Here is a 114,650-nt window from a genome sequence, read left to right as displayed (position 1 = left end):
ACATGTAAAGATATAAAATTATCATTTTATATTTGTCTATATCATAATCTTCTATGATGATCCCGTAAGATTGAGCTCCCATTAATGATGTCAATTTTGGATTGATCGAATTGAAGAGCGAAAGACTTTTTGAGTGAGCCTACTAGTTGGTCAGAAGTATGAACGTAAGAAACACGTAATTGATGTCTAACAATTTGATATCTAATAAAATGAAAGTCGATATCAATCTATTTCATGTGTGAGTAGAATACTAGGTCAATGCATAAGTAGGTGACATCGACATTATCACAGTATATTGTATGAGTGGGTTGGGAGGTGATATCAAGTTCGTGTAATAGATTAGTGATCCAATTGAGTTTTGCATTAGTGGTAGTGATTGCTCAGTATTCAATTTCAATGATAGATCTTGCGATTGTGTTTTGTTTTTTTTAATTTTGAACCGATCAGATTTGTTCAAAGGAAGACAGTGTATGTTGATGTTAACATATAATAGAGTTGACAACGTCAACAAATATCAAAACCGAGCTAATTTCGGTATACCAAGCTCTTGGAGCTCGACAAAGTCTATAAATAACTTTTTATAATTTACAAATATGATTTGGGTGGAAGAAGCCAAGGGGTTATTAAATAAATACATCTTCAGTTAAAGTATCATATAAGAAAGCATTGCTAATATATAATTATTATATATGCTAGCCTTGAGTGATACCCAAACTTAGAATACGTCAAAGTATCTTTGGTTTAATGACTAGATCAAAAGTCTATGTGAAATCAACATCTAGTCATTGGTAAAATCCTTTAGTTACTAAACATATTTTATCCACTGCTTAATTTGAAAATTTTACTTACACCAGATGATTTTTATATAAAGTAGATAAAATTATCTATGTGGCATTGGACTTGGGTGATCGTTGTGGGTTCAAGTAAGCTCAGGTGGAGAGCTTTGGTAGCATAGAGATTAATGATTTGATATAGTTTGAAGATGTCATTCTTGGAGTGTATTGTTATGTGATGTCCAAACTTAGTAGTATTATTGGATTGTATCGAAGATATAAGAGTTAGTGAAAAGTTAGTGACACGTAATTGATTAGGCTAATGCATTTCGGTGTCATTTGGCCAAGGAGAGGATAAAGACATTATTTATGATGTCAAGGGCATCACTTCATCAGACATTACAGAATAAGTTAATGGAGAAGTAGATGGAGAAATTACAGAGGCGATGAGGTATTGCCTAGCAAAAATGGAGTACAAGTCTAGAGGAGAATTATTTGATGATGTGATAAGAGGTGTGCCTAAGGGAGTTTGAGGTATACTCATATGAGCACAGTGATGGATGGTTATTATAGTGGCTCATAGTGTTGAAAAAGCAACAAAAATAATATAACGTGATACAAAGACATTTTAATTTTGATGATCATAGCACTGAAGAGTATTTGGATTAGGAAAAACCGAATGACGATGTAAGGTCTAAATCTTAGAATTAATTTATGTAAAATGTAGGAGTATAGTTAAGGATAACATAAATAACTAAATATTTTAAGTTTTTAAAGGTTTAAGATTTTATAAAATAATTTTTTAAATGATGATCGGTGTTACAAGATTAGGGTAAATAAGTGGTTAATGAGGTAGAATATAGTTTGAAAGGTTATTGACCGAAAGATTAATGACATGGAGACTTGGTGTAGGAGGGTGACACTAGTCTCAATTATACGTTAATAATTTTATTTGATAGAACCAACTAGTTGAGGTGTGTATGGTGGTGACTAGGGGGGGGTGTGAATTAGTGCTTATGTAAGATTACGTCGACTCATAAAACTTCGTACGATAAAACCATATCAAAAAGTGTTTAACTTCAAAAATGTTCATAAGTATTTACAGCTAAAGTAACAAGGAAGTAAAGCAGTTGCAAAGGAAGTAACTGGCAGCAAAGAAAGAAAGTACACCAATTTATAGTGGTTTGGTCATCGTGACCTACATCCACTTCCGATTCCTCTTCCGTTGAGGCTATCGACATCCACTAATGATCTTTCCTTCAATGAGAGAAGACCAACTACCCTCTTACAACTATTTTTCTTTTTTATAGGTTCTGGAGATAACCTTTACACCTCTTAAGGTAACCCTTTCACACCTCTCTTAGAGTAACCTTTAAGCTCAAGGAGGAGGGAACTCAATCTTTTTAACACTTTTACAACTTAGAATTCTTTCCCCTTTCAGCTTAATTCTTGCTTCTCTAGGCAGGAATAGCTGGTGTATTTATAGATCTCAAATGATTTTAAAAATAGAGCCAAAAAAGGTCTCATCCTAGGTTTCCCGAGTCCCGACGATACCATCGCCTGTGTTGGGCGGTACCACTGCTTGTAGCACTAACACTAAGTGGTACCACTGTTCAGATTGATAGTATTACCGCTTGATACAGTCTCGGAGATTGTGTCTTGGAGATTGAGCCTCTAGCGGTGCCATCGCCTGACCAACTTTTGGGTCACTAAATGAGTTTTTCTCTTAGCTTAAAACAACCCTAATTCGGGCCTAGTTGGCCCTTAATTGAGTTGACATGGTTTCACTTGAAACCAACTCAATTAGCTGTCTAAACTGCTTCGATCTAGATAAATTATTACAAGCAAGAATATTAAGTTGTCCGGTATGTCATAGGTTCATCTGATGCTTCGTTCGAACCTTCGGTGCATCGTCCTCTCTTGCGATATATTGCTCAATCGACATGTTGACCTCCGCAATACCCGATCTCCTTAGTGCAATGTCCGATCCTTCTAGCCCAATGCCCGAATTTATGTAATGAAGCCTTCTACCGACATGTCGACCTTCTTCCGGTCCGACATCTAATCTTCTAACATATTCTATTTCGGCCTAACTTCTGATTCTACTACTTTAATCGATTTATCTTCCATGATTGAAGCTAGTCCTGCATCACTTAAGCACACATTATCATAACTTTATTAATTGATTTTATCATCAAAATTCGAGATTCAATATATTATATATCATATGATGAAAGGTAAGTTGTTAGGGATTGGTATTTACCTCCTTCATCAGAATAAATTATTTTAATAGTAGATTAGAAGACGTTCTCGACCACCTTTCTAAAATGTGTAAAGACTATGATAATTTCAAAATTATATTTGAGAGAGTATAGCCATATATATTTAGTGAAAAAAATTATAAAAATGATATAAAATATAAAATTATCAAAGTAAGTGATTGGAGCATGACCTTAGATATTAGTGTAAATGATTTCAAATGGTTTGAAGTAAGATATGAAAGATATTCCAAAAAGTAGTATGTAACTTTTATTACTAAAGCAAACATCATAATGAGTTATAATTGAAGCAAAAGTAATTAGTTGAGTGTTTTATAAAGCTGATAGCCAATTGTAAATGTTGCCTCTATTGCAGTCTTTGACTAAAGATGCTTTTATGCTTAAATCCTTTATAAGAAGTGAGTCAAAAAAGAACTTAATATACGTATTATTTTCTTTACAAAATTATGAGACAAAAATAAGATTTCTTTTGATGTGATGTACATATAAAATATCATTAAGTGTAAATATATTTGTATATGAATTAAGTGTTATGGAATCAATATGAGTGATAGAGATTCTATTACTATCACCAATGATAATGTCTTCATTACCTTCGTAGTCGGTGTTGATAGATACAATTTTATAAATCAAAAGTAATATAATTTATAAAGGATAAGTAATATGAATAAGTAATTAGAGTAGTCACGAAGTTTGCTTGAGGCCAATTGGGTACAGTAGTAGATTTGGGTCGAGATCAACAGAATTTTGCTATATGTTTAATTTTATCACAAAGTTGGTAGATGACTTTTTACTAATTATTATTGTTAGGATATTAGAACTACTGATAATGAGACTTAGGATACTAGAACTATTTAATTTTGCTATATGTTTAATTTTATCACAAAGTTGGATCCGTATAATGAGAATTAGATCATAATGCGATCACGATAATGAGACCAATTCACTTATAGAAACAGATCTTAAATATTCTTAGACTCAAGAGGGACATCGAGATAACCGAATAAACCGGTATGCTATATACCCATCCATATGATAGAGGCAGCTAGTTTTATAGTTGCTTATATGGGGATACTAGGGATATGGTGCAGGTGCTAATTCGAGAATGAATTTACTGAATGATCCACTTACAAAATACTAGTTGGTTAATGATGTCTCATCGTTAGATAGCGATTCCGTAATTTTAGTTGTGTGTCTGATCCTTAGACTTAAGATACTAAGAATGTCTTATTTGAGTACTCTATTCTTTGATACCTAACTTATAGGTCTGGACGTTTTAGATCTAGTACAGATGGTCATTAGGAATGATAGTCAACCTTATAAAGGTAATTAGGTATCAATAGAGAATAATCTACTCTTAGTATCATAAAAGAAATATCCTATGTGTTTTCACTCAAGTAATCCCTAGTCAGGATCAATGGATCATGATGAATTCGATAAGCATGGGATTTGGATTGAGAGAAGAGTTCTCGGGAGAATCTAATTAGAGTAAGACTCTAATAGATTTTGTATGAGCATGATAGCACCAGTATATGATATATAGGATATTAAATGGATGAAAGACTATAGATACATAATAATTGAAGGCAGACAAGTTTAATGAATTAGATCTCCCTTACCGTTTAAGGGCTATGGCGTAGTAGTCTAGTACGTCCATAATCGATGAGTTGAGTGAATTATTATAAGGATAATAATTCACTGAGTCAGAAAGAGTTTTGATAAGTGCAACTCATGGTCAACACGATATTGAGCTTAGAGGGTTACACACATATAATAGACAATGCGACGAGTAGAGGATTGGATAAGATATCCAATAAATCACTGTTTTATTGGATCTATTGGGTGAGACTCAATAGGATTTACAATAATTATTGGATGAGGATCCAATATCTATTAAGCCAAGATAATTGGATGGAGATCCAGTATCCATTAAGGTAAGATCCATTAAGGTAAGTAACAAAGGATTTTCTATAAATAGGAGTTAGGGTTTCATGAGTCATAGGTTATACCTTTATTATCATCACCTCCTTCACCTCGTTCTTGCTCCTTCCTCTGGTTGACTGCACTCTCTCTGGTGCAAGAGGATAGCAAGAGGGACCAATCCCTCTTTGGTTGTTGCGGTGTGGTGGTGCATGAATACGAAAAAAGAACGTGCTATGTAAGGAGGAACGTCATTGTCACATATATTATGTGACTCACTACTAGAGAGGAGTTTGCAAGAGCTCCTTCATCCATGGACCAGATCTATAGATTATGGGATATACGATCTCTCCTATGTGAAAACATCTCAACTATTTTATGTAGTTATACGATTTTACCGCTTTCGAGTTTTTCACTCCTGATATTTGCACGACGATTCGATAATATTATTTTAGAAAATTAGTTTTTATTTTTTATTCCGCTGCGTATGTACTGCTCTCTACAATTTTCCAACAGTTACCACAATGGTCGAAGAGTTAATAATATAATAGAGGATGATGACTATGTGTATTATCTATGCATTAAAAAGACATATTGTTCAGTCTTTTATTGAAGTTTTTATTACTTTGATTACTTTGTTTTCTTTTATTTTTAATTAAATTGAGTCATGATAGTTGGTCTCATCTTCATCTTTTCTCATTTCAGATATATTTCATGATTAATAAACTTGTCATATAGTTTTTTAAATGACATTAGTGAGCCAAATTATAACTTTTAGATTTTTATATATAATCTATAATAGTATATTCTTTTTATGTTATTTTTATCAAAATAGATAAAAGACTTAGAATGTGAGTGCAAGAGTGATTGACGAGGGTGGTTTATAACTTGGATCATACTTACATTGCAGTGTTGCATAAAGAGATTAATGGTGCTATAGAGCTAGTGACTGAGACTTGAATGACTTATAAAATAAGATGATCATGTCATAGCTATAACTTGTGATCAGGATTTGTCATTTAGATAGGTTCTCTTGATATTTGGATATTTTTTGATCGATAATAGCCTATTAGATCATATTTAAAGAGCATATTAATGAATTATTCTCACTAAGATATATAGTTATTATCTTTGGAGAGCTTGAAAAAGGATTAGAGTTGTTGCTGCATCAATAGATATATCTTTTAGATTGAGATAAACTATTATTTTTTGAGGAAATAATAATTAAAACATCAGAAGTTGAGGAGAAAGACATGTTGAGAATCTATTATGACTTAATAAGAAAATTTTAGAATTAATTGATGATTTAATTTGGATGCACAAATGGTGAAGATTTGATTTGTTAGAGGAGATCAAATCCGAGAAATGTATAAGGGAGGATCTAATTTGACTAAAGAGATTAGATTTGAGACATGCACGAGAAGAATTTAATATGAGATATGCAGAAGAGGCAATCTTTTCACTCTTGAGTCCTTCTCTTAATCACGAGTATTAATGGTATAGTCGAGAGGATGGTGGTAGCCAATAGGCTATCACCGAGAGGTCGATTGTAGATACAAAGCATCAAGAAGTTTGACGATTGATAAGGAGACAAAGACACTAGTGAAGGAGCTGTGTAGTAAATAGGAGCAAAAGGAACGCCCACTAAGTAGAACTGCACGATAATGAAGGATTATTCGATAAGCTGATCGATCACTATAAGATGTTGATTATATCAACAAAGTTGAGTAGATCTATTATAAAGTAGATCGTACTAGGAGATTAGTAGGAATGAGTCATGTGTCTTCATCTTCGGTGCAACGTCAAACTTCAAAAGCATGAAGAATTATAAAGTAATCACAAGGTAGGTGAGGAAGAGAAATAGTAATCATCAACAAACAGTGGGATAGAAGAAGAGAGAGCCTTACTCGAAACAAGAAGACTTTGATATTATGAGAAATTTATTATGAAAGAAATGATTTCATTCAAGAAGACTTTGATGTTATGAGAAATTTATTATGAAAGAAATGATTTCATTCATTGTGGCAATGTATATTTATACAAGTGGTGAGGAAGAGATTTTTCTCAATCATATATTGAAATTATACAATCAAATAATGATTATTCCTCAAATCATAAATTGATGAGAATTAGAACATATAATGAATACAAAATTATGATTCCATATTTGGCTATATCATGATCTTCCATCAATTATCTTTTTACCATAAACATTTATAAGAATAATAATATTTTATACTATTATTGAATTATGAATATATCAAACTTTATATTTTTAAAATAAAGTACAAATTTATTCAAAAAATATTTTTTTTATAAATAACTTAGTATTTCTTCTATAAGATGAAAGAGAATGGTTTAATATGATATTATCATATACTAAGAAAACAACTACATATTCAATTATCTTATACTAGATCAACTTTTCTTTTTTTCAATAGGTAGATGACAAAAGTGAAATTCGAATTCATAATATTATGATAATCTGTCGGATCATCTTGTGTACCTCTAATTGAACTTAAGTTGGATCATGATCTTTGTTATTTAGAATAAATATAACATTCAAATTGGATTCGACGCTATCTTGTCCTCCCATCTCCCTTCAAAAGTTTAACATTCACTACCTAATAAAGACACCAAAATTAATCCTCTGGCAAAGCATTTTTGCGGTCCACTCTTAAAACCGAGTGGAATTTCTCAATGCATATATAATAATTTATTAATAATTAAAAAAAGAAAAAAATATCTTAAATATTGATTGGCGATAATATATCAAATCAATTTGTAAAATATTTAAAATTTAAAATCTCATGGAATATATTTTAATATGTTAAATATTAATCTGATTGATAGTATATCAGATCTCCTTAAGGGTTCAAAATCACAGATATAGTTTTGAATGTGTCAACTGGTGTTGTCTTAAATGGGCCAATTAATTAAGACGGTGAAGGCCCAAATGTTTCGACAACGATGGTCGCGACTGGGAAGCCCGGTCCAACTTCATCTAACCCTCGAACCCTTCTCGCCCCTTGTCCGACGGCGCCCGCCCTCCCATCTCTTTCGCTCCGCTGTCCGCGCCGCCCCTTCCGCCGCAGCTGGTGCCGTCGAACCCTGTGCAAACCCCTCCCCCCCCCCTCCCCTTTTACGGATTCGATGCGATGACGAGGGGAGCGCCGAGGAAGGTCGGCATCAGCGAGGAGGATGTTTCCTTGCTCCTCCAAAGGTTTCTTCCTAGATCCTCTCCGTCCGTTCTAGTTGTTGTTTCGATGCTTTCTTTTGCTTGCTTCCGCGTGTCTTGCTGGTGAGTTAGGTGAAGAACCTTTGTCGCTCGTTTGATCGGACTCTGCCTTCTGGTTGGAGTTCGACGTATTTACTTCCTAGTTCGGAGCCGGGAGTACGGTTCACTGTGGGTTTGGCGAAAGAAGAGGAAAACCCCAATTTTCTTGTGGAGGGAAACGGGAACTCTTTGTTCCCAACAGCGAACATGAGCCTTTCTTGGTTGCCTTATTTTCTTGTGAATATTTGGTTATTTATTTTTGGGTTTTCTTGAGATATAACTGACATACCAACAAAGGCTCGGTTTTCTTGCTGTATGCCATTTGGGGTTTTTTGTCTAATCGTTTGGAAGAGTATGCCATTTTTAGCTGATGAGTGACCCGCGAATCCGAATCTATTAAGTAGTTGTACCTTAATGCATTAATACTTCACAATATTTGTGATGCCATTGGCCCTTCTGGAGTGACTGCACAGAATGGTCAACTTCTCTACGTGCTGCATACTAATATTTTCCCCTTTTGATGTTCTTTGAAGAATTATAAGTTGTTGCACTCAGTTCAAGGAAATTATCTGTTCACAGTTCTTCCGTGGATGCATCACCTTGGCTGGCGAATGTCCCTGAAATGATCTAATAAGTTGGCATGCCGAAACTCATGATCTCTGGCCTTTTTAATCATAGAAAGTAATTGCTTATATCGAGTCCACACAGTATTTTTGAAGCGCTCAGTGTACTAATGCTTGCTACTGGCATTGTTTGTATCATAGTCATGTTATTTTTGTTTAAATTTATTATTGCTTCAAATTTTCATAAAAGAACACTATATTTGTTAGAATTTCATACTAAATATGTGAATTGTGTGCTGTAACAATTGATATTTGGAACATTCCTTCCTTTACTTAGAGAATAAGTCACAACATTTCCAGTCAGGATCTCATTGCTGGTCATCTGAACATTGGTTCTTGTAGGTACAACCCAACAACAATTCTTACTCTTCTCCAAGAGGTTTCTGAGGCTGCTGGTGTGAGAATAGATTGGAATGCTCTTGTCAAGAGAACTGCAACTGGAATTACCAGCGCTCGAGAGTACCAGATGTTGTGGCGGCATTTGGCCTACCATCATACATTGTTGGAGACAATAGAAGATGGAGCTGAGCCATTGGTTTGTTCACTTCACCAGTGCATATTTCAGGACCAATAGTATTCCCAGTGTGCTGGATTATGCCATGCTAGACTGATGTTTAAGTTACACTACTTTACATGTGGATGAACCCATATACTTAGGTTTTAACCATTCTGCTAGTGACATGATGAATTGTTAGTCCATAATTGCTACATAGGAACCTTTTATTTTTTTATTTTCTATGCCAAAATTGAAAAATATGCTCAATCAATTTTTTTTTGTCATGTCCATTTTAAAGTGCCTTTTACCATTATTAAACTGACATTCAACTTGTCAAAAATCTTCAAGGTCCACTCCATACTTAATGGCTCATTGATAGTATTCTTTAGGAAACCTTGCTATGAAGGAACTTCTACTGGCCTGCATTGTATTAAGTTGCTTGTCTTCCATGAGAAGCACTTGCCTTCAGAAATGAGTGCTGTCGATTTGCCTTCAACCAGTTATTTATTATATAGCTTTGCTGATAATTCAACCATATCATGCTTGGGAGTTTGACTAAAAACTACACCCAGTGTGTCGTGAAGTGCTGGATACTAACTAAATGTGCCATAGAATCACCCTTGTATTTCTATCTATAGGTGCTTTATGTTTATAGTTATATCACTTGCACCAAAATCAAGAGAATTCGAGCAACTCCTTCTGACCAAGTTTGGACTGATAAAAGTCAAATCTATAAACAAGAGGACTTTGATTGGACCTGGTGAACTATTTGTAGGAAGAATATGAGACTGAACCATCAGACCCTCCTTGATGCTGTCAACAGCCCGATTCATAAAGTCCAAGGTGAGGAAGGTATCACCATAGCCCATGTTTTATAATTGAGGGTTTTTGGCAACAACATGTCCTTCACCACTTTTCTTACTCTCATAGGTCATCATGCCCGTGGAGTAACTCGAGTGATATTGACCAGATCTAGTGTACATATAATGGCATTTGGGGTGGGGGGTTGGGCGATTCACCTATATGCCATCTATCCACTAATCGAGCTTGAGCATAGTCGACGATTAATCATGCATTGAAGGCTTCTCAAGTGAGGCATGTGCTTGACTTAGTAATCATTGTACCAGCTTTCCAAATGTTGATTGTTGCTTGCCTTGGTACTAAATCATTAAGGATTGCACTTGCTAATTAGTTCTTCTCTAGTTCAATGAAGGCAGGTCTCTTAAAATAGAATTGTAAGAGAAAATAAAATACTTCATCATTGAATTTTCGAAAATCAATAAAGATGTCCAATAGGTAGCTAAAAAGATTTTTCCAATGGCTTATTAATATGGCTGCTGATTACTTGAGTCCTAAACATTAAGGCTAGTATTAAACTTAACATCTCCCCTATTCCGGTTGCTATCCATCTACCTTCCAATCGGTTTGTCACGAACGGTCATCGCGCACTCGCAACAACTCCGTTCAACGAACCGTTCGTCGCTCTTATCTACATGTACAGCTGCTTGGCAGCATGTTTTGTCTTGGTTTTGAGTCATTTTGCTTGTAGAAATGTAAGTTCGAACAAGTTGCAGCGCTACAGTGCAACCGCTTACCAAACCTAGCAAAACAGTCCCAAAACAGCCCAAAACAGCTTCGTTTTTGTGTGCCACGGGCTATTTTCTATAGCCCGCTGTTGCATGCGAAACGTCAGCCATCTCAGCACCCTGGAATCACCCGGGTGGCACCGTGGGGGATGGGGCTTCGGTATAGTGTCAGGTGTTGAACACTCTTTTGCAAGTTCGCACGTTACCTTGACGGGAACTTGTTGTCGCGCCGGGCACTCGATGAGCAGCTGTTTGTGGACTTGCAGTTGTTCGTTCAACCTTCTAAAGTCCTTGTTTTCCCCTTCTCCCTCTTTTCTCTTGTGCACGCAAGGTGCTCGCTGAATTACTTGTAAAGCTTCCCCTTTTCGCGAGACGTCGGGACTTGTTCGTCGCTTGTTCTTTGAACTAATCAACTTTCTCTTTTACAGGTCCTTCGGGACCTGCGAGAGGTTGCAAGTGAGCTGATCTTTGCAGACGCAAATTGCAAGGGTGAAGCGTGACTTAGGCAACGCAAGCTAAGTTCGCACCTTTGCCGCAAGGGTGCCTCGCGACTTAGGCAACGCAAGCTAAGTTCGCGTCTTTGCCGCAAGGGTGCCTCACGCCTTAGGCAATTCCAGCTAAGGCCGTGACATTGTGGTATCAGAGCGGGCAAGCACTTCGAGCGAGCAGCGAAGGAACTTCGCAACTTCGCCATGGCAAAGCATCGTGGCGAATCAAGCAAGACAGAGCAAGTTGGACCCTTGCCCCAAGCAACCGCAGGTGGGCTGCAAGTGCACATTCGCTCGCATGTTGTTGGAGCCGCTCAGGAGGAGCGCGGCAGCGAACATGATGAGCGAGAAGTTGGCTACTCTCCGAGAGCGGAGGAGGCATAATTTGGAGCACCAATCGGGAAAAAGAGTCATAAGGAGAGACTCACAACGGTGGAAACCCGCTTGGATGTTCTCGAAGCGAGCTTGGAGGAACTCTACCATGGCCAACAAAGGCTTGTTGGGGTAGAGAGCTCACAAGAAGAAGCGGAGTTCAGAATCGACAAGGTTGAGGCCCTAGTCGACCGATTGTCAGATGACACCAAAGACTCCGTGCAAACCTGCAGGAAGTTGCGGAACTCACTTCGAGGGTGACCATGCTCACAAGGGCACTAAATACGGGAGGAAGCAACACCCGTGTTACGCCGCCACAAAACTTGAGGGCACCCGAGCCTCATGGTTATGGAGGGGCCAAAGATGCAAAAGAGCTTGAGAATTTCCTGTTCGATATGGAACAATACTTTCGAGCTACGAGGCCTGATTCTGAAGAAACCAAAGTTTTTATAGCGACCATGTATCTGAACGAAGATGCAAAACTTTGGTGGTGAACCCGTTGGGAGGAGATCCAATAAGGATGGTGTCGAGTTGACACTTGGGAGGACTTGAAGCGGGAGTTGAGAACTCAATTCCTATCGGAGAACACCGAGTTCGTCGTAAGAAGGAAATTGAGACAACTCCGCCAAAATGCTTCCATCCGAGACTACGTGAAGCAATTTTCTGCGCTAATGCTGGACATCCAGGACATATCCGAGAAGGATAAGCTGTTCAGCTTCCTTGATGGTTTGAAGTCATGGGCGCAACAAGAACTACATCGAAGGAATGTCGCCAATTTGATCTAGGCAATTGCTGTTGCTGAAAGGCTCACCGACTTCGTTTCCTCTGAAGACCCGGGAAGAAAGAAACAATCTTCAAGCAATCGCCCTCCAAAATATTCTCGAGGGAAAGAGCTCGGGCACTCAATGCTTTAACAGCTTCCATCCATCCCCCCAAATCGGATAAGGGTAAGGCGGTCGCTCTTAGTTCGAGTAGTTCTGAATCCAGCAGCGACGGCGAGGAGTCGCAAGGACCCCAGATGGGAGCAATGCGTTTGTTGAACGCCATGTGGGGTCAAGTGAGGTAGAACACGAAGACAAAGCTACAAAAAGCAGGAAGTTGTGAGCTGATGTACGTAGACATTAAGCTAAATGGCCAAACGACCCGTGCAATGGTGGACATGGGTGCTACCCACAACTTTATTGCCGATCGAAAGGCAAAGCGACTTGGGCTGATCTTGGAGAAGAGCCCAAGTCGAATGAAGGCGGTGAACTCGGAGGCCAAGCGAATCTCCGGGTTGGCAAAGGGAGTCCTCATCAAGATTGGAACATGCAGCGGGAGCACGAACATGATGGCGGTGCCATTGGACGACTTCCAAGTGATCCTTGGAATGGAGTTTATGAACGCGACGAAGTTGGTGCCAATGCCGTTCCTAAACACCTTATGCATGATGGGGGGTGACGACCCCTGTGTGGTTCCTGTCTCTCGGAGAGAAACCAAAGACCCCCAACAGATATCGACATTACAACTGAAGAAGGGGATAGGAAAAGGCGAACTAACATTCGTGGCTGCTATGAAGCTAGAGCCACTTGACGAGAAGGTCATTCATGAACCTGCTGTGGTGGCGAACGTCCTGAAAGAGTTCACTGACGTTATGCCACCCGAGTTGCTAAAGACTCTTCCGCCATGCAGAGGCGTGGACCATAATATCAAGCTGGAGCCAGGAGTGAAGCCTTCAGTGAAACCACCCTACCGTATGCCCTCGCCAGAGTTGGCAGAACTCAGAAAGCAGTTAAGTGAACTGCTAAGCGGTGGTCTCATCCGTAGTTCGAAAGCACCATTCGGAGCTCCAGTTCTCTTTCAAAAGAAACAAGATGGGAGCCTCCGACTATGCATCGATTACCGAGCCCTCAACAAAGTGACGGTGAAGAACAAGTATCCCATCCCGCTCATCGCGGACTTGTTCGACCAATTGGGCAAAGCCAAGTATTTCTCAAAACTCGACCTTCGATCGGGGTATTGGCAGGTGCGTATTGCTGAAGGCGACGAAGCGAAGACGACCTGTGTGACCAGGTATGGAGCGTTTGAGTTCTTGGTGATGCCTTTTGGCTTAACCAACGCTCCGATCACGTTTTGCACTCTCATGAACCAGCTATTCAAAGAGTATTTGGATAAGTTCGTGGTCGTCTACTTGGATGACATCGTGGTCTACAGTCAAACGCTCGAGGAGCATGTCAAGCACCTTCGGACAATATTCAAGGTCCTCAGGGAGAACACTTTGTTCGTGAAAAGGGAGAAATGTTACTATACTCAAACATAGATCTTATTCTTGGGGTATCGAATCGGTAATGGCTCCATTCGGATGGATAAATCAAAGGTGCAAGCGGTCGCGGAATGACAAACTCCAAAGAAGGTGCAAGAGTTGAGATCCTTGGTTTCGTCAACTACCATCGACGCTTCATAGCGGGGTATTCGAAGCATGCAACTCCACTGACGGAGTTGTTAAAGAATGAGCAGTCTTGGAGGTGGTCTGATAAATGTGAAATTGTATTCCAAGATCTAAAGGTTGCCGTTTTAGAAGAACCGGTACTCAAATTGCCGGACTATGGGGAGCCCTTTGAAGTCTATACAGATGCTTCAGACTTTGCTATTGGGGGAGTACTCATGCAGGAGGGTCACTCGGTGGCCTACGAGAGCCGCAAGCTCAACGAGACCGAGCGTCGACATCCAGTGCATGAGAAGGAGATGACAGCGGTGATCCACTGTCTACGAGTTTGGCGACACTACCTCCTCGGATCGCGATTTGTGTTGAGGACAAACAACATCGCTTTGAGCTATTTCCAAACTCAGAAGAAACTTTCCCCAAAGCAAGCACGATGGCAGGGGAGCCCTTTGAAGTCCATACAGATGCTTCAAACTTCGCTATTGGGGGAGTACTCATGCAGGAGGGTCATCCGGTGGCCTACGAGAGCCGCAAGCTCAACGAGACCGAGTGGCGGTATCCAGTGCATGAGAAGGAGATGACAGCGGTGATCCACTGTCTACGAGTTTGGCGACACTACCTCCTAGATTGCGATTTGTGCTGAGGACAAACAACATCGCTCTGAGCTATTTCCAAACTCAGAAGAAACTTTCCCCAAAGCAAGCACGATGGCAGGACTTCCTGGCTGAATTTGATATGGTAATGGAGTACAAGCCTGGAAAGGCAAATGTCGTGGCCATTGTGTCGGAAAGTGGAGCGTGTGAATGCCGTACAATTGGAGGGCAGAGGCCAAGCAAGTCAGTTGCACTCCAACTTCCTTTCCAGGATCAAGGATGGACTGTATAGTGATCCCTAGGCAGTTATCCTGATGCAGCTCTTCAAAGAAGGCAAGGCACGATGATTTTGGGTTCAGGAGGGACTCGTTTACACAAAAGGGTATAGGGTTTATATTCCTCGAGTGGACAAGTTGAGGCCTGAACTCTTAAGAGAGTGTCACGATTCCCTTTGGGCTGGACACCCAGACATTCACAGAACATTGGCTCTCGTGGAGAGGGCCTTATACTGGCTGAAGATGGGGACTGATGTGGAGGAATACGTTCGAACGTGCCTTATTTGCCAACAAGACAAGGCGGAGCAGCAGAAGCTGGTGGAACTGTTGGAGCCGTTGCCCGTACTAGAAAGGCCGTGGGAGAGCATTTCATTGGACTTCATATCAAGCTTGTCAATAGTAGAGAGACTCGGATCGATACTCGTGGTGGTCAATCGATTTTCAAAGTATGCAACTTTCATTACTGCTCCCATACACTGTTCAGCATAGGAAGCAGCCAAGATGATGATGAAGAATGTGGTGAAGTATTAGGGAGTCCTGCACAATATCATCAGTGATCGAGATGCTCGGTTCTTGGGACGATTCCGGACCGAGCTATTCAAATTGTTAGGGTCCAAGTTATACTTCTCCACAAGTCTCCACCCCCAAACGGATGACCAAACCGAGAGGATAAACTCGCTCCTAGAGTAATATCTTCGGCACTACGTGAGTGCCAACCAACGAGATTGGGTGAAGTTATTGGACATTGCTCAATTCTCTTACAACTTGCAGCGGAGCTCTGCGTCCAACAAGAGCCCATTCGGGATCATTACAGGACAACAACCGTCAACTCCTCACATCATGGCAATCAGGTATACTGGGAATAGTCCGTCAGCCTACCACTTCGCAAAGGAGTGGCACTGAAATGCAGATATTACGCGAGCTTACTTGGAGAAGGCGGCAAAAAGGATGAAGAAGTGGGCACACTTGGGAAGGCGACCGCAAGAGTTCAAGGTCAGCGATTTGGTGTTGGTAAAGCTCCAACCAGCATCACTCCAATTCTTTAGGAACAAAGTACATAAATGTTGGTGTGAAAGTATGAAGTGTCCTTCCCAATTATCAGTAGGGTGGGCAACGTCTCCTACAAGTTGCAACTACCGGCATGGTTCAAAATTCACAATGTTCTTCACGCCAGCAACCTAAAAGCCTACCACTCGGATCCGTAAGACGCTTCCCGAAGTGTTCCAACTCGGCTACCCCCCACCAGAGTCTCCTACGAGAAGTGAGTTGAAACCATTTTAGCGGATCGCAAGATAAAGCTACCCAATGGAGCTGAGCAGACCGAGTACTTGGTGAAGTGGCGAAAGCTTCCTCGAACTGAAGCCAATTGGGAGCCTGAAGACGCCCTGCGACATGAAGAAACAATTATCAACAACTACCAACAAGCGTCGACGAGGGCATCGACGGTTTAAGTGGGGGAGAATGTCACGAACGGTCGTCGCGCACCCGCAACAACTCCGTTCAACAAACCGTTCGTCGCTCTCATCTGCATGTATAGCTGCTTGGCAGCATGTTTTGTCTTGGTTTTGAGTCATTTTGCTTGTAAAAATGTAAGTTCGAACAAGTTGCATCGCTATAGTGCGATCGCTCACCGAACAGAGCAAAACAGCCCAAAACAGCTTCGTTTTCACGTGCCACGGGCTGTTTTCTGCAGCCTGCTGCTGCACGCGAAACGTCAGCCATCTCAGCACCCTGGAACCACCCGGGTGGCACCATGGGGGATGGGGCTTCGGTATAGTGTCGGGCGTTGAACACTCTTTCGCAAGTTCGCACGTTACCTTGACGGGAACTTGTTGTTGCGTCTGGCACTTGGTGAGCAGTTGTTTGTGGACTTACAGCTGTTCGTTCAACCTTCTAAAGTCCTTGTTTTCTCCCTCTCCCTCTTTTCTCTTGTGCACGCAAGGTACTCGCTAAATTGTTTGTAAAGTTTCCCCTTTTCGCGCGACGTCGGGACTTGTTCGTCGCTCGTTCTTCGAACTAATCAACTTTCTCTTTTACAGGTCCTTCGGGACCTGCGAGAGGTTGCAAGTGGGCTGATCTTTGCGGACGCAAATCGCAAGGGCGAAGCGTGACTTAAGCAACGCAAGCTAAGTTCGCGCCTTTACCGCAAGGGTGCCTCGCGACTTAGGCAACACAAGCTAAGTTCGCGTCTTTGCCGCAAGGGTGCCTCACGCCTTAGGCAATTCCAGCTAAGGCCGTGACAGGTTGCTGATTTATGATCTTTTAGCTTGGCTTACTGACCTGCTGTCATGGAGTGGCTTCGAGATCATGGCCAGCTCCTGTTTCAATCCAACTGGGAGCTGGAAGTTCCGGTGTGCCCGGGAATAAACTTCCTGATTTTTTCCAACAGATTGGACTGGGATTTTCAAATTATAGCCCCTGTACAAATGAGATGAGATCCGAACAGCTTTTTTATGGCAAGAGGTTAAATCCCAGTTGGACGGGGAGTTAAGTTTCCAACTTGGATTGGTCCAAAAGTGTTTGCTGGTCCATTAGCTAAGCAAAGGGCTTAGGCTGGTGAGAAAACAGCTCCTCATTGTTGCAAAAAAAATTATTTTCAAGTGCTCTTCTCTGCTTGACTGATGATACATATTATGTTCATTCTCCAGATTGATGCGTTAATTGACATTTATTTTATCATGATGTTATCTCGTCTGATTGACTGATTTTAGAGTTCTTTTTTCATTTTGGTTCTGATGCCTGAAAATGTGTAATAGTACTTGCTACGTTGAGAATTGCAGGATGATGAGAGTGATCTAGAATTAGAAATCGAAGCTGTTCCTGCTGTAAGTGGTGAAGCCTTATCTGAAGCTGCAGCATGTGTCAAGGTACTGCCATCTGATTTTCTTGTGTAGTTAACATCATTCCCTCCTTTGTGAGAAATAGCCTTTATATTCTCTTGCAGAAATAATATTAATGCTGCATAGTTGGAGTCCTGAAGTTGTCATGATCAGTACCCGCTGACTTTATTTCCTACTATTTGGAGTGTTTGAATCTATGTTTTAATATTTGTTCAGAGAATTTTTTTGATAATACTGTTTTATATTACTTTCAAAAGGTGATCTTTCTTGGATTAGACAGAAAACAGGCTATAGCTCACATGTTGCTGTACTGCATCCAGAGCTGTCAAGGCCATAATGTGTCACATCTAAGGCTTAGATTTACCAAACTCGAGTCAGAGTAATATTAGTCTAAAAGTAGTATACCTGTTAGCCCTGACCCTTAGATTACATATGTGGTAAATCTGTTCACACAGTGGGTTATTGTCTTGGAACCGTAAAACAGTCTGGAGGGCCTTCATACTTTTGATATGGTGGGTTTTGGGTTGTTTTGTGATCAGTAGATACAAGGCTTAAGTCTCAACAGGTATTATGGTTGGAAGGCAGCCTATGTGTACCAGCCGTTCTATACTTCTCAAGCCTTTTGAACAGTAAAGTTTGTTTTGCTGTACCTTTTGTCCCTTTTCCTGGTGTAGATGCTGCACAAGACTCAGTAACGATAAGCAACAGTGATTCTTAAGAGATGAATAGGCATTTCTTTCTCTTCAGTGTTTTTTGTGTGATTTAAATGAACTTCTTAGCTGTTAAGAGCGTCAACTAGGATAAAATATTAAACATGTTTGATCCTCTGCACTTCAAAACTTGAAAAGATAGCACGTAAATTTAACAGGAAGTTGGAACTTTAGTAATCTTAAGTCACTGTTGATAAGAGATTAAGAGATTTCTGGAGTTATGAGCTTATTGAGGCTCCAATAGAACCTGAATATTTTTGGATGTTGAGAAACTATGAACTCAAAAATCAAACTTAAGTCCATAGAGTTAGTTATGGCAGTTGAAATTGTAAGAATGTGGCTTCTAAGGATTTCATTGTGGATCAGTTTAGCATCAAAGACCATATTGAGTAGCTGCACTGGTGCTACTATTGTTGCAGTCACTCAATACATTCTTGTGGAAATGACTTTGCAGAAGTGTTTGGCTTTCCTTTTCTGCTTTCTGCCATATTCTTCTTCAAAAGGTTGAGAGGTCTTCTGCAAAATGTCATTTGTTGAATGAATCTCCCCAGTTACTTTACAGATATTACAGTTGTTTTATTAATACCATTTTGAGTTATGTTTTCTGTGTCTCGTATATGCCTGCTTGACCTTGCAAGTGTTTGATGTTCCCTGAGTTTCTATGTTCATGCTTTCCAAAAGCACTTTGTGTGTTCTAAATAATAATAATGCTCCATACTCATTTGTTTGACTACGAGCTGTCTGCTAGGCTTGCACAAGTAGGTGCCCAGGTCTCTTTTGTAAATTGTGGTTGATCAATGCCAAGTTTTCTTTTGTGATGGAACAAATTGTTTTGTACTTTGATTTGAAGAATCTAGCCTAACCAAATCCATGTGATATCACGCAATTCGGTTTCTGATATCAATGTTATCTTATAATTTGTCATAGTTTCTGTTTTTATAGTATATTAGTGGCTTCTGTGGAAGCAACAATTCTTGCTATGCATGAACGAAATTGATCTGTGGTATCATCACTGACCTTTTTCAGAATCTTATTTCTTTGGTTTGTGCTATGCATGCATGAGCATAACTCATGCATCCAACTCTCTAAATTTTTTTTGGACTTGAGAGGTGTCATGAAGAAAACACAACATGTGATTTACTAAGATTGACCAGTAATTGTCGTTGATAACATGGAAACCTTTTATAAATACTTGTATTGTTCTCCTTTTATGCTGTGATATATTTTTATCATCCTACAACTTATCAGAATGAATGAAGCTTAGTGTTCATATTAGCAGTTTGAATTTTCTTTTATGCTGGTTATATTTGCTGTTAGAGAAATTTCACTGATTTTTGGCATCTTCTTATTGCATATCTCTTTGTTCAAGAATTTTTACAAGTTTGGTTTCTGTTGCCTGATGCACACAGTAAGAAGTATGCAAAAGCTGTTTCAACACTTGGAACATTTAAGCTCATTATTTTCTGCTTTTTCTCTTAAATGGCAAATGTTATAAATAATGACTGGTGGAACATACACAATCCTCGAGTGAACACACATGCAAATTGATCGGAAAAGAATCCATTTATGGACAAAGCTCTACCCTTGTGCTTCTATTTGCTGAAGCAAAACTTCAAGTTTATGACCGTTATGACTTCTGAGTTGATCCTGTTAATAGTTGCAACCTTTTTGGAGAGCATAGGAATTGCAGCACTTCTTCTCTCTGCTATTCAATAAATTCTGACTTTAATATATGAATGATCATACTCAAATATGCCTTGTGTGTGATCAGGTTTTGATCTCATGTGGTGTGCCACGTGAACAAGGCCTAACAAGTCGCACAGCTATAGAGACTCCTTTGGCTGTAAATGGATTCAACAACCAGGCATTACGTGTCTCATCAGACAAACAACAGCTCTCTCAATCGAACTATGGGACTGACATTACAGTTCCTACTCTGCAGAAGCAGCCCCAGTCAACAGGAACATCTGCCGAAGGATTGGATGGAAATGGAATGGCAGGTCCAAGCATTGCTCCTAAAAAGAGAAGGAAACCATGGACCAAAGAGGAGGATATGGAATTAATAGCTGGGGTGCAGAAGTTTGGGGAAGGGAATTGGGCAAACATTCTTAAAGGAGATTTCAAGCACAACAGAACTGCTTCGCAGCTATCTCAGGTACTATTTAGAATGACAAGATGTTCCTCTCTCCTTTCTTTGAGGTTCTTCTCAACAACATGATTGTTTGTGTATCGCTAGTTACTGATTTGACAAGCCATAAACTCCCAACTATTTGAGGTCAACTATTTATCTATAGATTAATTTAGTTGTTTCTCTTTCAAGGGCTGATTTGTTATTTACTATGATAAAATTTACTGTTTCCAAATTTTGTTGATCTCTCGATGTCATAAATCCTCTTCTGTTTACTCCTACAAGAAAATTGGTGGCATCTCGGTTAGTATTGACTGCAGTTCAAGTGATCAGACTGCAGTAGCTTATAGCTAGATACTCAAGAGGTTAGTTATCTGGGAAATAAAGCTAACGTAACCGCCATTGGTTATCAGCTAGTGGAATTATCTGGTGGAAAAGGAAAATAGACCACATGAGAACAGAGCAACCCCTGACAGTTCATTGATATCTGGAAGATACCTCAGAGAGGAATCTGCAAGTGTATTATATAACAAGCCAGATCTTAAACAGCAATTCGTGCAATTCAATGCCAATATAATATAAGATTGTGAAGTCTACTAGAGACATTTCATCCCTTTGTTCTTTTCTTTTTGTTTTTGTTGGCCGAAGCATATGTTATTTGTTACTTTTCCTGCATCTGCTTCAATGCTCACTTTTCCAGCATGATAATAAGTTGTATATCCTTTAAATTTCTTCAGAGATGGGCCATCATTCGGAAGCGCGACACCAACTTACTTGCCAGTTCTGGAAACAAGTCAATGAGCTCGACCCGATCTGAGGAGAGGCTGGCAACACAAAAGGCAATTTCGTTGGCTCTTGATATGCCCAATTCTGGAAGATTATCAGCTATACTATCAGGTTTTTTCTCTAGTACTTGATCAGGATTTTTTATAATTCTTTTTGTACTTCAGCAACACATGCACGTGTAAACTGTTAAAACACCCAGCATAGGAAGCAGGTTTCATATCTTTCACCCTTTTAAGGGACCCACTTTGAACTTTTCTTCATCAATATGTTGTTTTCTTCACAAACTTAGGCTTATGAAGAAAATCAAACTTCACTGCGATTTTAAATTAGGTGGAACACAATCAATTACCCCAGCAAGTTCTTCTGCACTCTCCGCTGCGCTATCTGAAGCATTGCCAGTTTCGAGTCAACCACTTAATCAACTTCAACAAGCTTCCATTCTGGCAACATCTCAAAAGATAACCTTGAACACTTCGAACAAACCTCGGACAACCCCGAAAAAGTCAATGGTCCCTGTGAAGCCTTCTAGCGGTCCAAATTCTTTGATACAAGCTGCTGCATTTGCTGCAGGGGGGCGCATTGCTACACCTTCCACTGCTGCCTCTTTGTTCAAAGCTGCACAATCTAAAAATGCTGTTCATATCAGGCCTGGTGGAGGTGCTCGACCTTCTCCAATTAACAATGTCAAAACATTGGCTGTTACCAACTCTACAGGCCCGCAATCCACAGGTGTCCGCATCAGCAGACCTTCTGTTATGGCTGGACCACCTGCAGCAAATCCAGTTTCAGTGTCATCTGGCACAAGGTATGGATGTCAGCAAGTGCAAGGCTGCTCTGGAAGGGTTGGAAGCAATCCTCTAAACACCACATCAACAAATCAGCAGGAAATCATAGAGTCCAATTCAGGAGAAGTTTCACATGAAATGACTGAGCAAAAGGGTGATGTTGATATCTCTTCCATTGATGTGGATGAATTATTAGCTGAAGAGGTAAAATGTGTTGATGAGATGGAATTGGATGGTACAATGTCTCATGATGAGCAGATGGATCTTCTGAGTTTGGATACAAACACAAATGAGGACAATGATTTTAACAATACCTATGATGCACAAGCATCTGTGGACGAGCAGATGGATCCCCCAGATTCAATGGTTGCTGAGAATATTATCATGGAGAACAATGTAGTTTCCTCTGATGTTGAAGCAGCTGAGAGCAAAGCCCTCGAAGTTGATGATAATGATGACCAATTTTTACTTGAGAAGGGGACTGCATCATTCAATGGTGAGCAGAACAAGATTTCACCTGTGGGAAACTTGAATGCCCAGGACCATATTGTAAATCAAGAACAGTTAATCAGTGAGGAAGTTATGGCTGACAACGTCAGGGAGAGCTGCACTAATGATCAGCAGCATGCTCTTCCAGAGGACACTGCCTCAGGCAGTAAAATCCCCATCGATGATGATAGCATCTCAACAAACGACAAGGAAGTTGAGTAGGTAAATCAGAGGTAACGAAGATAAGGCTAATACAATGAGCACCATATGTCAGTGGTAATGAGAGTCTAACAACTTTGGATACAAGTACCAGTTACTAGAGCAAGTTCTTGCAAACGGTGATTTTGCAGAATCTTCGGCCAACAGCATTGAAGGGTTGTTGTCTTAAAGGTCTACTATTGATCACTCAACACTGAAGGTTCAGTTTTCAGCTGCATTTTCAAACTGGAATGGGGGGGGCAGTTCATTGAGCAACCTTTTCAGTCATCAAAAATATGCTGTTGTATCTGAGAATCAGTTTGAAGAACTGCTTTATTTCCCAGAATTTGATTGTTAGCTGGCATTTACCAAGAAAGCATGTAAATCCCCAGTTCTACAGCTTAAGAACAATGTTATTTTCTGCTCTGATCTCCTAGTTCACCCTGTTTGTGGCCCATTGTGATGCTACCGGTATGTTATTGCTGCAAGGTATCAGGATTCTGGCAGGACATGGATCAGAGCCTCCATGAGCAGAGCTTCTGAGATCCATCACATGAGATCGATACACTGGTCATACCGTTTATTATTGACATTGTTTACTTGCTCATAAACCTCAGATCGATGGCATCTACGATGGGAAACATGACCAAGTTGGTCATGCTCGCACTTGCACAACTCAAAAAAATTGTAAGTTTATCTATCTAGAATTGTGTCATTTTGATTCAAGCTTGAACTTAGAATCATATCCGGTGTGGGCTAAGTTTGATGACTATGGTTAGCCATAAATCTAGCGTTTTCTCGTGTCATATCAGATCGAATCCTCCGGTAATCAATAAGAAACCAACAAGCTTTCAGCCTACCAGACTAAACCTTGCATGCCTTACAAAGCTTTTAGATCCTTCCTCTGTACAGCAGCCTGGGATTTATTCCATGATTTATTGACTTGGACTGCAATCCTCATCACTATTACGTTTTCTTCACATCATCTCAGTGTTAGTATTGTAGGATTTTTTTTTTTGGTACTAAAAGAAAATCTTTTTCTCAGTTGACCATATAGTTTAATAAGAAGTCAAGCATTGGAATTGACTCTCTCTCTCTCTCTCTCTATATATATATATATATATATATATATATATATATAATTTCCTCTTGTCACATAGGTGTAGAACACGGTTTAACGTGCCATTGGGGACAATGCAGGACGCTGGGCCGCTCGAGGCCCAACATGTGGTGTGGGTTGGGCCGGCCATAACACTGAACGTGTAAGGGAAGTGGGATCAGACGGATTTAAATTTATAGAAGAGGTGATATGAAACCTTAATCTATGAAATAAACCAGTGTTCAATTAAAAGCTCTATCCCAAGTCATTTAGGGTTCTTCAATATAATGAAAAATGATATCTTAGTCAAATTAGGAAGACCGTCCCCAACCCCGACGTCTAAATTCCAATACTACCCTTTAACAGCCTTCTTGTTGTTCTTGTCTGTTATTGCCTCGTAATGCAATGGCCATTATGATCTCTAACACTAAGAGAGTCCTCGAAACCGTACATTGCATGGGCAAATATGTAATTTGGGCCATAAAACGTAAACCTATTCTTTTTCTTCCTATTTCTCTCCCGGAGACTCATATTTATCGCATCGGTTTGTTCTCGTCCCCCGGAAAGCGGTGATCGAAGGAAGGCGAGCGCGACGCAGAGATATACCCGAGATTCTTCCTCACACGATTCGCATCGTAGAAGACGACGACCGAGAGGTAGAAGGCCGGATTCCTCTTCCTCCTCCTCGGTTGGTCTTTGGCCGAGCCTCGACGAGCATCGGGCTTTCGTCGTCGCGCAAAGATCGGCTGATCGACCTCTACCCCCGGGGAAGATTGCCGGAAGGCAAGGGGATGGAGAAGTACGAGGTGGTGAGAGATATCGGGTCGGGGAACTCTGGAGTCGCCCGGTTGATGCGGAACAAGGAGACCAAGGAGCTCGTCGCCATGAAGTACATCCCTAGAGGTGAAAAGGTTCGTTCTTTGGCCCTCTTCCGATGTCATCTTCTCGTGGGATTTGGTCGTTCTGAACGGAGCACTATCGTGTTTCTTGTTTCTTGAATTCTTTGCGAGGGGTTAGATCGATGAGAAGGTGGCGAGGGAGATCATCAATCACCGGTCGCTTCGGCATCCCAATATTATCAGATTCAAGGAGGTGGGCTTTGGCTCCTCGTCGCGTCTGCTTAGGGTTTCATGATTCGTCGACGTACCTCTTGAGGAACTAAAAAGATCGGTTCCTTGATCTCTTGTTCCGTCGTTGTAGGTTGTGCTCACGCCCACGCATCTGGGGATCGTCATGGAGTACGCCGCCGGTGGAGAGCTCTTCGAGCGGATCTGCGTGACGGGAAGATTCAGCGAGGACGAGGTATTACCCCTCCCTTCATCTTCTTCCTTGTTGATTCTGCTCTAAAGCTCTGTTGCTGCATCTCTAGGCGAGGTACTTCTTTCAGCAGCTCATCTGCGGCGTCAGCTACTGCCACTTCATGGTAAAATCATAAATCAGTTTTAATCGGTAAAAGAAATGCAAATTTCATTTGGAATTGTCTGATTGAGTCCGATGTTTACAGCAAATTTGCCATCGAGACCTGAAGATGGAGAACACTCTGCTTGATGGCAGCCCGGCACCTCGACTCAAGATCTGCGACTTTGGTTACTCTAAGGTTAATCATAATATTCTTTTATGTGGTCTCCGATTGCAAGTGCTATTTCCATTCCTATGAACAAAATTGTTTATACTTACCTTTTTGTGCGGAGAATTTAGTCATCTGTGCTTCACTCGCGGCCGAAATCGACGGTGGGAAGCCCTGCATACATTGCTCCTGAGGTCCTCTCCCAGCGAGAGTACGATGGAAAGGTGAGCACCATAAATTGATTCTCTTCAGACTGGTTTTGTGGATATTTTGAAGACATTGTGGGGCCTACAACGATATGTTTGATGTAATCTATGTGAGATGACAAAGTCTTATTTGAGAGTAAGAAAGTCACTAAGATTTGCAAAGGACACGATCAGTTGGTCATGGTGAAAACAAAAACAAAAAAAAACAAAATATCGTAGAATTGTGAATGAATGACTTTATTATACAATTTAATGCCTCCACCATCCTAAGATTTATTTTGTGACAAAAAAAATTATGAGAGAAGAGTCTTTGATACCTGAATACAATTCAGAAACATTTTTGATGTAGCTATTGACTTATCATGGATATGGACACTGTCAAGTTGGATGAACATTTTGCATATAATTTTACCACATCTAATTTGTTTACCTACTCCAGCATATAAAATCTGATGCATGTACATGGTAGGAGTTTTGTCATGTTATTGTCTTCAAAAAAGTTCCCCTTATGCTGCTATCTTGTTAGCTTGTCCTAAGAGGTGTATATGTCCATGTAGATGGCAGATGTATGGTCCTGTGGTGTTACATTATATGTGATGTTGGTGGGAGCCTACCCCTTTGAAGACCCAGATGACAAGAAAAATTTCAGGAAGACCATTGAGGTGAAATCTTTTTGAACTTAAATGCCTGTGATTTTGTTTCCAGTCTCCTCTGCTTCCTATGTTACTAAACAGGACATGAGTTTTGTACCATTCGGCACTTGATGTTCTAGCTTTGATTGCAGAGAATAAGGAGTGTTCAGTACAAGATACCCGAATATGTTCATCTCTCCCAGGACTGCAGGCATCTTCTCTCTCGGATCTTTGTGGCCAACCCTGCAAAGGTAATTCATAAAACTTTATGGTGTGTAACCTGAGAAATGAGTGAGTTGCTGGTAAAATTTGTGAAGATAAGCAACGTGTTAAATTTGTCAAGTGTGGTGTGGGAGATCGACATCGTCACGGAGTTGTTGGAGAAAAGGAATTTAGGGTTTGATATATAACATGTTAAATCTCTTTCTGCAGAGGATAACGATCAAGGAGATAAGGGAACACCTTTGGTTCTTGAAAAATTTGCCTAGAGAGCTAACAGAAGCAGCACAAGCAACGTACCGCAAGAAGGATGACAACATGCCCACCTATTCCCTTCAGAGTGTGGCAGATATAACTCAGATCGTCAGGATGGCAAGGGTTCCACCATCATCAGCTTTCGATGCAGGCTTCAGCTGGCCTGACGATGAAGAGGAGCCGCAGGAGGGCAAGCAAGAGTAACTGCACAATGAAGCAGAGGAAGAAGACGAGCATGACAAGCCAAAAAAATAGTGGGCTGGCTACACCCAACTGGTTGATTTCCCCCAGAGGCAAAAAAAAGCAACAAAAAAAGGAAAAAAAAAAAAAAAAAAGAGGAAGGAAAGAAAGAAACAGTGTTCAATATTCTTCGTGGTTACTTTTGTCCTTGTTTCTTTCGCTACATGTTTATAATGAATGATCTTTTATCTTGTACTTCTTATCATATGAATACGTTCTGTGCATAACATTGCTCCCATTCTTTCATCCAAAGAAAAAGAACATCTAGATCAGCTTAAATTTAGATCAAATCAATCATGGTTGAACCGACTAGTTTCTGCTATGCAAGTTTAACTGGCTGTGCAATTTTTTCATGCTTGACTTGCATATAATATTTTCCATTGATCTTATCTAAATTACATATGCCCTCCTCAATTCTTTGAATCTGATACCTGACACTACAGTCATGTAATTTGCCTTAGCAAAAACTTAGAAGTGATTTCTAAAGTTTATTTAGGTCAGAAGTGCATGTGAAGACTTTCCTAATATTATATGTGCAATATAAATAATAATTTGGATTTGTATGGTCTTTTTAATGTTTTTGTACAGTAATTGGTTTTTCAATCTACACCATATACTACACAACAAAAAAATATATCTTGGCATATATTTGAATAAATAGGAATTCTATCCAATAATATTAGTAAATTTCTGTTTTACTTGTATCCATGAGCATATCCTAACACCATCTCCTTCCTACAACCGTAACCGTCTCTTTATGCACTTGGTTCTGCTTTCAGAGAAAGTCCTATTTGTATATACTACTCTATGATCCCTTAAGAGGAGTTTTCCATATACCTACTGGTCGATCTCTTAGTCCAAGGTGAAGTGTTGTTTCTCTATCGATCTATTAGTTAGCAAATTTCTCAAGCAAATTTATTTGTTATACTGTAAGATGCAAACAGGGGCAACACTCTGTACCTGATCATAATCAAAAGCCTCCTTCGAGGCATGATCTCATGTGCTATCATGCCCCCACCGGCAGCCCTCGGAAGAAAACTACCGATCGAACCATCGCGTGTGGCTTCAACGAATCCCGATTCGATGAGGCTGGCGTGTCCAGCAACGATCGCCCCGCGCCCGAGGAGTACATGCTTCCACAGCTACCGACCGGCCTGAGATTTGCCGTCGTCGAGATCTCGCCTAGTGACCGATCATCGAACGGCTTCCAGGTCGAAGTTGTCGGCCTCCGAGATCGAGCAGTGCGATCCTTTTGCCTCTGCACCGAATCTTCAACCCAAACTCGGTAATCCTGCCAGAAAAAGAAGAAAACACACTTTGATGTGAAGAATCCAGAAACATGTCCAAGACTTAACAATCATACATCAGAAGACAAAGAGATCAGAAGAGAATCCATCAAACGAAACAAGAAAATTCGGCAAAGATGAGGAGGGGATGGAACCCAGGAGTCTCGAGATGCCGAAGGAGAACAACCAGAGGAAGCGAAGGAGGCAGCGATCAAATGATGAGGTGGGGGGAGGGGTGGGAGGGAGATGAGAAACGGCAACGGAGGTCGGTATTTATAAGGGAGCGGTGCACCGATCTCGCTCCCTCTTTCTCGTGTTCCCTGGCTGAGCGAGACAGGTGATCTTCGTTCGAGCATTAACGATGCCGAGTAACCTGATGAAGTTCAATTCTCCACGTGATCAGATATATACATGATGTCGTGGGTCGGAGTTAGGTATTAACTCATGAAGCTATATGATATGAAATGAGCATATATTTATTTATTTATTTACTAATCTGAGTGTCAGAAAGATCAAATTAAAAAATCCATCCATTCACATCAGTTTGTGGGATCAAATCTAAATACTTTTTACGTATACGGCTTAGAACCAAATCCGTCAAGAAGGAAGAATTAACACTTTTGGCTGGAATATGTGTTAGATTTCAGCCATGCAACCCACACACAAATCTGAGAAACCCTCTCAAACGGAATAATTCCAAGGTGTTAATAAGAGTCAAAGTAAGCCAATCGGTAATAATTTGATATCCTGAATAGTTAATGATCTTTAATGTCCAAAAATCTCATGTTTCAAATGTCTCATCCATGTGGAAGCAATGTGTAGACTATAACATAAGAAGTCAACTACAAAGAATCAATTAGATGAGACATGCAACAACACAGAAACAACTGGATTTAGGAAATCTAAAGCATCAACAGGATTTCCGACTGTAATCTCATCATCATGACGATTTCTTTGCTTCGACGACGTGCTGATGGACTGTAAACAAGGCATGCATAAATCCTTTAGGCCGAAATTGTTGGTGTTGGATCCGCAAACTTATGCTGGACTTCTAGGATTAATATCCTACGTGCAGTCTGATACAAAACACGAAACAAAGAATATACCAAGTTGTTATCACAAGAATTGTAGTATCCTAGGCGGTCTTGATGAGAAACAGGCTCTTAGAACACATGAAGCAGAAGATAGAGTCATCACATTTTTCTTTACCAGTCTTGTTTGATTCATAATGTCCTGTTAAGTACTCAATCAGCATTAGTAGATGCATAATATGCATAGGTACCTTCTAGAGCTTCTAGTGTGCGGACCTGGAGAGGAGTTCTTCTAGTTCATCCACGATTGCATCATAGCAGAAGAAATATTGTTCCTGACAATTAAAGTCCAAGAATAGATCAGCAGTATAATTCCTGCAGTTCATGGTCTCAACAACTATCCATTGCCTATTATCATCTTTTTATTGATTGATTTCCTATAGACAGCACTGGCAGTTCAAGTTGTTACAAAGTTGATTAGTACAATATGATATTAGTCACATGTGCATGTATTGTCATATGCACAATTCCCATGTTCAATGTATTATGATAATATTGGATCCTAATCAATTTTCATTATATCAATATATCTGGACAATTAAGTTCCTACTGATATTTGTTCCATTGGATCTTTGGTTTATTCATGATATCAATATGAATGTCAATCCCAAGAGCATAACATTTCATCCTTCTGCGGTTGAGATATTACTAAAATTCCACTTGCCTTATATATATATATATATGTATGTATATATATATATATATGTATGTATATATATATATATGTATGTATATATATATATATGTATATGTATATATATATATATATGTATATATATATAGACTTATGAGGTTCAGCAACAAATATATGGAGAAGTGTCTCATTGACAGACAATTCTGTAATTTTTTTTGCCGATCTCACATTCAGCCTACCGTACACTTGAGTATTATATATCATCCAGCATAAACAGAAAAAAGGCTCAGATGATCAGATTCATCCCACAAAAGGTTAGTGTGGATACTCTTCAACATTTAACTGGTAATGTTGCTGTTAAGTGTTAACAAATGTTTTTTTATTTTCTTTTGAAGCCATTTCTTGTCAAGACTCCTAATTCCATTAGTTAAAAGCAAACTATATGTAGCAGATTATTGTGTATCTATATGTTAGTATAGAATAAAAGAAACATGAGGAATTGGAGATACCATTGTCTCAACCATCCGTAGCCGTTGAGATCTGAACTCAGAAATAGTTTTCTTAAGATCTAAAGAAGACATATCACCAATGAGAACCCTTTGCAGTGTGTTGTGAATGGTACAATACGTACCAGTTCTCCCAATACCTGCACTGAGCAAAAAGAACATAGTGTGTCAGGCTTCGGATTCGGTGAGGAGAAGGATATTAAGGTAAATGAGCAAATTGTTGAGTTCTGAACCTGCAATGCACAACAATGGGGCCAATTTCTGGTGGTAAATGATGTGTCATTTCAAAAATTTCCCGAACTGATGCAGTATCCTTAGGCACCCCATGATCAGGCCATTCAGGGTACTGGATATGGAGAACCGAAAGGGCTGGTTTCACCAACTACAAGAAAAGCAACCGGAAATAAAAATTCACCATTAAGGAAACAAGTAAAGATCAAAATAGAAGTTTCCTCTAACAATAAGCAGTAAGTATATTGATAGAAAAAAAAATCACTACATAGAGGATTTGCAAGAACACAAAATTCAAATGAACCAAGAAAGAAATCACTTGAAACTGATACAACACTGTTAAAAGGTCATGTATCTTGCTAATCCATTTCAGATGCGCTATAACATATAACAAGATCAGGAAAGTTTGACAGAATGTTTTCTTAGCCCATAATACAGCTCAGACAAGCTTACTGTCCCCAAACCAACAACATAAAGGTAACCTTTAATTAAGAAAATTGCTTCAATAAGTAAAAAGCAGAAGTTTATAATATATGTGCACACTTTACCAAAACTTTTGGCATGTTGTCAATATAGTTTATAGTGACTATTAACATTAGCAGACAAATTGTTGAAAAGTCTTATAAAAAAAGGTAAAAGATAGATAAATTGTTAAACATGTAAAATAACGCCATAATTGCATTTTTATATCCCTGTAAGGACAAACAGAAATGTCAGAAGAAAATCAACGTTTGTTTCACCTCTTTGTGTTTCACTTCCAAACAGCGCAGCACTAATGAAGAATCAGATGTTCTCGTATATTTCGTCTCAATACTGATTTTTCCAAATTCTCTGAACCCATTTTGTGCTTGAAAATAATTAGCACATTTCCTCATCATCTGCCAGTTTTCCGAGATAAAGATAATTGTTCAAGATAATGGAGCACGATGTAACAGCAGTGAGAACAAGGTGAATTAAAGTATATTTGCAGAAAATTGTGCAAATCATGGAATTGTTGCATCATCTATTGAATGGTAATTCTACAAAAAAAAGCAGTAGTAGCCTAGACAAAATTACAGAGCTTCAAATCAACAAGAAGAAATATGAAAAATAATTATAGATGATAGAATATCATGTCCAGATGAAATCCAGTAGCCTACCAATGCATGTGTCTATGAATAGAAAGAGATTCATCTAAGTTATCAGAGAATAACAATGATAGATGAAACTTGAATTGGCATGTTTCATCTTCTTATATACTATCCTCTAGATGTTAAAGTTGCAGAATCATCTCTTGTTTTCATTTTCCTTCTAGTAGCAGTCAGCTAACAACGTCATAAGATATCCTCATCATTTCTAATTTTAAATCGGTGTTTCCTTCCTATAAGTGATTATTGAATTAGTGTTCAATTAAGGCAAACACAAAGAATGTCTGCCAAAGCAATAAGAAGACAGTATTCATTTTGGTAGCTATCACAATACCCCTAATGAATATTAGAGTCTCATTTAGGCAAATTATTGTGTTTGATAGTCAATGTAATGTCGAACTAATTCTTATAAACCTAAAAGAAGGTCAAATGAAATATGTCGTAGTGTACCATTAGCAATTCTTTGTTTGGTCAATTAAGTCAAGATTATTAGCATGCAATAGTATGCAATTTTTACATAATTATACAATGCTACCTCTAACAAGAAGTTTATTTCATTTGAATAGCAATATATCTATGTTGGTTGATGGAAGTCAGCAGCAAAACTTGAAAAGAAATAGGGACAGCATAATGATTTGACTCACAGAACATATAATACTCATGGATAAATCTTGAATGGTGAAACCAGTAACATCAAAGATGATATAAATAAAAAAAAGATTTTACAACATAAATTGCAATAAAATAAGTACCCTGTGATTATCAACACGTGTTAGCATCACGATTGCAGGACAACGATATTCAAACACCATCTCCCAAAAATCTTCAAAGGTCTCAGGGAGTGGACCTTGCGTAGCAATAAACTGCGATACTTTTTCACCAGATGCTATCTGCATTTAAGATTTGTCAAGGTCAAAGAAAAATACTCATCAAGCATGTTCACCGACTTGGTCCACTGGGCATAACTATGCTCTTTCAAGGTCAACATGACAAAATAATAGTGCTAGTAGGGTGACTGTACCCCAATAAGACTCGCATTGATATAATTGTTCCTCAAGGAGGTGCTGTCCCTTGTTGAATTGAGAACGATCCTGTTATTGTCAACTGAAAGAGAAAAAAGGAAACTAAGAAACCTTCTACGCCAGAATTCCAAGATAACCAAAATGCTTCAATTATTTGGAAAAGAAGATCCCTCTGTGCAATTACATGGGAGAATATCTGTGTAGCGATTTTTATCCAAGTTTGCATCTCGCAGAGCCACGGAACACTTTCTCACAATCTCATCCGTCGTTGGCTTCATATCCTGGCAAAAAAGCACGCCCAAACCAAGATCTCAGATTTCTTGGAGGAAGCACCGAGATCAACAATTAAAAAAACTCAAGCGTTCAAAAATTAAACTTATTACCCCAAAGAAAGGTCCACAAGGTTAAAGAAAGAAAGACAAACAAAAGGCAAGAAATTGATCGTTATCCTAGATCGAGATTCAAATGCGCTATCCGATGAAGACGGCGGCAAGAGAGAGATCGAGTGAGACCTGGAGACGGTGGAACTCCGGGTCGATCCTAGGTTGGGTTATGGGCTTCTCCTTGAAGAAATCTAGTGCTTCGGAGCAGTACTTTAGCTGTTCACCCGAGGGGCGGAGCGGCGGTGGCGGATCGGAGCAGAGACCGCATAGGTTGAAGGTGGAGGAGGGGGCGGAGACGGCAGCCATCGCCGGCGCGCGAGCCCCGCAGCAGCGGCCTGTGCAGTTTCCCGTCGCTTCGGAGCCTCTCGCTCTGTGGAAGCCCCAAAAGATGTGATCGGAGAACTGAAGTCGGCAAGGTAGAATGGGCTAATAATACACAGATAGGTATTCTTACATATTAGTCCTCATACTATTTAGTATTTTCATATTAGTTTCGTTGTCTGTTGTATTTACATTCTACACCTCAATATTAATTTTTTCTAACCTTGAACCTTCTAGTCATCATACATTCTCCCGAGTTATTAATCACCGGCTCTAATTATTAGTCTTCCTTAAATTGAAGTCCCTTATTTAAAGAATACACATGTTTAACTGAACTAGAAGGTTCTTAAAATTATTAGAGAAAAGAACGGTATTGTGAACTCATCCCATCACGGACCAAGGAAGCCACCGAAGCAATGACATGAAAACTCTCAACAACCCTCTACGTCCATTGATAAGAGATCGGCCCACGATTCCTAACAATCTCAACCTCCCGAAAGGGGTTTGCAAGACCCATACATCGTTGACATCTCCAGTCCCAACTGAAGCATGGCCCATGCACCCGCATTAATGATCGACGGCATGGCTCAACTCTTTCGCCTTTTATTTTGGATAAAAGGATATGGATCACTCCCTATTTCACCTAAATAGGTCAAGAGCCCAAACAAGGAAGATATCATGATCGTCCAATACTAGTGTCGCTCTCGGAAAGATGCCCGCATCAATCGTCTTCATTAACGACCCCCACATAGCAAGGTAAGGGGGAGCCTCATTGATCTCCCTCCCTCCTACTAGACACTCAGGGTATAAAAGCCAAGCCCTCATACTAAATAATAGGGTGGGCAGGTAGTCCTTTGCCATCTCTGTTTGTTTTCTCTCTCGTTCTTCTGCTCACAAAAACATAGATGTATGAAGCAAGTTTGATTTCTGGCACCCATAAAAGATGGTCGGCTGTGATGTCCTAAAAGGCTGCAAGTGGAGATGGATAAAGATGATGCAGATAGAGAGAGAAAGTAGATAACAAAATGAACAAGGAAATGAAATCATGTGCTAATGGAACAGGAAATGCTCACTGAAAAGTAGAGCTACCGACCAAATCCAGCCAAACACAACTCAATCAAGTGAGTTGCTCAAGGATTAGTGTCGATGAGCTCAGTACTCGATTCACCTCCTCTCTCATATAAATCGAGCATTCAACTCTCTTCCCTCGTCCCACCACTCGACCTCTCCCTTTTGATCTCTTCTCTTCTTTCTTCTTCAGCTTGAAACCACCATAGCTAGCCAGCATGGGCAGGTCTCCGTGCTGTGAGAAGGCTCATACGAACAAGGGAGCTTGGACGAAAGAGGAAGACGAGAAGCTGATCTCTTACATCAAGGCCCATGGCGAAGGCTGCTGGAGATCACTCCCCAAAGCTGCAGGTAGGTACCTTATTCTGAGAAGCTTAGGGTTAATCGTATGTCGCTTGCAGTTGTTATCTACTGGGGATTTGCCTGCTCTTGAAGGTCTGCTTCGATGTGGCAAGAGCTGCCGGCTCAGGTGGATAAACTACCTCCGTCCCGATCTCAAGCGTGGCAACTTTACGGCGGCAGAAGACGAGCTCATCATCAAGCTCCATGGCTTGCTTGGGAACAAGTACATACTAGATCACCTCCTTCTTCTTTTCCTGTGAATATGACGCCAGTGAGATAAGATGATCCCAATACTTGAGCATGAATTGATCTGTTTGATGGTTTCAGATGGTCTCTCATAGCAGGGCGATTGCCGGGTAGGACCGACAACGAGATCAAGAACTACTGGAATACAACCATCAAGAGGAAGCTCCTCGGCCGTGGCCTCGACCCTCAGTCTCACCGACCCATCGAGCTGATCACTAACCCGTTCGCTACCTTAAAACAACAAGACGTGTCCATGGCTCAGGACTGCACGACTGTAGCAAAGGTCTTAAACTTTCTCCAGCGACGACGGCAGCAGCAGCAGCACCGACCTCAATCTCGATCTCTCCATAAGCAACGTACCGCAAGAAGAATGACAACAGAAGCAGCACAAGCAACGTACCGCAAGAAGGATGACAACATGCCCACCTATTCCCTTCAGAGTGTGGCAGATATAACTCAGATCGTCAGGGTGGCAAGGGTTCCACCATCATCAGCTTTCGATGCAGGCTTCAGCTGGCCTGACGATGAAGAGGAGCCGCAGGAGGGCAAGCAAGAGTAACTGCACAATGAAGCAGAGGAAGAAGACGAGCATGACAAGCCAAAAAAATAGTGGGCTGGCTACACCCAACTGGTTGATTTCCCCCAGAGGCAAAAAAAGCAACAAAAAAAAGGAATAAAAAAAGAGGAAGGAAGGAAAGAAAGAAACAGTGTTCAATATTCTTTGTGGTTACTTTTGCCCTTGTTTCTTTCGTTACATGTTTATAATGAATGATCTTTTATCTTGTACTTCTTATCATATGAATACGTTCTGTGCATAACATTGCTCCCATTCTTTCATCCAAAGAAAAAGAACATCTAGATCAGCTTAAATTTAGATCAAATCAATCATGGTTGAACCGACTAGTTTCTGCTATGCAAGTTTAACTGGCTGTGCAATTTTTGCATGCTTGACTTGCATATAATATTTTCCATTGATCTTATCTAAATTACATATGCCCTCCTCAATTCTTTGAATCTGATACCTGACACTACAGTCATGTAATTTGCCTTAGCAAAAACTTAGAAGTGATTTCTAAAGTTTATTTAGGTCAGAAGTGCATGTGAAGACTTTCCTAATATTATATGTGCAATATAAATAATAATTTGGATTTGTATGGTCTTTTTAATGTTTTTGTACAGTAATTGGTTTTTCAATCTACACCATATACTACACAACAAAAAAATATATCTTGGCATATATTTGAATAAATAGGAATTCTATCCAATAATATTAGTAAATTTCTGTTTTACTTGTATCCATGAGCATATCCTAACACCATCTCCTTCCTACAACCGTAACCGTCTCTTTATGCACTTGGTTCTGCTTTCAGAGAAAGTCCTATTTGTATATACTACTCTATGATCCCTTAAGAGGAGTTTTCCATATACCTACTGGTCGATCTCTTAGTCCAAGGTGAAGTGTTGTTTCTCTATCGATCTATTAGTTAGCAAATTTCTCAAGCAAATTTATTTGTTATACTGTAAGATGCAAACAGGGGCAACACTCTGTACCTGATCATAATCAAAAGCCTCCTTCGAGGCATGATCTCATGTGCTATCATGCCCCCACCGGCAGCCCTCGGAAGAAAACTACCGATCGAACCATCGCGTGTGGCTTCAACGAATCCCGATTCGATGAGGCTGGCGTGTCCAGCAACGATCGCCCCGCGCCCGAGGAGTACATGCTTCCACAGCTACCGACCGGCCTGAGATTTGCCGTCGTCGAGATCTCGCCTAGTGACCGATCATCGAACGGCTTCCAGGTCGAAGTTGTCGGCCTCCGAGATCGAGCAGTGCGATCCTTTTGCCTCTGCACCGAATCTTCAACCCAAACTCGGTAATCCTGCCAGAAAAAGAAGAAAACACACTTTGATGTGAAGAATCCAGAAACATGTCCAAGACTTAACAATCATACATCAGAAGACAAAGAGATCAGAAGAGAATCCATCAAACGAAACAAGAAAATTCGGCAAAGATGAGGAGGGGATGGAACCCAGGAGTCTCGAGATGCCGAAGGAGAACAACCAGAGGCAGCGATCAAATGATGAGGTGGGGGGAGGGTGGGGAGGGAGATGAGAAACGGCAACGGAGGTCGGTATTTATAAGGGAACGGTGCACCGATCTCGCTCCCTCTTTCTCGTGTTCCCTGGCTGAGCGAGACAGGTGATCTTCGTTCGAGCATTAACGATGCCGAGTAACCTGATGAAGTTAAATTCTCCACGTGATCAGATATATACATGATGTCGTGGGTCAAAGTTAGGTATTAACTCATGAAGTTATATGATATGAAATGAGCATATATATATATATTTATTTATTTACTAATCTGAGTGTCAGAAAGATCAAATTAAAAAATCCATCCATTCACATCAGTTTGTGGGATCAAATCTAAATACTTTTTACGTATACGGCTTAGAACCAAATCCGTCAAGAAGGAAGAATTAACACTTTTGGCTGGAATATGTGTTAGATTTCAGCCATGCAACCCACACACAAATCTGAGAAACCCTCTCAAACGGAATAATTCCAAGGTGTTAAGAGTCAAAGTAAGCCAATCGGTAATAATTTGATATCCTGAATAGTTAATGATCTTTAATGTCCAAAAATTTCATGTTTCAAATGTCTCATACATGTGGAAGCAATGTGTAGACTATTACATAAGAAGTCAACTACAAAGAATCAATTAGATGAGACATGCAACAACACAGAAACAACTGGATTTAGGAAATCTAAAGCATCAACAGGATTTCTGACTGTAATCTCATCATCATGACGATTTCTTTGCTTCGAAGACGTGCTGATGGACTGTAAACAAGGCATGCATAAATCCTTTAGGCCGAAATTGTTGGTGTTGGATCCGCAAACTTATGCTGGACTTCTAGGATTAATATCCTACGTGTAGTCTGATACAAAACACGAAACAAAGAATATACCAAGTTGTTATCACAAGAATTGTAGTATCCTAGGCGGTCTTGATGAGAAACAGGCTCTTAGAACACATGAAGCAGAAGATAAGAGTCATCACATTTTTCTTTACCAGTCTTGTTTGATTCATAATGTCCCGCTAAGTACTCAATCAGCATTAGTAGATGCATAATATGCAGAGGTACCTTCTAGAGCTTCTAGTGTGCGGACCTGGAGAGGAGTTCTTCTAGTTCATCCACGATTGCATCATAGCAGAAGAAATATTGTTCCTGACAATTAAAGTCCAAGAATAGATCAGCAGTATAATTCCTGCAGTTCATGGTCTCAACAACTATCCATTGCCTATTATCATCTTTTTATTGATTGATTTCCTATAGACAGCACTGGCAGTTCAAGTTGTTACAAAGTTGATTAGTACAATATGATATTAGTCACATGTGCATGTATTGTCATATGCACAATTCCCATGTTCAATGTATTATGATAATATTGGATCCTAATCAATTTTCATTATATCGATATATCTGGACAATTAAGTTCCTACTGATATTTGTTCCATTGGATCTTTGGTTTATTCATGATATCAATATGAATGTCAATCCCAAGAGCTTAACATTTCATCCTTCTGCTGTTGAGATATTACTAAAATTCCACTTGCCTTATACATATATATATATAGACTTATGCGGTTCAGCAACAAATATATGGAGAAGTGTCTCATCGACAGACAATTCTGTAATTTTTTTTGCCGATCTCACATTCAGCCTTCCGTACTCTTGAGTATTATATATCATCCAGCATAAACAGGAAAAAGGCTCAGATGATCAGATTCATCCCACAAAAGGTTAGTGTGGATACTCTTCAACATTTAACTGGTAATGTTGCTGTTAAGAGTTAACAAATGTTTTTTATTTTCTTTTGAAGCCATTTCTTGTCAAGACTCCTAATTCCATTAGATAAAAGCAAACTATATGTAGCAGATTATTGTGTATCTATATGTTAGTAAAGAATAAAAGAAACATGAGGAATTGGAGATACCATTGTCTGAACCATCCCTAGCCGTTGTGATCTGAACTCAGAAATAGTTTTCTTAAGATCTAAAGAAGACATATCACCAATGAGAACCCTTTGCAGTGTGTTGTGAATGGTACAATACGTACCAGTTCTCCCAATACCTGCACTGAGCAAAAAGAACATAGTGTGTCAGGCTTCGGATTCGGTGAGGAGAAGGATATTAAGGCAAATGAGCAAATTGTTGAGTTCTGAACCTGCAATGCACAACAATGGGGCCAATTTCTGGTGGTAAATGATGTGTCATTTCAAAAATTTCCCGAACTGATGCAGTATCCTCAGGCACCCCATGATCAGGCCATTCAGGGTACTGGATATGGAGAACCGAAAGGGCTGGTTTCACCAACTACAAGAAAAGCAACCGGAAATAAAAGTTCACCATTAAGGAAACAAGTAAAGATCAAAATAGAAGTTTCCACTAACAATAAGCAGTCTAAGTATATTGATAGAAAAAAAAAATCACTACATAGAGGATTTGCAAGAACACAAAATTCAAATGAACCAAGAAAGAAATCACTTGAAACTGACACAACACTGTTAAAAGGTCATGTATCTTGCTAATCCATTTCAGATGCGCTATAACATATAACAAGATCAGGAAAGTTTGACAGAATGTTTTCTTAGCCCATAATACAGCTCAGACAAGCTTCCTGTCCCCAAAACAACATAAAGGTAACCTTTAATTAAGAAAATTGCTTCAATAAGTAAAAAGCATAAGTTTATAATATATGTGCACACTTTACCAAAACTTTTGGCATGTTGTCAATATAGTTTATAGTGACTATTAACATTAGCAGACAAATTGTTGAAAAGTCTTATAAAAAAAGGTAAAAGAGAGATAAATTGTTAAACATGTAAAATAACGCCATAATTGCATTTTTATATCCCTGTAAGGACAAACAGAAATGTCAGAAGAAAATCAACGTTTGTTTCACCTCTTTGTGTTTCACTTCCAAGCAGCGCAGCACTAATGAAGAATCAGATGTTCTCGTATATTTCGTCTCAATACTGATTTTTCCAAATTCTCTGAGCCCATTTTGTGCTTGAAAATAATTAGCACATTTCCTCATCATCTGCCAGTTTTCCGAGATAAAGATAATTGTTCAAGATAATGGAGCACGATGTAACAGCAGTGAGAACAAGGTGAATTAAAGTATATTTGCAGAAAATTGTGCAAATCATGGAATTGTTGCATCATCTATTGAATGGTAATTCTACAAAAAAAAGCAGTAGTAGCCTAGACAAAATTACAGAGCTTCAAATCAACAAGAAGAAATATGAAAAAGAATTATAGATGAAAGAATATCATGTCCAGATGAAATCCAGTAGCCTACCAATAAATGTGTCTATGTATAGAAAGAGATTCATCTAAGTTATCAGAGAATAACAATGATAGATGAAACTTGAATTGGCATGTTTCATCTTCTTATATACCATCCTCTAGATGTTAAAGTTGCGAATCATCTCTTGTTTTCATTTTCCTTCTAGTAGCAGTCAGCTAACTACATCATAAGATATCCATGTCATTTCTAATTTTAAATCGGTGTTTCCGTCCTATAAGTGATTATTGAATTAGTGTTCAATTAAGGCAAACACGAAGAATGTCTGCCAAAGCAATAAGAAGACAGTATTCATTTTGGTAGCTATCACAATACCCCTAATGAATATTAGAGTCTCATTTAGGCATATTATTGTGTTTGATAGTCAATGTAATGTCGAACTAATTCTTATAAACCTAAAAGAAGGTCAAATGAAATATGTCGTAGTGTACCATTAGCGATTCTTTGTTTGGTCAATTAAGTCAAGATTATTAGCATGCAATAGTATGCAATTTTTACATAATAATACAATGCTACCTCTAACAAGAAGTTTATTTCCATTTGAATAGCAATATATCTATGTTGGTTGATGGAAGTCAGCAGCAAAACTTGAAAAGAAACAGGGACAGCATAATGATTTGACTCACAGAACATATAATACTCATGGATAAATCTTGAATGGTGAAACCAGTAACATCAAAGATGATATAAAAAAAAAAGATTTTACAACATAAATTGCAATAAAATAAGTACCCTGTGATTATCAACACGTGTTAGCATCACGATTGCAGGACAACGATATTCAAATACCATCTCCCAAAAATCTTCAAAGGTCTCAGGGAGTGGACCTTGTGTAGCAATAAACTGCGAGACTTTTTCACCAGATGCTAGCTGCATTTAAGATTTGTCAAGGACAAAGAAAAATACTCACCAAGCATGTTCACTGACTTGGTCCACTGGGCATAACTATGCTCTTTCAAGGTCAACATGACAAAATAATAGAGATAGTAGGGTGACTGTACCCCAATAAGACTCGCATTGATATAATTGTTCCTCAAGGAGGTGCTGTCCCTTGTTGAATTGAGAACGATCCTGTTATTGTCAACTGAAAGAGAAAAAAGGAAACTAAGAAACCTTCTACGCCAGAATTCCAAGATAACCAAAATGCTTCAATTATTTGGAAAAGAAGATCCCCCTGTGCAATTACATGGGAGAATATCTGTGTAGCGATTTTTATCCAAGTTTGCATCTCGCAGAGCCACGGAACACTTTCTCACAATCTCATCCATCGTTGGCCTCATCTCCTGACAAAATAGCACACCCAAACCAAGATCTCAGATTTCTTGGAGGAAGCACCGAGATCAACAATTAAAAAAAATCAAGCGTTCAAAAATTAAACTTATTACCCAAAAAAAGGTCCACAAGGTTAAAGAAAGAAAGACAAACATCCTAGATCGAGATTCAAATGCGCTATCCGATGAAGACGGCGGCAAGAGAGGGATCGAGTGAGACCTGGAGACGGTGGAACTCCTGGGCGATCCTAGTAGGGGTTCTGAGCTTCTCCTTGAAGAAATATAGTGCTTCGGAGCAGTACTTTAGCTGTTCACCCGAGAGGCGGAGCGGCGGTGGCGGATCGGAGCAGAGACCGCCTAGGTTGAAGGTGGAGGAGGGGGCGGGGACGGGGGCGGAGACGGCAGCCATCGCCGGTGCGCGAGCCCCGCAGCAGCGGCCTGTGCAGTTTCCCGTCGCTTCGGAGCCTCTCGCTCTGTGGAAGCCCCAAAAGATGTGATCGGAGAAGTGAGTCGGCAAGGTAGAATGGGCTAATACACAGATAGGTATTCTTACATATTAGTCCTCATACTATTTAGTATTTTCATATTAGTTTCGTTGCTGTTGTATTTACATTCTACACCTCAATATTAATTTTTTCTAACCTTGAACCTTCTGGTCATCATACATTCTCCCGAGTTCTTAATCACCAGCTCTAATTATTAGTCTTCCTAAAATTGAAGTCCCTTATTTAAAGAATACACATATTATATACATCATCAATTTAACTGAACTAGAAGGTTCTTAAAATAATTAGGGGAAAGAACGGTATTGTCAACTCATCCCATCACGGACCAAGGAAACCACCGAAGCAATGACATGAAAACTCTCGACAACCCTCTACGTTCATTAATAAAAGATCGGCTCACGATTCCTAACAATCTCAACCTCCCGAAAGGGGTTTGCAAGATCCGTTGACATCTCCGGTCCCAATTGAAGCAAGGCCCATGCACTCGCATTAATGATCGACGGTATGGCTCAACTCTTTCAACCTTTCCTTTCGGACAAAAAGATAGGGACCACTCCTTGTTTCACCTAAACAGGTCAAGAGCCCAAACAAGGAAAGACATCATGATCGTTCAGCACTAGTGTCGCCCTTGGCAAGATGCCCCCATCAACGTCTTCATTAATGACCCCCATATAGCAAGGTAAGGGGGAGCCTCATTGATCTCCCTCCCTCCTACCAGATACTCAAGTATAAAAGCCAAGCCCCCATACTAAACAGGGTAGGCGGGCTTTCACTATCTCTTTTCACAACTCTTCCTTAATAACTCTCATTCTCCATTGGATTGGTTGGGTTAGGACATCTTCCTGACCTGTCTGTTGTGCAGGGCTCTTCGCATAAGACTATAGGGGATGTGGCATCTATTGGCTAAGTGAAGCGCTCCTTAGACCAGACTCTGTCTTCTCCAACGAACAAACCACACCTCAAGACATCCGTAAGCCACTAACCACGGGCCAATTGCTCCTCACAAATCAGTCTATCGCACTCACTTTCTACTTAATCCAATGTGATAGCTTACGTGGAACGAATCGAACCGAGCTGACTCACCGGTCAACGACCTTCGTGTAACAATAAATACCAAAAATTCCTAGAAATATGTTGAAAATGTGACCAAAAACAAAAAGCAGTTCAGGTGGCCTGCCAACTCAGAAATCTGTCTCTCAAACCAACGTTAGGTGCAACGAACACCATCAGTCCCGAGAGCATTACCTGTAATGGCACAGTGAATCGAGGACATCAGGGACTGTGCCATGTTGGGCAGGTAGTCCTTTGCCATCTCTATTTGTTTTCTCTCTCGTTCTTCTGCTCACAAAAACATAGATGTATGAAGCAAGTTTGATTTCTGGCACCCATAAAATATGGTCGGCTGGGATGTCCTAAAAGGCTGCAAGTGGAGATGGATAAAGATGATGCAGATAGAGAGAGAAAGTAGATAACAAAATGAACAAGGAAATGAAATCATGTGCTAATGGAACAGGAAATGTTTACTGAAAAGTAGAGCTACCGACCAAATCCAGCCAAACACAACTCAATCAAGTGAGTTGCTCAAGGATTAGTGTCGATGAGCTCAGTACTCGATTCACCTCCTCTCTCATATAAATCGAGCATTCGACTCTCTTCCCTCGTCCCACCACTCGACCTCTCCCTTTTGATCTCTTCTCTTCTTTCTTCTTCAGCTTGAAACCACCATAGCTAGCCAGCATGGGCAGGTCTCCGTGCTGTGAGAAGGCTCATACGAACAAGGGAGCTTGGACGAAAGAGGAAGACGAGAAGCTGATCTCTTACATCAAGGCCCATGGCGAAGGCTGCTGGAGATCACTCCCCAAAGCTGCAGGTAGGTGCCTTATTCTGAGAAGCTTAGGGTTAATCGTATGTCGTTTGCAGTTGTTATCTACTGGGGATTTGCCTGCTCTTGAAGGTCTGCTTCGATGTGGCAAGAGCTGCCGGCTCAGGTGGATAAACTACCTCCGCCCCGATCTCAAGCGCGGCAACTTTACGGCGGCAGAAGACGAGCTCATCATCAAGCTCCATGGCTTGCTTGGGAACAAGTACATACTAGATCACCTCCTTCTTCTTTTCCTGTGAATATGACGCCAGTGAGATAAGATGATCCCAATACTTGAGCATGAATTGATCTGTTTGATGGTTTCAGATGGTCTCTCATAGCAGGGCGATTGCCGGGTAGGACCGACAACGAGATCAAGAACTACTGGAATACAACCATCAAGAGGAAGCTCCTCGGCCGTGGCCTCGACCCTCAGACTCACCGACCCATCGAGCTGATCACTAACCCCTTCGCTACCTTAAAACAACAAGACGTGTCCATGGCTCAGGACTGCACGACTGTAGCAAAGGTCATAAACTTCTCCAGCGACGACGGCAGCAGCAGCAGCACCGACCTCAATCTCGATCTCTCCATAAGCCTTCCTTACCACCCTTCTGCAGAAGTGTCAGTGGCAACCACATCACAATACTTTGTGCTGCAATCTCGGTTTAACCCAAGCTAGTACTGAAGCCTGTAGCTGCGCCCAGAACATCCCAAAAACACTTGTATTTAGTTACAGTAGAGGGAGGACAACACATACAGCTTAGATGAGTAAAGGTGCTTCAGTAGCCAATTCTGATGTGTGTACTTTTTTTGCATGCGAAAAAGGTTCTTCTGCAACAAAACGAACTGAAGTGATAAGGGAAGCCCGGCACCGGCGGGTACGTTCTCGTTGTTGGCATCCGATTTGAGGCCTTTTTGTCACGTAGGGTGGCGTGGGGAAACATGTGAAGTTCTTGGTCGCACAAGAATCAGTAGTTTAATGATTGATGACATGAATGAAACAAGGTTGGGTGCTGTGCCCGCAGGATAACATCAGACAGTAGGCGAATAAATTATTCTCCAGTTTATTGACATGACCTGTGAGGAATCTCCAGCTTGCTCATCCAACTTAGACTGCCTCAAAGCAACCTAAATGTCACTGCTTATTCCTAGTTTGTTAATTGTAAGGCATGCTTAGGCTGTTTAATTAAATCTTGATCCACTTAATTGGCATTGCTTTGGACCAGGATAACAATTTGAGGCTGTTGACGACACGGGACAGGCTTTGCGATTATTTCAATAATGCATCAAGGCCCATAGCCGTATAATAATGCATCAGAGAGAGAGAGAGAGTGAGAGAAAGCTACTACTTCCTTTTCTTGTCATTCTGCGTCTCCCGCTCTCGATCCATTCAATACTTCTCCCTATCAGATCTTTCTTCCCCCTTCGCCTCTTCATGATTCCTTCTATTTCTCTCTTGCAGTTTTTTTTTTTATAGTCTTGATTTACGTGTTCTTGGCAGAAAACTTTCAGAGGTCGATGGGGAGCTTCTAAGACCAGACCACCCTCTGCCATCCCATTCTGGTATACAATGCAATTTCATTATCTTCTTCGAAATTTTTTTTTTTGCCTTCCATAAAATGAGTGAGTAGCCCAACGATTTAATTGTGGTGGTTTACTTTGTAGGTCACTATGTCTTTGATCGTTTTATTTCTAGTTGCAACATTGGTGAAGGTGGCATCGCTCTAGCAGAAGCCGTACATGGGTCAGCCCCTGATATAGCTGGAAAGGTAAATGATTTTCTCTATATTCAGTGGTATGCATTCTGTCCTTTAGTGAATCAATCAGAATTCTGAACAACAGATCATATAGTGTGCATTTATTTTCATTAGTTTATATGATTTGGTTTGTTTATTGTCGGTGTGTATATTTTTGCATGGTAACTCGTAGGTTATTTTTATGCCCTGTTTTGCAGTATGATGCCTTCCTGCTTTTGTTTGATCTGTTTTGGAATTTGTGTATCCAGAATCTTGCAAACCCAACTGCTCTCCTGCTGAGTTCCGTTATGATGTTGCGCCACTTGAGGCTTACCGACAAAGCTGACCAAATCCACAATGCTATACTTAATACCATTTCAGAAGGAAAGTATCGAACGGTTGATCTTGGTGGGAATTCGTCAACTACAGATTTTACAAAGGCAGTATGCGATCATCTTTAGAAAGTTTGTGGCAGCACACCCGGATAACTGGTATACATAGTAATTGCTAGTTTGAGTCGGTTGTAGATTGCCCACACTAGTATATTAAGTTGCAATCACATGAATAATGAATGCTCTTGGAGTTTTTCCTCGTCTATTTATTCCCATTTTCTTCGATTGAAGCAATACATGTAATAATTAACTAAAGGCATACAGCACGTTGCACTTGCGACTTCTTCTACATTTTTTTGTCAACACATTTTGCATTTTATGCATGAAGCGCAAGTGACTACATTTTAAAAGCTTGAGCTGTGTTTTCTCTTGTGGATAGATGGAGTATGCTCGACAACAGGAACTGCTATTAGTTACGTTGTCGTGAGAAACAATTCCTTTATGATGATACATATATGAGACTGAGGAATGTTGGGTTCACATGACTTTAATTCATTATGGTGCAATGCCAAATTATGTGGGCATATGAATAGCTCCTACTAGCATACATGATGCATTCTCTGTGTTGGAAGAGCAGCAATGCCTCTTTGACAATGTCTTTCTTGTTGATGCCAGGATGGTACCAATCAAAATAGCGTTTGTTGAAGCGTGGAAAAGCCAAACTACCGCGTAGCTGAGCTGAAGGGTTGAAAGAAAGCAATAGAGGGGCTTCTCGCGACGACTCCCTCCATGCCATGGTTCGATTTCTGTCCCGACGACCAATGGTGAATCACAGGAGCATATGGGTCGATTTCTGTCCCGGGAGTCAAGCTAATAAACAACGGCAGTCATTTTGGTTTAGAATGGTGAGGGATATGCTCAACCAGAGACGTGCTTTTGACAAGTTTATTTCAGAGAATTTTTCTTCCATCTCCATGTTAATTGACATCTTCGTCATCCTAACGCGCCATCATGACTTGGAAATGCTCCGCTAATTGATATGTTTTCTCTGTCACCAGATTGACATTACAGGTGTGTAACGGTTATTATTAAATATGTTATTTAATAATAACGTAACCGTTCTTATTAAGATTCATAATTCATTATCATGAATTTCTTCATTTATTATGGTTTAAATGATTTCAGTTTCTTATTCTTTATGCATGAAACCGTTATTAATAAATTAAATATTTAATATCATTAAGTTCTTCATTATGGTCCAAACGTTACAAATTTGAATTAATTCTTGAACGTTATGAGTTGGTGATGATAAATGTTCTTGATGGGAGAACATCTATATATACATGAGGATTTTGGTCCCTTAGCTCAATCATCTCTTTGAAGCGAAAGGCTTTCCTACACCATCTAAAGCGAGAGTTCTGAGCCGAGAAGAACCAAAGTTCAAGAAGAAATCTCTGCAGAAATTCTTGGCGACAATGGCTGGAGGTACGCTATTTCGTTTCCGCATTAGTTTATTGTGTTTCTATTACAATGATTTAGAAACACAAGTTAGCTTCATAGAATTTCTTACATTTGGTATCAGAGCCGAATGACCTCTGCCTTGATATGAAAAAGTTTTCATTTTTATGCCATGAAAATGATTTGATTTTGGTTTCTTCTTGAAAACTTGTTGATACATTTTGTTGAAAATCATGAGGAAATATCATTTTCAACATTTTTAGTCGGTAAAATGCTCATATTAAGTATGCATATTTAGTTATATTAAATTATGTTTATGAGCAAATTTTTTATGTTTAAAATGTCTAGTGATCCATATAATCTTAATTAATTAAGAATTAGTCACAGCATCCTTAATTAATTAAAATTATATATAAAGTTAAAATAAGGATCACATAAGTAATTAGACATCATATTGTGATTGATTATATTTCGTATAATAATTGTTATCCCATAGGATCTTTTATTATATTTAATATAATTAATCAGGATAAAATATCAGATTATTTTCATAATTTACCCACAGGGATTATGAATTGGAATATAATTTGATAGTTTTATCATAAAGACCATATGAATCTATTTGAATTAAAAATTTAGCCCACAGTCAATTTTTATGTCATGAGATTCATATTTTTGGCATGTTTCACATTGGTAAAACATGTAATTTAGTCTATTAAGCTTCAAATTTTGACATAAGCATGTTTGATTTTATGCAGTTTCTCGAACTGTTAATTTCTCTGATATTCGATGTGATATTCCCGAACTTAGTGGTGATAATTATAAGATATGGAAGGAGAGGGTTCTCCTCCATTTAGGGTGGATGGATATTGATTATGCTATTAGAAAAGACGAACCACCTATAGTCACTGATACCAGCACTCTAACTGAGATCGCGTTATATGAGCGATGGGAGCGATCCAATCGGCTCAGCGTGATGTTTATCAAAACTAAGATAACTGCTGGCATACGTGGTTCTGTTGACCAGCATGAAAATGTCCGAGACTTGCTAAAGGCTATCGATGAACAATTCATCACTTCGGATAAGGCACTAGCAAGCACCCTTATAATGAAATTTTCATCCCTTAGACTCACCAACATAAAGGGTGTGCGTGAGCACATAATGCAAATGCGAGATATTACGGCTCAACTTAAGAAACTTGAGGTTAATATGTCAGAATCCTTCCTGGTGCACTATATTCTGAATACCCTTCCACCACAATATAGCCATTTTAAAATTTCATACAATACACATAAGGACAAATGGTCAATTAATGAATTAATGACCATGTGTGTTCAAGAAGAAGAGAGGCTAGTAATGGAATTGGGTGAGAGTGCATTGATGGTAACCACTCGAGGGAAGAACAAAACTGACAAACATTAAGCCAATCAAAAAGCTTATCAGTAGGGAAAAGGTAAAATATCACCCCAAGCTGATATCAAGAAAGAAGCAAGGTGTTTCTTTTGTAAAAGAAAGGGACACATGAAGAAGGAATGTACGAAATTCCAACAATGGCTTGAAAAGAAAGGTAAACCAACCTCATATGTATGTTATGAATCTAATATGGTCAATGTTAATATTAACACCTGGTGGATTGACTCTGGATCAACAATCCATATTGCAAACTCTTTGCAGGGTATGCAAAACCTAAGGAAGCCAGTGGGAAGTGAGCAAAGCATCTTATCAGGAAATAAGATGGGCTCACATGTGGAAGCAATTGGAACATGCATTTTAACTTTAAGTAGTGGTTTTGTTTTAAAATTGGAAAGAACCTTTTATGTACCAAGTTTCTCACGAAACTTAATTTCTGTTTCCAGACTCGTACCATTTGGATATTCCTTTAATTTTAAAGACACATCATTTCGTTTATTATATAAATCTGATTATGTTGGGAATGGTATTTTGTCTGACGGTCTTTACCGTATTTTATTACAAAATGATAATACTCAAGGTTCAATGCATGTTCATGCTGGCATTAAGAGGTGTAATATTAATGAGGACTCCTCTATATTATGGCATCGGAGATTAGGACATATCTCCATAGAGAGAATTAAAAGATTAGTTAAAGATGGGGTACTTAGTACTCTTGATTTTACTAATTTTAAGACTTGTGTGGACTGTATTAAAGGAAAACAGACCAATAAGTCCAAAAGGGGTGCTAATAGGAGTTCAGACTCATTAGAAATAATTCATACTGATATATATTGTCCAGACATGGACATACATGGTCAGAAATACTTCATCTCCTTTATAGATGATTACTCACGATATATGTATATATATTTGCTTCATAATAAAAATGAAGCATTGGATGCCTTCAAAGTCTTTAAGGCTGAAGTTGAGAACCAATGTGGTAAGCAAATTAAAATTGTGAGATCAGATAGGGGTGGAGAATATTATGGTAGATATACTGAAAATGGACAAGCACCTGGTCCTTTTGCTAAGTTTCTTCAAGAACATGGGATTATTGCCCAATACACTATGCCTGGTTCTCCAGACCAGAATGGTGTTGCAGAAAGAAGAAACCGAACATTATTGGACATGGTGCGGAGTATGCTTAGCAACTCCAATCTTCCTAAGTTCTTGTGGACTGAAGCATTAAAAACGACTGTGTATATATTAAACCGAGTTCCAACCAAGGCTGTCCAAAAGACACCATTTGAACTATGGAAAGGTTGGAAACCGAGTTTGCGACATATGCGCGTTTGGGGATATCCGTCTGAAGTTAGGATATATAATCCACAAGAGAAGAAACTGGACCCGAGGACTGTTAGTGGGTATTTCATTGGATATGCCGAAAAGTCCAAAGGTTACAGGTTCTATTGTCCATCTCACACAACTAGGATTGTGGAATCAAGAAACGCTAAATTTCTTGAGGATGATGTGATTAGTGGGAGCGAACATTTCAGGAACATAGTTTCCGCACATGATCATATAGAATCTCAACCTTCCACATCAAATGATAGATTGGTTATAGTTCATAGCACTCCTCAAGTACAAACTAGTGCTGAACAACCAATCATTGAAATTCCACAAGTTGTTGATAGTATTCTAATAGATCAAGCAGTTCATGAATTACAACAAGCTCCTGAACAACTAGTTGAACCACAAGTTCCTCAAGGAACCATTGGTACAACATTAAGAAGATCTACTAGAAATAAAAGATCAGCAATTCCTAGTGATTATGTTGTATATCTACAAGAATCTGACTATAATATTGGAGCCAAAAATGATCCTGAAACATTTTCACAAGCCATGAGTTGCAAAAAGTCAAATTTGTGGCATGATGCTATGAAAGAAGAGATGAATTCCATGATGAGCAATGGAGTCTGGGATCTTGTAGAGTTGCCTAATGAAGCAAAGGCCATTGGTTGCAAATGAGTCTTTAAAACTAAGAAAGATTCGTTAGGTAACATTGAGAGATACAAGGCAAGACTTGTTGCAAAGGGATTTACTCAAAAAGAGGGAATCGATTATACGGAGACATTTTCTCCTGTATCTAAGAAAGATTCTCTGCGTATTATTTTAGCATTAGTTGCTCATTTTGACCTTGAGTTGCAACAAATGGATGTGAAAACAGCATTTCTTAATGGAGATCTAGAGGAAGAGGTTTATATGAAACAACCTGAAGGTTTCTCCTCTAGTGTTGGTGAGCACTTGGTTTGCAAGCTTAGGAAGTCTATATACGGCTTGAAACAAGCCTCCCGCCAATGGTATTTTAAATTTCATGAAGTGATTTCTTCATTCGGATTTGTTGAAAATCTCATGGATCAATGCATATACCAGAAGGTTAGTGGGAGTAAAATATGTTTCCTTGTTTTATACGTAGATGATATTTTGCTTGCAACCAATGATAAAGATTTGCTGCATGAGGTGAAACAATTTCTTTCTAAAAATTTTGACATGAAGGATATGGGTGAAGCATCTTATGTCATTGGCATTAAGATCTATAGAGATAGACCTCGAGGCATTTTAGGTCTATCACAAGAAACCTATATTGATAAACTTTTAGAAAGATTTCGGATGAATGATTGTTCACCAAGTGTTGCTCCCATTGTGAAAGGTGATAGGTTCAATTTGAACCAATGCCCAAAGAACAATTTTAAAAGGGAATCAATGAAAAACATCCCATATGCTTCTATCGTAGGAAGCCTTATGTATGCTCAGGTCTGTACTAGACCTGATATTGCATTTATTGTGGGGATGCTAGGTCGATATCAGAGTAATCCAGGTATGGACCACTGGAGAGCTGTAAAGAAAGTGATGAGATATCTACAAGGAACCAAAGATTACATGCTTATGTATAGACATACAGACAATCTGGATGTGATTGGTTACTCAGATTCAGACTTCGCCGGTTGTGTTGATTCTCGTAAATCAACATCAGGATATATTTTTATGATGGCTGGTGGAGCTATTTCTTGGAGAAGCGCTAAGCAGACCTTGACTGCTACTTCTACCATGGAAGCTGAGTTTGTCTCCTACTTTGAGGCTACTTCACATGGTGTATGGCTTAAGAGTTTCATTTCTGGGCTTAGAATCATGGATTCTATTTCTAGGCCATTAAGAATTTTCTGTGACAATTCAGCTGCTGTCTTTATGGCTAAAAACAATAAAAGTGGAAGTCGAAGTAAACACATCGACATTAAGTATTTAGCCATAAGAGAACGTGTAAAAGAAAAGAAAGTGGTCATTGAGCACATTAGCACTGAATTGATGATTGCTGATCCTTTGACTAAAGGCATGCCACATCTAAAATTCAAGGATCATGTAAAGAAAATGGGACTTAGTTTCACTTTGTAATGATATTGAAACTCTTATATATTGTGAAATTTTCTCATTTATGTGCACATTATTTTGAGAAAATATATTGTTGTTGGACCAAGAATAAACATAAGGTTTATTCATAAAGTAATATTACCACATTAAGATTAAGAAACTAAATACATCGTGATACATGGATGATAATACTCGCTCTTAGAGGACTTATCGCTATGATTCATGTATTTATTTCTTAAGAAAGTTGTTCGAGAAAGATTAATTCAAATTATTAAGATAAACGTATGGACCAAGTGGGAGAATGTAACGGTTATTATTAAATATATTATTTAATAATAACATAACCGTTCTTATTAAGATTCATAATTCATTATCATGAATTTCTTCATTTATTATGGTTTAAATGATTTCAGTTTCTTATTCTTTATGCATGAAACCGTTATTAATAAATTAAATATTTAATATCATTAAGTTCTTCATTATGGTCCAAACGTTACAAATTTGAATTAATTCTTGAACGTTATGAGTTGGTGATGATAAATGTTCTTGATGGGAGAACATCTATATATACATGAGGATTTTGGTCCCTTGGCTCAATCATCTCTTTGAAGCGAAAGGCTTTCCTACACCATCTAAAGCGAGAGTTCTGAGCCAAGAAGAACCAAAGTTCAAGAAGAAATCTCTGCAGAAATTCTTGGCGACAATGGCTGGAGGTACGCTATTTCGTTTCCGCATTAGTTTATTGTGTTTCTATTACAATGATTTAGAAACACAAGTTAGCTTCATAGAATTTCTAACAAGGTGAACTCGACTTCTTCTTCGTGTGCTTCCATTATTATTGGAGGCAAGATGGAGCCCAACACTCGAAGCAAAAAAGCACATCCATTACGATCGGAACAAAAGTATTACCAAATTGTGTTAGATTATGTGGCCCTATTTAATTAGGTAAGATATATTATAGATATTATTGGATTCTGATTATGGTTATTGGCCAATAGAAAAGAAGTCCATATTAAAGTAAGATTCTTTAGGAGATAACCTTGATGGAAGGAACTCTCCTAATAACTTATCCTAGACCCTCTGCTCTCGCCTATAAATAGACAGGACCTCTAGGGGCTAAACATATCATCATCATATATCATCTGATATATTATTTGTGTGCATCTGATAGATAAGACCTCTAGGGGTCAAGTGCAAGTGCGCATAGCATCTCAGTCAATTGAGAGATTAAGGTTTTTCTCTCAATTTGAGTAAGTGAGAGATTAAGTTTTTCTTTCAATCTCCCTCTCCCTTAATCCCCTAATCCATCAATCTAGGTGGTCCTGTGAAAAGATAGGAAGAGAGGAGAAGGATCTAGTTCTTTTTGCAGATCCTTGCAGATTGATATTTCAGATCCGACGACGAAGTGCTTGTAGATCAGATAAGGTTTATTTCTTCTGAACAACAAGAAAGGTATGCATCGTAAAATTGTCAGATCTAATTTATTTGATTTCAATCTTGGTATAAAAGTTTTTCCGCATTATAGATAGCATGATTACAGATTTTATGCTAACAAATTGTACCAGAGAAAACATCGTAATATAGCTAGAAACACGAAAACAGAGTGGTGACCTATGGAAGTTGTGTTGCGGCCAGAGCAAACAGAGCTAGAGAGCGGAGCTCACGGAAGCCTCTCCATGGCAGAAGGCATAGAGGACCGTACGTTTAGCGATGCAGATGATGCTATGAAGGAGCCAAGCAATAATCCGACGCTTTATTTGCCCTCTTCGAGGCGGTAATCTCTGCCTTTCCTTCGTCTCGGATGAAGAAGAGCTTCTCTCTGCGGCCATCTCTGTTTTAGCAGAGGAGACGAGAGTGAAGAAGAGTCATGATATGATAACATACATACATAATGTATATATATATATATATATATATATATATAGGGAGAGAGAGAGATAGAGAGATAGGGTCCCTCCACGATATACAAATCTAGTGAGCTGACCCACACCAGTACTGGAAACGAGAGAAGCAAAGCAACCGAGGGCCCACACGCTTGATCTCAGTAGATTCAACGAGCAGGTGGTTGACTTTTAAGTGGATTTGACGAACACCAATGTCATCGAAACATATAGGAAATTGATCGAAGCTAGTAACCTTAGCGCTTGAGAGTTCTAAGCGCAGAGAAAGATGAGTGGAGCGAGACGCACGTTACCTGTCAATAGGAATAAGGTGGAGATTTAAGTTGGTATCTGACTTTGACACCTTTTTTAATTAGTCATGTCAACCAGCTCAAATGTCTCATGTTGACTTGCAACATTTTCCTTTGGATCAGCTGATCGAAGTCAAAACATATACTTGTTGCGAACGCGTTGAAGAATTGTTCCAAGTCATCCAGAAGGTATGCATATGGACATCTCCATGCTTCTCCGATGATGAGGCCGTCAGAGAGTAGGAGCTCTCTAGAATTAATTCTTGCTCTCCGAAAGCTTACACGTAATTGGCATTGTCGACGACACGTACTTTGAGACCCGGGAATGGTTATTGGGCCGGGCAGAGCTAAGCGAGGCTTTGAGATCATTTCGATAACGCAGCAAGGCCCATAGCCATCCTTTTGTGCCCCGTAATTGTCATTCTGTCTCTTTCCCTTTCAATCCATTTCTTACTTCTCTCCACCGGATCCTCCTTCCTCCGCCTTCTCCCTCTCACTATCTCTTCCGCTTGGATTTATAATCTTGATTTACTTATTTTTGGCGGGAAACTTTAGAGGCCAACGGGGAGCTTCTCAAGACAACCCTCTGTCATCCCATTCCGGTACGCAATGCAATTTTATTATCTTCGAATTAATTTTGCCTTTCATGAAATGAACGATCTAACCACGGTGATTTACTTTGTGAATCGCTTTATCTTTGATGGATTCTTGATTTACTTTATTGATCGCTCTATCTTGTATCGAATTTTTGATTTACTTTGTGGTCGTTGTGTCTTTCATTTAGTTGCGCCGAGAACATCCCAAAAAGCACATGTAATTAATTAGAAGAGAAAGTTGTCATTTCAAAAGATAATGTCGTCATTCATTTCTGGTGCTTTCATCTCCCATGCATTTAGTTCTGAAACCTTCACGTCTTCTGCACCATTGTTGAACACGAACATATGAGCTTCTTGTCCGATCGCTATGCTGGGATAAACTCTTGACGTGATGCAAGTCTTGCCTCCTTCCCCAAAGCTCTCCACCACCGAGTGATCAATCTTTAACAGAACAAAGCGAGATGAATAAACCTATAAAAACAAAAAGAAAAATGCGATGCCTAAATTCCAACATACCAAGCTTCTAAGAGATATCTTGTTTGTCTTTTCGATATCGACATCGACAAAGCCGGCAAAAGTAGGTTTGTATATCATTTCCCTCTTAGATGACCTGCTCATACAAAACGAATGAATGAATGAATGAATGAATTCAGTGTTCGACAACCAAAGATCAGATACTACTATCATATGATTCAACTTCATAAGTTTATGCCACGGTATATGCAAACACATTGATGAGTTTAGTATAAATCTTTTTTGTGGGCACATAATAGATGGAAAAATTATCGGCATAAATGAAACAAACCTAGTAGGATCATGGCACATGAGGACCACGTGGTTGTCTTGAGCTTTGAAGATCCTGAAGAAGACAGCAGTAGCCTCTTCTTGGTCGGCTGAAGCCAAAACCAGGAGTCCAAATGGGCCAACCCCACCCTTTGTTTTTGCCGTCATTTTGGCACACAGTGCTTGAGCATCAGTGGCATAAAGTGGATCGAATGCCTCGGCATTTTCTAGGCTTCCAACCTCGAATGTTACCTCCACATCAGCCTGTGGTAGCGAGTCAAGAAATTAAGATTTAAAAATCTTCAAATCTGACAAGGAAGTATACTGAGATTATAATAATCTCAAGTCACCAACTTGCCTGCGCTGTCAGTATGTTCTTGACTTCAAAAGAAGTACCACTCGGGATGTTTCTGTTCTTGACGGACCCGTGCTTGTGTCTGAGCGTTTCCAACTCCTCGATCGGCCATTGAACGAGTTGCCTACCGTTGCTATCGAGCCACACAGCTCTTGGAATCGCCTACGTGCAAAAGTCGGTCATCGTAGGACGAGTAAGCACGAACCACCTGAACTCGAATGTTAGAAGAAGACTCACCTGAACTCCCGCCCAACCCTTGTCCTTGTCGGCATTAGCACTGTCCGATTCATTGGCCCACCCCCACAAAATCCTCCGTTTCTTCGCAGGATCGTAGAACGACTTGGACGCATAAAAGTTGCCATAGTCATACCTCAGCCCATTACGATTATCCGTAGAGTTAGCATCCGGTATGTACTTATCCGCCTTAGGGTAGTACGTGCCCAACGTGTAGTAGTCGAATCGCGTCTCGTCCAGGCTAACCTTAAAGACGTGCTTGACCCCAGCACCCACTTCGCCGGTGTCCAACCCTTGGTTCCCCTCCAAGGCCACCGGGTACACGTCCGGGCACTCCCACATCCCGGTGCCCTTGGCCGAGTGCAGCGGGTGGCGCGCCTTGGTCCACTTGACGAAATCCTTGCTCTTGTACAAGACGGCCACGCCCCTGCTCCCTCTCCTGGTGCCTATCACCAGAGACCAGTGCTGGTCGTGGGGCGTATACCACGCCGTGGTCGGATCACGGAACGCGCTCGCGTTGACGGCGGAATCCGACGGGTCGATCACGGGGTTGTGGTCCGGCTTAGTCCATTCGCGCAGGTAGGGATCGGATAAGTTGCTGGGGAAGGCGATGTTTTGGATCTGTCGTTTCTGAGGGTCGATGCCTGTGTACACTATCACGGGCTTGTCGCCGGGGAGGATGGTTGCGGAGCCGGACCAGCACCCGTAGATGTCGAATGGCTGGGACGGGTAGATCGCAGGGTCGAGCGCCTTCCAGTTGATCATGTCGGCCGAGACCGAGTGGGCCCACACGATGTTGCCCCACACCGAGCCGTAGGGGTTGTACTGGTAGAACAGGTGGTAGATGCCCTTGTAGTACAGAGGCCCTGAAACAATCGTGGAGTAGGGTTGGTTTGAGTCTTCATCACGGGGAGGGGGAGGGGGAGGGGGAGGGGGAGGAGAAGTTATATTTTGCACGTCGAACGCGGAAGGGGTTATAGGAGGAACTTACCATTTGGATCTGCTTGCCACGGCCGGTGAAGGTGTCGATGGTGACGACGTTCGGAAAGGAAAAGAAACGTGGTGAGTAAACGGTGCAAAACAATAATGCTGAAATATTTTCATTTTTTTTTTATACGAAGGACGGTTTGTTTCATCGGAGAGCGACAAAACGACGTGAAGAATTGAGAAACTACCGTTGATCCAATGTCTAGGGGGACGGAAATGGTATACGGGCTTCAGTTCATCGTTGACCAAGGTAGGTGATATGGATTGCAGGTCTTCATACACCACATGAGATGCCTCCATGGAACAGAAGCACCAACAAATCACACAAGCCACAGCCAGCGATATACCTGAAGATCCCATTATTAAAACCTAGTGAAAGAAGAAAACGCCGATAAAAGAATATGACCGATAGGAGGATGCAAAGGAGTTTATATAGGCAGATGAAAAAGGATAACTATTTTTTCTTGTGTGGATCAAAATGTTCGAGGAAGAAAATTATCTTCCTAATCTTATCAGTTATGGAAACGGATAATATAATTATGATTAAAAGTGATGTGGCCCTTTTTTTTTGGTAGCAGGAGTTGTCTGTCTATAAAAATAGAGTTCCTTCCATAAAATAAGGTATGGACGTTCCATCTTTTTCCATGTTTAGGACTTATGATTCCGAAATATGTGCAGCTCCACCAAAAATCTTGCAGTTTCAAGTATACTACTGGCACTCCCTAACTCCCCTCACCACCACGGAAATAACACCTAAGTAAAAGTTCGGAAACCACCTATTCCCTGCGGTCGCCAATAAGATATCACGTCGCCTGTCTTGACTTCCCGAAATGGGCCCATGAGACCCACTCCTCATTGATCCCGCATATGAGAAAGAGAACATGAGTCCATATTAATGGTCGGCGACATGGCTCGACTTCACCAACCTTCCCTTCTAGATGAACGACGAAGGGACTATGCTCTACCTGACCCAAAGATGCAAGGAAGTCAAATCAGAGGTATCACCTCGACAATCCCCAAGCGCCACCCTTAGTGACACATGCCGGTAAGTCGCCCGCATTAAATGCCTTTGCCACGTAGGGTAAGGGTGGATTTAACGAAGTCCCGTCTACTCCATCCAGCGCCCAAGTATAAAAATCAAGCCTCGGGCCAAGCTAGGGCAAGCGAACAAGAACTCTTCGGTCTCTCACTTACATTGTTAACCTCCCTCTTCGTCTCTCTGACTTAAGCATCATAAGGTTGTGCCAGGATGCCCCTGACGCAAATCAATTTTGTAGGACCCCCGACGCTATCCGGAGATATGACCAGGAGGCGATCCAATAGCAAGGACATCCTAGCTTTCCAACTCGACTCCCCATACAAGAGTTAGATTGTACCCGATTAACCACCTCCCCCAACAATCTCCCTACAAAAGATCGTCGTGCCAATCCTCCGCGTTTGCAAGGATGAGTCATCAAGAAGGACCTACACCTTTGATAGCGTACCAACTGTGCCGACTCACCGGTCGTCGATTTTTGTGTGTCAACATTCTGACACTAGAAGGAGGGCCGAATGTTGAAGGAATATCCTTCTGAGACTCCTCCCAATGGGCACTTCACCGAAGAGGACTCGCCGTCTCGGCAAACTGATGCAGATCCCACATAGCAAGCTTTTGAACGCTATAGGCGCCTGCTCAATGACCCAGGACTTCCCCCTTAGGGCCGAGCATAGACTCCCTGCTCATCCCATTGGAGGCGTTCATAGACCTTACTTAGCATAGTCGGGTTCTCATCGACATGATGCAAGCCTTTGCCCTACTCCTCCCCCAATTGGCAAAGTTGATGATCCCAATGTAGTGGCACGCCCTTCAGCTATCAATCATGCATACTCCCTCGCGAAGCTTGTCCGGTGAGTCCTCGCCTAACCCCCCAAGGATCTCCTCGGTCGGGGGCAATGAATCGCGCTGCTCAGCACTTCGCCGACCGCACCCAAACCCTGTCAAAATTTGAGGCTCAATCGACCGACTCCTAGGAAGACTTGATGAAGACATAACTCCAAGCCATGAACCAATGACTGGGGGAGGTTCAGTGGGAGTTTTAGTATTCCCATAGTGAACCCGATGCACCCTATATTTGCCCCTTTACCAAAAGGATCCAAGAAGAGCCCATCCCAGTTGGCATTTGCCTCCCTAACCTGGAAACCTTTGATGGCAGCTTCGACCCCACGGAGCACACTACCCCATTCGGGGGCTAGATGTTTTTGTTCGGCAATTTGGACGCTCTGATGTACTAGATGTTCCTTACAATGCTAATGGGGTTAGCCTGAAAATGGTATAGTCATCTAAAACCCCTCTCAATTTATTCCTTTTACCAGCTCGCCAAAGAGTTCGAGCTCCACTTCCTCGTTAAGAACATAGATGAGCCTTATGTATACAGGAAGGTAAGTGGGAGCGCTATCACCTTCTTGGTATTATATGTGGATGACATCCTGATCGTTGGGAATGATATAGGAATGCTATCTATAGTAAAGGCTTAGTTATCTAGACTCTTCTCTATTAAGGACTTGGGGATTCAGATCTATAGAGATAGATCCAAGATGATGCTTGGCTTGTCCCGATCCAGGTACATAGACACCATTGTCAAAAAGTTTGGCATTAAAAATTCCAAGAGAGGTCTGATACCGATGAAACATGAGATATCGCTTTCTAGGAGTATGTTCCCAAAAGCTCATGAAGAAAGGGCGAACATGGATAGGATACCCTATGCCTCAACAATAGGGTTTATCATATAAGTCATGCTATGTACCAAGCCTGTTATAGCGCATGCTTTAAGTGTCACGAGCAGGTATCAGGCAGATCCATGCTTGGAGCACTAGAAAGTAGTAAAGTATATCCATAAGTACTTGAGAAAGACTAATGATATTTTACTAGTATATGGAGGTAGTAGCCTCATGGTTGAAGGCTACATAGACTCGAGTTTTCAGTCCGATATCAATGATAGCCAATCGAATTTGGGATATGTGTACATCTTGAATGGAGGAGCAGTATGCTAAAAGAGTTTCAAGCAAGATACTACTGCTGGCTTGACCATAGAGGCGGAGTATATTGCTACAATAGAGGCAGCAAAAGAGGGAGTATGGATTAAGAAGTTCATCATAGATTTAGGAGTCGTGCCAAGCAGCGAGGAGCAGATTCTCTTATATTGCGACAACAATGGGGTGATTGCTCAGGTGAAGGAACCCAGGTCTCATCAGAAGTGTTCTGAGGAGGTTCCTCTTAATTCGAGAGATCATAACCCGAAGAGATATAGGAGTGGAAAGAGTTCTATCCGAAGATAACATTGCAGATCCATTGACAAAGTCGTTGTCTTAAATTATCTTTGAGCGTTACAAGGGTTTGATGTGGATCAAATACATAGGTGATTGACTTTAGATCAAGTAGGAGATTGGTAGTGATAGGTGTCCTGCAAGTCAATCACGTGAGTGATGACACGTGTGACTTGACACGGTCTTTTTGCTTATTATATTTTGGTATTTATCACTTTATATTACTTGTTGCATATATGCATATATATTGTGATATCGTTGGATCTGTGCAACGTAAATCGAATCATTATGAGATTATGATAATGAGACCAATCTGCCTTTAAACATAGATCCTAAATAATTCCGGTAATAGATTACTCGAGAGGGACATTAAGATAACCAAATAGACTGGTGTGTTATATACCCATCCATATGATGGATGCAGCTAATCTCATAGCTGCTCATGTGGGGAAACTAGGGATACAGTACATGTACTCATTGGAGAACGAGTTTACTGACTGATCTGCTTATAGAATGTTGGATGGTTGATGATACCTTATTATCATACAACAATTCTATAGTCCCAGTGCTATATCCGGTTCTTAGACTTGAGACACCAAGGATGTCATGTATGAGTGCTCCACTCTTCAATACGAGACTTATTGGTTTGGATGTCCCAGATCTAGCACAACTGGTCATCGGGAGTGGCAGTCAACCTTACGAGAGCTATTGAGTGTCGATAGAGGATTATCCACTCTCAGTGTCATGAGAGCAATATCTCATGTGTTCTTACTAAGACAAATCCCTAGCTAGGGTCATTCGGATTGAGAGAGAAAGAGTTATCCGGGAGAATTCGATTAGAGCGAGACGTGAGTAGAAACCATATGAGTCTGACAACACCATGCTCGGTAAACGATCTGTAGGATATTAGATGGATGAGGAACTATAGATACACGGTTACTGAGGACAGACAGGTCCAATGGATTGGATTCCTTGTATCGTTTGGGGACTGCGACATAGTGGCATAATACGTCCGTAGTCGATGAGTCAAGTTAATTATTATGGAGATAATAATTCACTGAGCCAAAAGGAGTTCTGATAGGTATGACTCACAGCCAGCTCAATATTGGGCCTAAAGGGTCACACACATATGGTAGGCATTGCGATGAGTAGAAGTTCGGATATGAGATATCCGCTAGAGCTCCTATCTTATTGGATATCCAATAAGCCCCTGAATTATTGGATCCTATGAATGAGATCCAATAATAGCTCATGAGAGATTATTGGATAGAGATCCACTAATTTAAGAGACTTGGATAGTTGGATGGAGATTCAATACCCAATAGGGATGAATCCATTAGGGTTAAGTTGACAGGGGACCTCTATAAATATGAGAGAACTAGTGGTTCATAGGCTAGAGCTTTTTGGTTGCCTCTCCTATTCTCCTCCCCCTCTCTACCTCAAAGTAGGCCTAGAGTTTTGAAGAGCATCGTCACAACCCTGCTATGTGGATCACCGCTAGAGAGGAGGGTGCTTGATCTCCTTCACCCTCTCCTAGAGATCTATATAGATTTAAAGATATACGATCTCCCTAGGTAACATAATCTGTTTTAAATTCATAATTTTTGCGCATCAATCTTCGCACGAAACTGAACACAACTTTGGGAATTTGGGGATTTTATTCTTCTGTTATTCCGCTGCACATGTGATGTCACCCCCCAAGATTTTCCAATAGTTAATTTCAAAATGACATATAGATAGGGGGAGTTTAGTTAAAACTAAATCATCAATTAGTTATCATCATAAAAAAGGGAGAGATTGTTGAATCCTGAATTTTGATGATGAAATCAATTGACAAATTTATAAACTAATAAACATTTAAGATAAGTGATGTAGGAAAAACTTCAATCATGGACTTGAACCATCGAATGACAAATCGTTGAAGTAGGAGAATCTGATGTTGGACCGGAGAGCATCATGTCAGAGATTGGATATTAGGCCGGAGGATTGGTCGATATGCCAAAAGATGGACTTCGTACCATGAGTTTGGACATCGGGCTGGAAGGATCGGGTATTACGCCAAGAAGATTGGATGTTGTGAGAGGTCAATATATCGATGGATTGGGCAATACGTTAAAGGAAAGAACGATGTGCCGAAGGTTTGGACGAAGTGCTAGATGAACAGATAACATATCGGACAACGTGTTGAAGGCTTCATGATTGTAATTAGAGTTGTTTATAGTTTAATTGAGTTGGTTTTGGGTGTAACCATGCCAAGTTGATTAGGAGTCTATTAGGCTTGAACTAGGGTTAAATTGGGCCAGTTAAAAGGCTAATTTAGTGACAAGGGGTTGGGTTGGGCGGTGGTACCGCCAAGCCCAAGTGATGGTACTGCTAGAGCTCGAGTTCCCAATCTATCAAGCGATGGTACCGCTAGACTGTCAAGTGGTAGTACCATCTAGGCAGGCGATGGTACCGCCATAACCCTAGTTCTCAGGCTTTGTTAGGCGATAGTACCGCTAGTACTCGAAAACTCGAGGATTTAAAATTTTGCCTTTATTTTTTAAACCATTTGGAGTCTATAAATACTCCACTCGTGATTACTTGGCAAAGTGTAAAAACTTATGATTTTAAGTGTATAAACTCTATTAAAAAGTGTTGAGCCTCTTCCTCCTTAAGTTTAGAAGTCATTCTAAGGGAGGTGTGAGGTCTTCTTGTAAAAAAGATTCTTTCCTAAACCTGTGAAAATGCCTCGAGGAAAGAGGAATCGAGAGTAGACATAGGTTAGGACGATCAAACTAATATAAATCGATTTATTTTTTTTATACTTTTTCTTACTATTACTAACTGATTTGGTTACTCATTATTCTTACTCACGTTCTAAATTAAATGTATTTTCGATACGAATTTATCGATTGAATTTTTAAATTAAAATTTTATTTCGAAAGCACTAATGACCATCCTGATAGGGGCAACATGCGGGCAACGTGTTATACCTTATCACAATCGAGAACCTCCATCAAAGCAGTGCCCGAAAGAAAACTATCGATCAAACCATCACTTGTGGCATCAACGAATCCTGATCCGATGAGGTTGGCATGTCCAGCAATGATTGCCCTGCGCCAGAGGAGTACATGCTCCCAAAGCTACTGACCGACCTGAGATTTACCGTCATCGAGATCTCACTGAATGATCGATCATCGAATGGCCTCCTATTCGAAGTCTTCGGCCTCCAAGACCGAGCAATGTGATCCTTTGCCTCCACACCCAACCTTCAACTTGAACTCGGTAAACTAGCCAGAAAAAGAAGAAAACTCACTTTGATATATAGAATCCACAAACATGACCAAGACTCGACAATCATAAATCAGAAGAGAATTCATCAAACGAAGCAAGAAAAAATTCGACAAAGATGAGGATGGGATCGAACCTAGGAGTCTCGAGATGCCGACAGAGAACGACTAGAGGAAGTGGAGGAGGTTGCGATCAAATGATGAGGGAGAGAGAGAGAGAGATGAGAAATCGTAATGGAGGTGGGTATTTATATGGGAGAGGTGTACCAATCTTGCTCCCTCTTTCTCGTGTTCCTTACTTGAGCGAGACAGGTGATCTTCGTTTGAGAAATTAACAATGATGAGTACACTGGCGAAGCCAGATTCTCCAAGCGGTCAGATATATACATGATGTGGTAGGTCCAAGTTAGGCATTAACTCATGAAGCTATATGTTATGAAATGAGCATATGATAGTTATTAGCTTGAATATATTCTTCACTTGTTCGTATGAAATGAGCATATGATATTTATGTATACGGATTAGAACCAAATCCGTGGAGAAGGAAGAATTAACAGTTTGGTTGGAATATGTGCTAGATTTCAGCCATGCAACCTGTTAGCGAACAAATATGCCATGGCCGATGAATCTACCTGACTAGGTCTACGGATCGATGTCGAGAGTCTACTGTGAGGTGATCTGGATGAAGAGGTGGTCGGGCCCTCGAAAGGGAGTGTTGTTTGGCATTGGTCGGGATCAGGACTGATTAACAACTCCACACTATCGGGCCACTGGCGCTCTCGTGCCGAGTTCCTCGCCGTCAACGAGGGGTCGCCCTCCTGTAAAAATGGCCTTCGTCGGGTGGTCCCCGGCTGTGGCCCCTCCGATAAGTAAGTTAGTAATGAGATGGATTGCTTTTCTTTTTCCCTTTTGTTTTTGTGCCTCCCCTTTAGCCGAACGTCAGTTACGGTTTTATACTATGGCATGAGGGTTGATGACATCCGATTTGAGGTCTTTATGTCACATAGGGTGGCACGGGGAAACGGTCGCACAAGAATCAGTAGTTTAATGATTGATGTCACGAATGAAAGATGGTTGGGTGCTGTGCGCGCAGGATAACATCATACAGTTGGCGAATAAATTATTGATGAGGAGTCTCCAGCTTGCTTATCCAATTTATACTGCCTCATAGCAACCTAAATGTCACTGCTTATTCCTCATTTCTTAATTTGATGTTTAATCAAATCTTGATCCGCGTTGCTTTGGACCACGATGACAATTTGGGACTGTCGACGACATGGGACCCAGGAATGGTTATTGGACCAGGCCGAGCTAAACCAGGCTTTGAGATTATTTCAATAACGCATCAAGGCCCATATATATATATATATATATATATATATATATATATATATATATATATATATATATATATATATATATATATATATATATATATATATGCGTGTGTGTATATATATATATATATATAGAGCAAGAGAGAGTAAGAGAAAGCGACTACTTCCTTATAAGAGAGAGTAAGAGAGGAAGAGAGCCAAATTAATTAGAAGAGAAAGTTGTCATTTCAAAAGATAATGTCGTCATTCATTTCTGGTGCTTTCATCTCCCATGCATTTAGTTCTGAAACCTTCACGTCTTCTGCACCATTGTTGAACACGAACATATGAGCTTCTTGTCCGATCGCTATGCTGGGATAAACTCTTGACGTGATGCAAGTCTTGCCTCCTTCCCCAAAGCTCTCCACCACGGAGTGATCAATCTTTAACAGAACAAAGCAAGATGAATAAACCTATAAAAACAAAAAGAAAAATGCGATGCCTAAATTCCAACATACCAAGCTTCTAAGAGATATCTTGTTTGTCTTTTCGATATCGACATCGACAAAGCCGGCAAAAGTAGGTTTGTATATCATTTCCCTCTTAGATGACCTGCTCATACAAAACGAATGAATGAATGAATGAATGAATTCAGTGTTCGACAACCAAAGATCAGATACTACTATCATATGATTCAACTTCATAAGTTTATGCCACGGTATATGCAAACACATTGATGAGTTTAGTATAAATCTTTTTTGTGGGCACATAATAGATGGAAAAATTATCGGCATAAATGAAACAAACCTAGTAGGATCATGGCACATGAGGACCACGTGGTTGTCTTGAGCTTTGAAGATCCTGAAGAAGACAGCAGTAGCCTCTTCTTGGTCGGCTGAAGCCAAAACCAGGAGTCCAAATGGGCCAACCCCACCCTTTGTTTTTGCCGTCATTTTGGCACACAGTGCTTGAGCATCAGTGGCATAAAGTGGATCGAATGCCTCGGCATTTTCTAGGCTTCCAACCTCGAATGTTACCTCCACATCAGCCTGTGGTAGCGAGTCAAGAAATTAAGATTTAAAAATCTTCAAATCTGACAAGGAAGTATACTGAGATTATAATAATCTCAAGTCACCAACTTGCCTGCGCTGTCAGTATGTTCTTGACTTCAAAAGAAGTACCACTCGGGATGTTTCTGTTCTTGACGGACCCGTGCTTGTGTCTGAGCGTTTCCAACTCCTCGATCGGCCATTGAACGAGTTGCCTACCGTTGCTATCGAGCCACACAGCTCTTGGAATCGCCTACGTGCAAAAGTCGGTCATCGTAGGACGAGTAAGCACGAACCACCTGAACTCGAATGTTAGAAGAAGACTCACCTGAACTCCCGCCCAACCCTTGTCCTTGTCGGCATTAGCACTGTCCGATTCATTGGCCCACCCCCACAAAATCCTCCGTTTCTTCGCAGGATCGTAGAACGACTTGGACGCATAAAAGTTGCCATAGTCATACCTCAGCCCATTACGATTATCCGTAGAGTTAGCATCCGGTATGTACTTATCCGCCTTAGGGTAGTACGTGCCCAACGTGTAGTAGTCGAATCGCGTCTCGTCCAGGCTAACCTTAAAGACGTGCTTGACCCCAGCACCCACTTCGCCGGTGTCCAACCCTTGGTTCCCCTCCAAGGCCACCGGGTACACGTCCGGGCACTCCCACATCCCGGTGCCCTTGGCCGAGTGCAGCGGGTGGCGCGCCTTGGTCCACTTGACGAAATCCTTGCTCTTGTACAAGACGGCCACGCCCCTGCTCCCTCTCCTGGTGCCTATCACCAGAGACCAGTGCTGGTCGTGGGGCGTATACCACGCCGTGGTCGGATCACGGAACGCGCTCGCGTTGACGGCGGAATCCGACGGGTCGATCACGGGGTTGTGGTCCGGCTTAGTCCATTCGCGCAGGTAGGGATCGGATAAGTTGCTGGGGAAGGCGATGTTTTGGATCTGTCGTTTCTGAGGGTCGATGCCTGTGTACACTATCACGGGCTTGTCGCCGGGGAGGATGGTTGCGGAGCCGGACCAGCACCCGTAGATGTCGAATGGCTGGGACGGGTAGATCGCAGGGTCGAGCGCCTTCCAGTTGATCATGTCGGCCGAGACCGAGTGGGCCCACACGATGTTGCCCCACACCGAGCCGTAGGGGTTGTACTGGTAGAACAGGTGGTAGATGCCCTTGTAGTACAGAGGCCCTGAAACAATCGTGGAGTAGGGTTGGTTTGAGTCTTCATCACGGGGAGGGGGAGGGGGAGGGGGAGGGGGAGGAGAAGTTATATTTTGCACGTCGAACGCGGAAGGGGTTATAGGAGGAACTTACCATTTGGATCTGCTTGCCACGGCCGGTGAAGGTGTCGATGGTGACGACGTTCGGAAAGGAAAAGAAACGTGGTGAGTAAACGGTGCAAAACAATAATGCTGAAATATTTTCTTTTTTTTTTTTATACGAAGGACGGTTTGTTTCATCGGAGAGCGACAAAACGACGTGAAGAGTTGAGAAACTACCGTTGATCCAATGTCTAGGGGGACGGAAATGGTATACGGGCTTCAGTTCATCGTTGACCAAGGTAGGTGATATGGATTGCAGGTCTTCATACACCACATGAGATGCCTCCATGGAACAGAAGCACCAACAAACCACACAAGCCACAGCCAGCGATAAACCTGAAGATCCCATTATTAAAACCTAGTGAAAAAAGAAAACGCCGATAAAAGAATATGACCGATAGGAGGATGCAAAGGAGTTTATATAGGCAGATGAAAAAGGATAACTATTTTTTCTTGTGTGGATCAAAATGTTCGAGGAAGAAAATTATCTTCCTAATCTTATCAGTTATGGAAACGGATAATATAATTATGATTAAAAGTGATGTGGCCCTTTTTTTTTGGTAGCAGGAGTTGTCTGTCTATAAAAATAGAGTTCCTTCCATAAAATAAGGTATGGACGTTCCATCTTTTTCCATGTTTAGGACTTATGATTCCGAAATATGTGCAGCTCCACCAAAAATCTTGCAGTTTCAAGTATACTACTGGCACTCCCTAACTCCCCTCACCACCACGGAAATAACACCTAAGTAAAAGTTCGGAAACCACCTATTCCCTGCGGTCGCCAATAAGATATCACGTCGCCTGTCTTGACTTCCCGAAATGGGCCCATGAGACCCACTCCTCATTGATCCCGCATATGAGAAAGAGAACATGAGTCCATATTAATGGTCGGCGACATGGCTCGACTTCACCAACCTTCCCTTCTAGATGAACGACGAAGGGACTATGCTCTACCTGACCCAAAGATGCAAGGAAGTCAAATCAGAGGTATCACCTCGACAATCCCCAAGCGCCACCCTTAGTGACACATGCCGGTAAGTCGCCCGCATTAAATGCCTTTGCCACGTAGGGTAAGGGTGGATTTAACGAAGTCCCGTCTACTCCATCCAGCGCCCAAGTATAAAAATCAAGCCTCGGGCCAAGCTAGGGCAAGCGAACAAGAACTCTTCGGTCTCTCACTTACATTGTTAACCTCCCTCTTCGTCTCTCTGACTTAAGCATCATAAGGTTGTGCCAGGATGCCCCTGACGCAAATCAATTTTGTAGGACCCCCGACGCTATCCGGAGATATGACCAGGAGGCGATCCAATAGCAAGGACATCCTAGCTTTCCAACTCGACTCCCCATACAAGAGTTAGATTGTACCCGATTAACCACCTCCCCCAACAATCTCCCTACAAAAGATCGTCGTGCCAATCCTCCGCGTTTGCAAGGATGAGTCATCAAGAAGGACCTACACCTTTGATAGCGTACCAACTGTGCCGACTCACCGGTCGTCGATTTTTGTGTGTCAACATTCTGACACTAGAAGGAGAGCCAAATGTTGCAGGAACATCCTTCTGAGACCTCCCAATGGGCATTTCACTGAAGAGGTCTCGGCCTCCCGGCAAACTGATGCAGATCCCATAGAGCAAGCTTTTGCACGCTATAGGCACCTGCTCAATGACCTAGGACTTCCCCCTTAGGGCCGAGCACAGACTCCCTGCTCATCCCATTGGAGGCGTTCTTAGACCTTACTTAGCAGGGTCGGGTTTTTATCGGCATGATGCAAGCCATTGCCCTACTCCTCCCCCAATTGGCAAAGTTGATGATCCCAGTGCAGTGGCACGCCCTTCAGCTAGGAATCATGCATACTCCCTCGCGAAGCTTGTCCGGCGAGTCCTCTCCTAACTCCCCAAGGATCTCCTCGGTCAGGGGCGATGAACCACGCTGCTCAGCACTTCGCCGACCGCACCCAAACCCTGTCAAAATTCGAGGCTCAATCGACTGACTCCTAGGAAGACTTGATGAAGACATAACTCCAAACCGTGAACCAATGACTGGGCGAGGTTCAGTGGGAGTTTTAGTATTCCCATAGTGAACCTGATGCACCCTATATTTCCCCCTTTATCCAAAGGATCCAAGAAGAGCCCATCCCGGCTGGCATTTGCCTCCCTAACCTGGAAACCTTTGATGGCAGCTTCGACCCCGCGGAGCACACTACCCCATTCTGGGGCCAGATGTTTTTGTTCGGCACTTTGGACACTCTGATGTACTAGATGTTCCTTACAATGCTAATGGGATTAGCCTGAAAATGGTATAGTCATCTAAAACCCCTCTCAATTTATTTCTTTTACCAGCTCGCCAAAGAGTTCGAGCTCCACTTCCTCGTTAAAATGAAGATGAGCCTTATGTATATAGGAAGGTAAGTGGGAGCGCTATCACCTTCTTGGTGTTATATGTGGATGACATCCTGATCGTTGGGAATGATATAGGAATGCTATCTATAGTAAAGGCTTAGTTATCTAGACTCTTCTCCGTTAAGGACTTGGGGATTCAGATCTATAGAGATAGATCCAAGATGATGCTTGGCTTGTCCCGATCCAGGTACATAGACACCATTGTCAAAAGGTATGGCATTAAAAATACCAAGAGAGGTCTGGTACCGATGAAATATGAGATATCGGTACGACTTGAAATGGGGCAATGTGCTCCTTTAAGGGCCCCCTTACCCTGCGTGGCGGAGGAATTTAATGACTCATCCTTGCAAACGCGGAGGATTGGCACGATGATCTTGTGTAGGGAGATTGTCGGGGGAGGTGGTTCATCGGGTACGGTCTAACTCTCTTATGGTGGAGTCGGGTTGGAAAGCTGGGATGTCCTTGCTATTGGATCGCCTCCTGGTCGTATCTCCGGATGGCGTCGGGGGTCCTGCAAAATTGATTTGCGTCGGGGGCGTCCTGGCTCAACCTTATGATGCTTAAGTCAGAGAGACGAAGAGGGAGGCTAACAATATAAGTGAGAGAGTGAAGAGCTCTTGCTTGCTCGCCCTAGCTTGGCTCGGGGCTTGACTTTTATACTTGGGCGCTGGATGGAGTAGACGGGACTTCGTTAAATTCCTCCTTACCCTACGTGGCAGAGGCATTTAATGCGGGCAGAGGCATTTAATGTGTCACTAAGGGTGGCGCTTGGGGATTGTCGAGGTAGAGCATAGTCCCTTCGTCGTTCGTCTAAAAGGGAAGGTTGGTGAAGTCGAGCCATATCGCCGACAATTAATACGGAGTCATGTTCTCTTTCTCATCTACGGGATTAATGCGGGAAGTCAAGGCAGGCAACGTGATATCTTACTAGCGACCGTAGAGAATAGGTAGTTTCCGAACATTTACTTAGGTGTTACTTATGTGGTGGTGAGGGGAGTTAGGGAATGCCTGGAGTATCATTGAAAAAGCTATATTTTGGTGGAGCTGCACATATTTCGGAATCATAAGTCCTAAACATGGAAAAAGATGGAACGTCCATACCTTATTTTATGGAAGGAACTCTATTTTTATAGACAGACAACTCCTGCTACCAAAAAAAAAGGGCCACATCACTTTTAATCATAATTATATTATCCGTTTCCATAACTGATAAGATTAGGAAGATAATTTTCTTCCTCGAACATTTTGATCCACACAAGAAAAAATAGTTATCCTTTTTCATCTGCCTATATAAACTCCTTTGCATCCTCCTATCGGTCATATTCTTTTATCGGCGTTTTCTTTTTTCACTAGGTTTTAATAATGGGATCTTCAGGTTTATCGCTGGCTGTGGCTTGTGTGGTTTGTTGGTGCTTCTGTTCCATGGAGGCATCTCATGTGGTGTATGAAGACCTGCAATCCATATCACCTACCTTGGTCAACGATGAACTGAAGCCCGTATACCATTTCCGTCCCCCTAGACATTGGATCAACGGTAGTTTCTCAACTCTTCACGTCGTTTTGTCGCTCTCCGATGAAACAAACCGTCCTTCGTATAAAAAAAAAAAAGAAAATATTTCAGCATTATTGTTTTGCACCGTTTACTCACCACGTTTCTTTTCCTTTCCGAACGTCGTCACCATCGACACCTTCACCGGCCGTGGCAAGCAGATCCAAATGGTAAGTTCCTCCTATAGCCCGTTCCGCGTTCGACGTGCAAAATATAACTTCACCTCCACCTCCCCCTCCCCCTCCCCGTGATGAAGACTCAAACCAACCCTACTCCACGATTGTTTCAGGGCCTCTGTACTACAAGGGCATCTACCACCTGTTCTACCAGTACAACCCCTACGGCTCGGTGTGGGGCAACATCGTGTGGGCCCACTCGGTCTCGGCCGACATGATCAACTGGAAGGCGCTCGACCCTGCGATCTACCCGTCCCAGCCATTCGACATCTACGGGTGCTGGTCCGGCTCCGCAACCATCCTCCCCGGCGACAAGCCCGTGATAGTGTACACAGGCATCGACCCTCAGAAACGACAGATCCAAAACATCGCCTTCCCCAGCAACTTATCCGATCCCTACCTGCGCGAATGGACTAAGCCGGACCACAACCCCGTGATCGACCCGTCGGATTCCGCCGTCAACGCGAGCGCGTTCCGTGATCCGACCACGGCGTGGTATACGCCCCACGACCAGCACTGGTCTCTGGTGATAGGCACCAGGAGAGGGAGCAGGGGCGTGGCCGTCTTGTACAAGAGCAAGGATTTCGTCAAGTGGACCAAGGCGCGCCACCCGCTGCACTCGGCCAAGGGCACCGGGATGTGGGAGTGCCCGGACGTGTACCCGGTGGCCTTGGAGGGGAACCAAGGGTTGGACACCGGCGAAGTGGGTGCTGGGGTCAAGCACGTCTTTAAGGTTAGCCTGGACGAGACGCGATTCGACTACTACACGTTGGGCACGTACTACCCTAAGGCGGATAAGTACATACCGGATGCTAACTCTACGGATAATCGTAATGGGCTGAGGTATGACTATGGCAACTTTTATGCGTCCAAGTCGTTCTACGATCCTGCGAAGAAACGGAGGATTTTGTGGGGGTGGGCCAATGAATCGGACAGTGCTAATGCCGACAAGGACAAGGGTTGGGCGGGAGTTCAGGTGAGTCTTCTTCTAACATTCGAGTTCAGGTGGTTCGTGCTTACTCGTCCTACGATGACCGACTTTTGCACGTAGGCGATTCCAAGAGCTGTGTGGCTCGATAGCAACGGTAGGCAACTCGTTCAATGGCCGATCGAGGAGTTGGAAACGCTCAGACACAAGCACGGGTCCGTCAAGAACAGAAACATCCCGAGTGGTACTTCTTTTGAAGTCAAGAACATACTGACAGCGCAGGCAAGTTGGTGACTTGAGATTATTATAATCTCAGTATACTTCCTTGTCAGATTTGAAGATTTTTAAATCTTAATTTCTTGACTCGCTACCACAGGCTGATGTGGAGGTAACATTCGAGGTTGGAAGCCTAGAAAATGCCGAGGCATTCGATCCACTTTATGCCACTGATGCTCAAGCACTGTGTGCCAAAATGACGGCAAAAACAAAGGGTGGGGTTGGCCCATTTGGACTCCTGGTTTTGGCTTCAGCCGACCAAGAAGAGGCTACTGCTGTCTTCTTCAGGATCTTCAAAGCTCAAGACAAGCACGTGGTCCTCATGTGCCATGATCCTACTAGGTTTGTTTCATTTATGCCGATAATTTTTCCATCTATTATGTGCCCACAAAAAAGATTTATACTAAACTCATCAATGTGTTTGCATATACCGTGGCATAAACTTATGAAGTTGAATCATATGATAGTAGTATCTGATCTTTGGTTGTCGAACACTGAATTCATTCATTCATTCATTCATTCGTTTTGTATGAGCAGGTCATCTAAGAGGGAAATGATATACAAACCTACTTTTGCCGGCTTTGTCGATGTCGATATTGAAAAGACAAACAAGATATCTCTTAGAAGCTTGGTATGTTGGAATTTAGGCATCGCATTTTTCTTTTTGTTTTTATAGGTTTATTCATCTCGCTTTGTTCTGTTAAAGATTGATCACTCGGTGGTGGAGAGCTTTGGGGAAGGAGGCAAGACTTGCATCACGTCAAGAGTTTATCCCAGCATTGCGATCGGACAAGAAGCTCATATGTTCGTGTTCAACAATGGTGCAGAAGACGTGAAGGTTTCAGAACTAAATGCATGGGAGATGAAAGCACCAGAAATGAATGACGACATTATCTTTTGAAATGACAACTTTCTCTTCTAATTAATTACATGTGCTTTTTGGGATGTTCTCGGCGCAACTAAATGAAAGACACAACGACCACAAAGTAAATAAAAAATTCGATACAAGATAGAGCGATCAATAAAGTAAATCAAGAATCCATCAAAGATAAAGCGATTCACAAAGTAAATCACCGTGGTTAGATCGTTCATTTCATGAAAGGCAAAATTAATTCGAAGATAATAAAATTGCATTGCGTACCGGAATGGGATGACAGAGGGTTGTCTTGAGAAGCTCCCCGTTGGCCTCTAAAGTTTCCCGCCAAAAATAAGTAAATCAAGATTATAAATCCAAGCGGAAGAGATAGTGAGAGGGAGAAGGCGGAGGAAGGAGGATCCGGTGGAGAGAAGTAAGAAATGGATTGAAAGGGAAAGAGACAGAATGACAATTACGGGGCACAAAAGGATGGCTATGGGCCTTGCTGCGTTATCGAAATGATCTCAAAGCCTCGCTTAGCTCTGCCCGGCCCAATAACCATTCCTGGGTCTCAAAGTACGTGTCGTCTACAATGCCAATTACGTGTAAGCTTTGGGAGAGCAAGAATTAATTCTAGAGAGCTCCTACTCTTTGACGGCCTCATCATCGTCGAAGCATGGAGATGTCCATATGCATACCTTCTGGATGACTTGGAACAATTCTTCAACGCGTTCGCAACAAGTATATGTTTTGACTTCGATCAGCTGATCCAAAGGAAAATGTTGCAAGTCAACATGAGACATTTGAGCTGGTTGACATGACTAATTAAAAAAGGTGTCAAAGTCAGATACCAACTTAAATCTCCACCTTATTCCTATTGACAGGTAACGTGCGTCTCGCTCCACTCATCTTTCTCTGCGCTTAGAACTCTCAAGCGCTAAGGTTACTAGCTTCGATCAATTTCCTATATGTTTCGATGACATTGGTGTTCGTCAAATCCACTTAAAAGTCAACCACCTGCTCGTTGAATCTACTGAGATCAAGCGTGTGGGCCCTCGGTTGCTTTGCTTCTCTCGTTTCCAGTACTGGTGTGGGTCAGCTCACTAGATTTGTATATCGTGGAGGGACCCTATCTCTCTATCTCTCTCTCTCCCTATATATATATATATATATATATATATACATTATGTATGTATGTTATCATATCATGACTCTTCTTCACTCTCGTCTCCTCTGCTAAAACAGAGATGGCCGCAGAGAGAAGCTCTTCTTCATCCGAGACGAAGGAAAGGCAGAGATTACCGCCTCGAAGAGGGCAAATAAAGCGTCGGATTATTGCTTGGCTCCTTCATAGCATCATCTGCATCGCTAAACGTACGGTCCTCTATGCCTTCTGCCATGGAGAGGCTTCCGTGAGCTCCGCTCTCTAGCTCTGTTTGCTCTGGCCGCAACACAACTTCCATAGGTCACCACTCTGTTTTAGTGTTTCTAGCTATATTACGATGTTTTCTCTGGTACAATTTGGTAATACTTTTGTTCCGATCGTAATGGATGTGCTTTTTTGCTTCGAGTGTTGGGCTCCATCTTGCCTCCAATAATAATGGAAGCACACGAAGAAGAAGTCGAGTTCACCTGTAATGTCAATCTGGTGACAGAGAAAACATATCGATTAGCAGAGCATTTCCAAGTCATGATGGCGCGTTAGGATGACGAAGATGTCAATTAACATGGAGATGGAAGAAAAATTCTCTGAAATAAACTTGTCAAAAGCACGTCTCTGGTTGAGCAAATCCCTCACCATTCTAAACCAAAATGACTGTCGTTGTTTATTATTAGCTTGACAAACTCCCGGGACAGAAATCGACCCATATGCTCCTGTGATTCACCATTGGTCGTCGGGACAGAAATCGAACCATGGCATGGAGGGAGTCGTCGCGAGAAGCCCCTCTATTGCTTTCTTTCAACCCTTCAGCTCAGCTACGCGGTAGTTTGGCTTTTCCACGCTTCAACAAACGCTATTTTGATCGGTACCATCCTGGCATCAACAAGAAAGACATTGTCAAAGAGGCATTGCTGCTCTTCCAACACAGAGAATGCATCATGTATGCTAGTAGGAGCTATTCATATGCCCACATAATTTGGCATTGCACCATAATGAATTAAAGTCATGTGAACCCAACATTCCTCAGTCTCATATATGTATCATCATAAAGGAATTGTTTCTCACGACAACGTAACTAATAGCAGTTCCTGTTGTCGAGCATACTCCATCTATCCACAAGAGAAAACACAGCTCAAGCTTTTAAAATGTAGTCACTTGCGCTTCATGCATAAAATGCAAAATGTGTTGACAAAAAAATGTAGAAGAAGTCGCAAGTGCAACGTGCTGTATGCCTTTAGTTAATTATTACATGTATTGCTTCAATCGAAGAAAATGGGAATAAATAGACGACGAAAAACTCCAAGAGCATTCATTATTCATGTGATTGCAACTTAATATACTAGTGTGGGCAATCTACAACCGACTCAAACTAGCAATTACTATGTATACCAGTTATCCGGGTGTGCTGCCACAAACTTTCTAAAGATGATCGCATACTGCCTTTGTAAAATCTGTAGTTGACGAATTCCCACCAAGATCAACCGTTCGATACTTTCCTTCTGAAATGGTATTAAGTATAGCATTGTGGATTTGGTCAGCTTTGTCGGTAAGCCTCAAGTGGCGCAACATCATAACGGAACTCAGCAGGAGAGCAGTTGGGTTTGCAAGATTCTGGATACACAAATTCCAAAACAGATCAAACAAAAGCAGGAAGGCATCATACTGCAAAACAGGGCATAAAAATAACCTACGAGTTACCATGCAAAAATATACACACCGACAATAAACAAACCAAATCATATAAACTAATGAAAATAAATGCACACTATATGATCTGTTGTTCAGAATTCTGATTGATTCACTAAAGGACAGAATGCATACAACTGAATATAGAGAAAATCATTTACCTTTCCAGCTATATCAGGGGCTGACCCATGTACAGCTTCTGCTAGAGCGATGCCACCTTCACCAATGTTGCAACTAGAAATAAAAAGGTCATAGAGTTAATTATTTTACCTTGTGAATTATAAATTGTTAAAAGCAAATCACATTTACCTAGGAGTTAAGCCCAGCCCTCCAATCAGTCCTGCACAAAGGTCACTGATTATATCTCCATAGAGATTGGGCATCACCAGTACATCGAAGAGAGTAGGATTTTTCACAAGCTGTCACATTGATGCAGGAAAATGCTCATCAATTACAATATGGCATTACACTAAAATTACACAAGTTTTTAACTCTAAATATTTATTACATCTAACATGGATCATGAGGGATCTGAACCAATAGAATGTTGGCTAACATGTGATTTCCAGATAAGCGCTAGCCAAACTCATCATTTTTTACTTCTGAACTCTTTACTCACAGAATTAGAGAGGATTGTACTAAGGTAAGTTTAGTCACTGATATGATTAAATTTCAGGTTTTGGCAAATCCTATTGCTTTACTGAAAATTAGGCACTAAGATGTTTAAGGTCAGTAAACCAACTGGTCACAAGTCTCAAGTTACCCGTGAAATATGCTCGACTTTATGATGCTCTCTGGCTGACATATTTGATGAAAAAATCTTGGAAGATGATGGTGATGATTTGATGATATGGTCATAAAAAATTTCAGTCAAAGATTTAAAGCCTAATCAAAACATACCATCATACAACAGTTGTCAATGATGACTTCCTCGTAAGTTATCTCAGGGTACTTCTCTGCAACCTCACGGCAACACTGCAGATATATCAACAACGAAGCTTATAAATTGTAGCATATACATTAAGGACATTTAACCACTATATGTGTATTTAGGTATAGATATACCTTCAGAAAAAGACCATCAGTCTTCCTCATGATGTTGGCCTTGTGTATGGCAGACACTCGCTGGCGGCCATTTGCTTTGGCATAATGGAAAGCATATTCTGCGACCCTTAAACTTGCTTGACGAGTAATGATCTTCAGACTTTCTACAACACCTCTCACCACCTGGAGTAATGTGCAGAAAACTACATCAGATAACCAATATATGCAAAACTTACCACGAAAAAAGGACAATGAATAACACACATTTCCTAGAAAAGGCTTACCTGGTGTTCAAGGCCACTATACTCTCCTTCTGTATTTTCACGAATTGTCACAAGATTTACATCATCATATCGAGTTTTATAGCCAGGAAGGCTGTAGCAAGGTCTAACATTGGCATAGAGACCAAGTTCTTTCCTCAAGGTAAGGTTCAGTGACCGGTGACCCTTTCCAATGGGAGTAGCCATAGGGCCTTTCAAGCCAACGCCGTTTCTTCGCACTGATTCCAGACTTTCCCATGTTAAAAAGCTCTCTGTTCTAGGATCGACCTTGTCACCCACAAAATGTTCCTCCCATTCTATTGGAACTTGTGCTGCATTGAACACCTGTACTAACAAAATTTATTAATACGATACTGAAAATGGTCATGAAACTTAAGCATCAAACTCATGCTTTCTTCCATTTATTGTCTTTTTCATTTTCCTCCCAAATTATCTTATTTGACATCAAGACGTTGCAAATGAAATGCTCACAACAAAAGGGTTGAAACTAATATCACAATAATTCATGTTTTGATCCAAATCATATCAATTGCTTTTTTATCAAATTCATATCAATTGCCTGCCCGAAATGTAGACGATCTCATCCATCTAGAATTCATGACAGGAAGTACAAAAGTTGGGAACATTATTTAGCTTCACCATCTAATTGTAGCATAGGGACATTTCAATATATTTCTGAAAAAACACACCTTGTGATGCAGAATGAAAACAAAATTAAAAATATCACTAGAAAGGATTCTAGCAAACTGACCTTAAAATGGAGGACTAGAGAAATCAATTCCTTATAGTGGAGAAGACCTTTACAATACTTGAAGATATTATTTCTTGATGATTCCATAAGCTTAAAGGAGGTTTTTATTTATACTAGTTCTAGGTCTTATAAACTAGCTAACTAACAATGTGGGATAATTGAAAGAAACATAAAAATTTTCAATGTGGGATAATTGAAAAAAATAAAAATGATAAGTGAGCAACTTTAGGCTCTTTGAAAAAAGTCTTCTTTTGCTTGTTCCATTAATCCCCGCCACTTAAGAAAAACTTGCCCTCGAGTTTATGTCAGGATACTATGGATTCTCATTTAGAAAGTAGTGATACAAATGTATAACATTGAAAGTTTTTGAGATCCCCCAATTATCTGGTAAATCAATCACATAGGCATTGTTATTGATTTTCTTTAAGGCCTTCTAGGGACCAGACTTCTTCAGCTTCAATTTGTTGTAAGTGCCTATAGGAAATCCCTCTTTTGCAAGCACACCATAACCATATCTCCTTCCTTGAATGCCTTCTCTCTCCTATGCTTATCAGTTGCTTCCTTGTACCTGGCATTAGTAACTTCCAACTTCTTCTTCACTTCAGCTTGGGTTGATTGTACTTACTCAGCCATGTTGTTAGTTGTTACACTAATCCTAGGAGTCTTTGATAGGTGAACTAAATCCAAAGCATGCTTTGGCATTTTCTTGTAAACAACAGAAAATAATGACGCTTTGATAGAACTATGCACTGTTATAGGCAAATTCAACTTATGCGAGTGCGAAATCCCATTGTCTTGGTTTGTCACCACAAATACAACAAATCAAGTTACACAGAGTCCTATTAGTTACCTCTGTTTGACCATCAATTTGTGGATCAGTTGTGCTACTGAACTTCAAACTTGCGTCAAATATTTTTCACAAGATCAGCTAAAAATGATATAGAAATTTAGAATCTCTTTCAGAAGTGATTGATTTTGGTACCCCTTATAGGCGTATGACTTCTTGAAAGAATAGCTTGGCAATTTATATCACATCGGGAGTTTTCTTACATGGTTTGAAATGGGCCATCTTGGAGAACCAATCCACAACCACAAACACAGAATCAAATCCCCTCTAAGTTCTTGGCAATCTCAATACAAAATCCATGGATAAATCCTTCCAAATATCTTCTGGAACTGGTAATGGCATATATAAACTAGTGTTCTACAACTAGCCTTTTGCAGTTTGACAAGTCAAATATTTTCTTCAAAATTACCAACATCCTTTTTTAATTGTGGCCAAAAGTACCTCTCCTCGACACTTGCTATTGTTGTCTCAAAGTCCTCTATGTAAATCTTGAATATTTTTCCTCATAAGGATATCCTCGGAATGCACAACTGGTCACCTTTGAATAAGTAATCATCATAGATATGATTGGACAAAACAAAAGGCATAACTAACCATTCATATGAGCCTTCTCTTGTCTTGAATGTAGTCTTCCATTCATCTCCAGAATTTATGCGAATTTGATAATATCCGCTACAGAGATCAATCTTTGAGAATATCTTGGAGCCTTGTAGTTAATCCAACACATCTTCTAGTTGAGGTATGGGAATACCTGACCTTGATTTTGTTTATGGCTCTAGTATCTACGCACATCCTTCAGCTTCCATCTTTTTTAGGTGTCAACAAAGCTCATATAGCGCATGGGCCCATACTTTCTCGAATATGTCCATCCACATCAACTCTTCTACCTTCTCCTTCAGCATCTCATTCTCTTTTGGGTTCATCGAATAGCGAGGTAAATTTGGTAGACATGCTCTTCGAGCCAAATCAATTTGGTGTTGAATATCTCTCACGGGTGGAAGTCCATCTGGTAATTCTTTAGGGATGATCTCTTTAAATTCTTCCAATATCGATTTTAGTTCGTTTGGAATCTTTGATTCAGGCGGTTCTTCTCCCTTCACAATAAGAGCATAGTATACTCTTGTTTCTTTAGAACAAGCAATAAATTCTTGCACAAAGTTAAAGATAGATAAGAAAGACATCCCCTCCACTTCATAAGTGTTGGATTCATCTCCCTTTTTGTTAGTCAGTAGAATGCCAATTTTTTTCCCGTTATACTAGAATACGCAAATATTCTTTCTTCCAAATTGGGTTGCATTCACATTATACTGCCATAGCCTTCCAAGTAGCACATGGCATACATCCATGTCAACTATCTCATATAACTTCCTCCTTATACCTTTTCCCAATTGAGAGAGGAACTATACAGATCTCAGTTACAATGATAGTTGGGCCTTCTTTAATACACCCTAGCTTGTATGGTGTTGGATGACCTTCCATCTGTAAATTTAAGTGTCTCATTAATGATTTGGATACAATATTGTCACAGCTTTTATTGTCTATGATCAATGCATAGACTTTGTTATTAACACTGCATCAAGAATTAGAAGATTTTCTTATGCTGAGATGGATCTTCTTGCCTTAAGGTAATAATCTTTTTACAACACATGCCACATGTTCCTTTTTTTCCTCTGCTATTTCAGCACTATCAATATCATCAATCGCATCGTTTTGGGCATCTTCTTCTTAAGTCAATTTTGTGATCTGTAAGGTTGACAGTCTTATAAGCACGACACTCGTTGGTTGAAACACTTCCCAAATAAGGGTTGAGCATATGGACTGTTTGTGGTAATCGATATATGCTTCGCTTGCCTTATTGTTTTTTCAATATTTGTGCCTTGATTTGTAGGTTATATTGACTCAGTCATAACTTGCTTTTCTTTGTTAAGAATAGGCTGCGTCGTCAAAGTAGAGAATTTCCAGGTAGCAATTGGAGGTCAAGTCAACAGCATTTCAGCCTTTAATGTCATATTGTGAGCTTCATCTACTGTTCAAATCGGAGTTAGAGACATTCCATCTTTAATTGCAAATTTCAGTCCGTTGACATACCTTGTTGTTTGCTGGTCTTGTGACTTTGACAAGTTATATCTAGCTGAAAGGCGTAAAAATTCATCAATATACCCGGTTCCAAATTGAGTGCCTTGGATGCAGTTTTGATACTGTTGAAACAACAGTTGTTTATAGTCTAAGGGTAGGAATCTTCCTTTGAGAAGTTGCTTCACCTTTCGCTATGTTTGTACTAGTGCCTTTCCTTATCCTTTTTTTGTCATTCTGTAATGTATCCCACCAAGCTGCTATACTTCCTTTCATCTTGTATACAACAAGCTTGACTTGTTTTTTAATCAGGAACATCCATCACCTCGAAGTCCTCTAGTTTATAACTCTAGTCAAGAAAAACCTCAATGCTGAGGTGGCCATTAAAACTGAGGAGGTCTACTTTGAGGTGGTAATCCTCAAATATCCTATCTCGTCTGGGTGATGCTTGATGTCTATTATATCTTTCACTGTCATCTTCTGAGTCATCATCATATACTGTTAGTTGTTATGGGTGGATAGTACTACGTTGGTTGAAGTGTCGAGATTGAGTTGCACATGCACCTCTTCATTGGTTGGTTTTATGATAGTCCACAATTCCTTCTTTTTCGTTTGACTTATCTTCATAGGTTGGTTGCCTACGTTGGATTGGAGACCCGTTGATGATTAGGATGGTCATTAGCATCAACTCAGGCACAATTGATCCTACCATCATCACGAACCTCTATTGGCACCAAAACCCAAGTTAGTGAGCATGTCACAAATCTCTAAAAGTTCCCGGGTCATCCTTGCTTCTTGTGCTTTTAACGTCGCCCAGAGGGCTCGCATTCCCCGATCATTATTGTTAGGGTTGTTGCCATTGCTTCCATCACGAAGGTCGTCATTGTCGAAATTTCCATTGTCATCATCGATAATGTTGTCATCGTTGTTACCATTATTGCCACTAGACCTCATCTTGATGGGCTATAGGGTTATACTTAGCAAATTAAGTTTCTGATACATAAAATCCACTATAAGTGGCAAGTGTAGAGCATACTTCTTAATTTCCTACCTACAAACCTATTATGCTAACATCAAAAGCAAGACTCTAATACCGACGCAGAACGAAATCAAAATAAAAAAAATACTACTAGAAAGGATTTTAGCAAACTAACCTTTTATAAGGAAGGATGAGAGAAATCATCTCCTTCTAGTACATAAAACCTTTACAATACTTGAAGATATTGTTTCTTGATGATTCCATAGGTTCAGAGGAGGCCTTTATTTATACTAGTTCTAAGCATTAAAAACCAGATAGCTAAAAATGTGGGATAATTGAAAGAAACATAAAAATTAACAATGTAGGATAATTAAAAGAAAAATAAAAGTGATAAGTGGGCAACTTTAGGCTCTTTGAAAATAGTCTTCTTTTGCTTGTTCCACGTTACCTTGGCAATTCCAACAAGCTTCAAAGTGTACAGGATTTGGAGGTCCATCAAGACATCCAAATAAGCAAAATTTCTTCACCAAAATATGAGCAAACCCTTAAAAACAAAATGAATTTACTATGAAACACATCTAAGGCTGGTGATTGCAGAACATACGAATTCTTAGACTCTTTACCCACATATTCCCTCCTTTAGGCTTCCTTCACTTTTCACCTAGCTCACAAATATAACCAAAAGATTGTAAATGGAATATTCTAATATGGCTCCAATAATTCACAATATTGCCAATCCTTGAGAAAGTTATACTTGTTGCGATTTCTGTTCCTAGGCCATATTTATGGTTCCCTATATTGAGCATCATCTATGCTCGATTATGATTTTACACTCAGGCATGTCATGGCCAGATTTGCGAATGAAGATAAATAACAGTCTGGGAGAGAACCAGATCAAATGTGTACATTGATAACTTCTTACTTGTCTTCCAATAGCTCTAGGGACATTATACATGTGGAATATCTTCAACTTATTCTTTAATAATCAACCAAATAAGTATTGACACTAAAATCATTGCACCTCAGTATGCTCAAGCATCTATTCTTGGTTTTCAGTATTGACATTAAGAAAGAATTTGCAAAACATGCTCAAGAAATTAAGAAAAATAAGGAAATGATAAATGAAAATTTGGAAAGTGTAATTTCTTCGTATCCTCCACCAACAGAATCATATCTTGAAGATATATCTTTTTCATTAGATTTATAATATTTTTCTCTATTTTGTAATCAAAACAAAAAAGTTTAATAATCAAAATTCACAAAAATAAAAGTTTAAAACTCAACAGAAGCATAGTGTCAGAAAGGCTAATACAGTTTGTGTCATATTGGAATATCTGACACAAAAAAGATTTATAGTTCTTGTTAGACAAATTATATGTACATATTACTTATTACAATTTCCGTTAATTCAATTAGCCAATGTATCATATACTTCGGTGAAGTAATCACCCCAAGTCACTAAAAATAACATTTCATGTAACAGACAAATTCAAGCATAAAACATACATATCCAAGCATCCAACTCAATATCCATACTTATGCTACCACCATTTCTGGATCTTCATGTGGTTGTAAAAGTGACATACACTCATTTCCAGCTTAATTATATACATTGGAACCTACACCTCTTTCAACAGGAAATATTGCTTTTAAAATTACATTAAAAGAAAGAAAAAAAAAAGATACTCTGCATAGCATCCGAAAAAAAAGAACTGTTGTGGTGTTCCTTGTTTTTGTTTCCACCCAATCAATTTGGAAGGGAAACAATGCCAACTTAACTAAACGCAATACAACTTATCAATTTAGCGTAGACAAAGTAAAATAGATGTAAAAAATATAAATCAAGTAATGCTCGAAAAATGTGAGATTTAAAATAACGTAGAATTAAAGCATACGGTCCAAAAAGTGAAGCCAACAGAAGAAAAGGAATGGCAAGCTTCATAGAAACAGACATGCTTAACAGAGTCTGCGATCTCAGGCCCAATTCCATCACCGGGGAAGAGAGTGGCACGGATGGGTTCGCTGGGGGAAGCAGCAGCGGAGAAAGATCTTTCAAAAGCAGGAAAAATCCTGCTGGAAATCTGGTTGATCGAAGCCCTTTGAAGGAGGCGTCCAAGCGCCATTGACGAAGACGGCTCAGCAGCTCAATCTGCGACGACAAAGCAACCATCGATAGGACTCCACCAAGAATCAGATCAATAAGAAGAGAAGAAACGAATTCGAATCAAAAGCAAATGGGGGTTTGGAACAATGCGCCATCGGACGATGAAAGGGAACTCATGCGTACAAGAAAATTTCCAGATCAACACCAACCCGCAGCACATAAAACAAGAATCTAACAGAAACCCTAGACCTGAACCGATCGAAGAAAAAGAAATCAAGAAAATTGAGATAGAGTTACTAGATGATTGACCGATCCGCAGCAGCTTTGCGCCCAAAGAAGGAATTTCGATGCCAGAAGATGGGACGAGAGATGAAAAGTGGGAAAGGTTCTTTGTGCTCCAAGAGTATTCTGCGCCGCAGCCACCTGCGGGGAGGAGGAGAGGAAAGCTAAAAGGCCGGTAAAAAAATGAGGCCCATCGTCCATCCAACGGTCCCGATCGGTCGATCAAGCAGCTATATTATTCTGGAATCAACTACAAATATAAATATACGTCAGATTGGCGTTTAGAAAGAAACATGCATCGTATCCGGTCCGTAAACAACTAAAAGACGATGCCATGTTAGGGTTGACTTTATTTGGGTGGCAAAATCGTATGCATCAATTAAATGCAAATAACGTTATTCATATTTATCTTTCTGAATTATATATATATATATATATATATATATTCACAAGGCTCCAATAAACATTTTTTATAATTAATCTCTAAACATATTTTTTTAATAAAAATAAAAATATTAAACATACATCAATATAATAATAATAATAATAATAATAATAATAATAATAATAATAATAATAATAATAATAATAATAATAATAATAATAATAATAACAAGCCCATTAATCTGTGGATTTAACTTTGATTGTTGAGCCCATTAACAATACTTCAGTGAAGGACGTTCATTGGAATCGTCCACCAATTATTCCCTCATCTCCAATTGAGATCTTTCTTCGTTCATAAGACAAATATTATGGTCATCATGACGCATTCTGCTTGTCGAACAATTTTAGCTGTAGAAGCGTTCTATTTTTTGCTTCAGCGACACCATATAATTTTTAAAATATTTTAAAAATTAAAAAAATTCATTACATCAAATACCATATATGTCGTCGAATCGAACCTATACGGATCTCTTAAAAATTAAAACCTATACGGATCTCTTATGCAACAATACATCAAATGGCCTATACGGATCTCTTATCAAAAATTAAAACCTATACGGATCTCTTATGCAACAATACATCAAATGGCCTATCACTTATGCAATAATATATTACAATGTGAAATAGAATATTGCTCAAGTAAAATTCACCCATCTGGATCGGCTGGTTCTGGACCTGCATAGAAAGAAGGCTTGCTTTAAGCACCTGACAAATACCATATATACATCACAAGCAGTTTCTTTATGGGACTTGATGATTATGTACAGCAACACTTAGTTCTAACTAAAGACGATGAACCTGTTAATGTCGCTACTTAGAATTCATGCACAAAGATTTCAACTAGGCAGATAAGGAATATCTTAGTAGCAACCGCAGATGTGATCGAACCATATAAAGGTTAAAGAAAATGCACAAATTGATATTTTAAATTTCAAAATTTAAAGACTGCAGGAGAAATTCCAGGTGGAAAGAATTCAAAGATAAACATATTAACTATAAATTCTTCAAAAGAAAATGCACTCAAATATATAACTAGAGGTCATAAGATTGCCATGAATTATTTTCACCTTTAAAGAAGATGTGAACAATAAGGAGAAGATAATAACTCACTGCCTGTTTGCTAAACTAGATTGATCTTCCATGTTCAAATCTTTGCCAACAGAACTAGGCTACAACAATTTACATTCACTTTTATGGTCATCCCAAAACCACCAAACTCATGATGTTACGGTCATTGGTCACACATTCAAGATTTTATCAGAAACACCTAAATTTATATCTACAACCAGGCTGTTAACTCTGCATCTATTTTTAGCCTCCTCCCTAGATTATCATTATGCTACAGACTTGTTTAATTTTTCTTTTGCCAAAACCGACTTGGGATTCATAATGTCTGATTGTGTGAATATCAAGACTCCATTTCCTATGCTCAACCTTTACTATAAAATCAACCACTTATAAACAATATACTATTATTATCATTATGTAATCCTTATAAGAAATCAACAAGAAGACATGTAAAATCTTTATAGACCTACAACCATATGCTCATTGTTGTTAAAATTCAACTGGTTTATTGACGTGGCACTGATACTAGGTGATGTCAGGTACAGAATTTTCAAAATAGACAAGTCAAAATAATTATACTTTGTTTGACTGATTTCTATAACAGAATCTAGATTTCAGAAAAGTTGTCATTGACCAAATTATCAATCAGGCATAGCATGTATTTCTACAGACCATCAACTCCGTAGATACCCGAAAATGCTCTTCGATCCTGTAGCAGATTTTATGTACCAAGGCAGGAGTCTCTTCTGTTCCAGTGTTGTATCTAAAAGATCAACAGGCCTTGTTTCTGTTGTGGAATTGCATGGAATCGTGTGGTAACCTGGACTGGAATGGTTGGATTTTGAATCTGCCTTCAATCTACCAAATTTGTTGCCGTTCAGCCCCAAGTATTATTCTTGCTGAACGGTCTAGGTGGTAATATCCAGACCTTGTTATGAAAGGACCAAGTGACTCTTCCATACATCTCAATGCATACAGAACAAGAGAACTGCACAAGTCTTTTAGGAAAAGGCACTTATTGTGAACATTAACCCACCTTTTGGAATAGTTCTACATCAAATTCTTTCACCCAATCGAACTGACAGCATGTTTTTTTCGTTCACAGGACTGTCTAACTACCACATCAGGCAAATCATAAGAGGTAAAGTGCTTTCTAGCAACATCTGGATGTTAGTCAATGATAAGTTTTACAAGGAAGCATAAATATATACCCTACCTGCAGCCAATAGATGGAGTTCAGAAGTAACCTCTCTAGAATGTATAAAAGCCTAAAGCACAACGGTCGCAGAAAAAGGGAACACTTAGATAAGGTCTAAGAGCCCAAAACATGTGAGCTGTCAGTTTGAAAGATATCTGTATGAACATAAACAACCAATCCTCCATAATTTATTCAAGAAGATAATCAAGCATATGATAGGTGGATGTTCATCCATGTTTGAACTTGGTCTGAATGTTCCGGTACAGTCAACTAAACTAAGAACATAGGACATTACGAGTCATGGAAATTTAAATGATATATTTGAAAACATTTAACATGGAAAACATATTTATATATACACATGTAAGTGTGTACATTCATATATCAGGATGTGTGAATATGCAAGGAATCAAATTCAGTTGCATCAGTATATACAAACAGGTATCTATTGGTCTGACCTAGTAGGTCTGGCCACAGACCATATAGGTTTATACTTGTCAATATTCATTTTTTTCTTTTTTTCTTAGTGATACTGAATGACATCGGTCGGTATACCACCTTACCAAAGCTGAAATCAAGGGGAGATCTAAATACCTTTGTATATGTATATGTACATATTATAACCAAGGGTGTCAGGTCAACTCACAAGGATGGCCAGCTCACAACATCTGTTGAATGTGTATAAGATGCAATCAGAATTTGGAGGAGCACAATGCAAATATCTGGAAATATTTAGGTAAATTAAGACATAGCTAATATTGAAAAGATCAAACAGATAAGTAAATACTGGTTCCATGACGTGTCACTAGACAAACTTTCCGATTTGATCATTCTCCATCCAGGTTGGAAGGCAGGACTTAGTAACAAAATGAAGAAAAGGAATTATGATAGTGAATCATGAATCTGATGAAGGAAAGGCTCGAACATAATCACAAGTCTTGGTGACAGCTATCACACAGGGTGTTCTAGGGCAACAAAGTTTCCATAAAAATGAAGTTATTGCATCAAAACAATGAATTATATTAAACAATAAGAAAGTAGAAAAGCTAAAAGGAGTAGTGTTGAACTAGATAGGGAGAAGAGATAGAGCTATCACACAAAGGAAGAATAGGATAAGACAAAATATTCAAAGTTTCACTCGAAAACTCTCTATAATTCCAAAAACTCTCTATATCTTCAAAAACTCTCTATATTTCATGACCCAACACATGGGTTTATATAGTCCTCATAGATACATTACATTCATTACATTTAATATGAATCACTCTTTTCCAAATGACTTTTTTAAGAACCAATAGTCGATTTGGTTTATCCTTCTATAAGCATTTAATGCGTTTCATCTCTTGATACAATGAACATCTTTATGATACCTTGACAAGTTTACTTCTAACATTCTCCCCCCTTAAACTTGTTTCATCTAACATGCCAAGTTTCTTTCGAAGATGTTGAAATATTTCAAATTTAAGATATTTTGTGAGTATATTAGTCATTTATTCACTTGTCTTGATAATCTAGCTCTAACTTTAACCTCGTCATTACCTTCCAAGAGTTCAGCATTATTGATGCCTTCAGCACATGCAACAACATTATCATGGGTGTCAAAAGTAACAAATCCAAAATCTTTCCTCTTTGCAGCTGGCATATTACGAGCAAGCTCTACTTTCTCGATTATGTCATATTTCTTCAGGTAATCCTTTACAAGATCCTCATCCCATACAGCAGGCAATCCATCAATAAAAATAGTTTTAACCTATGCCATGATTTCATCATCTGGCTCAATAAAAGAATCTGCAAGGGCAATCTTAGCAATGCTATCAACTCCAAATATTACATCTATCTTCTGCAAGCACATATAATCATCCATTGCTTTAGAGCATGATGAGAAATCCAGAAACGCAAAACCACGGTTCATTCCTATATTGTTGGTATCTTCAACCAAGGTCAAATCTTTCATATTTTTAACCAAGGATTGAAATTTCATATCATACCGGAGTTTCGAGATTTGCTCAGTATTGTATGGTACTATATACCAAGCGGTATATTTCAATATACTACTCGGTATGTATATATATATATATATATATATATATATATATATATATGTTTTCGCTGCGACGTCACCTCTCTTCTCCTCGCGGCGCCGAGGAACGCCGAGGACTCTTCTCCCACACGGATGAGAAGTCGCCGACATACGAGGAGGGAGAGCAACGCCGATCTCCAGGTTCTCCTCTTCTTCTCCCTATTCTTTCTTCCCCTTCTCCCTCTTCTTTCTTCTCCCTTGGTCACCGCCCGATTTAAGACAATAACGGCGCGGAAACATCCCCAATTAAAGGTACCGCCCGATAGCAGGCGATACGTGTACGGACCGGTACGTATTGCCCGGTATAGGTAGTTTTATTCGAAATTAAAAACCTTGTTTTTAACTCCATAGTTTTTTAGTTTCTCCATAAAATGTTCCCTTGTCCATTACTTGCAAATATTACCCACAAAGAGTGCCACTGTCTTGACTTAGAGCAACACCACACTACTGACCTCTCACCGCAGGAATCTTGAGCTTTGAAATAGCACGATTTTTTTCATTCATAGCTTGTCATTATTTTTCTTCTCTACAAGCTTCTTTGAAGGTTAATGGATCATATCCTGCAAAAAGACAAAATAAAGAAAGCTTATCATTGTTAGTATCAATCCTTCAAGTCACATCATATAGCTCCTGAATCATTCTTGTCCTTCTTACAATCGGAATTCTTGAATCATGTGACCTAGCCAATCTAAGTGATAATTCAGGCAAAGACTCTTTGGTGCTTGCTTGTATTCTATCATCCTCTTCTGAAGCTATAGCTTTCTTATGCTACTCATCACTTTTTAAGTTACAAATCTGTTGTTCATCAAATTAAACATCTCTTAACATCACAATCTTATTTGTGACAGGATTGTAGCGTTTATAACCATTGGAATTCTTAACATTAACTAACAAGATGCATTTCTGACTTTTATCCTTAAGTTTTGTTCTCTTTTCTTCTGGTATTTTGACAAATGCAACATTTTCGAAAATTCTCAAAAGATCGACTCTTGATTTCTGTAAGCTCTATACTTCTTGTGGTGTAACATTACCAAGTTACCTTGTCGGAAACTTGTTAAGCAAATAAATTGCATAAGCAACAACATCTCCCCAAAATTCTTTATGAATTCTTCTTTCCTTTAACATGTATCGAACATATTAAGTATAGTCCTATTTTTTCTTTTCGAGACACCATTTTGTTGAGGTGAGTATGGCATGGTGAATTAATGTAAAAATTTTATTATTTCTACAAAAACTTTCAAATTCATTTGATATATATTCACCACTCCTATCTATTCTTACAACCACTTTGTCTTTGAACCAAATTCTGAAATTCTTTGAATTTGTTTAAAGCTTCTTTCTTTTCCTTTAACTCGTAAACCTAAGTTTTGCCAATATAATCATCAGTGAAGATAAGAAAATACCTATTTCCTCCAAGTGAAACTAGACTGATAGGGCCACAAACATTCGAGTGTACTAGATTTAATCGATGTCATGCTCTTCTTGTTTTTCTTAATTTGAATGGCTTTCTTTCTTGCTTGCCCATGGCACATACTTCACATAACTTTGATGGACGATCAATTCTTGGTAATTCTGTCACCATATTATTTCTATAAAAGTTTTAAAATCTCAAAATTTGAGTGAGCATATCTAAAATGCCATAACGTAGAATCGTCCTCAATATTAGTTTTAAAATAATTTGACTTATCAAAAATACATAAATGTAAAGGAAACAATATATTCTCCATCATTTTCACATGTGAGATTATTGTTTTATCCTTATCACGAATTGAATGAGTCATATCATTCATCTCAATATCATAACTTTTTTTCAAGTAATTGTCCTAAGATCATAATTTTTTTTTTATATTAGGAACATAATATACATCTGTAATGCATAATTCTTTGTCATTATTAAGTCCAAGAAAAAATTTACCTTTACCTCTTACTAGTTTTTGAGACAGATCACTAAATGTAATGTTGCCGAAATAACATATTTATTTCGAAAAATAGTTCTTTGATGCCACACAAGTGATTTGAAGCTCCTGTATCTAGATACTATGTCATAGACTGATCTTTGTTCAAATTATCATAAGTCATTAACAAAATATGATTTTTGTTCTTCTCTTTTTTTTCAACAAAATTTATCTTATCACCTTGATTGTTCGGATTATACTAACATTCAAAGTTGTAGTGGCCATACCTTTTGTAAACATAATATTGTATTTCAGATCTTTTATAATTTTTGTCACATCCATCTCCTCGATCATGTCCCGGATCATAATCTCGGCCTCTTTGACTATAATTTTCTCCATCACCTTCATTATTTGAGATTCTTGATTGGTCTGATTTTTGTCGCCTCTTCTTCTTTGTCCACAACCTTTTCCTCTTTGAGATTTTGATTCACTTTTGTTTTCAAGAGTAAGTTTGGATTGTAGTGCTTGCTCTTTAGATTTTTCTTCTCTTTTTGTAAGCCGTTGTTCAAGAACTTGAAGAGAACCCATTAGTTGTTCTGAAGATATTTGTTCTAAATATTTAGACTCTTCAATTGCTACAGCAATAAAATCAAACTTTGGATCTAGAGATCTTAGTTTCACCATTTAGTCTCATTTGATGAATAATAAAAATGATTTTTGATAAGTAATCAAGAATAAATTCAAAAGTACCTTGCTGTAATGTTTCAAACTCAGCTCATAAAACTTGTAGACGAAGCTTTTTTATCTTGTCCATACTACTGAATACTTTTTAAAATATTTCCCAAGCCTCTTTTAAAGTATTTGCTGGAGCGATGATCTCGAATATTATATCATTAAGCCCTTGATAAATCATGAACAAAGCTTTTTTCTCCTTCTTTCTTTTATCTTTGAGTTGTTTTCTTACTTCTGCATTCATTGCTTCTTCTTCTATTGGACTTGGTTCAACAAATCCATCTTTTACAAATTTTTATACATCTTGGGAGCCTAAAAGAACCTTCATTTGGATGCACCATATATCATAATTTTCTTTTATCAACGTAAGGATCTAGAGTTAGATGTGGCTTGAGGAAGAGATCATAACTTAACTTGAGCTCTGATATTAAATGTTCAACTAGATAAGGAGAAGAGATAGAGCTATCACACAAAGGAAGAGTAGCACAAGACAAAATATTTTATGTTTAACTCAAAAACTCTCTACAACTTCAAAAACTCTATATAACTTCAAAAACTCTCTATGTTTCATGACCCAACACATAGGGTTTTTACAATTCCCATAGATACATTGCATTCATTATATTTAATATGAATCACTCTTTTTCAAGAGACTCTTTTAAGAACCAATAGTCAATTTGGTTTATCCTTCTATAGGCATTTAATATGTTTCACCTCCTGATACAATAAACCTCTTTATGATATCCTGACAAGTTTAATTCCAACAAGTAGTCTGTTCCATCATGAGTATCTCAGTCTGCTTGGTAATTGGAGGACATTTTTTTTGTTTCTCTTCTCCATCCAGATTCGAGCCCTTTGCCTACCATGATGTAGGTAGTAACACTTCTAACAAGGTGGAGGAATCCAGATGATTTGGTGTACACTTGACACCTCCAACAATAAGATGAAATTTTGCCATTGCATGATGATATTGCACACCACCATAAAGATGTAATCCAACATTATGAGAAGAATATGTCATCAGGAAATGACTTGTGGAAGTCAAGTGAAGCTGGAACGAAGCAACATATCAGAATACTATTACAGATAAACTTACATACCGATGGTATTGAGTTCCGGATGAAGTAAATGGTAATACCTTTAAAGGCTAGTAGTGCTAGTCAGCTCTAGTCAGATTTCACCCTGCATGGAGAGCTAGCATGCTTGTGAAGCATACACTAAGCAACCCAGTTTGAAATCCATCTAGTATAAAAATTACCAAAAAGTTGTGACTCCACACACATTTAAATATATATTAAGGGTAGCATATAAAGGATCAGAATTTTAAAACCCCAGCATCCATCTCCTATCTTTCCCTCTCCCCTGCCCCCATTTCACCTCCTTTCTATCAGCATGCATGTTTGATTTTGCATACTCATACTGAATGCATCTTACTATACTTATCTGTTGAAGAATTAATAGCAGACAAGATGTTAACATTAGTAACTACTTATGTTACTTCATTTACATAAAGGTTTCAAATACTAAGGATCATTACCAGTTCATATCAGTACCAATAGGTATCTATTCTTTTGTCTGATGATACCAAATGGCGCATATTGGAATTCCGTTCCGTACAACAATAATGTATCATTCCAACCAAAACTATTATCAGGCAGAGATTTAAACCTTTAATTTAATGTACATATTAAAGGTATCGTCTCGCTTTCTCTATCTTTTCGTAAAGAAGGAACGAGGAAATCTTACTCATCGTTGATGGCGACGAATGTTGAGACGATCTCGACCCTGGAGTGGTGCACTCGATCATATCGAGGGCTTTCTTTGGGTTTTGGAGGTCTTAGTGTCCCCTTATCCGTATTCACAGAAGATCGAGCGAAAAATCTTCCTTCTTATGGACGGCCGTGGCGAACGTTGCGGAAATCCCCCGAACGCTGCAATTGATCGTTGCGGGTTTCCTTCCGATTCTTGGAGGCCTTCGTCTTCTTCCATCTCCAAAAGAACGAGTGACCAATCGACCGATGGTGGTGGAGAATCTCGCGGCGGTGGCGACCCCTGGAGTGGTGCCATCGATCATTAAGGTCTCTGCGTCTCTCTATCTCACTTCTCTTCTCTAAATGAACCAGCGAGGAATCTTGCAATCTCGATCCGGAAGAGATGCAGTTGATCGAAATGGGTTTTCTTTCGGTGCTTGGAGGTCTTCCTCTCCCTTCCCCTCCCTCCCTGCAGAAGGACGAGCGAGAAATGTTGTCGATTGACGCGGTGGTGACCCAACCCAATCCGAACCAACTCGAGTCTACTTGAACAAGCCCAACCCAGCCTCAATCATGTCAACTCAGATTGGGTTCGGCTCCAAATTGGCCCAACAATATTATAATGCCCACCAAATCATGTGTTGCAATTGCAATGCTGCGTGACTGACTTCAACAAACAAATGTTTGACCAGAGAGGCATGTGAAGTATTAGGAAAACCGCACATTAATTAAGTATACGAACGGCTCAGAAGAAAGCTACTCCTTCAGTCCCCCTACAATGTACTACTTGCCGTAGGAGTGACAACTACACTACAAAGCATTAATTGATGAACAACCAATTAATATGATGTAGAATATCGCCGTGATGTCGTAAAAAATAGATGCTCTGGTCTGTTCTTTCACGTATGATGGGAAAAATATCTATCTGATGGATTGAGTTCATTAAAGAATTCCTGTCCTCAATCTATTATGAGTTCTTGAAATGAGAGATTGGGCAATTTTTTAATCCATTCCTGCCCTTTTTTTTCATGACTGAATCATTACGGAAGACACTGAACCTAAACCATGGGGCAGTAAAGACATTGAACTCAGAGAAGCAACTGCACACTGCATCGGAGGAAGAGCTGCAGTGGACTAATGAATGATACACTCCAAGCCTAGAAGGTGTTTGCTTGTGGTTGGGTTTTTCTAGTTTACTGTCTCTTCAGCTGCTCTAGTTTCTTTTCGTGGCTTCTTGGATCCCAGTCTTCGATGAAGCACAAAGAATGAGTTCACGACGATGGAGACAGCAACCAAGGTGATGGGCACTTGGACCCACCGGCAGAACTGGTGGCTGTATGCAGGATTAGGTAAGAGTTACTGTAGATGCATCCATTTGGCTTTCTTCTCTCCGTCAGATAATAAATGCAGTGAGGTAAGAGTAATGTATCTTTCTCTTCTCTGTTGGCTGCAGCTGTTCTTAAGAGGATGAGCTGTTTTGTGTGTGTATTCTGAAGACGTGTTACCAGTTTTGTGTGTCAGAAGCCTTATTTGACGTAGAAATTAATGATTTGTTCTTTAATCCACCGAAGTCATCTCTGCAGAAGATGAAGGGATATCATTGTTTGGAAGCGGAACAAGTCAAGAGGGCCGGGGGGGGGGGGGGGGGGGGTTTGGGACACATGAGAAGTCGGCAGCGGGATGCTCGGACAACTGCCAACATGAACACCGAATGCAGCAACCTCAAGATGCTGTGAATGATCAAATGTTACGTTTCCATGAGGGCCTCAGAAGCACCAATAATTAATGGTCTATCTCATGTGACCACTGCAGATGTGCAGCTACCTTTCAGATGGCTACAACAAGCAACAACACTTGTTCCCATGCAGGGTGGAGAAGAGACGTGAGGGGCTGTCAGCGGTGTCACTGATGCGTAGGACAGAGCGGCATGGATGTGCATGACAAAGGGAATGGTCCAGCTCTGTTAGTGTTCGTGAGTTATGGGGGTGATGATGATGGAGTCTGTGACATGATCAGACGACCAGTGCATGTTCAATGCATTCATTCACTTGCCGACTCATGGAGCAGATTAAGAACAGCGGCCGAAATGATGATCGGGTTTCCTTTAGATATAAACTAGTAGTTGACATCCACAATGTTTGCACTATAAAAACCCCCCCAGAGGCCTTCCATTCCTTCACATCCATTGCAGAAGGGTGTTTCCCAGTCTTCTGTAGCTTTGAGGCATCATGATTCCAGTCATTGATTTCTCGAAGGTGGATGGCGAGGAGAGGGCTGAAACCCTGGCCCAGATTGCTAATGGATGTGAAGAGTGGGGCTTCTTTCAGGTTCGTTAGCTTGCAGTTGGTGAGTGTAATGGTTTCTTCTCTTGGACGTCTTCTAACCAGTGTTTTGCATCTGCAGCTGGCGAACCATGGCATTCCAGTGGAGCTTCTTGAACGTGTGAAGAAGGTCTGTTCTGCGTGCTACAAGTTGCGACAGGAGAGCTTCAAGGAATCAAACCCCGTGCAGCTGCTGAACAAGTTGGTCGAGGAAGAAAGTGAGGGAGGGAATGTGGAGCGGCTGAACGACGTCGATTGGGAGGATGTGTTCGTCCTCCAAGATGATAAGCCCTGGCCATCTAATCCCCCTGAGTTCAAGTAAGAACACAAGGACGAGGAATCAAAGGAGAGAAGTTCAATGGATCGAGTCACTGATGCTTCTTGGCTAACTTTTCAGGGAAACGATGAGGGAGTACAGGAAAGAGCTGAGGAAGTTAGCCGAGAGAGTAATGGAAGCCATGGACGAGAACCTGGGACTGGAGAGGGGCTACATAAGCAGAGCATTCTCCGCAAACGGCGAGCACGAGCCCTTCTTCGGGACCAAAGTGAGTCACTACCCTCCCTGCCCGCGGCTCGACCTCGTTGACGGCCTCCGCGCCCACACCGACGCCGGCGGAGTCATCCTCCTCTTCCAGGACGACGAGGTCGGCGGCCTCCAGATCCTGAAGGACGGCAAGTGGGTCGACGTGCAGCCGGTGAAGCACTCCATCGTGATCAACACCGGGGATCAGATCGAGGTGCTCAGCAACGGGCGGTACAAGAGCGTGTGGCACCGCGTGCTCGTCTCCTCCCACGGCAACCGCCGCTCCATCGCCTCCTTCTACAACCCTTCCCTCAAGGCCACCATTGCTCCCGCCACCAAGCTTGTCGCAAGCCAGCCCCGGGAGGTTGGTGCTTCGTATCCCGAGTTCGTGTTCGGGGACTACATGGACGTGTATATGAAGCAGAAGTTCCTCCCCAAGGAGCCAAGGTTTCAGGCGGTGGCAGCAGCTCTGTGAAAATGCAGGAAGGAGATGATACACTCCAGGGTAGTTTAATGTGTGACCATCTAAGTATATCAGTGTCGTATATTTATAGGTCGGTATCAGCGACAGATGCTTGCTTGCTTGGACATGTGCAGCACATCTGTATGATACAAGTACTGCGTACTGAGTCTGTTGTCGAGTCTGTGTGCTTTGCTTCGTACATTACCTGGAGCCTATATTCCAAGTTGTGTCAGGTATTATAAGCTCTTCCGTGCGTTCGCCATGATGCTTGTTGTTCTCCTCCAACTTTGATGTTCTTCATTAAAAGCCCAGCCATAGAACTCACTGGGACTTGTATGCCAGTTTGCCATCTTGAAGCCCGTTTCCAGCCCAGCTAAGAATCTACACGTACGTGGTCGATGAAGATTGCTGAACTTGTAAACAATGTAACGAAGAAACGAAATATGTCGTACAGCCATGATGGAAACCAGGAAGCCTCGTGTATGCTTCGTAGTCAAAGCCAGTCAAGGTTTGGTATGGTGGGGGCGGGGGTCAGGTAGACATCTTATCAACGTGATCTAAGATTTTCCAAGTCGAGCTGCGTCATAACGTTTTGGTTGTTCATTTCATGAGCTGATCTCCTTGTGAAATGTACTTCGAGATGGGAAAAGATGGCGGTTTAGTTGACCATGGAGAAAAGGTTTGACCAGGAACACGGCTTAGTTCCCGGTAATTTCCTCTGATTGGTATGTGAGATCTGATATGGAAGCTTGATGCAGTATAAAAGGTCCCAGTTGGCTCCATTTCTCTTCATCGATCCATTCGAGAAGCAATACAGAAGCATAATTTGCAACCAGAGCAACATCTCCTCCTCGCTAGAAATGGCCATTCCAGTCATCGATTTCTCGAAGTTGGAGGGGAAGGAAAGAGCTGAAACCTTGGCACGGATTGCCAATGGATGCCAAGAATGGGGATTCTTTCAGGTTTGCATCCCATTTGTCCGGTTCCTTCTTTCTCCTTACTGGGATCTTTTCGAGTTGACGCTGGTACTAAAGCAGAGGAATCTACCTGACCTGTTTGCAGCTGGTGAACCATGGGATTCCGGTGGAGCTCTTGGAACGCGTAAAGAAGGTGTGCTCCGAGTGCTACAGGCTCAGAGCAGAGGGCTTCAAGGCGTCCAAACCTGTGCAGCTGTTGAACAAGCTGGTGGAAGAAGAAGGCGACGCCGCCGATGCCGAGCGCTTGGATAACGTGGATTGGGAGGATGTCTTCCTTCTCCAGGATGACAACGAGTGGCCGGCCAACCCTCCAGAGTTCAGGTGATCATCAACTTCCACGCAGGGCTCGTCAGGCTAATTGATATGTAGTTATAAGTGCCTAACGTATGCCCTCTTCATGCGCAATCTTGCAGGGAGACCATGAAGGAGTACAGGGAAGAGCTGAGGAAGCTGGCTGAGAAGGTGATGGAAGTAATGGATGAGAATCTGGGGTTCGAGAAGGGCTCCATCAGGAACTCATTCTCCGGAAACGGCGAGCATCAACCCTTCTTCGGCACCAAGGTGAGCCACTACCCACCGTGCCCGCGCCTGGAAATGGTGAACGGCCTTCGCGCCCACACCGATGCAGGCGGCGTCATCCTCCTCTTCCAAGACGACCAAGTGGGCGGCCTGCAGATCCTTAAAGACGGGCAGTGGATCGACGTGCAGCCAGTGGCCAATGCGATAGTCATCAACACGGGAGACCAGATCGAAGTCCTCAGCAACGGGCGGTACAAGAGCGTGTGGCACCGGGTGCTGACGACCAGCGACGGCAACCGCCGCTCCATTGCTTCCTTCTACAACCCCTCCTTGAAGGCCACCATCGCTCCAGGGACCAACAAGGACGGCTCTGCTACAGCGCTGTACCCCAAGTACGTTTTCGGGGACTACATGGATGTGTACGTGAAGCAGAAGTTCTTGGCCAAGGAGCCGCGGTTCGCGGCGGTGACAGCCGTGTGAGGATAGCAAAAGTGCACGTTGTTCATTAAGATATATTGTTCCTTCGATTGAATTCTTAGCATGAGAAGAACGTTTGTTTTGATAGAAATGAAATATAAAGTTGATGATTGCATTGATTCAAACAATAGATAATACTACATGGAGAATTTTTCTCAATAGAGAAGAATTTTCCTTAACAGATTTATGATGGCCGTTGTTGAGGTTGTTATCACGGGAAATCTTAACTGTTATCATGCCCCTACAAGACGATGTCGATGGCGATGTATTTCATGCGTGAGTGGAATACTGGATTGACGCATAGATAAGTGGCTCCGACATTGTCATAATATATTGTAAGAGTAGAGTTGATGTTAATTCCAAGTTCCTTGAGGAGATTCATGACCCAATTGAGTTCTGCAGCAGCGGTGGCAATGACACGGTATTTAGCTTCAGTTGTAGAACGTGCAATTGTCTTTTACTTTTTGGAACTCCAACTGATTAGATTAGGTCCAAGGAAGAGAATATACCCCGATATGGATGTTTTGTCATCAAAATTTTCTGCCTAATCAGCATCAGCAAAGGCATGGAGATGAAGGAGGGAGTGTTTGCGAAAAAAGAGGCCATGATTGATAGTCCCGTGAAGATATCGCAATATTTGTTTGATTACAGACCAATGCATAGTAGATGGTCGATGCATGAATTGGGATAATTTATTGACCGCAAATGAGATATCTGGACGGGTGAGAGATAAGTACTGTAAGGAGCCAAGGACTTGATGGTATTGAGTTGGGTCCGTAGTAGGGCTTCCATTACATAGTTTGAGCGACTCGCTAGTAGACAAAGGTGTTGTAACTGCCTTTGCATCTTGCATGTTCGTTTTAGATAATAGATCTTAAATATACTTTCGTTGTGATAGGAAGAGCCCGGAAGATGTGTATGTTGCTTCCACTCCCAAAAAATAGCTCAAGGTTCCTAGATCTTTAAGGGAGAATCGATCTGCTAAATGCTTAAGGAATGCCTTGATTTCCATAGGATTATTGCCTATGACAATAATATCATCCACATATATCAGAAAAATATAATATATTACTACTTTGGTGATGAAGAAATAAGGAGGTATCAGACTTAGAGTTGATGAAGCCAATTGATGCAAAAAACGAGCCAAGTTCGGTGTACCAAGCTCTTGGAGCCTGACGAAGTCCATAAATAGTTTTTTGTAGTTTACAAACATGCTTTCGATATTGAGGGTTGATGAAGCCAGGAGGCTGCTGCATGAAAACATCGTCAGTTAGGATCCCTTGTAGAAAGACATTGTTAACGTCGAGTTGACGTAAATTCCAGCTTTTTGAGATGACCAAACTTAGAATAAGTCGGATTGTTGTGGGTTTAATAACAGGGCTGAATGTCTTTGTGAAGTTAATACCAGGTCATTGATAAAACCCTTTGGTCACTAAACGCGCTTTATATCTAGCTACGGATCCATCTGAGTTCCGCTTAATACGAAAGACCCACTTACACCCGATGATGTTTTGTGTGGGATGAGAGGGTATAAAGGTCCATGTAGAATTATAGAAGAGTACATCATATTCTTCACACATGGCTTTACGCTAGTATGAAGATTTTTTGGCTTGAGTAATTGTGGTAGGTTCAGTAGTCTCTGACGAGGATGTTATGATGGTATGTAGGTCAAGAATTTATCGTGGTTTAAAGACACCACTTTTGGAGCATGTTGTCATTAGATGTCCATGGGCTATAGAGAGTGTTGTTGGTATGGGCGGTGGAGGGGAACATATTAGGGTAGGTTGAGAGATTTCAGTGTCATTGGTCCCAGAAGAGGATAAAGGTAGTGAATGTGATTCCGAAGGAATGCCTTCAGTCATAGGAGAACCTTGTGAAGAAGGGAGAGGCACAATGGAGGGGGTGAGGGGCTGTTGCAGTAAGAGAAGGAGAGAGTGTGGATCCTGAGGAGAAGGACTGGATGATATTATGGGAGACTCGGTTAACGGGATTGATGACGTACTCCAATGATGTATATGTGATGGAGTGGGTCACACAGTAGGAGACTCAGCGTTGTGAAATGGAAAGGTAGTCTCTATAAAAATAATATGATGGGACGTAAAGACTTTTCGAGATTGGGGTTCATAGCATCGAAAGGCATTATGGTCAAGGGAGTATCCAATGAAAACATAAGGTTTAGATTTTGATGTTATCTTATGTGAGGCATAGGGATGAAGCCATGGATAACATAAACATCCAAACACTTTGAGTTTTTGAAGGTTTGGGGATTTGTGAAATAATTTTTCAAATGGTGACTCGTATTCAAGGACAGGAGTGAGCATACAATTAATGAGGTAGACGACGGCTTGAAATGTTGCAATCCAAAAAGTTTGTGGCATAGAGGTTTGGTGTAGGAGTGTGAGCTTAGTTTTAACTATATGTTAATATTTGCGTTCAGTAGAGCCAACTGTTGAATCTCGTATTTTGATGATGAAACCACTTGATGTATGTTTGTGATTTAATCTACATTTTAAGTGACGCAGGATACTTCGATTAGGACGAGACAATTAAAGCAGGAAAATCATGTTGGGCCGGAGGAACATGTTAGAAGATTGGACGTCGGGCCGGTGGATCGGTCGACGTATCGACAGAAGGCTTCGGGCCGTGGACTCGGACATCGGGCCAATAAGAGCGGGTATTGTGCCAAGGATATCGGAGTTGCAGAGTCAACTGGCCGATTGGGCATTAGGCCGTAGGAGAGGACGATGCGCCGAAGAATCGGACGAAGCGTCGAGGGACCAATGACATGCCGGACAACTTGGTTAATTGCTTAGGATTAATTGTCTCGATCGAAGTTTTTGTTTTACATGTGCAGGATTAACTACGATGAAAGTAAGACATGTAGCAGGAGTTGCGCCGGAGTCATGACAATGATCACGTTGGGAGTTCGAGAGCTCGACGGAAGTTCGGACAGTCGTCGGAGGTTTTGCGGGAACAAATCCGAGAAGTCCAGAAGCTTGCCAAAGAAGCTCGTCGGAACTTGCCAAGTGGATCGTCGCAAGTCCAGGAGTTTGCAGGAAGTCCGCAGAAGCATCACCGAGGGTTCATCGGATGATCGACGGAAGCTCGCCGGAAACTCGCAGGAAGAAGCGATTGACGCACCGGAGCAAGCTGCAGAAATTGTCTTAGGATTTATCGTAGTTAGCACTAATAATTAAGTTGAAAATGGGAGGTGATCCCATTAGCTTAATCTTGGGACAATTGGGCTCGTGAAGAACCCAAATTGGGCCGAATGGATCAACCCATTCGGACCCTGGTTGTTGTGGGAGGTGCAACCGCCCAAGCCAGGAGGTAGCACCGCCTGGGCTAAGTCTCTCAGGGAGACTGGGCGGTGCAACCGCCCCAGCCAGGAGGTGCAACCGCTTGGGCTTAGTCTCCGAGCGAGACTGGGCGGTGTAACCTCTCCTGACAAGAGGTGGCACCGCCTGAGCTCAAGTTTCGAGCTCTGCTAGGCGGTGCAACCGCCTGAGCTCGGTCTTCGAGCTCTGGCAGAGAGGTGCAACCGCCCCAATCAGGAGGTGCAACCGCCTGATCCCGGAATTTCGAGAATTGACAGTTTTGAGCTCCAAATTTGAACTGGGTTGGGGCCTATAAATACCCCACCCATTCAGCACTGAGAGAGCAAGAACTTACCCGAAATCTTGATATTTTTTAGTGATTTTTAGAGCTCAAAATTGTTGTAAAGGCCAAAAGTTCTCCTTCCTCTTTTCTTCCAAGTTCTGAGTTGTAAAGAGAGGAGAGAAATTTCTGTAAGGGTTGTCTCCTAAGCCCGTCAAAAGGAGTGAAACTGTAAAATGGTGGTTGGCCTTCGCCTATTGAAGGAAGGCCTCTAGTTGACGTCGGTGACCTCGTCGGTGGAGGAAGCCAAAAGTGGAGTAGGTCAAGATTGATCGAACCACTCTAAATCTCGGTTTGCATTTACTTTGAGCATTTTATCTTTACTGCAAACCTCCTTAATAGCTTACTGCCCTCTGCGCTTTTAACGAACGAGTTTCTAAGTTCAGAGCTTTCCGAATCTGCGTTTAGACGTAAATCGGCTTTTTCGTACGATCATCATATTTCAGTTTATGTTTACGTTTAGACTTCAATCATAACTGCAAACTGCCTTCTGCGCATTTATAAAACATATCTCAAAGTTCAGTATCTTCAGAATCGGTATTTAGACGTAAACTGGTTTTATCGTACGAACGTTGCTTTTCAGTTTGCGCTTGCATTCTTATTTTCATCATAAACTGCAAACTGCCTTCATAGATCTACTTTAACGTCATCTCGCTTAATCTTAAGTTAAAGTAATCTTAGAATTGGCTTTTACATTGAAATCATTTTTATCGAACGAACGCAGCTTTCGGTTTTAATCGTCGAAAGATTTCCGCTGCACTAATTCACGCCCCCCCCCTCTTAGTGCTCTTGATCCTAACAATTGGTATCAGAGCCCGGTTTTTCTCATTTCGGATTTACACCCGAGAGAAATGGTTCTTCATGGCTTTCAAGAGGGCTTTTCGATTTTTCGTCCACCGTTGTTTAACGGATTGGACTACACTTATTGGAAAACTCGAATGAGAGTTTTCTTGATTTCTATGAATTTGGATTTATGGAATATCATTGAAAACGGCTTTCATCTTCACTCTAAACCGATGAAAGAATGGTCGGATTTAGAGAAGAATCATTTTTCTTTAAACGCAAAGGCTATGAATGCCTTATTTTGCGCTTTGGACAAAAATGAGTTCAATCGGGTTTCTTTGTGCGAAACGGCTTTCGATATTTGGCGCACTCTTGAAATCACGCATGAGGGAACTAGTAGAGTCAAAGACTCGAAAGTTAATATTTTACTGCATGATTTCGAGCTTTTTCAAATGAAGCCAAGCGAAACCATTGGTGACATGTACACCCGTTTTACGGATGTCGTCAATGGTTTAAGAACTCTTGGTAAATGTTTTTCGAATTCTGAACTTGTGAACAAGATTTTGCGTTCTCTTTCTAAGAAGTGGGATTCAAAAGTAACGGCTTTACAAGAAACAAAAGATTTAAATATTTTTCCACTTGAAGAACTAATTGGTTCATTGATCACATATGAAATGACGTGCAATGCACGTGAAGAACTTGAGAACCACCTTCCAAAAAACAGGAAGGATTTAGGATATAGAACATTTGAAGACCACTCGAGCATAAGCTCAAGTGATGGTGAACTTAAACAACAAATGAAACAAAAATTAAAAAGTAAAAAGAACGGAACTACTTGCTTTGAACGCAAGAAGAAGAACAAAAATTGGGATGAATCGAGCTCCTCCGAAGACGAGGAGAAAATCAACAAAGGCGAGGTGGCAAACTACGCCTTTACGCCTTTCGACGCTGAGGTAATCAAAATGCCTTTAATTTACTTTGAAATTACATAATGCTTTTTCATAATGCATTTTTCTTTTTTATTTAATTTTCTTGAAAATTACATGTTTAATAATTTTATAATGAAAATACAAAAAATTAGGAATCATGCTTATCATTCTAGTAATTTTGAAAATAATCATAAAAATTGCATGTTTATGATAAACAAAATGATTTTGATTAAAAATACCTTATGAAATCATGCTATATGTGGTTGAGAAGTAATAATGTGTATCATGTTGATTTCCATTGTTATTTCTTTTTGAGTATATGAAATCATGTTTAATTTGAAGTTATGATTAATGAGTATATATTTTTGAAATTATGATGATTCTTGATATTTATGGATTATCGATTTTCATGATAATAACAGTGGCTTTAAAAAAATTGATGCATGTTTTCATAAATGAAAAGGCATGCTAACATGAAATCGATCACTTAAAATGAAACACTTAAAAAGAGGGAAATATATTATCAATGAAATCATGAATCTATTTATGTTATAAATTTTGTGAGCCATAAAAATGATTTTGATGATTTAAATTTGAAATGAGTTTTATCAAAATCATGATCTTGATTTTTCTCTTGAATGATTGTGACTTGTATTCCTTGTATTCATGATATGATTTTTATGCAATTCTTTGTATTCATGAAATATTTATCTCATTACCCAATTATTTCTTTTTCAATATTCCTCAAGTGATGATATGAATGCATGAGATATTCATGAATTTATTTTGATGTATGCAAATGAGAAGCTTCGATCATGCATGGTAGGATGCAATGTGACAAATTAATACCATGATGATTTGAAATATTTATGATTTGGAATGATGCATATGCTTTTGTATGATGTGTATCATGAATGCTTAAAAAAATAAATAAATAAATATTTATATCATGTTAGATGGTTTTACATATTATGCATGATAAGCTATAGTGATGAGTGAAACAATGATTGAAATAATATGAATGATGATTTGGAATCATGCATATAATAATGAGTTTATATGTTTTGAAAATGTGCATGTTTTAATTTGAAAATATAATGATGCACAAATGAGATTGATACTAACCTTTGTCATGATTTAAAAATTGATGTAAAGGGTTTTTCCCTTCTTTTTGACAATGACAAAAGAGGAGATAGCTAGCTTGCACAATTCAAGAAGAAAGCAAAAATTGCACTTCTCAAAAGAGACGAAATTGCTATCTTGAACATCACCAAGAAGTGCTATCTTGCAAGTCTCAAGACACACAAATGCAATCATGCAAAATTTGTAATTTTGTACATTATTAAAATTTATGATGCTTTGGTGATTATGCATGTTCTAAAATGTTATAAGATTCACTAGCTTGCATGATGTAGAACTTAGCTATATTGAACATCACCAAGGAATGCTATCTTGCCTATCTCAAGAAGCAAAAAGTCAACTTGCACATCTAGCAAAACTTATATTTCAAGAAGCAAGAGTTGCTTTTTGAACATCTCAAAATTGCTAGCTTGCGGGCCTTAAAATGTTGAAAATTTTTGCTAGCTTGTATATGGTAAACTTGCTATCATACTACCATGATGATGAGCATGCCTTATCTTCATGATTATATTTGAAAAACTATGGCAAAAATATGTCCGAATGATTAAACGTGTTAAAATTATTTTTCGGACTTTTTTGATTGAATGATCAAATCACTTGATTGCCATAATGATTTTACACAATTACTTGCCATGATTACATGTTGGAAATTATGTGCTTGAATACAAAAATTTCCATGATAATAAGCATGTTTTACCTTCATGATTGTAATTGAATATCTCTAGTAAAACCCTGTCCGAATGTATGAAAGTGTCAAATTTTATTTTCGGATTTTCTTGATCCTAACAATTGGATTTTCTTGATACATTATCCTCTTTCGAACTTAACAAGCATATGTCATATCAAGTTTAATTCACATCATTGATTTTTGACATATGAAATCATCTAGCAAATGCACTTATCATGTGAAAAATATTTTTCGAGAAACATATTTGATGATTCCCTATTATAAAAGGAAGATATTTTTACATACAAGGATTTGACTCACTTACATATCTTAATCCTTGCAAAAATGAAGTGTGCTTTAATATCTTATCAATTTGAACTTCACATATGGCTTTCCTCCTTCATGTAAAAAGATAACAAATAAAAAGGAAGAAGCAATAAAAGCTATCTCCATGTCATGTTTTCCCCGAGATGTTTGTATAATTGATATCCTATCACTCACTATTGGAAAATGACATAAACCAACTTATGGCATCACACTTATATTTAAAATTTGCTTATATCGTTCTCCTTGTTGTTGATGACAAAGGGGGAGAAATATATAAATTGATGCTATGAGTGTCATATTTGAAGAATATGAATAGATGTCATGAATGTCATATTATGATTAGATATCAAAAGCAGCATTCATATGAATAGGTGCTATGAATGTCATATCATGTTAAGATATCAAGAACTTGAATCGCAATTTTACATGTTGATATTTTACCATTTGATGATAGTAAACTTGCATGATGATAACAATAGATATTATGTTTTTCATGCAATGAGTTAAACTTATATCACAAACACTTGATTGTGGTACTTCTCTTTTTTGTTGATGACAAAGGGGGAGAAGTATGTTGATGACATGACATGTTGCTTGGATTTTGGAATCCAAGAGTTTCTATCAATATGGCATATTGATAGGGGGAGTTTGTTTAAACTCTGGGAGTTAATGTTAACTCCGTTTATGATGACATGTTGCTTAGATTTTTGAATCTAAGAGTTTCTATCAATATGGCATATTAATAGGGAGAGTTTGTTTAAACTTCGGGAGTTAAGGTTAACTCCGTCATCAGGTGGTTGTCATCATCAAAAAGGGGGAGATTATTGAATCTCGTATTTTGATGATGAAACCACTTGATGTATGTTTGTGATTTAATCTGCGTTTTAAGTGACGCATGATACTTCGATCAGGATGAGACAATTAAAGCAGGATTTTACTTTGAGCATTTTATCTTTACTGCAAACCTCCTTAATAGCTTACTGCCCTCTGCGCTTTTAACGAACGAGTTTCTAAGTTCAGAGCTTTCTGAATCTGCGTTTAGACGTAAATCGACTTTTTCGTACGATCATCATATTTCAGTTTACGTTTACATTTAGACTTCAATCATAACTACAAACTGCCTTCTGCGCATTTATAAAACATATCTCAAAGTTCAGTATCTTCAGAATCGGCATTTAGACGTAAACTGGTTTTATCGTACGAACGTCGCTTTTCAGTTTGCGCTTGCATTCTGATTTCCATCATAAACTACAAACTGCCTTCGAAAGTTGGTAAAGACTATTGAAACTTCATATTTATGGTGAAGAGGGTATAACCATATGTATTTGATGAAATAGTCTACGAAAATAATATAAAATCTGAATTTGTCAAAGGAAGTGATTAGAGCGAGGCCCCAAACATCAGTGTAAATAATCTCAAGGGGTTTAGAGCAAGATATGGAGGATTTTTCAAAGAGAAGTCTATGACTTTTATTACTTAAACAAGCATCACAATGAGTTATGATGTTATTGGTTGTAAACATAGGAAAAGAATAACGAGAAAGCAATTTTTGCTGAATAAAAGTTGAGGGATGACCAAGACGACGATATCACGCATCAGTTGGAGCTACGACCGAAGAGTAGGTAGTGGGTTGGGTGATTTATCGATTTGACGGTCACTCATAAATATTGTCTTTACTCTGGCCTCGGACCAAGGATGCCCCCATGCTCAAATCCTTGACAAGAAAGGAGTTAGGAAAGAATTTAATTGATGTATGATTCTGTTTACAGAAGTGAGAAACAGAGATGAGGTTTCGGTTGATATGGGGTGCACACAAAACATCATCTAGCATAAACGAAGTGCTATATGAATTAAGCATCGTGGAACCAGTATAAGTAATGGGGAATCCGTTACCGTCACCAATGATAATGTCTTCGTTTCCACCATAGTCGTTGTAGATGGATAAGTTTTGTAAATCAAAGGTGATGTGATGAGATGCGCCAGAGTCCACAATCTAATTTTGATGACCAGTAATCGGAGTAGCTGTAAGATTTACTTGAAGCCAATGAGACGGAGGAGGAAGTCTAGGTCGAGTTCTACAGACTTTTGTAAAGTGGCCAACTTTGTCACATAGTTGGTACAACTCTTTGTTGATTTATGTGATCATGATGTCAGGGTTGAGGATAATTGAAGTAGCCGCCTTGATGGTAATAATTAAAATGTTTCATAGGTTGAGGAGGGGAGGTTTGTTTGGAGCCCACAAGTTCAGGAGGCATGTTAGCCAAACCTTTGTTGATAGTTTTGTTGTACCAATTGCTCTTCTTTTTAGATTTTTGACTGACTTGAGCTGTGATGGATGGTCCTGGCAACTTATCCTCATGCTTAAGATATATCTCATAGTCAATCAACTTGTCATAGAGTTCTTCAAAGGACACTAGTGAATCACGTGCCTGTATTGCTGCTGTCAATTCCTTGTACTCGTCGCCTAGGCCGTTAAGAATATGAACAGTAACTTCTTCATCACTGATGGAATGACCTATTAAGGCCAAGTTATCGATGATAATTCTTATATTGTGTAGATAATCAGCTACAATACTTTCCTCTTGTTTTATCTTCATGAGACTGGACAGGAGACTAAGCATACGAGTGCGGGAACGATTGGCCAGGGTGGTTTATAACCTACACCAAGCTTCGGTAGCAGTGTCACATGAAGAAATGAGTGGGGCGAAGGATCCAACGACCGAGGCTTGAATAGCTTAAAGGATGAGACGATCCTAGCGTAACCATAGTTTGTGGTTCGGATTTGGAACTGGACTGGATGCGCCTGAGATGTTGAGCATCGCCGGTGGACAATGAAGAGAGCCATTGAAATAGCCTAGAAGATAATAGCCAAATAGTAGATTAGAGAATTGAGCACGCTAGGATGCGTAGTTACCACCTTTGGACAATTTGAAAGGGATGAGGGTTGCTGCATTTATGGAGATAAGGCCTTTATATGAGAAAGTACTATGGTTCCCTGCAGGAATAGTAATTGGAGTATCAGAGGTATATGATGATGATATATAGAGGATATATACCAATATGTGGGAGCAACTAGAAGTCTACCGCAATGACAATGATCAGGAGGAAGAGGTGTTGGTGGCAAATGGGTTATGGGTTGTCGATCAATATGGACAATGATGGGTTGGTGGCAAATGAGTTGTGGGTTGTTGATCAATATTGTGTAAAGCTGCAGATTTTTGTGCAGCAATTCAATTTGGGCAGTGAAGTGCATGTAGAGGCGACACTGATCTGCACCAAATTTGGGAATTTAGGCAGTTGGGAATTTGGAGATGGTTCTGGATATTGCTTATCAAGGCGAAGAAGGTGGAGCAAGGGATAACGGCTTGGGAGAAGAGCAGATCACTACCGTAAAAGATCTGAGCACAACGGTATATTTAATCCGAAGCCAAAATAAAGACAACATTTATGAATGATCATCAACTTCACAAATCATCCAACCAATTTTTTTTTGCTTCAATTACTACTCCAATCAATGTGTGGCATCGTTATCTTGGTCATTTGTATCATGCAATCAACAATAATTGATATCTCAGTACTTTCTTTCAAATTTCAAATAAAGTAGAATTTTAATTCATTGTGATAATTGTATTAGCAATAAAAGTCATCGATTACCTTTTGAAACTTAGGTGCAAGAGTCAATCTTGCGAGAGCATAATCGAAAATCATAATAAAGGTAAACATAAAAAGACATTCTTATATTTGTTACATCCTCGATCAATATTATATTTCAATATAAATTTGATTAAATAATTTGAGTACATGATCTCAAGACTTAAAACAAGGAATGAGCTTGTGAACAATGTACTGAAGAAACGAAATATGTCGTATAGCCACGATGGAAACCAGGAAGCCTCGAGTAGGGTTCATAGTCAAAGCCGGTCAACATTCGGCATAGGAGGGGGTTTTGGGAAGACATCTTATCGACGTGACCTCACATTTTCCAAAGTCGAGCTGCATCGTAACGTTTTGGTCGTTTATTTCATGAGCTGATATCCTCGTAGATGGGATAAGATGGCGGTTTAGTTGACCATGGAGAAAAGGTTTGACCAGGAACACGGCTTAGTTCCCGGTTATTTCCTCTGATTGGCATGTGAGATCTGATATGGAAGATTGATGCAGTATAAAAGTTCCCAGTTGGCTCCATTTCTCTTCATCGATCCATTCGAGAAGCAATACAGAAGCATAATTTGCAACCAGAGCAACATCTCCTCCTCGCTAGAAATGGCCATTCCAGTCATCGATTTCTCGAAGTTGGAGGGGAAGGAAAGAGCTGAAACCTTGGCACGGATTGCCAATGGATGCCAAGAATGGGGATTCTTTCAGGTTTGCATCCCATTTGTCTGGTTCCTTCTTTCTCCTTACTGGGATCTTTTCGAGTTGACGCTGGTACTAAAGCAGAGGAATCTACCTGACCTGTTTGCAGCTGGTGAACCATGGGATTCCGGTGGAGTTCTTGGAACGCGTGAAGAAGGTGTGCTCCGAGTGCTACAGACTCAGAGCGGAGGGCTTCAAGGCGTCCAAACCTGTGCAGCTGTTGAACAAGCTGGTGGAAGAAGAAGGCGACGCCGCCGATGCTAAGCGCTTGGATAACGTGGATTGGGAGGATGTCTTCCTTCTCCAGGATGACAACGAGTGGCCGGCCAACCCTCCAGAGTTCAGGTGATCATCAACTTCCACGTAGGGCTCGTCAGGCTAATTGATATGTAGTTATAAGTGCCTAACGTATGCCCTCTTCATGCGCAATCTTGCAGGGAGATCATGAAGGAGTACAGGGAAGAGCTGAGGAAGCTGGCTGAGAAGGTGATGGAAGTAATGGATGAGAATCTGGGGTTCGAGAAGGGCTCCATCAGGAACTCATTCTCCGGAAACGGCGAGCATCAACCCTTCTTCGGCACCAAGGTGAGCCACTACCCACCGTGCCCGCGCCTGGACACGGTGAACGGCCTTCGCGCCCACACCGACGCAGGCGGCGTCATCCTCCTCTTCCAAGACGACCAAGTGGGCGGCCTGCAGATCCTTAAAGACGGGCAGTGGATCGACGTGCAGCCAGTGGCCAATGCCATAGTCATCAACACGGGAGACCAGATCGAAGTCCTCAGCAACGGGCGGTACAAGAGCGTGTGGCACCGGGTGCTGACGACCAGCGACGGCAACCGCCGCTCCATCGCTTCCTTCTACAACCCCTCCTTGAAGGCCACCATCGCTCCAGGGACCAACAAGGACGGCTCTGCTACAGCGCTGTACCCCAAGTACGTTTTCGGGGACTACATGGATGTGTACGTGAAGCAGAAGTTCTTGGCCAAGGAGCCGCGGTTCGCGGCGGTGAGAGCCGTGTGAGGATAGCAAAAGTGCACGTTATTCATTAAGATATATTGTTCCTTCGATTGAATTCTTCGCATGAGAAGAACGTTTGTTTGCATCAGATTAATTCTTCATGTAATGAATAAAACGAGTCGTCTGCCTCTCAACTTTGATCATATATGTTCTGATTTTTTTTGTTATTTTAATAGAAGATCATGACAAAGATAAACATAAAATAATATTTTAAATATTTTAAATATTTTAAATAAATATATGATTTATATGATTTGATTGAGTAATTTGAGGATGTAATTAAGAAAAATCCCTCTCTAAATCATCACTCTTTACAACAAGTTCTTCAATTGATAATGGTATCAAAGGTCAGCTTTTCGATTTTTTTTTTTTTTTTTCTGTCCGACGATAGTAATCTCTCCTCTTTGTTGACCTGCCACAGCGATTATCTCGCTGCTCGTTTACTCTTTTGCCCAGCAGTCCTTCTCCTATGCTATCTATCACAGATTTGTTCTTCTCGCTCATCACCGTCCTCCGTCATTGATTTGCTCTTCTTGCTGACCTGTTTGGCATAGCTTCCTCTGTTCCTCCTCTTCACCCACCGCTTTTGTTGTTGCTGCAGTAACAACATCATCACCTCCTTTGCAGCAACCACAGCACACTCAACATCGATCAACAGCAACACCGCCTCCTCGCCGCAGCAGCAACGACAATGCGATCTCCCCTTCGTGTTATGCTCTGTAGCAACAGCAGCACCAGACGTCGCTGATCTACTGCAATAGCAGCCATCGCCTCCTCGCCGCAGCAACAACGACAGTGCGATCACCCCTTAGTAATTTGTGCAACAGATTTGTTCCACCACCTTGATGATTTGATCAATCCTCTGGCGATGCTGATCTAATTTACCCACCATCGACGATCGTTCCCCTCTCCATTGCTGATCTGATCAGTCATCCATTTCGCTAGTCTGACCAGTCCTCCAATAATATGCAACAGATCATTCCCCTCTCTGACAATTTGATTTGATCAGTCCTTCATCCTTTCCATGCAAAGACTTCTCCACTCGTCTACAATTTGCATCGGGACTCCTTGTTGATCTATTGCCTCGTCGCTACACCGACGATTCTTCCTCCGCCCAAGATCAACAACATTAGCCATCAGTTGCTTCCTCCTGACTAACTTTCGTTGGCTTCTTCAGTGGCATCATCTTTTCGTGTGACCCATATCGCACGGGTGCCAAGGCCATCGATTACATTGCACAATGTGCCATCTCTAGCATGTCAAACTTTGCATCATCTGCTACTATTTACTACTCTAGCGTGTCAATCTCCTCCGACTACTTAACAATCTTATCTTCTTCCTCTTATAATTTTGACACTCCGATAATTATTCCCTTAGGGAACAATATTTATTCTTCACTTACAAACTCATTTATACTAATATAATAATTTTGATCCCCTTCAAACTCTCCAAAAGTATAAATTATAGTTATATTAAGATTATCTTATTTAACAAGTCATTCAAGTCTTAGTTACTAGTTCTATAACATAATTAATCTCTTTATGTAGCACTGTGACAGAATCATGATCCAAGTTACAAATATCTTCATGAATTGCTCTTGCACTCACATGCTAAATCTTGTCCGTTTTAATAAAAATAATTCAA

The 114,650-nt window shown here is 40.3% G+C and overlaps 13 protein-coding genes and 1 long non-coding RNA gene across 29 annotated transcripts; 8 read left to right on the top strand and 6 right to left on the bottom strand.

Moving 5' to 3' along the window:
• Window positions 1–7,997: 7,997 nt before the first annotated feature.
• LOC135583369 (uncharacterized) lies at window positions 7,998–23,466 on the top strand. Of its 2 annotated transcripts, none has more exons than XM_009406056.3 (6): window positions 7,998–8,195; window positions 9,215–9,407; window positions 17,885–17,971; window positions 20,426–20,809; window positions 21,520–21,679; window positions 22,139–23,466. In XM_009406056.3, exons 1-6 carry the CDS (start codon window positions 8,131–8,133, stop codon window positions 23,062–23,064), a joined length of 1,815 nt encoding a protein of 604 aa, XP_009404331.2. In that variant the 5' UTR covers window positions 7,998–8,130; the 3' UTR covers window positions 23,065–23,466. The 2 variants fall into 2 exon arrangements, with proteins under 2 accessions (XP_009404331.2, XP_065010365.1); XM_065154293.1 differs by having other exon boundaries at window positions 21,899–23,466.
• A 1,229-nt stretch (window positions 23,467–24,695) lies between these two features.
• Window positions 24,696–27,485, top strand: LOC103987680 (serine/threonine-protein kinase SAPK7). Its single transcript, XM_018828340.2, has 9 exons — window positions 24,696–25,050; window positions 25,157–25,231; window positions 25,340–25,441; window positions 25,509–25,562; window positions 25,644–25,736; window positions 25,838–25,930; window positions 26,470–26,574; window positions 26,697–26,795; window positions 26,977–27,485. The coding sequence occupies exons 1-9, from the start codon at window positions 24,931–24,933 to the stop codon at window positions 27,220–27,222; spliced, it is 987 nt and encodes a 328-aa protein (XP_018683885.1). The 5' UTR covers window positions 24,696–24,930; the 3' UTR covers window positions 27,223–27,485.
• Window positions 25,101–28,861, bottom strand: LOC135640137 (uncharacterized). Of its 6 annotated transcripts, XR_010497183.1 has the most exons (7): window positions 28,700–28,848; window positions 28,219–28,549; window positions 27,064–27,222; window positions 26,725–26,787; window positions 25,817–25,994; window positions 25,642–25,714; window positions 25,101–25,555 (listed from the first exon to the last, which is right to left on the bottom strand). It is a non-coding gene; the product is annotated as an uncharacterized LOC135640137 (long non-coding RNA). The 6 variants fall into 6 exon arrangements; XR_010497182.1 differs by having other exon boundaries at window positions 27,090–27,222; window positions 28,219–28,861; XR_010497179.1 differs by having other exon boundaries at window positions 25,642–25,720; window positions 28,219–28,859.
• Window positions 28,862–29,264: 403 nt separating this feature from the next.
• On the bottom strand, window positions 29,265–33,961 carry LOC135640919 (protein-tyrosine-phosphatase PTP1-like). Its single transcript, XM_065155790.1, has 9 exons — window positions 33,668–33,961; window positions 33,340–33,436; window positions 33,155–33,237; window positions 32,886–33,023; window positions 31,747–31,884; window positions 31,009–31,157; window positions 30,779–30,920; window positions 29,827–29,910; window positions 29,265–29,620 (listed from the first exon to the last, which is right to left on the bottom strand). The coding sequence occupies exons 1-8, from the start codon at window positions 33,842–33,844 to the stop codon at window positions 29,839–29,841; spliced, it is 996 nt and encodes a 331-aa protein (XP_065011862.1). The 5' UTR covers window positions 33,845–33,961; the 3' UTR covers window positions 29,265–29,620; window positions 29,827–29,838.
• Window positions 33,962–34,845: 884 nt separating this feature from the next.
• LOC135640917 (protein-tyrosine-phosphatase PTP1-like) lies at window positions 34,846–42,662 on the bottom strand. 6 transcript variants are annotated; one of them, XR_010497493.1, is made up of 11 exons: window positions 42,382–42,662; window positions 42,077–42,173; window positions 41,892–41,974; window positions 41,623–41,760; window positions 40,486–40,623; window positions 39,748–39,896; window positions 39,518–39,659; window positions 38,665–38,748; window positions 37,067–37,753; window positions 35,942–36,074; window positions 34,846–35,523 (listed from the first exon to the last, which is right to left on the bottom strand). XR_010497493.1 is itself a non-coding variant. In XM_065155789.1 (9 exons), exons 1-8 carry the CDS (start codon window positions 42,568–42,570, stop codon window positions 38,677–38,679), a joined length of 1,008 nt encoding a protein of 335 aa, XP_065011861.1. In that variant the 5' UTR covers window positions 42,571–42,662; the 3' UTR covers window positions 38,102–38,457; window positions 38,665–38,676. The 6 variants fall into 6 exon arrangements, 1 of the variants encoding a protein (XP_065011861.1); XR_010497492.1 differs by having other exon boundaries at window positions 34,886–35,523; window positions 35,916–36,074; XR_010497491.1 differs by having other exon boundaries at window positions 34,886–36,074.
• LOC135640823 (transcription factor MYB7-like) lies at window positions 35,240–36,074 on the top strand. Its single transcript, XM_065155590.1, has 3 exons — window positions 35,240–35,278; window positions 35,329–35,492; window positions 35,597–36,074. Exons 1-3 carry the CDS (start codon window positions 35,240–35,242, stop codon window positions 36,072–36,074), a joined length of 681 nt encoding a protein of 226 aa, XP_065011662.1.
• Window positions 42,663–44,098: 1,436 nt separating the features above from the next.
• Window positions 44,099–47,669, top strand: LOC135640724 (MYB-like transcription factor 4). Of its 2 annotated transcripts, none has more exons than XM_065155433.1 (6): window positions 44,099–44,537; window positions 44,622–44,751; window positions 44,856–46,094; window positions 46,197–46,300; window positions 46,537–46,758; window positions 47,275–47,669. In XM_065155433.1, exons 1-3 carry the CDS (start codon window positions 44,405–44,407, stop codon window positions 45,208–45,210), a joined length of 618 nt encoding a protein of 205 aa, XP_065011505.1. In that variant the 5' UTR covers window positions 44,099–44,404; the 3' UTR covers window positions 45,211–46,094; window positions 46,197–46,300; window positions 46,537–46,758; window positions 47,275–47,669. The 2 variants fall into 2 exon arrangements, with proteins under 2 accessions (XP_065011505.1, XP_065011506.1); XM_065155434.1 differs by lacking the exon at window positions 47,275–47,669 and adding an exon at window positions 46,988–47,139.
• An 8,181-nt stretch (window positions 47,670–55,850) lies between these two features.
• Window positions 55,851–58,437, bottom strand: LOC135639908 (beta-fructofuranosidase, insoluble isoenzyme 3-like). Its single transcript, XM_065153913.1, has 7 exons — window positions 58,211–58,437; window positions 58,027–58,035; window positions 57,039–57,901; window positions 56,805–56,963; window positions 56,469–56,710; window positions 56,180–56,273; window positions 55,851–56,104 (listed from the first exon to the last, which is right to left on the bottom strand). Exons 1-7 carry the CDS (start codon window positions 58,380–58,382, stop codon window positions 55,910–55,912), a joined length of 1,734 nt encoding a protein of 577 aa, XP_065009985.1. The 5' UTR covers window positions 58,383–58,437; the 3' UTR covers window positions 55,851–55,909.
• A 7,685-nt stretch (window positions 58,438–66,122) lies between these two features.
• Window positions 66,123–68,657, bottom strand: LOC135639913 (beta-fructofuranosidase, insoluble isoenzyme 3-like). Its single transcript, XM_065153919.1, has 7 exons — window positions 68,464–68,657; window positions 68,279–68,287; window positions 67,291–68,153; window positions 67,057–67,215; window positions 66,721–66,962; window positions 66,432–66,525; window positions 66,123–66,356 (listed from the first exon to the last, which is right to left on the bottom strand). The coding sequence occupies exons 1-7, from the start codon at window positions 68,633–68,635 to the stop codon at window positions 66,162–66,164; spliced, it is 1,734 nt and encodes a 577-aa protein (XP_065009991.1). The 5' UTR covers window positions 68,636–68,657; the 3' UTR covers window positions 66,123–66,161.
• Window positions 68,658–72,025: 3,368 nt separating this feature from the next.
• On the top strand, window positions 72,026–74,580 carry LOC103975097 (beta-fructofuranosidase, insoluble isoenzyme 3). The gene is made up of 7 exons (XM_009390009.3): window positions 72,026–72,219; window positions 72,396–72,404; window positions 72,524–73,386; window positions 73,462–73,620; window positions 73,715–73,956; window positions 74,152–74,245; window positions 74,321–74,580. The coding sequence occupies exons 1-7, from the start codon at window positions 72,048–72,050 to the stop codon at window positions 74,513–74,515; spliced, it is 1,734 nt and encodes a 577-aa protein (XP_009388284.3). The 5' UTR covers window positions 72,026–72,047; the 3' UTR covers window positions 74,516–74,580.
• A 314-nt stretch (window positions 74,581–74,894) lies between these two features.
• LOC103974592 (isocitrate dehydrogenase [NAD] catalytic subunit 5, mitochondrial) lies at window positions 74,895–85,865 on the bottom strand. Of its 4 annotated transcripts, XR_010497724.1 has the most exons (10): window positions 85,707–85,865; window positions 85,246–85,442; window positions 78,647–78,967; window positions 78,384–78,545; window positions 78,219–78,293; window positions 77,628–77,737; window positions 77,480–77,552; window positions 77,022–77,243; window positions 76,269–76,505; window positions 74,895–76,115 (listed from the first exon to the last, which is right to left on the bottom strand). XR_010497724.1 is itself a non-coding variant. In XM_065156656.1 (9 exons), exons 2-8 carry the CDS (start codon window positions 85,414–85,416, stop codon window positions 77,052–77,054), a joined length of 1,104 nt encoding a protein of 367 aa, XP_065012728.1. In that variant the 5' UTR covers window positions 85,417–85,442; window positions 85,707–85,865; the 3' UTR covers window positions 76,205–76,505; window positions 77,022–77,051. The 4 variants fall into 4 exon arrangements, 3 of the variants coding, with proteins under 3 accessions (XP_065012728.1, XP_009387722.2, XP_009387723.2); XM_065156656.1 differs by lacking the exon at window positions 74,895–76,115 and having other exon boundaries at window positions 76,205–76,505; XM_009389447.3 differs by lacking the exons at window positions 74,895–76,115; window positions 76,269–76,505 and having other exon boundaries at window positions 76,832–77,243.
• Window positions 85,866–97,015: 11,150 nt separating this feature from the next.
• Window positions 97,016–98,386, top strand: LOC135639421 (1-aminocyclopropane-1-carboxylate oxidase-like). The gene is made up of 3 exons (XM_065153166.1): window positions 97,016–97,174; window positions 97,251–97,486; window positions 97,566–98,386. The coding sequence occupies exons 1-3, from the start codon at window positions 97,076–97,078 to the stop codon at window positions 98,164–98,166; spliced, it is 936 nt and encodes a 311-aa protein (XP_065009238.1). The 5' UTR covers window positions 97,016–97,075; the 3' UTR covers window positions 98,167–98,386.
• Window positions 98,387–98,935: 549 nt separating this feature from the next.
• Window positions 98,936–100,255, top strand: LOC135639533 (1-aminocyclopropane-1-carboxylate oxidase-like). The gene is made up of 3 exons (XM_065153314.1): window positions 98,936–99,116; window positions 99,217–99,452; window positions 99,545–100,255. Exons 1-3 carry the CDS (start codon window positions 99,015–99,017, stop codon window positions 100,128–100,130), a joined length of 924 nt encoding a protein of 307 aa, XP_065009386.1. The 5' UTR covers window positions 98,936–99,014; the 3' UTR covers window positions 100,131–100,255.
• An 11,560-nt stretch (window positions 100,256–111,815) lies between these two features.
• LOC103974595 (1-aminocyclopropane-1-carboxylate oxidase-like) lies at window positions 111,816–113,151 on the top strand. The gene is made up of 3 exons (XM_009389452.3): window positions 111,816–111,995; window positions 112,096–112,331; window positions 112,424–113,151. Exons 1-3 carry the CDS (start codon window positions 111,894–111,896, stop codon window positions 113,007–113,009), a joined length of 924 nt encoding a protein of 307 aa, XP_009387727.2. The 5' UTR covers window positions 111,816–111,893; the 3' UTR covers window positions 113,010–113,151.
• The last annotated feature ends 1,499 nt before the right edge of the window (window positions 113,152–114,650 follow it).

Source organism: Musa acuminata, chromosome BXJ3-6 (genome assembly GCF_036884655.1).
Source record: "Musa acuminata AAA Group cultivar baxijiao chromosome BXJ3-6, Cavendish_Baxijiao_AAA, whole genome shotgun sequence".
NCBI lineage: Eukaryota > Viridiplantae > Streptophyta > Magnoliopsida > Zingiberales > Musaceae > Musa > Musa acuminata.
Note: the sequence above shows the minus strand (reverse complement) of the source record. Positions and strands in the feature narration are given on the sequence as shown.

Coding starts and splice junctions, on each gene's coding strand:
- LOC135640823 (XM_065155590.1), top strand. CDS start 35,240: ATGGCGAAGGCTGCTGGAGATCACTCCCCAAAGCTGCAG. Junction 35,279..35,328: donor ATCACTCCCCAAAGCTGCAG/GTAGGTACCTTA, acceptor TGTCGCTTGCAG/TTGTTATCTACTGGGGATTT. Junction 35,493..35,596: donor CATGGCTTGCTTGGGAACAA/GTACATACTAGA, acceptor TGATGGTTTCAG/ATGGTCTCTCATAGCAGGGC.
- LOC135639913 (XM_065153919.1), bottom strand. CDS start 68,635: ATGGGATCTTCAGGTTTATCGCTGGCTGTGGCTTGTGTGGTTTGTTGG. Junction 67,216..67,290: donor AGGGTTGGGCGGGAGTTCAG/GTGAGTCTTCTT, acceptor TTTTGCACGTAG/GCGATTCCAAGAGCTGTGTG. Junction 66,357..66,431: donor AGATATCTCTTAGAAGCTTG/GTATGTTGGAAT, acceptor GTTCTGTTAAAG/ATTGATCACTCCGTGGTGGA.
- LOC135639421 (XM_065153166.1), top strand. CDS start 97,076: ATGATTCCAGTCATTGATTTCTCGAAGGTGGATGGCGAGGAGAGGGCT. Junction 97,175..97,250: donor AAGAGTGGGGCTTCTTTCAG/GTTCGTTAGCTT, acceptor TTGCATCTGCAG/CTGGCGAACCATGGCATTCC. Junction 97,487..97,565: donor TCTAATCCCCCTGAGTTCAA/GTAAGAACACAA, acceptor CTAACTTTTCAG/GGAAACGATGAGGGAGTACA.
- LOC103987680 (XM_018828340.2), top strand. CDS start 24,931: ATGGAGAAGTACGAGGTGGTGAGAGATATCGGGTCGGGGAACTCTGGA. Junction 25,931..26,469: donor AGCGAGAGTACGATGGAAAG/GTGAGCACCATA, acceptor ATGTCCATGTAG/ATGGCAGATGTATGGTCCTG. Junction 26,796..26,976: donor TTGTGGCCAACCCTGCAAAG/GTAATTCATAAA, acceptor CTCTTTCTGCAG/AGGATAACGATCAAGGAGAT.
- LOC103974592 (XM_065156656.1), bottom strand. CDS start 85,416: ATGGCGCTTGGACGCCTCCTTCAAAGGGCTTCGATCAACCAGATTTCC. Junction 78,546..78,646: donor ATAGTGGCCTTGAACACCAG/GTAAGCCTTTTC, acceptor ACATTACTCCAG/GTGGTGAGAGGTGTTGTAGA. Junction 77,244..77,479: donor CCCCTGATATAGCTGGAAAG/GTAAATGATTTT, acceptor TTGTGTATCCAG/AATCTTGCAAACCCAACTGC.
- LOC103975097 (XM_009390009.3), top strand. CDS start 72,048: ATGGGATCTTCAGGTTTATCGCTGGCTGTGGCTTGTGTGGTTTGTTGG. Junction 73,387..73,461: donor AGGGTTGGGCGGGAGTTCAG/GTGAGTCTTCTT, acceptor TTTTGCACGTAG/GCGATTCCAAGAGCTGTGTG. Junction 73,621..73,714: donor AGAACATACTGACAGCGCAG/GCAAGTTGGTGA, acceptor TCGCTACCACAG/GCTGATGTGGAGGTAACATT.
- LOC135640724 (XM_065155433.1), top strand. CDS start 44,405: ATGGGCAGGTCTCCGTGCTGTGAGAAGGCTCATACGAACAAGGGAGCT. Junction 44,538..44,621: donor ATCACTCCCCAAAGCTGCAG/GTAGGTGCCTTA, acceptor CTGCTCTTGAAG/GTCTGCTTCGATGTGGCAAG. Junction 44,752..44,855: donor CATGGCTTGCTTGGGAACAA/GTACATACTAGA, acceptor TGATGGTTTCAG/ATGGTCTCTCATAGCAGGGC.
- LOC135583369 (XM_065154293.1), top strand. CDS start 8,131: ATGACGAGGGGAGCGCCGAGGAAGGTCGGCATCAGCGAGGAGGATGTT. Junction 9,408..17,884: donor AAGATGGAGCTGAGCCATTG/GTTTGTTCACTT, acceptor TGAGAATTGCAG/GATGATGAGAGTGATCTAGA. Junction 21,680..21,898: donor ATTATCAGCTATACTATCAG/GTTTTTTCTCTA, acceptor ATTTTAAATTAG/GTGGAACACAATCAATTACC.
- LOC135639908 (XM_065153913.1), bottom strand. CDS start 58,382: ATGGGATCTTCAGGTATATCGCTGGCTGTGGCTTGTGTGATTTGTTGG. Junction 56,274..56,468: donor ATGTGCCATGATCCTACTAG/GTTTGTTTCATT, acceptor TTGTATGAGCAG/GTCATCTAAGAGGGAAATGA. Junction 56,105..56,179: donor AGATATCTCTTAGAAGCTTG/GTATGTTGGAAT, acceptor GTTCTGTTAAAG/ATTGATCACTCGGTGGTGGA.
- LOC103974595 (XM_009389452.3), top strand. CDS start 111,894: ATGGCCATTCCAGTCATCGATTTCTCGAAGTTGGAGGGGAAGGAAAGA. Junction 111,996..112,095: donor AAGAATGGGGATTCTTTCAG/GTTTGCATCCCA, acceptor ACCTGTTTGCAG/CTGGTGAACCATGGGATTCC. Junction 112,332..112,423: donor GCCAACCCTCCAGAGTTCAG/GTGATCATCAAC, acceptor GCAATCTTGCAG/GGAGATCATGAAGGAGTACA.
- LOC135639533 (XM_065153314.1), top strand. CDS start 99,015: ATGGCCATTCCAGTCATCGATTTCTCGAAGTTGGAGGGGAAGGAAAGA. Junction 99,117..99,216: donor AAGAATGGGGATTCTTTCAG/GTTTGCATCCCA, acceptor ACCTGTTTGCAG/CTGGTGAACCATGGGATTCC. Junction 99,453..99,544: donor GCCAACCCTCCAGAGTTCAG/GTGATCATCAAC, acceptor GCAATCTTGCAG/GGAGACCATGAAGGAGTACA.
- LOC135640919 (XM_065155790.1), bottom strand. CDS start 33,844: ATGGCTGCCGTCTCCGCCCCCTCCTCCACCTTCAACCTATGCGGTCTC. Junction 31,158..31,746: donor TGGAAGTGAAACACAAAGAG/GTGAAACAAACG, acceptor CTTTTCTTGTAG/TTGGTGAAACCAGCCCTTTC. Junction 30,921..31,008: donor CCCATTGTTGTGCATTGCAG/GTTCAGAACTCA, acceptor CTTTTTGCTCAG/TGCAGGTATTGGGAGAACTG.
- LOC135640917 (XM_065155789.1), bottom strand. CDS start 42,570: ATGGCTGCCGTCTCCGCCCCCGTCCCCGCCCCCTCCTCCACCTTCAAC. Junction 42,174..42,381: donor AGGAGTTCCACCGTCTCCAG/GTCTCACTCGAT, acceptor CTATTTTGTCAG/GAGATGAGGCCAACGATGGA. Junction 41,975..42,076: donor CTACACAGATATTCTCCCAT/GTAATTGCACAG, acceptor TTTCTCTTTCAG/TTGACAATAACAGGATCGTT.